At 48.4% G+C, this 141,275-nt stretch overlaps 2 protein-coding genes across 10 annotated transcripts; both read left to right on the top strand.

The window, feature by feature from the left end:
* The first annotated feature begins 25,241 nt into the window (after positions 1-25,241).
* Positions 25,242-34,432, top strand: EIF5 (eukaryotic translation initiation factor 5). 3 transcript variants are annotated; one of them, XM_080681521.1, is made up of 12 exons: positions 25,242-25,627; positions 25,762-25,962; positions 26,951-27,230; positions 27,340-27,421; positions 27,693-27,865; positions 28,209-28,320; positions 28,914-29,059; positions 30,125-30,283; positions 30,837-30,998; positions 31,321-31,485; positions 31,762-31,896; positions 32,257-34,432. In XM_080681521.1, the coding sequence occupies exons 3-12, from the start codon at positions 27,159-27,161 to the stop codon at positions 32,344-32,346; spliced, it is 1,296 nt and encodes a 431-aa protein (XP_080537647.1). In that variant the 5' UTR covers positions 25,242-25,627; positions 25,762-25,962; positions 26,951-27,158; the 3' UTR covers positions 32,347-34,432. The 3 variants fall into 3 exon arrangements, with proteins under 3 accessions (XP_080537647.1, XP_080537649.1, XP_080537648.1); XM_080681523.1 differs by lacking the exons at positions 25,242-25,627; positions 25,762-25,962 and adding an exon at positions 26,156-26,395; XM_080681522.1 differs by lacking the exons at positions 25,242-25,627; positions 25,762-25,962 and adding an exon at positions 26,156-26,501.
* An 11,838-nt stretch (positions 34,433-46,270) lies between these two features.
* MARK3 (microtubule affinity regulating kinase 3) lies at positions 46,271-140,359 on the top strand. 7 transcript variants are annotated; one of them, XM_080645094.1, is made up of 18 exons: positions 46,739-46,931; positions 62,111-62,302; positions 79,985-80,038; positions 97,107-97,155; positions 99,590-99,655; positions 104,851-104,921; positions 109,627-109,683; positions 112,675-112,911; positions 113,068-113,187; positions 113,428-113,527; positions 113,831-113,943; positions 114,587-114,740; positions 119,113-119,330; positions 121,797-121,900; positions 130,847-131,104; positions 135,047-135,073; positions 136,776-136,820; positions 139,435-140,352. In XM_080645094.1, the coding sequence occupies exons 1-18, from the start codon at positions 46,881-46,883 to the stop codon at positions 139,778-139,780; spliced, it is 2,262 nt and encodes a 753-aa protein (XP_080501220.1). In that variant the 5' UTR covers positions 46,739-46,880; the 3' UTR covers positions 139,781-140,352. The 7 variants fall into 7 exon arrangements, with proteins under 7 accessions (XP_080501225.1, XP_080501223.1, XP_080501220.1 ...); XM_080645100.1 differs by lacking the exon at positions 46,739-46,931 and adding an exon at positions 67,351-67,434 and having other exon boundaries at positions 62,177-62,302; XM_080645095.1 differs by lacking the exon at positions 135,047-135,073 and having other exon boundaries at positions 46,750-46,931; positions 139,435-140,359.
* Positions 140,360-141,275: the final 916 nt, after the last annotated feature.

Genomic DNA, 141,275 nt, shown 5'->3' with positions numbered 1-141,275 from the left:
AGTGGCCGTTAACTTGGGGTTCAGCACCAGGTTCCCCACGAACGTGTGTCACCAGCACAATGATCATCGCATGTGGCCTCAGGGGATGGGACACCATTGGCAGTTCATTCGCACAGACCCAGGGCGGGGAGAAGCACTCCTGGTGGCAGAACCCACACCAGCCTCTCGGGAAACAGAACTTCACATGCAGCCCTCCCTCCGGTCACTGGGGGGCACCGCAAGAGGCGCTGTGCTCATCTAGGTGTGCTGGCAATTGTCCATCCGCGGGCCATTTCCGGAAGAGCAGGACCGCCTCGCTTCCGGCTACAGCTAATAGCAGGTGGAACAGCGGGCAGACTTGGCCCCTTCCCGGCACTGAGGAATCTGGGAGAGGGGGCAAGAGGGCAGGGCCCAGTGGGCCATTTGGATGAAAAGGAGTGAACCCTGGCCGGCGTGCCTCAGGGGTTAGAGCACTGGCCCAAGCACCTAAGGCTCAAGGGTTTGATTCTGGGTCAAGGGCATGTACCTAGGTTGCAGTTTTATCCCTGGGCCCAGTGGGGTGTGTGGGATGGCAACCAATCAATGTGTCTCTCTCATATTGATCTCTCTCTCTCTCTTTCCCCACCCCCAGGTGAAGTTTAAAAAAAAAATTAAAATAGCCCTAGCCGGTTGGGCTCAGTGGATAGAGCATCGCTCTACAAACTGAAGGGTTCTGGGCTCCATTCTGGTCAAGGGCACATGCCCTGGTTGAGGGCTTAATTGCCAGTGTGGGGCGTGCAGGAGGCAGCCAATTAATGACTCTCTCATCATTGATGTTTCTCTCTCTCTCTCTCTCCTTCTCTGAAATCAATAAAAATATATTAAAAAATATATATATATAAAGTAAAATAAAAATAAATACATGAAAACAGTGAACCTAAAGGGTAACACATTGCAGCTAACCGGAAATGGCATTCTCATGTCACAAGAAGAACCGCATCTGGGTCCAATCCTGGCTCTGCCGCGGAGCAGCACTGTGCTTCCTCAACTCCCTCATGTCCTCTTCGATGCCTCAATGTCCCCGTCCACACAAGGGACAGGCGGAGGGCGGGAAATTCTGTGCTTCTGGGATGGCAACAGGGAGGCCTTGCAGGACTCATGGTGATTTGGCCTCAAGGCTGGGCTGGGACAGGACCATCTGAAGGCCCAGCTCCTGGGGCTCAGGCCCGGGCCCAGGGGAAGGCCTGCTGGATTGAGCCTGGCAGCTCAGGGACCAAGCCGGCCACCACGGGGCTGCTGCTCCGCAGGAGGGTCTGTGATGGTGAGCCACCCTGGGGCCCAGAGACTCCAGAGGAATGCAGGGAAGCCCAAGAGGTTCCTGTGACTGAAGACCATGGGAGCTGGCCCAGGGGTCCGGCCCACACTTCCTTCCCAAAACAGAAACACGGCGTTGTAGGTCCTGAAACCTGGAGACACAGCCTGACAGTCCTGCTTCAGTGGCTCTAAACCAGACTCCCTGCCCCTTCCACAAGCTCAAGGCCAGCTGGCAGTCGCCATGCCTCAGAGGATGACCCTGAGGGCAGGACGGAAAGAAACTCATTCTTTCAGAGCTGGGAGGGATGTGCGCACAGGGGACCTGCCACGGAGGGGACGGTGCGGGCCCACCAAACTGGTCCCTGCTCCAGGTGGCTTTCCCCACTCGGGAAAGAGCAGCTCTCTGTTCCGTGTTTCAGTTACTGCCGCTGAGATCACTCACGTCCTGGGAGCAGGATCCTGGGCCTCGTGCGGATCTGTAATTACGTCCTCCTCCTCCGCCTTTCCTGTAGGCATGGTCTTCAGTGAGTCTCTGTACACGGAGGAGAAAGAAAAAACCATCTGGTTTTAAATAAAACGTGAAAATTGACTCATCGGCCCAGGCTGGGACGTGGCCCAGAAGGGCCGGCATTTTCCTGGGACTCAGACATCACGGAGCTCATGACCGTCATGCTCGCCGCGTGGGGAATATGGGGATGGAAGCACGTGGCGTGGGCCTGGGAACCTATCCTGTGAGGACACCTGCTGAAGCACCACGGATCAGGCTGGACCTCATCTCAGGAGAGCAAGGCCCGGACCATGTCAAACTCAGGATCGGAAACCTGTGGGCCTTGACAGCTCAGACCCCGGTTTTCTTGCTGGAAAGTGAGTCCCCTGCATTGAGGCAGCAGCTCAGGCTCCTTCGGCCATGAGGCTGCCAGGTCCCACCGAATCCGAGGGCTTTTCCGAGAGCTCACCGTGAAGTGAGCAGCCGTGAAAAGTGATGACTCGCAAACCGCTGGGCCTAGGACCACCGACCCCGCCGGCTCCCAGCGCCCTTGGCTCGGCATCTGTTCTCCTGGTCTGTGTTCTTCTCCTCCCACAGCCGTGCTCCTCGGCCTTATGCTACAGCGCTTTCCTGTCTGGCTCTGACCGACCCCCACCCCTAGCCGCCCAAACTCACGGAGCGCAGGCCCCGCAACCCTCCAGGGGCTGGGAAGACTCCCCTCGGAGCAGCTCAGGAAGCCGGCCCACTCCCGGCCTCCTGCAGACACTGTCTAATGCAAACCATCATCACGTCATCCCCCTGGGTACCAGGCCCCGACGCTTCTAGTTGACATCTGCCCAACCTCCGCTGGTCATCTGTACCCACTGCGTTACAGAGAGCCAACTCAGGCCACAGTATTTCTGCCCCAAACTACAGTGTGGCTTTCCATGTAAACCATCCTGAGTGGGTGGCGAGCCAGCTGGAGACGAGCAGAAGAATCCGGGAGAACAGTGAAGCGGCACCGTGACCCCAGGGGGCTGGGACAGGGACCCTGTGGTCACTGAGACGGTGTCCCTCTGTCCCTCATGGCCAGCCATTCCCCATCACAAGGAAGGACAGTCCCGCAGCACAGCACCGAGGGGTGAAGGCCACACTGGGCCACCAGATGCATCTCGGGTTACTTGATTCCAACCACAAGGTTTCCAGCACCAGGCCTCTCCCTCCTGCCTCATTTCGGGCAGCTCCCTCGGCCAGGTAGACCAGCCTCCCATAAACACTCACTCCCAGTGAATCCCACTCCTTAGCGAGGCATGGACGTCTTCCACATGGAATCCGGGATCCGTCAGTCCATAGGCTGACAGACTATCCACTGAGCCAAACCCACTAGGGCGCTCCCAATTTAATAGCCACCCCGAAATTCCCCCAACCCCCAGCCCTAGGCAACCAGGAGTGTACTTCTCGTCTCTGCTGACTTCTGTGTTGTTTTAATTCATTTAATTTTAAAGAAATATTTTTTATTGATTTCAGAGAGAAATGAAGGAGAGATAGAAACATCGGTGATGAGAGAGAATCATGGAGCAGCTGCCTCCTACTCACCCTACACTGGGGATCGAGCCTGCACCCCGGCCTGTGCCCTGACCTCCTGGTTCATAGGTCGATGCTCAACCACTGAGCCACGCCAGGCGGGCTCACTGTTCCTTTCTGCATGTTTTACTGTGACCACGAAAAGCTTGAGGTACCGTGTGGCTCACCGCTCTCCATCTGATGGGGAACCCGTTGACCCCACACCAGCCCAGCTCTCCGCAGGATGGGGTTGTGAGCCCCCCAAAACCCAGACAAGCCACCCTTACTGATCCCTGAGAGACCCTGAGGTGTCCCCAGCTGCAGACATGACCGCCTCTTAGCAAGGACCCCGGCGATGCTCAGGCAGGCAGAGGCCAACAGGGGAGCCCACCGCCACACGGTGGGAGTCCACACGAGCCCACATAACTGGGTGAGGACAGACTGGTCGGACCGGCCCGCCAGGCCCTGTGCAGGCCGCTCAGCGGCTCCGGCCATATGACCGTCTCCAGCAAGGAAAGGAAATGACCCGAAGGGTGACCTTCCAGGGGAGGAGGCCCCTGTGCCCCCCCCACCTGATATGAGAATTTGGGGAATTTGGGGAAACCCCTCAAAGATCCCATCACCTCTCAGCTTAAATCTGAGCTCCTCAGGGAGACAGACAGCAGAAATGCAATCAGTGCCCTTTGCCAGCCACAGCCAAGGACCGAGGAAGCTGAGGGAATCCATCCCATTCTGGTGCAGCAGCACAAAGCTGATGACTGTGCTATTGATCCCCCCGAAAGACAGCCCCAAACTCCCAGCCTCTGAAACCCTCATGACCGGGATCCAGCTCACGCTCTCCCTCCTGGGAGCACACCCCGGCTTCCCGCTCCCCCTTCCCCCACAGGAACTCACCTCCCAGACTCTAAGGGACCCTAGGAAACTGGCAACCAGGGTGGCAACGGGCCACAGCAGCTCATCCGGGGCTCACCCCCAAACCTGGCCCGGCCCCCTTTTCTCGGCCCTCTTAGAGACCCCAAGCAGCCCAGCCTGGACTCACTTCCCCAAACAGTCCCTCTGTCCTCGGCCCTTCCCCCCCTTAACCCACGGGCCTTAACGTCACCTGCACTGGGGTTGTTGTGGGCGCAGACAGCACTGGGGTCTGACGGGTGGGGTCAGACCAGACGGGTTCAGCAGCCTCGGCACGTGGTTCTGGCTGAGAAAGGGTTCAGAGCAAGAGCCAGACGGTGAGGACATCAGGGCAAACCAGAGGCAGAAAACGCGCTTGGGGGAAGCAAGGGGATAGGGAGCGGGTTGTGGAGGTGAAGGAAGGGCCCTGGGAGAGGGGAGTGGGGAAGCTGATGGGAATGTGCCTGGGGTGGGGAGGGGGGAAGGAAAGGGAGAGGGAGAGGGAAGGGGAGGAGGGCTGCTCCCTGAGGGAGGGGCACCGGGTCCCCCTGAGGGTTAAGGGGGAGATGGAGGGGGCCCCAGGGGAAGATGGGGAGCATGCGGCGGTCTCCCAGGGGTGAGGTCTCAGGGCTGGGGTCTCCACTGACGGGCGGGCTGGCGGCACCAGGACTGGGCTCATCCCTGGCAGCCGGTCCCGAGGACGCCGAGCGGCGGGCTGTGTCGCCCATCGGGCCTGAGCTGCAGTCCAGCCGAGCACAGGGTGGTCTCTAAGCGGAAGCCCCTCCCCACGGTCCCTCTCTCAGCCCTGCGGGGTCCTCTACGCCCAGGACCCTCAGGCTCCGGCCCCTGGGGTCCCCCAGACTGGCCGGCCTGGGCTGCCCCAGAGGGAGGGAGCGGGTTCCCCTTCAGAGGGAAGCTCGCGGCCTCTCCTGCTGTCACCGGGGAGCCCCAGGAAGCACGGCGTCCTCACTGACCCCCGATGGACAGAAAACGCCACACGCGACCCGGACCAGTGCAGGGGAGGCCCGCGCGGCCGCTGTGCCAACTCGGAGACTAAAGCAAGGCGAGGGTGGCCTGAGATCGATACTGAGCCCAAAGCGGTTGCGGTGGGTCCTGCCCCAGGCCAGTTCCTTCCCTGACAAAGGCACCTTCCATCCACTGAGCCCATTGTCTTCTGCCGCTGAGACAGCATCCCTGTGGGATGTCTGGTAACTTGTAAGTTCCCTTTTCCGGCCCCCTCGGGCCGAACCCACCCATTCCTTCAAGGCTGTTGCTATCATGTTAGCTACGTTAACTGTACCGACCTTTTGGAAGGGAGCATGTGTCCATCACTTCACGTTTTATCCAATCCCAGAGGCCGCCCCGCTTTGCTTTCTCCCGCCTCCCTAGCCTAGCACCAGTGGAGTCCATGTACCCCGCTTCCGCCTTCCCCTTGAGGGTAACTTATAAAAACGAGGTGAAACCCGCCCTTCTCCGGAGCACTACCCCGATCCGTTGGGATTCTGCTTCCCGGCTATTGTCGGCAGTTTGGCTCAAATAAACTCACAAACATGCCTCATAGGTTGGAATGTTCTTACGTGAACGCCCTCCGCTCAAACACCAGGGCCAGGACGCCTCGGCCAGGGGCCTGCACCTCTCACACAGCCGCCGCCCCCTCCGAGGGGGTGAGAGCCCCCCTCCCTCCCAGGTCAGCCCCCTCCCTCCCAGGTCAGCCCCCTCCCTCCCAGGTCAGCCCCCTCCCTCCCAGGTCAGCTCCCTCCCTCCCGGTTCAGCCCCCTCCCTCCCAGGTCAGCCCCCCTCCCTCCCAGGTCAGCCCCCTCCCTCCCAGGCCAGCCCCCTCCCTCCCAGGCCAGCCCCCTCCCTCCCAGGTCAGCCCCCTCTCTCCCAGGCCAGCCCCCTCCCTCCCAGGCCAGCCCCCCTCCCTCCCAGGCCAGCCCCCTCCCTCCCAGGCCAGCCCCCTCCCTCCCGGTTCAGCCCCCCTCCCTCCCAGGTCAGCCCCCTCTCTCCCAGGCCAGCCCCCTCCCTCCCAGGCCAGCCCCCTCCCTCCCAGGCCAGCCCCCTCCCTCCCAGGCCAGCCCCCACTGGCTGCGCCACCCGCCCCAGGGCCTGGAACATTCTTCCCCTTCTCTCAGGTCCTTTGAGGACCCCCCCACAGTGCGTCCTGAGCTGGCACGGTCCCAGTGCCTCTGGCCGAGGCCTCCCGCCTGGGCTGTGCTGGCCCCCCGCTGTCACCGTCGTTGGGGACCCTGAAGTCGGGCCCACCCCACTCCCTGTGCCCCATCTGTGCGGACACCGGCACCCCAGGCCTCCACTTCGGCTGCTCCTCCCGCCTCTCCCCTGACTCTCCTGCTCCGGGAGGTTGGCTCTGGCCCCCAAGACACAGACAGAGCAGCCCTATGTGCCCCCCATGGCGCCCGACCTTCCCTTGCTCGCCACAGGCTCCGTGTGAGGACAAAGGCGACAGCCAGTGAGAAAGGCCCCTCGTCTGCCCTGCTGCCCTGACCCCCTGTGGCCCGTGGGAGTCCCCCCTGCTGTGAGCAGCCGGGGGTGAGGGGGCGGCAGAGCGCACGGGGCGGAACGGAGGGGCAGGTGGAAAGGTAGCGGCGCGCGCAGAGGCACCAAAGGCCGAGGGGACAGCGACCCGAGGAGGGAGCGGGTTCGAACAGGGTCTGCCGCTCTGGGTCCCTTGGATCGGCCCTGCCTGCTCCGCGGAGGCTCGGCAGCCACTCCCGCCGATGGGCCGGGTACCCTCCTGGAGGCAGGAGCTGCGGCGGCTGGGCCACCGGCTGGGCGGTCCCCGACGGACGCCCCGGGCATTGTGACATTGTGACCCGCGGGGAGGCTGGGAGTCGGCCTGGGCAGAGGCGTGTCCAGGTTGCTTTGGGGGTAAAGGGGTGTCTTTAGAGGATGCTGTCGCCACCTCCTGGCCACGGGCGGAAGTGGCCGTTGGCACGGGCGTGTGGCTCACCTGGTGGCATCTGCGCCCAGGAGAAGGCCGGAGAGCGGAACCGGGGACTTCCCCTCGGAAGAGAGGGGAGCCCCTGCTCAACGCGGGCCATCTTCTGAGGAACATTCCAGTGCACGTGTGGAGGCTCAAGTTATTCCAGAGAACGCCTGGAAAACCCAGACGGCAGGGCACGGAATGAGGGATGGCGAGGGCACCGGGCGCCCGTGTCACGGCCAGCACTGCCCCGCCCTGCGGCTGCCTCCCACTCACCCTCTCAACCTCGAATCCACAGGGAGAGTGCACTGCCCGGGAGCCAGGGGGGAGGGGGGGGAATGTGCCCTGTCAGCGTGTGCTGCGCTGTGCACCTCGGGGTTGCAGGTCTAGTGAGAAAAACGCAGGAATCCTGGTTAAATTTGCATTTCAGATAAAACAGACTTTTTAGTTATGTCTGTATGGATACAACACTTAGGATATATTTATAGTTAACAAGTTATTTGTTCTGCCTGGCCAGCGTGGCTCAGGGGTTGAGTGTTGACCTATGAACCAGGAGGTCACACAGTTCGATTCCCAGTCAGGGCACAGCCCCGGGTACGGGCTCGATCCCAGTGGGGGGCGTGCAGGAGGCAGCCGATCCATGATTCTCTCTCATCACTGATGTTTCTCTCTCCCTCTCCCTTCCTCTCTGAAATCAATAAAAACATATTTTTTTAAAAACTGAAATTGAGCCCTAACTGGTTTGGCTCAGTGGATAGAGCGTCGGCCTGCGGACTGAAGGGTCCCAGGTTCGGTTCCGGTCAAGGGCATGTACCTTGGTTGCGGGCACATCCGGGATGGGACGCGCTCATGGCCAAAGCCTTCCCCTTTCACCCCTCTTCCCCCCAGAAGCCACCCGCCGTGGGGGCTGCCAGCTTCATTCAGCAAATACGCTTCTTACAAACACTGCCCCAGATTCCCAGCTCGGATCAGGACGTCCCCAGGCAGGCGAGGATGTGCTGGGATGAATGTGAATGTTGCTTACAAGCAGCAAGCTTGAAAGCAAACGTGGGCCACTGTCTCCCGCGCAGAGGACGGCCCAGGCAGGACCCCGCCGCCGGGACCCCGCCGCGGCCACGTGCCTTGTCCTGTGGCTCCCCCGCTGGGTGCTCACTCACAGAACCCCTGCAGAAAGCTCCGGGCTTAAACTTCAATAACCTGCGTTCTCTCCTAGATCTTGTGGCCTGATTCTCCTCCCTCCGTCCGCTGGAACCTACTAGCACGTGCTAGCAATAGACTCACTTTCCCCTTGAACCTCAACACCCCTCAAATAGGGTTTGACCCCCAAAGCAAAGGATGTAGGGAGGAGGAGCCGGGAGAAACCAGGGACCCACACAGCAGTTAGGGTCACTCTTTGCTTCTTTTCTTTTCTTATTTTTTACTGATTTCAGAGAGGAAGGGAGAGGGAGAGAGAGAGAGAGAATCATTGATTGGCTGCCTCCTGCACGCCCCCCACTGGGGATCAAGGACCCCACGGGGGCATGTGCCCTGACCGGGAATTGAACCACGGCCTCCTGGTTCATAGGGCGATGCTCAACCACTGAGCCACACCAGCTGAGCTGGGTCACTCTTCCCTTTGACCTTTGCCTCTGGAGTCATGGAGGTCGAATGAGGGGACAGCCCAGGCTAGTCATGCCCAGGACAGTGTGGCCATGAAGACACTGACCCCCAACTCCAGGGAGGGTCCCAGCTACTTAGCTCTGGGATTCTGCTGTCCCTGCTGCTCCCTGCCAGGGACCTACCCCGGGGGGGGGGGGGGAGGGGACTGTGCTCCCCACCAGGGACCTACCCTGGGGGAGAGGGGAGGGGATTGTGCTCCCCGCCAGGGACCTACGGGGTGGGGGGGGATTGTGTAAAGGCAGGGGCACAGACTCCTCTGACGACTGCCTCTGGCTTGAAGATTCGCCGATGGGAGGGCCGTGCCACACCTTCCTCAGGCTGCCGGGACCCCCAGGACGCTCCTGCCCCCCAGGACGCTCTGAGTCAGACCCTCGTGGCTGACCAGTTCCCGCCTCGCACCTCCCTCCTCGTGTCCCTCCCAGAGCATTTCCCACAATAAAGCATTTCATCTCCCTGCTTCTCGGGGAGACCAGCTGCCCACCCCCACCTCCCGGCCACCGCTTCCCTTCCCGACCACTGCAGGCCTCTTGCCTGGCGTCCCTCCCACGCCCACCGTCTGTGCTCCAGACTGACCCCCCCCCCGCCCCCTCGCCTCCCTCCCCCCAGGGCGCCATCCACTCCAAGTAAAGCTGAAGTGCCCTGTGCCCCCACTGCTGGGACCTGCTGCCCGCCCACCTCCGGCCAGCCTTCCTCACAGCCGCACTCACCCATGCAGCCAGGCTGCTCCCTCCACCCCACCCCTGCACGTGGGCGACCCCCTCTTCAGGCCGTCATCTCTGCTCCTGGGGAGATGGGCCTCACCTACTCCCAACGCAGGCCCCGGCCCCTCGCCCCTTCCATTTCCTTCCCCACCACCTGGAACAGAAGAAATAACTCGCTGATGTATTACTGGGCCACGTCATCCATCGCCAGCCCCCCCACCATCACCACCACCAGGTGAGAGCAGGGGTTCGCTGCTCTGCTCACCGGCAAAGTCCCAGGCGCCGGGGAGCACCTGCCTTCAACAGGGGACGAGACGGAACGGGTGGAAGAAAAGCTAAGAGAGGCCCATCTTCCTCCACTAGCGATTTCCGGAAAAGACAGTAGAGGGGAGAGGAAGAAAGAATGAAATAGAACTTTCCAGAATGAGAGAGTTCTCACTGTGCAGGACGACACCAAATCCCAGGAGGGACCAAAACAAAAATAAAATAAAATAAATTTTATCCAGAAGATATAAAGGCCGAAGGGGGGAGTGAAATGGGGGGGAGGGGCAATGTGGGGGCAGGACAGGGGACATCTGAAATACTTTATACAATAAAAATAATTTCTTCAGAAAGAACTTGTGGAAATGAATGAACAGAAACTCCGCTTGAACTGGAGTTGAGAGCGTTTGCACCTGCTAATCACCCCGAACAGGAAGAGATACTTCCCATCTCCATCACTTGTTTCCTACTCAGCTACTCCGGCAAGAATGAGGATCTTCTCTTCGCCTAGCAACCACTCAGCCAATGAGAGACAGGGACAGCTACACCAATGAGTAGCCACAACACTTCAGCTCCCAGTTGCCTCCAATGGACTCTGTGCCGAATTACAATTCTGTGTTGTTCATGAATAAATCCGCTTTGCTGGACGACAGTTTCCCGTGATGCCAGCATTTGCAATGACTATTAAAAAAATAAATAAAATAAAATAAAATAAAATAAAATAAAATAAAATAAAATAAAATAAAATAAAATAAAATAAAATAAAATAAAATAAAATAAAATAAAATAAAATAAAATAATAAAATAAAATAAATCCACTTTGCTGGAGAAATGTCGAGTTTTCTATTTCTTTGAAGTCAACAAACTCTTGAAACTCAAAAACAAACACAACAATTTTTTAAATGGTCAACAGATTTGAACAGACACATCACCAAAGGAGATAGACGAGTGGCATATAACCAAGTGGAAAGACGCACAAAACCATCAGTCATTAAGGACACGCATGTTAAATAGCCACCAGAGCCGAAACCGGTGTGGCTCAGTGGATAGAGCGTCGGCCTGGGGACTGAAGGGTCCCGGGTTCGATTCCGGTCAAGGGCACGTACCTTGGTTGCGGGCACATCCCCAGTGGGAGGTGTGCAGGAGGCAGCTGATCGATGTTTCTCTCTCATCGATGTTTCTAACTCTTTATCCTTCTCCCTTCCTCTCTGTAAAAAATCAATAAAATATATTTTTTTAAAAAAAATAGCCACCAGACACCAGTCTACACTTATTAGAACGGCTGAGACTACGAAGACAGACTAGCCCTGGGCGGCGTGGCTCAGGGGCTAGGGCGCTGGCCTGCACACCGAAGGGTCCCAGATTCGACTCAGGTCAAGGGCATGTACCTCGGTAGCAGGTTCCTCCCCAGCCCCGGCCCTGGTTGCGGCGCATGCAGGAGGCAACCAGTCGATGTGTTTCTCTCGGTCTTTCCCTCTCTCTTCCACTTTCTCTAAAAATCAATGGAAAAAGTGTCCCCGGGTGAGGATTAAAAAAAAAAAAAAAAAAAAAAGACAGACTAACCAAGCGTTGACAAGCACATGGAGGAACTGGTATTCTCAGACGTTGCCCATGAGAATGTAAAATGAAACAACCACTTTGGGAAATAGTTTGGGAGTTTCTTCGAAAATCAAACATATGCCTACCACACAATCCAGCCATTCTACTCCCAGGACATTACCCCAAGGAAAGGAAATATGTGTTCATACAAAGATGTGTATACAAATATTCCTAGCAGCTTCATTGGTAATTGCCCCAAACTGTAAAGAACCTAGATTCACTATCAATCGGTGAATGAATAAACCAAGTGTGCTTTGCCCTAGCTCAGTGGTCGGCAAACTCATTAGTCAACAGAGCGGCAAACCGTGGCTTGCCAGCCGTTTGCGAGCCACAGTTTGCCGACCACTGCCCTAGCTGGTTTGGCTGGGTGGATAGAGTGTCAACCTGTGGACTGAAGGATCCCGGGTTCGATTCCGGTCAAGGGCACATGCCCGGATCATGGGCTCAATCCCCAGTAGGGGGGTGTGCAGGAGGCAGCTGATCAGTGATTCTCTCTCATCATTGATGTTTCTCTCTCTCTCACCCTCTCCCCTCCCTTCTGAAATCAATAAAAATATATTAAAAAAAACAAAACAAAACAAAAACTCAGTGTGCCATCTCCCTGCAATGGTATATGACTCAGCAATCAAAGCAAGGAATTATGGGTACATGCGACAACATGAATGAATCTCACAATAATCCTCAGAAAAGAGGCCAGAGAAACCTCTGGGCAATACGAGCTAATCTTCTGTGACAGGAAGCAGACCAGTGGCGACCTGGAGAGCGGCGAGAAGAAGGGCAGGTGGGAGGATCGCAAGGGCACGGGCAGGCGCCGTGATGCCTCTTTCCACCCTGACCCGGCGGTGGGCGCACAGGTCAATGCATGTGGCACAGCTCCCCGACTTGTCCAGTGGAGGGCTGCAGATGGCAGTCCGTGTGTCCTCACCCAGGAAAACACGACATGACTTAGTGACATGTGCTCTTTTTGCTTAGTGCCTCCCCCATTGTTGCCTACGTTTTTTTTGTTCGTCAGAGGCTGTTATGGTACTTTATTTTTTATTTTTTAAAAAATATATTTTAGCCGAAACCGGTTTGGCTCAGTGGGTAGAGCGTCGGCCTGCGGACTGAAGGGTCCCGGGTTCGATTCCGGTCAAGGGCATGTACCTTGGTTGCGGGCACATCCCCAGTGGGAGGTGTGCAGGAGGCAGCTGATCGATGTTTCTCTCTCATCGATGTTTCTAACTCTCTATCCCTCTCCCTTCCTCTCTGTAAAAAATCAATAAAATATATTTAAAAAAAAAAAAAAAATATTTTAGCCCTGACTGGTTTGGCTCAGTGGATAGAGTGTCGGCCTGCGGACTGAAGGGTCCCAGGTTCGATTCCGGTCAAGGGCATGTACCTGGGTTGCGGGCACATCCCCAGTGGGGGGCGTGCAGGAGGCAGCTGATCGATGTCTCTCTCTCATCGATGTTTCTGGCTCTCTATTCCTCTCTCTCTTCCTCTCTGTAAAAAATCAATAAAATTTATTTAAAAAAAATATATATATATATTTTATTGATATTTTACAGAGAGAGGAAGGGAGAAGGATAGAGAGCTAGAAACATCGATGAGAGAGAAACATCGATCAACTTCCTCCTGCACACCTCCCACTGGGGATGTGCCCGCAACCAAGGTACATGCCCTTGACCGGAATCGAACCCGGGACCCTTCAGTCCGCAGGCTGACGCTCTATCCACTGAGCCAAACCGGTTTCAGCTGTTATGGTACTTTAGAAATAAGAAAGGTGGAGCTGCTAAAGGAAATAAATATGTTATAGACTTAAAAAACTTGTCAAATTGCATCATTTAAATATGTGCTGTTTGTCATGTGTTCATAACACCTCAGTAAGGCTGCTGTAAAAAAAATGCTCCCTGGCCGGTGAGCTCAGTGGTTAGAGTGTCAGCCCAGGCACGGAAGGGTCACGGGTTCGATTCCCCATCAAGGGCATACATCTGGGTTGCAGGTTCCATTTCAGCCTCTGGCAGAAGGCAACCAACTGATGTGTATCTCTTACATCGATGTTTCTCTCTCTCTCTCTTTTGTCCCCCCTCCCTCCCTCCCTTCCACTCTCTCTAAAAAGCAATGGAAAAAATGTCCTCGGGTGAGGATTAACAACAACAAACAAGCAAAAAAACTTAAACCAGCCCTAACCGGTTTGGCTCAGTGGATAGAGCATCGGCATGCGGACTGAAGGGTCCCAGGTTCGATTCCGTTCAAGGGCACGTACCTTGGTTGCGGGCACATCCCCAGTAGGAGGTGTGCAGGAGGCAGCTGATTGATGTTTCTCTCTCATCGATGTTTCTGGCTCTCTATCCCTCTCCCTTCCTCTCTGTAAAAAATCAATAAAATATATTTAAAAAAAAAGAGAGGAAAAAAAAAAAAAACTTAAACCAATGCTCTTCTGGCCCCACTAGTTGATTTTACCCCCAGCCACTCTTGCCAACTTGATCTTGAGCATTTTTTTTGGCCCACTTTATGCTTTTTTTAAAATATATTTTTAAATTTATTTCAGAGAGGAAGGGAGAGGATGAGAGAGATAAAAACATCCTAATAAAAGAGTAATATGCAAATTAACCGTCACTCCATCACAAAGATGGTGGTGCCCATAGCCACAAGATCACGGCACCCAGTCCTCCCAGTCCTCCCAGCCCCGCTGGAGTCCCCCAGTCCCAGGGGGTGGGGCTGGGTGCTGAGAGTGGGCAGCGTGAGCGGCCTGGCAGAATGCTTGCTTTGTTGCCCCAGCGACGAGGCAAGTATTCTGCGCCTGGCCGGGGATGGGCCTCTGGACCGCGGAGAGCCTCTGGGCAGCGGGCGCGGAGCGGCCAGGTCCTGCAGAGAGCTACTGGGGCACGGATTCGTGCGCAGGGCTACTAGTCAATGATAAGAGAGAATCATTGATCGGCTGCCTCCTACAAGTCCTACACTGGGGATCGAGCCTGCAACCTGGGCACGTGCCCTGACTGGGAATTGAATTGTGATCTTCTTGTTCACAGGTTGACAATCAGCCACTGAGCCACGTCGGCTGGGTTAAATTTTTTTTTAATTAAAAAAAAAAAAGAGAGACGACCCCCCCCAACTCATAGCATAAGTTTTAAATTATTTCCTTTGCCTGCCCTTCTCCCCTACATCCACTCTGCCTCTCTCCTAGCCGCGCCTTCAGGACTGTGAGTTCTTATGTACCGACTATCATCTCTCTATATAAAAGCCTAATGTGCAAAGTGTCCCCTTGGGAGTTCAACTGACCAGGAGTTCGATCGCTCGCTATGACGTGTGTTGACCACCAGGGGGCAGCAGGAAACAAAGGAAGGCCCCAGCCGGCAGCCGGCAGCTGCGAGGGACCCTACCCGTGCATGAATTTCATGCACTGGGCCTCTAGTTTGGATATGTTTAGATGTAGTCCAGGGGTGGGCAAACTTTTTGACTCGAGGGCCACAATGGGTTCTTAAACTGGACCGGAGGGCTGGAACAAAAGCATGGATGGAATGTTTGTGTGAACTAATATAAATTCAAAGTAAAGGAGCGGAGAGGAGAGCAAGAGAACCCTCCGCTCTTTCGGCTCCGCGGGCCAGATAGAACAGCCGAACGGGCCGGATCCGGCCCGAGGGCCGTAGTTTGCCCACGGCTGATGTAGTCCCTGGGGTTATTGCAGGGCTGTATTCTTATTGCGGTAAAATAGACATAACATAAAATTTACCATTGTGACCATTTCTAAGTGCACAGTTCAGTGTCCGAAGGTGATGTACGTGCTGTGAAACCGGCCCCACCGTCCGTCCGCAGAACGTTTCCACCTTCCCAAACGCAAACCCTGTCCCCATTGAACGCTAACTGCCCGTCCCATCCGGTCCCCGCCGCTGAGCCTGCCTGGCCCGCGCCTCGCCTTGCTCCACCTCCCTGAGGACTGACAGCAGGTGTCCTTCTGCGAGTGGCTTCTCTCGAAGCAGAAAGGGTGCACCTTGGAGACATCGTGCTCAGTGAGAGGAGCCAGTCAGGGCTTTACATTCGGACGGTGGTCTGAAGGCAGCAAAAGCGAGTGTTAAAAGTAGCCCCAGGCTTGTAAACGTCTAGCGAGAGAAGGCGCACGTGCAAGACCTCGGCCCAAAGACTTCTTTCTGCGTGGAAAACCCAAAACACACAGGCAGCCTGTGAGCTGAGCCAGGAGGAGCTCGGAACGGCTGAGCTCTCTCGCCAGCAAGGCACACGGCACGCCGGAATGTCAGCGTGGGCGCCGATGGCCCGGGAAGACGCCACGCACCTGGTTTGTGGCGAACGCTTTCCCGCACAGTCCCACTGCGGAGTCCCATCTAGCACTAACTGCAGGGCCGTGGACGGCACCACAAAATGAAGGTGACTTAGAGCCTGTCGCCATGGTTTCTGATGGCTCTTCCATCGACTGGAGAATATGACAGAGATACAGGAAACTGACCCTAAATATGGACTACACCTTTTTTAAAAAAATATATTTTATTGATATTTTACAGAGAGGAAGGGAGAGGGATAGAGAGTTAGAAACATGGATGAGAGAGAAACATCAATCAGCTGCCTCCTGCACACCCCCCACTGGGGATGTGCCCGCAACCAAGGTACATGCCCTTGACAAGAATCGAACCTGGGACCCTTGAGTCTGCAGGCCGATGCTCTATCCACTGAGCCAAACCGGTCAGGGCTGGACTACACCTTTATTATTATTATTATTATTAATATTATTATTATTATTATTATTGAATTCAGAGAGGAAAAGAGAGGGAGAGGGAGACAGAAACACCAATGATGAGAATCATCCATCAGCTGCCCCCTGCACGCCCCCTACTGGGGATCGAGTCCGCAATCCAGGCATGTGCCCTTGACCTGAATCAAACCCAGAGACCGTCAGGCCCCATTCCGATGCTCTATCCGTTGAGCCAAACCGGCCAGGGCTGGACTAAATCTTAAGTTTAAGGGGAAGTTTAGAAACATCACCCTGTAGAGCAAGAAAGCCATCAAGCCCAGCCGGCGTGGCTCAGTGGTTGAGCATTGACCCATGAACCAGGAGGTAATAGTTTGATTCCTGGTCAGGGCACATGCCCGAGGTTGCGGGCTTGATCCCCAAGGGGGGGCATGCAGGCAGCAGGTGACCGATGATTCTCTCTCATCATTGATGTTTCTGTCTCCCTCCCCCTTCCTCTCTGAAATCAATAAAAAATATTTTTAAAAGTCACCTGAAAAGTAGAGTTAACGACAGAATCTGCCTGGGAGGGCTGTGGGGGGGACTGAATGGATTAAGGCCTGTGAAGCGGAGGCCACAGAACCATCTCGAGTACACACTCCACAAACGTGACTTGCCCCTGGGGCTCCTGCTGATGGTTTTAGGAGTCTTCTGCCCCTACATGGGTGAGCAAGGATAGTATTTTAAATTTTGGGTTGTTCGAAGTTGTTGGTTTTTTTTTTTTAAATATATTTTTATTGATTTCAAAGAGAGAAAGGGAGAGGGAGAGAGAGATAGAAACATCAGTGATGGGAGAGAATCATCAGTCGGCCGCCTCTGGCATGTCCCGACTGGGGCTCGAGTCCTTAACCCAGGCAGGTGCCCTGACTGGAAATCAAACTGTGACCTCCTGATTCATGGGTCAATGCTCAACCACTGAGCCGCTGGCGCCGGCCAAAGTTTTTTTTTTTTAATGTCTGTTGTGAGTTAAACTGGTTCTCCAGAAAGAGGTGAATGGGGGTCTAAGTTAAGATGAGGTCATACTGGACTGGGGAGTGGGGCAGGCCCCAAATCAGTGTGTCTGGTGTCCTTATAAGAAGGAGACAGCCCGGCTGGCATGGCTCAGGGCTTGAGCATCGACCTGTGAATCAGGAGGTCATGGTTCACGTCCTGGTCACGGCACATGCCTGGGTTGTGGGCTTGATCCCCAGTAGGGGGCATGCAGGGGCAGCCAATGATTCTCTCTCATCATTGATGTTTCTCTCTCTCTCTCTCCCCATCTCCCTCCCTCTCTGAAATAAAAATATCCTATATAATAAAAGGCTAATATGCAAATCAACCAAATGATGGAATAACCAGTCGCTATGATGCGCAGTGACCACCAGGGGGCAGACGCTCAACGCAGGAGCTGCCCCTTGGTGGTCAGTGCGCTCCCACAGGGGGAGCCCGCTCAGCCAGAAGCCGGGCTCATGGCTGGCGAGCGCGATGGCGGTGGTGGGAGCCTCTCCCGCCTCCGCAGCGCTAAGGATGTCCGACTGCTGGCTTAGGCCTGCTCCCCTGAGGGCTCCTGGACTGCAAGAGGGCACAGGCCGGGCTGAGGGGACCCCCGCCCCTGAGTGCACGATTTCTGTGCACCAGGCCTCTAGCTTTGAAAATAAAAAGAAGAAAAGACACAGAGCACACCGAGAACTCCACGTGAAGACCAGACCCAGGGGAAGGTCAGGTGACTGAGGCATTGCTCAGCGAGATGCAGCTGTGAGCCCAGGAACCAGGGACCCGAAGCCAGGAGAGAGGGCACGGCCCTTCCAACACCTTGGTTTTGCGCTTCTGGCCTCCAGAACGAAGAGAATAAATCACTGTTGCTTTAAGCCAGGCTGTTTGTGATACTTTGTTACAGAAGCCACAGGAAACGAATACAATGTCTTAAACGTTTAAACTTCCTAGAGCTGGCCCATACATAGTGGTTGAATGAATGAGCACATGAGCAGAGGAGTGAAGACTAGCACAGAGTGGAGGCGGGCGGTGGGGGCGGTGGCCAGGCAGGTGTGGGTGTACATGCACCCCTGGGCCCTGGCCAGGCCTGGGGTGGGATCCAATGGCTCATGTCTGTGACCACTCACGCCTGAGGCTCTGAATGACAGAGACTTGCTCCCAGCAGAGCCACCACACACACTTTGCCCCCTCGCTGAGGTCAGGGTGTGAATGACAGAACAGGTGACGGGCCTTTGCCCCGGTGCAACGTCTCTGGGACCCGCCTCGGCAACCCGGTGGCGGGGCCATCCATTTGTTTCTCTTCGCTCATCTGCACTCACAGACCGCCTGAGTCAGGGCCCTGGACCATCGCAGAAGAAAGCCACTGACACTATGGGGAGAGTAAGAGGGGTCCCTGGGCCCCAAAGCCATGGCCCCCCGGCATTAGGGCCAAGTGGGGTCCTGGGACCAGCAGCTGCATCCCCCCCCCGGATCTATTAGAGATCTCAGTTCGGGGCCCTGCCCAGACCCAGAAACACCCTGTGGGAGCCCAGCCGCCCGTGTCTGCCTGGCCCTCCGGTTCTGGCGTCGCCCTCAGAGGAGAAGTGCAGGCTCACGGAAACCAAGGCCGTGCCCGGAGGTGCTCCGAGTGCAGCCACAGACATGTGTACACCTTGGTCCTGGCCGGTGTGGCTCAGTGGATAGAGTGTCGGCCTGCAGACTGAAAGGTCCCGGGTTCAATTCCAGTCAAGGGCACAGGCCCGGGTTGCAGGCTCCATCCCCGGTAGAGGTCGTGCAGGAGGCAGCCGATCAATGATTCTCTCTCATCACTGATGTTTCTCTCTCTCTCTCTCCCTCTCCCTTCCTCTCTGAAATAAAAAAACAAAAACAAACTAACAAAAAAACACGCCACCTTGCTAGCAACTCTGCCCAAAGTGGCCGCTGACTCAGCAGGGAAGGTAAGTGGCTGAGCTTCTGCTGCTGCGGGTCAAGCGGTCAGCACAGGCCACAGGCCACAGGCCACAGGCCACAGCCACCAGCGACCCCTGAGCTCACTGCCTGGCACGTGGGCACTATCTGGGTGGTGGAGAAAGCCTGCCAGGCTCACACTAAAGAGGATGACGCGTGGCAGGGTGGGGACCGCTTTAAGATGCTCTCCTGCAGCCGAAACCGGTGTGGCTCAGTGGATAGAGCGTCGGCCTGCGGACTAAAGGGTCCCGGGTTCGATTCCTGTCAAGGGCATGTACGTTGGTTGCGGGCACATCCCCAGTAGGAGGTGTGCAGGAGGCAGCTGATCGATGTTTCTCTCTCATCGATGTTTCTCTCTCATCCATGTTTCTAACTCTCTATCCCTCTCCCTTCCCCTCTGTAAAAAATCAATAAAATATATTTAAAGGAAAAAAAAAAAAGATGCTCTCCTGCAAAGGTTTGCGATGGCTGTCAGGAAGGAGAACGGGCGGGGTCCGGTCTTGCCACCCCTCAGCCTGTCCCAGGCCTTCGTGCACACGCGTGTGTACCAGGGCAGCGTGCTGTTCGAGACTCATGCCACTCGAGTCGTGCAGGGGAGGGTCTGCGTCAGCAGCCACGCTCCTGGCTTCCTGGCGAGAGGCCCTGAGACGGCCAGGGGCAGGCAGTGGTGTGTGGCTTTCATGTGACAGAGACACAGCCCATTCACCGGCAGGGCCTGCTCTCCCAGGCCTCCACATTTCTCCATGTTGCACCTTTTTTTTTTTTTTTTTTAAATCCTCACCTGAGGATATTTTTCCATGATTTTAGAGAGCGTGGAAGAGAGAGGGAAAGACAGGGAGAAATCTCGATGGGAGAGAAACATGTTGATTGGTTACCTCCTGCACGCGCCCTGACCAGGGCCGCGGCCAGGGAGGAGCCTGCAGCCGACGTATGTGCCCTTGACCCCGTGACCCGCATGGAGCCCGGGACCCTTACAGTGCGCAGGCTGACGCTCTATCCACTGAGCAACACTGGCTAGGGCCCCTTGGCACTTTTTTCTCTGTCCAGGAGGGCCACGAGGTGGAGTTTGGCTGGAGCTGTGTGCCATGGAGGAGGCGGGCTCATGGGGGTCTCCAGCGACACCTGGCCTGGGCGCTGCCTCAGGGACACCTCTGCTGCCTGCCTCGGTCCCCTTCAAAACTGAAGGCTCCCCGTGCTCCCCCAAAGTTCAGCGTCCTCGGCTCTCAAGGACAAGTCCCCCGTCCCCACGTGGAGCCTGAGGAGGAGAAGTAAACAGGCAAGGGCAATCATGTTCCATGAATTCGGGGGGGAGAGGGGAGGGTCACAGAAGTGGGGAGACATCCTGCCCAGGGGCCCAGAGATGCCACGGAGGGGACCTGCCTTCCTGGGGTGTCTACCAGGCATGTTTACGTGTGGCCCTGGGCGGGGCCTGTGTTGTAGGTGGGCCTGGATTCTCGCCGCCTGGCGAGTCAGGAGTGTTTACTGACCTGGGTGCCTGAGATGACGGTGCTGTGGGACACGGGCCGACGCCCTCGCCCTGCGCACGCCAGATAACCTTCCGGCCCGCCCAGCGCAGGCGAGGGCTAGACCGCGCTCGCCAACCGGTGGTCCACGGGCCACGGTGTCCGTGAGGTCCGGAAGGGTGGTGACTGCTGGGCCAGAAGGAAAACAGCACCCACTGAGCTGTCCTCAAGCCGGGAGATGGGAACTTTGTGGCCAATAGTGGGCAGCTCTGAGACACCATGGAGCCCCGGCCGGCTTGGCTCAGTGGTTAGGCAGGCGTGGGCAAACTACGGCCCGCGGGCCGGATCCAGCTGTTCTATCCGGTTCTCTTGCTCTCCCCTCCGCTCCTTTACTTTGAATTTATATTAGTTCACACAAACACTCCATCCATGCTTTTGTTCCGGCCCTCCGGTCCAGTTTAAGAACCCATTGTGGCCCTCGAGTCAAAAAGTTTGCCCACCCCTGTGTTAGAGTGTCGGCCTGCGGGCGGAAGGGTCCTGGCTTTGATTCCAGTCAAGGGCAGGTACCTTGGTTGCAGGCTCCGGTCCTGGTCGGGGCATGTGGGAGGCAGCCAATCGACGGGTCTCTCTCACATCGGTGTTTCTCTCTGTCTCTCCTTCTCCCTTCTACTCTCTCTAAAAATCAGTGGGAAAAATATCTTTGGGTGAGGATAAAAAAAAACAACACAAAACTCGCTGGAGGTTTTGGGGGAGGCCAGCCGGCCAACGCCTTCGCCCCCAGGGGCCCACAGCTCAGAAGCACAAAGTTCTCCGTCCACACAGACTTGATGTGGCTCAAGGGGCTAGCAGGCGTCCTCAAACTACGGCCCGCGGGCCACATGCGGCCCGCCGAGGACATGTATCCGGCCCGCCGGGTGCCGCTGCCTGTCCTGCTTAGCAGCCGACTCGTCCCGGGCCCGCAGTGCGCATAGGAATTTGTTCATAGTTTTTTTTTTAAACTATAGTCCGGCCCTCCCACGGTCTGAGGGACAGTGAACTGGCCCCGTTTAAAAAGTTTGAGGACCCCTGGTAATGCATGCTCAACAGAGTCACAGACACCGATATCTACACAACTGTGGAGCCAGCGGACTAATTCACCCTCCCGGCAGCCACTCACGCCCGCACTGAAACGCATATTTCAGGAACTCATTCGCCGAGGATTTCGTAAGCACCAGTGCCCATCGTGTAACCAACTGCGAGGCCGGAAGGGGCGGAGACCGGCAAAGGGAGGCCGAGTTGTGCAATGATCTTGGCGTCAGACAAGCTAGAGTTCCAACGCTGTCCACCATTTATTAGGCAGGTGACTCGGATCATTACTTCACCTTCCCGAGTCTCATTCCTCACCTGTGAAATGGGTATGGCGACACCCCTCACATGACTGTTATTAAATGAGGTTGTTTATGGCCCCCTGGGCCGGCTGTGCCCATGCGGCTGAGGGAACAAACGCTGGGGTCATACACACCTGGTCTAACTTCTAGCTCTGCCCCTTAATAGGTACAGGATCTTGGGCAAGTTGCTTGTTCCACCCTCCCTGCACCGCCCCCCCCACCCCCCCCCGCCCCACTAAGTCTCCCTTTGCTCATTTGTAAAATGGGAATAAAAAATTCCTCCTAGGGGCTAAGAAGTAAATAAGATAGTTATATGCAAAGAACTTAGCAAATCCCCAGGGTTTTGAAGCATTCAACGAAGAGCATGGCCTGTGATTGGATGCAAAGGAGTGGTGCTGTTGATATAAGGACATCCAAAGCTGTCTATTAGAGGCCTGGTGCACAAATTCGTGCATGGGTGAGGTCCGGCCGGCAATCAGGCGGGCCAGCCAGGGGGAGCTTGACCAGGGGGTGGGGCTGGCTGGCCCGGCCCCTGCCCCCTGGTTGAACTCCCAGTTGAGGGGACAATTTGCATATTAGCCTTTTATTATAAGGACTTGAGCCAAAACTGATAATTGCCCTGGCCTGTATGGATCAGTGGTTGGGCGTTGTCTGGTGCACTGAGAGGTTGCTGATTTGACTCCCAGTCAGGGCACATACCTGGGTTTGGGGGCTCCATCCCAGTAGGGGGTGTGCAGAAGGCAGCCAATCAATCGATGTTCCACTCTCACACTGATGTTTCTCTCTCTCTCTCCCTCTCCCTTCTTCTAAAAACCAATAAAAATATTAAATTAAAAATAAACTGATGACAGTTGCCAGGAAGCAAGATCTCAAACGCTTAGGAAACTAACGGTTTTGCCGTTTTCTCTCATGCATGTGAAATTGAGGGCATGTAGGGAAGATGACATGCATGTGGAAGAGAGCAAGGCGGTAATTGGATTACAGGGGAGTTAACAAGATTACTTGCTCTCTGGTTGTTAGGCTCATTTCGAAGGTGTATTAACCTAGATGACAAAAGCAATGGACAGGGCTTGCTTCCGGCAAAGATAAACGTTTTCCTAAAGAGTTGTAAGCCTGGGGCATGGCTACCCACCCCGACCGACCGTGGGTTAGAGATCTATGATCCGATCAGCCTGTGAGGTTACTTTCCACAAAACCCTTTTTTGTCCACAGTACACGTACTAAAAATTAAAGTTCACATTAGTACAAACTTTTTAAAAATATATATATATTTTATTGATTTTTTTTACAGAGAGGAAGGGAGAAGGACAGAGAGTTAGAAACATCGATCAGCTGCCTCCTGCACACTCCCTGCTGGGTATGTGCCCGCAACCAAGGTACATCCCCTTGACTGGAATCGAACTCGGGACCCCTGAGTCCGCAGGCTGTTGCTCTATCCACTGAGCCAAATCGGTTAGGGCAGTGGTCGGCAAACTGCGGCTCGTGAGCCACATGCGGCTCTTTGGCCCCTTGAGTGTGGCTCTTCCACAAAATACCACGGCCTGGGCGAGTCTATTTTGAAGAAGTGGCGTTAGAAGTTTACGTTAAAAAAATTTGGCTCTCCAAAGAAATTTCCATCGTTGTACTGTTGCTATTTGGCTCTGTGGACTCATGAGTTTGCCGACCACTAACCGTTAGGGCTAGTACAAACTTTTAAAGTAAAATTAACGATGGGCCATCACACGTACAAAATTTTTTTTTTAAATCACTTTGTATTTAGTTATTTTAAAACTTTGCTGAGGGGGCAGGCTTCTTACCTCAGACTAGTTTCGGTCCCCTGGTTTCCAAAAAGAGTTTCTAAAATAACATCATTTGCCTGCAGCCATGCAAAAACCCCCATGTTTCAGTACAGCCAAGTCATGCTCCAAGGTGAACCAGAGCGGCGTGCCCGGCCCGACCTCCCCAGTGTGTCCCCTGGGAACCCTGGCACCCACAAACCGCTCTGAGTCACCCACCCACCCAGGTACAGACACTGCATGGGGAGAGGGGCCCTGCTCCCGGGGCGCGAGGCGCTTCTCTCCGTTCTGCCTCGGCCTGGGATTCCTCCTCCCCCCAGACACTGTCAGTTTTTATTTTTTTTTAAAATATACTTTATTGATATTTTACAGAGAGGAAGGGAGAGGGATAGAGAGCTAGAAACATCGATGAGAGAGAAACATCCATCAGCCGCCTCCTGCACACCTCCCACTGGGGATGTGCCCGCAACCAAGGTACATGCCCTTGACCGGAATCGAACCCGGGACCCTTCAGTCCGCAGGCCGACGCTCCATCCACTGAGCCAAACCGGTTTCGGCCACTGTCAGTTTTTAAATGGTTTATAACGCTGCAAGCCATGGGAGAGTGCTCGCCAACGGACTAAAATGATCGCCCTATCTTTCAGTTCCCACCTTCTTGCAAACAGGACCTGCCCAAAGCAGGGGCGAGGCGGGGCAGCCCCTGTGCGCTCAGCCTGCCTCCCTCCCAGCGCGGCTGTCACCCGGACCCGGGGCGGCTCCGCGCGGGCTCGGCAGGTGCCAACCAGCCGCTCCGTTACCCGGCTCTTGTTTCACAGCCCAGCGTGTTTTCTTTCTTTTTAAATATATTTTTATGGATTTTAGAGAGGAAGGGAGCGGGAGAGAGAGAGAGAGAGAGGAACATCAATGATGAGAATCATGGATCCGCTGCCTCCTGCACGCCCCCTACTGGGGATGGAGCCCGCAACCCGGGCACGTGCCCTCGGCTGGAATCGAACCCGGGACCCTTCCGTCCGCAGGCCGACGCTCTACCCACTGAGACAAACCGGCCAGGGCGTGTTTTCAAATGTCTGTTGAATTTTTACAGTCGCAACGGAAACTTTCACACAAACATTGTTTCTGAAAGAAGGGGGGGAGGGTCTGCCATCGCCGCGACTAAAACACCAGGCTCTTGCTCGGTCACTCGCTTTCGGGTGACGGCGTGGGATCGCTTGCTTTGGGTTATGCTCTGCCCCTAAATCACAACTTACAAGTCGGAGGGGGGACTGTTCGGTCACCGCACCGGGACGCCCTCCAAGGAGCGCTTTCAGGAGGTCCTGACCCGCTAACCGGCTGTGTGGGCCGGGTGGCTGGGGGGCCCGGGGGAGCATGGCGGACCGCAGCAGGGGACGGGGGAGTGACCCGGCCTCACGTCCCCGTCACGGTGACTCGGTGGGTCACGTCGCCGCAGCCACGCAGACCCGAGCCCGGGAGGGGAAAGGGCGGGACTAGGATGGGAGCCCCAGGCGCTCCGAGCTGCCCCTTGTGCCCAGGCCTAGGAAGTGAGGAGACCAAAACACTTCTTCCCCTCGAGCGGACCCCGGGGGACGGGAAGACGAGGCTGCGCATCCACCGCGGGGAGAGCTCGGAACGGGGCCAGGACCGGCCGGCGGGAGAGGGGGAGGGTGGGGAGCCAACCGCCATCTTCCCCCTGCCAAACCGACAGAGTGCGGCCCGCGGGCGAGCCCCTCTGCCCGCCGCGGCGCGCCCGCTCTCGCGAGACCGTGAAGGCCTCCGGGAAACGCAGGGGAGGGGAAGGCAGGTGGAGGAAGCCGGGACCCGGGCTGGGGGCCGGCGAAGGCGGCGAGTGGAGCCTCAGGAAGCAGAAGGGGCGGGGAAAGGCGCGATGGACGCGGCGTGCAGGCCAATGACGAGCGAGGTCGGGCGGGCCTCCTGCCAATGGGATGTGCCGCTTGGCGCGGGGGGCGGGCACTGGGGCCAAGGGTAGCTTGAGCGCGGCGGCGGCGTTGTTCAGTCAGAGCGAGAACATTCCAGAGGTGAGTCCGGTGGCGAGGTGGCGGCCCCGCGCCCCCTCCCCAGTCCTCCCCGCCCCCTCGACCCCCGCGGGCCGCTGGCTGGCGGGGAAGGCGCCCCGTCGGCCGTGGCTCACGGCGACGTTTCTCCGCGCCAGGTCGCCAGGCCCCGGGCGCTGAAGGGTGTGGACCCCGGACGTCGCTGGGACAGCCCCTCCCCGCTGCTCGGCGGCGCCTGCCCGGCCGCTGCTCGCTGCGCTCCTCCGCCGCCCCTCCTCGGACTCGGGTTCACGCGCGTCTCACTTCATCCCAGTCCCGGGCGAGCAGCGTTGGGTTTATGTCTTTATTTGACGAAAACGGTGAGTCCGCGGGCGGCGCGGGCCGGCTGGGAGATGGCGGCCGCACAAGATGGCGGCGCGCCGCGTGACCCGGCGCGTGTGGCGCAGTTCGGGCGGCGGGCGGGCGCCCCCCCTCCCCCCCCGGCCCCGCTTCTCCCCGGGCCCCGCCCCGCCCCCGGGAGCGCGCCGCGCGGCTGAGTCAGGCCTCCGTGCTGCATTTGTGAGTCATCGTGCGGGGCGCGGCGGGGGCGAAGGGCCGGCGCCCCCTGTCGGGCTTCGTTCTCCCGCCTCGCGGCGCGGTGGCTCCGCGCACAGGCGCAGCGGTCGCGGCCCGGGCCACCTGCCGCCCTGGAGAAGCCTCGCCATGTCGCGGCCCCGCGACGTCCGCCTCGGCAGGGGCGGCCCTTCCCCGGCGGGACCGCGAGAGCTCGCGGCCGCGGGGACGGGAGCGAAGGTCAGGTCAGGCGCGTTTGCACGAGCGGGCCCGGGGCGCGTCCTCCCGCAGGCCGTTCACGCGCTGGGAGCTCGTGTCCGGGCTGTTGTGGGAGTGTCTCTGCGAAGTAAGCATTGTTGTCGGAGGGACCGTGGAAGGAACAGCCCCGCAGTCCTCACACGGTAGCTCGTGGGGAGGACGGTGTGCCAGACTCGGGGCTGATACAGGCCCGCTTTGGGGGAGGAGAGGGTCTGTGTTTTCCATTAGTTGTGGAAATGAGGCCACTCTGCACAGAAGCCGGCTGTTGACATGCTGACTGCGGGCCGGCCCATGAGCCCACGGCAGCTGGAGGCAGTTCCTTTGAGTCTGGCATTTCCCTGCTAGTCACATCTTAATCACATAGCGACCCTTGATGTTGCTACAGGTGTCCTGTGTCAGAGAACACCCGTTTTCACGTGAACTAGGGTGCTCTTTAACGTGGGCAATTGGGGCGGAATTAACTAGGACGTCCGATGGGGACGTGTTCCCTACAGGAGTCATGTTAAATGTGGGGGTTGTGTGTTCTCTCTCTTCCAGAGCTGTTGCGCAGCCATTGGTACCTGTATTGGGGGAATATAGCATACAAGCAAGGAGCTTACAGCCTCAGTGGCGAAAACTTTTTCATGTCAGAGACCGAGAACTCTTGCAGTCGTTTATGTCATCCCTTCTTCTCCAGACAGAAGATACCAAAAAGTTGCAATCAAAGATCTCTTCATCTTATTGATAAAGCCACTAATAAGCCAAAATGTCTGTCAACGTCAACCGCAGCGTGTCAGACCAGTTCTATCGCTACAAGATGCCCCGTCTGATTGCCAAGGTGGTAACTTCTCTTCATTTTAGTAACGAGTCGTAAGCTCTTTTCGTCGATTCTTTAAGAATGTATCTCTTGGCTAGACAGTGCAAAATTAAATTCTTATTTCCTTTAGGTTGAGGGCAAAGGAAATGGAATCAAGACAGTTATAGTCAACATGGTTGACGTTGCAAAGGCGCTTAATCGGCCTCCAACGTGTAAGTAATGCCTCTTGGAGAAGTCTGAAAGGCATAGTATTGACAGTAATGACCAACTTGGATCTGCAGCTCTTGCCTGGATTGTATACTAATTAGTGTAAGGGTTAAGTAGAACCTTGGATTTAAAGCCAACTGAGTACGAAAAACTATGTAGGCAACACATTTCTTAACTCAATACAAAGTAATTTAAAAACATAGGGAGTGGTAATTGTATAAAGCTAGCGGAGTAGATTAATTTAATTGTAATCAAACTCCCCCCCCTCCCCCACAGATCCCACCAAATATTTTGGTTGTGAGCTGGGAGCACAGACCCAGTTTGATGTTAAGAATGACCGTTACATTGTCAATGGATCTCATGAGGCGAATAAGCTGCAAGACATGTTGGATGGATTCATTAAAAAATTTGTTCTTTGTCCTGAGTGTGAGAATCCTGAAACAGAGCTGGTGAGTGTCTTTGAGATGTTTGTCAATAAAAGAAGAAACCATATACCTGCTTTTGTGATCAGTCCTGTGATAGCACCAAATAGTGTTTTGACAAGGCAGAGCAGACATAATTGGAAGTATAACACACCTGTAAATTTTGGAGATGTTCACATAGTGACTTTTGTTTTTTTTATTGACAGTATTATTCATAGTAACTTTTTGAAGTAGATCACTTTGTGGAAAACAATTCCTTTGTTAAGCTGGTGTTTTAGATGTTTTCTGTTGGTTAGATCTTTTCACACTTCTTTCTCAGAATTTTCATCATACATTATGGATGACATACTTGTTTTTACTTTTTTGGCAGCATGTCAATCCAAAGAAGCAAACAATAGGTAATTCTTGTAAAGCCTGTGGTTATCGAGGCATGCTTGACACACATCATAAACTCTGCACATTCATTCTCAAAAACCCACCTGGTAAGTCTTCCTGATGAACTTCTAAGATCTTACTGTAAAGCTCCTGATTCTTTGAAAGAAAACGGAAGTTTCCTTGTTGCTGTAAAACACATTTAAGGAGAATGGAGGGCTTACCTCATTAAGCTTAAGTGGCTTTAGAGCATTGCAAGCAACACTCTGTGGCAGATGATCGACACTGTCTGACACAATTTGAGCTTGCTATAGCAACAAAGTCTAACCTATTCCGGTGCTCTCCTCTATGAGACAAGCCGTTATATAGACTTAGACAGTGTTCTGGCGGTTAGCTAACGTGCAGTTCAGCTATGCCTGTGTTGAACTTCATGAACGATGGAAGAGGGTCATGAATGCTGGGTCTTCTGAGTCATTTTAATCTTACCCAACAGTACCATTAATATTTTGGAACATTCCATTTGTAACCTGAATACAGTGAATGAATTTGGTCTGTGAATCCTCTTGGAATTTTAAGTAGCAGTGTGTTTGGTTTTCTCAGAGAAGGGTTCAGGGACAAAAGGCAGGGTTTTAAATGTTCATGATGGGCAATAAGGTATAGAATAAGTCGTGATACTGAACTTCACTTTTTTGTTTCCTGGTAGAGAATAGTGACAGTGGTACAGGAAAGAAAGAAAAAGAAAAGAAAAATAGGAAGGGCAAAGACAAGGAAAATGGCTCTGTGTCCAGCAGTGAGACACCACCACCACCACCACCACCAAATGAAATCAGTCTCCCTCCACATGCAGTGGTAAGTGCAGGGTTGAGGGTTTGGTAGGTACTTGGATTGTATAAAATAAATTTGGTTATAGTGAGCAGAAATACTGTAAACCACAACAGTGTTTTGGGTGCCAGGTGCGGTTGATTGAATTAAGGTAAACCCAATCTAATGGAAAGTGAACTTTGATGTTAACTAAAAACCTGAAACTTTTTTAAAAATATTTTTTTATTGTTTTCAGAGAGGAAGGGAGAGAGATAGAAACATCCTATATAACAAAAGCCTAATATGCTAAGTGCCCGGTTGTCCAGTTGGCCTTTCAGCCAATCAAAGTGTAATATGCTAATGATACGCTAAGGCCACTGAACTGCTCACTATGCTGTGCGCTGCCACCAGGGGCAGACACTCAGACCTGTAGGTTAGCTTGCTGCTGGCGTCTGACTGATTGGGACTGAGCGAAAAGGGCCAGACACGCCCTGGAGCCCTCCCACGAACCCTCCTGGGCCCAGAGGCCCAGATTGTGCACTGGTGAGGACCCTCGGCCTGGCCTGCACCCTCTTGCAATCTGGGGCCCCTGGGGGATGTTGGAGAGCTGTTTTCAGCCATCACTATGACACACATTGACCACAGGGGGCCAATGCTCAATGCAGGAGCTGCCCCCTGGTGGTCAGTGCAGTGCGCTCCCCCTGTGGGAAGCCGGGCTGGTGAGCGCAGTGTAGGTGGTGGGAGCCTCTCCCGCCTCCGAGGCATTGCTAAGGATGTCCGACTGATGGCTCAGGCCCTCTCCCCACAGGGCTCCTGGACTGCCGAGAGGGTGCAGGCTAGCTGAGGGACACCACCACTAAAAAACCCCACCCCCCCAAGTGCACACATTTTGTGCACTGGGCCTGTAGTCAATTTAAGAGAGAATCATTGATTGGCTGCCTCCTGCACGCCCCACACTAGGGATTGAGCCTGCAACCCAGGCATGTGCCCTGACCGGGAATCGAACTGTGAGCTGGTTCATAGGTTGATGCTCAACCATGGAACCATGATGGCTGGGCTCTTTTTTTTTACATTTTAAGGCCTTTGGTCACGCATCTTTGCTCTTGTAAACAGGAAGAAGAAGAGGATGATGACTGGGGGGAGGATACGACTGAGGAAGCTCAGAGGCGCAGAATGGATGAAATCAGTGACCATGCAAAAGTTCTAACACTTAGTGATGATTTGGAAAGAACTGTTGAAGAACGGGTCAATATCCTGTTTGATTTTGTTAAGGTAAAAATACTTGCTTTGAGAGCGGTTGAACATGTTTTTAAAAATATTTTTTAATTGATTTCAGAGAGGAAGAGAGAGAGAGAAACATCAGTGATGAGAAAGAATCATTGATCGGCTGCCCCCTGCATACCCCACAGTGGGGATCGGGTTCCCAACCCTGGCATGTGCCCTGACCAGGAATCAAACTGTGAATACCAGGTTCATAGGTCAAAGCTCAACCACTGAGCCATGCTGGCTTTTTTTTTATTTTTTTCCCTTTGATCAATAAAACCAGCTTTAGGCTATCGGTAAATAACATTTTAAGCTGATACTTGTCAAGTAACTTTTCATGCTATCTTTTGAATCTTCAAAGGCAAGGTTTACTTTTACTTTTCCTATTTGTTCATTCACATATTTTTTTTGGGTGTGATCCCAGGCACTATTTCTGGCTGCTATTGATCATATAAGTCTTAGAACTATCAAATCAGTGGAAATGCCCATGAGAGTAGGGATAACCTATATCTCGAGCAAAAATGTGTCTCTGTTTCACTGAATTGCTTCCTTTTATTTGCAGAAAAAGAAAGAAGAGGGTATTATTGACTCATCGGACAAAGAAATCGTTGCTGAAGCAGAAAGACTGGATGTAAAAGCTATGGGACCTCTTGTTTTGACTGAAGTTCTTTTTAATGAGAAGATTAGAGAACAGATTAAAAAATACAGGCGCCATTTCCTACGAGTAAGCAAATTTGAGATTCATAAATGAGATTAAAGCTGTGTGACCTTGGGAACATCACTTTAACTCTTGCTCGTTTGTTCTCTGTCATCCTGAAAGTGGAGATAATTGACGTGCCTTAAAAGCATGGGACTATCTGAAAACTGCACATGGTCTCTTACAGATAAAGTAATGCAGAGTTCTTCGTGTGTTGACCATTTTGAACCACTGTTAGGGGCTATATCTTTAAGGAACAATCCTAAGGCAGTGAATGTACTTGGATGTTAAAATTACCAACTTAGAACATCTGTAAAAGCTTGTTAACCCAAAGATAATCTATTTGCAGTTTTGTCACAACAATAAAAAAGCTCAGCGTTACCTTCTTCATGGTTTGGAGTGTGTGGTAGCAATGCATCAAGCTCAGCTGCTCTCCAAGATTCCACACATCTTGAAGGAAATGTATGACGCAGACCTTTTAGAAGAAGAAGTCATCATCAGCTGGTCAGAAAAGGTGGGGGATATGTAAACAGGCTCTTCAAGTATCTTCTCATACTTAGTTGCTTCACACATGAAAATGCAGTTCCTCTGCTTGACTAATGTAATTTGGAGGGGATTCCCCGCCATGGCAGCTTGGAACAAGAAGCTATTCAGACTCTTAATACTTTTTTGTGGAATGCATGTATTTTGTTGATTCAAGATTACAGTATAACCCATTACCCTGAGAGCTATATAAATAACTCATATTTTAAATTCTTCAAACTAAGAAAATTATACTAATGTTCTTTAGGCCTCAAAGAAATATGTTTCAAAAGAACTTGCCAAAGAGATTCGTGTCAAAGCAGAACCATTTATAAAGTGGTTGAAGGAAGCAGAGGAGGAATCTTCCGGTGGTGAAGAAGAAGATGAAGATGAAAATATTGAGGTAAGCACCGGGGAGAGTTAAATTTAGTGCTGGTGATGGGTGCTTGAGAATTGTAAAAAGGCAAATTTGGGTGATTGAGGCAATAAGATGCAGTCTCAGTAATTTGGAGAATAATCCTGAGTATAAAGGGTAATGGGAATCTCATATCCCCAGACATGATTTCAAGTAAATGTCAGAATTTCCAATGTAAGATTTAAATAATGCAGGTTGCACATAGAGGTGCTAGTGGTCTGTAAAAAGGAACAAGATCCTGGTGGCTGTGGAGCGAGCTTGTTGGGGGAGAGGGGGTTAAATGGAGGAGGATGGCTGCCCCTAGGCCATTTTCTTGGTTTAGCATGGACTGAATATTTGTTTTATCAGGTGGTGTACTCGAAGACGGCCAGTGTGCCCAAAGTGGAAGCTGTGAAGTCTGACAGCAAGGACGATGACATTGATATTGATGCCATTTAAATGGGTGGGTGCAGCCCAGCTTATCTGTAATGCTGAGAATCTTCCTGCATCATCAGCCAGAAGTGCAACATGTATGTGCAAAAGCTAACATGGCTTAACATCATGCTACACTTTCTGCTAAAAACGTATTGCTGTGAGTGGTCTGTAATTAAGCCCCAATGAGACACCTCGGGAGTCCATACACATATCAGTGAACAGATGTAGTTTGCATCTTTATAGCATGTTTCTTTTTGAAAAATTAGTGGTGGACACATTTGGATCACATTTATACAGTTATAAAAATAAAGATTTGATTTTGGTCATTCTTAAATTTTTTGGCTCTGAATGACTTAAGCTGCTGAAACAATTGGCTCCTTTTAAAAACACTGTACCATCATTTAACCTCATAGGGATTCTTGGAGCCTGTTAGAAACTGTGCGGTGCTGAGACTGTAAACAGGTCTTTAGCAGAATGTGAGCATAAACTTATTTTAATTACCTTATTTAGCCATTAAGAAATACAGTACTTTTTTAAGTCTTATCTCTAGTCCCTTAAATTGGCATCTGGTAATGTACATTCTTACCATGCCAAGGTGGACAGTGCAACACCTTTATCTTACTAAGAGTAAAAATGACCTGAGTGTCCTATAATTAATTTTTAAGAGCAGGTTTTGAAACTTGAATTTTTTTTTTTCCAGTTCACATACCCTTGCCCCAAACTGTAGTCTTTGAAGTCATATGCATTGCGAGTTGGATGAGCCAGGGGAATTATTAACAAATGAGCATTTTATGTCTATGTAGCTGTTGCTTTGTGCTGAGAGAAAGCTCAAGCTTTGGGGTCTGATTAGATAGTAAGTTCCATGATTTTATTTGGGGGGGCGGGGAAGAAAAAGGTGCACTTAATCTCTAGCAAAAAACAGCATAATTTTTCAGCTTTTACGGTTTAAATTACAATTTCAAAATGTTTAGACATATACTGTATATTTTGTTCAGTGTGGATTTTCCCTAATACTATGGCTTGTTCTAGAATGCCTTTTACATTTGAACATACAGATTTTGGTTGTTATCTTGCCAAAATTAGTGTTGCTATGTCTTGAGCTTGATTTTCCCCCCCCCCCAAAAAATGTCTTATTTAAAAAGAAAACTAAAATTGTACTTCTAAGTCAGCCTATATTTTGGCAGGAGACGTGGGTGTCTTTTATTTCACATTGAATATAGTTAGACACTCATGAAGTCTGGTGATGGCCACTGAATACAGGTGATTAGGGCCTGGCCCAGCCCGTCCTGGTCTTTGGATTTGGAAATAACTTCCTGTGAATTCTTCGCCCAAAAAGATGATCTGAATTCACTTGTTAGGGGTCTGAGAAATGGGTGCCGTTATTTCTGAGCACAAACAGGGCTCGGTGGGAATCGAGAATCACGGGATTGGTTTTTGGAGCTTGGGCCTTCTTCATTCACCTCTGATTTCCTTTGATCCATCTCGGATGATAATGAGACCTTAACAAATGTGTGTAGAAAGTTTTTCACATTGAAATTATACAAACATTTGATGTAATAAAGTCTTGTTAGCTTGATATTTTAAGAAATTAAAATCTAGTAATTTTACTGGAGAGAGAATGAATTAGTCTCCAGCTGCCTTTTGATAGATTTTGGTGATAGTGAAGCAGACGCTGTATCTGGAAGGAATGTGCTTTGTCACACCAAAGAAAAGGGTTTTGCAAATTCACATCTCACCTAGGTTTCAAATGCTTTGCCATTGGCTAATTTGCTTTCATTATCTGACATCACATAGGAGATACTGGTGGTATAGGCCAGGTTGCACTCAACATACCCAGTGTCAAGCTAATGAGGTTCTGTTATAGAAGCTTTCGTTTTGTTTTCCTTTTAACCTGAAGGAAACTGTATTTAGGGCTTCTAAACACTAAGTACAATTTTGGCATAGACTGGTGTTGAGTCTGGTGCCAAAATTCCAATAGATTGAAATCCACATAAAAACTTTATCCAGAGGCTATCCTAATAGAGTGATCCTTCACTTTGCTCTATTCAACTGTCTTAAAATTCCCTGTTTTAGACCGCTACATTACTTGATTAAAACAATGTTACAATTATATGTTGTGTCTGCTTCAATGTTAAAATTAATGTAGATTTTCATAAGATGTTGGATTATTGAAATGTGCCCTGTTTTTGTAGCTGCTGCTTTGAATTTGTGTTGGACTTTGCCTTCTGCAGTTGCCGGTCCTATTCAAAAACAGATGTTGCTTATTACCTTGAGTCAGTGGCTTTCCTTAGGTCTTTTGTTCCTGATCTGCAACTTGAATTGATTTTAAACTGAAAGGGTCTGCCTTAATGTGATTTCATAAATTCTTTATGGGCATTTAACAAGGGAATTCAGATGTCAAGTATATAGAGATATTGCAGGATTGGTTGCAGACCACCCCAATAAAAGTGAGTTGTAATCATTTTGCTGGTGAAGGGTCTTTACCTTCCTTCGATTTGTAAAAAATAAATCTGTGAAGCGCAGTAAAAATAGGGTATGCTTATAGTTATATAATTGGATACCGCATGTATCTTTAGTTGAGAAAGGGAAACGGAGATAGCTTTCTAAGAAAGTCTTTTCTGAAGTAGATGAACTTACAAGGTACCAATTTGGGTCCTAAAGCTTTTTGGGTGGGGAGGGGTGTTCTCTAAATTAGTGTCCAGTGCTTTTTACCTTGGGTATGTGGGACTCTTTGCCCTCTGGGTGGGGGTGGGGGCACATCTGGAAGTTGGAAGCTACTCCCTGTAGTTGAGTGCAGTGGGGAGTGAGGAGAAGGAGGCAGCAGGGCCTCATCCTCAAGCCTAAGGCCTGTGGACGGCATGAACCTTACAAACTGCAGGAACGGAATCACCCAGCTGCGTGAGAGGCAGAGGAGGAGGAGGGGCAAGGGCCACCTTTTGCTGACAGCAGTTGCCATGAGTGCTAGTCTGTTCCGACAAGGATGCACTTTAGCCCGGAAAGATTAGGGTCCCCAAGCAGCCTTGGCTATCCCAACAGTGCAGAGTCCTAGATTGGAGGGATTAGCAGGCCCACTCCCAAAACAGTGAGTTGTAATCATTGTGCTGGTGAAGGGTCTTGACCACAGGTGAGAGACTCAGAATTCCGGGCTAACCAAACCTCCTCTCTCGTACCAGCATCCAGGAGGGTGTCTCTGGAGGCTTGGCGCCTCAGAAGACACGGTGCTGGGACAGCACTCTGCAGCTCCTTTTTTTTTTTTTTTGAGAGAGAGACATCCATGTGAGAGGGAAACAGATTCCCTACTGGGGATCAAACCCACAATCTGGGTATGTTCCCTGACCGGGAATCAAACCCACCACCTTTCAGTGTACAGGACGACGCTCCAACTAGCTGAGCCACACCATCCAGGCCTAGTCAAGTACTTTTGATAGAAAGTAACCCTAAGTTGTGGAGCCAATTGGAGGGGGAAAGGTGGAACCTCACTGCACAAGCCTGGCCTTGTTGAGGACCCACGTTATACCAGCTTCAGCCTTGTATACACACACCAACAAGGGCTTTAGAGATCTGGGCAAGAAAGAACAACTCTTCAGGGCTGCCCGCCCGTCTGCTTCTCTGTGGGTCTCTAGCCATCATCTTCCTGGCATTCTGGAACAACGCTCAACCTCTTCATGACTTCAAGTCCCTGTTTCTGGTTCCATATGGCCAGTCCTCCAGACTTCCCAGTTTACCTTCCTGGGAAGGTGTCTGTAGGCTCCACTGGTAAATCAACATTTCTGTCGGGTTGATCACTTCCAGCCACCAAGAGGGCTCTTTGGCAGCTCCAGTCACCTGTGGCTAAGGGGGCAGGGCATCACCGGGAATGTGACATATGACTGCCACGGTCTGCCTCACAATAAGGGTTTGTGATGACGTCAACAGAAACTCCTGGCCCTTGGAGACAGAACAAGTTGCTTTCAGTGGAACCTATTTACCCTGATGAGCAGGCTCTGAGGACATCTCCGCACCTTTACAACCAATCAACCAAAAGCAAGTGGGTACCACCCTTCTGTGAGCATCCAGCCCTGGGACTCTGTGACGTGGGGCCTGACACTGGGATCTTACAACCTGGTAGGGAAGGCACAGTTTGCCATTTGGAAGCCACCAGAGGTCCTGTGAGAGGTGGTCGTGAACAGCTGTGATTCGAGTTGAGTGAAAGACTGTCAGGAAAGGTTTCCTGGGGGATGTGTTGTGGAGTCGCTGAGTTAGATACCCTCCAGGCCCCAAATGGAGACCCAACCGAGACTCAAAAAAAAGGAGCATAGTGTGTGGAAGGAAATCCGCAGGCTGTGGTGACCAGGCTACACAACACAGGACATCCGGAGAGGGACAAGTTGCACAAAGGGAAGAAGGAGGTTGAACTTTGGGACCTTAACACCTAAATGGAGAAGGCCCAGGAGGCAGCTGGATATGAGGATAGAGCTGGAAGTCCTTATTTGGAGGCCGTATCTGTAGGCAACAGCAGAGTCTGCTCATAGGAAAGTTTCCATTTCTCCCCAAAGATTGCCATCTTTAAGGGCAGGGACAAACCTATATCTGCATCCCAAGTCCCTAGAATGGCTTGCACACGGGATACCCAGGGAATCACCAAGTGACTGGATAGGTTATGGGTGGCTGGGTGAACGACGAGGTACATTGGTGGATGGATGGATGTTTGGGTGAATAAATGGATGGGGCATTGGGAGGTGACTGATTTAAAACACACTTTCCCCTCCAAGCCAATTCATACATAATTCTATAAAGAATGTATGAGAACCTGGGTCATTTTTCCCTTAATTTTTCTGTTCCTTTAAATAACTAAGTATTTATGGGAATTATATATATATTTTTTTAAATTTAGAGCCTATCCTATGTGGCTCAATGGTTGAGCACCAACCTATGAACCAGGAGGTCACGGTTGGATTCCCGGTCACATTTCTAGATTATGGACTCAACCCCCAGTAGGGGGCATGCAGGAGGCAGCTGATCAATGATTCTTGTTTCTATTTCTCCCTCTCCCTTCCTCTCTGAAGTCAAAATATATATATATATTTTAAATTAGAGTAAGAAACATCAATTAGCTGCCTCCTGCACATGCTCCAACCAGGGTCAAACCCACAACCTGGGCACTTGACCTGACGGGGAATCAAACCCACTGCTTTCTGGTGTGCTTGGACATCAGCCAACTGATCAACACTAGCCAGGGTAGGGTGATGGTGGTGTTTTTGTTTTGTATTTTTTTTTTTTAAGAACAGTGAATAAAACAACCAGGAATGTCCCAGGTGTGCATTAAAAGCTATACAGAAATTTAGAAAACAATTGTGACTTTAAGATTGTCGGTTGAATTCAATTAGACACCAATCCTGAAACTACAGTAAAATATTAGTAAAAGAGGATTCTGGGAAGAATCTGAAGCACCAGGAGTCTCTCCCCACCTAACAATCACACTGGCAGAATCTGTCTCACACGACTATTTTGGAACTTTGGAGTCTAGTGAAGGCTTCCAACTTCCTTGGACAATAGAGTTACAGTTAATTTTGGTTAATTTCAGACTCTGGCACAGCAGTAGCTTACCTATTCTCTCCCAACATGCACACAGCTTTCAGGAACTCACGTGAGCCCCAAAGACCCTTTTGCTGATAAAATGCTGCTTTGGGTAAGTGTAAAGAGTAGGGAAGCCATTGTTGCACTTCCCCCCAGTGTTGTGAGCCTGTTCTCAGGCTGAAGTAACTTCTGGGAGATTTAAAGATTGGTGCCCTACTTCCTGCCTCTCATTTTCACCTTTTGGGAACCAGACATTAAAGACTAGGACATTAACGAGAGCTGCATATGTTCGGAAAATTGGGAGCTGACCACGTATGCCTGGTGAAAGGCAAAGGCCCAGAGAGACCTGGGAAGACCTTAAAGTGTATCCTCAGGCTGAGCCTTGGCACAGACACAGCCTATAAAAATAAGAGTGATAAATGAAAAACAAATCCAGCTGCCCTGGGGGGGAAAGGAGAATCTCATTTCCCAAGTTAACAGATGCAGATGTCCAATGTGTAACAATATATGACAACAGGGAAATATGGCCCACCAAAGGAAAAAAACCAACACTGTCCCTGAAAAAGATTTGATAGCAGATCTCACAAAGATTTTAAAGCGACCATCCAAATGATACTCAACAAAAGGAAGATGTGGATAAAGTCAAGACAATATCTGAGCCAGATGGAAATATTAATAAAGAGTTAAAAAAACATTTAAAAGTTCTGGAGCTAAAACATGCAATAACAAATGGAAATTTCACCAGAGGGAATCAAGGGCAGAAGGAAAAAATCAGTGGACTTTTAGGGCAATGGAAATTATTCTGAAGAACAGGAAACAGATGGAAAAACAGTAAATAGAAAATAGAGCAGAGCCTGAGTGACCTGTAGGACACCACTAAGACGACCAACGTGTTGGGATATCAAGAAATAGTGGCGGAAGACTCCCCAAAGTAAATGAAAGGTTCAATGAATTCCAAGTCAGATCAACTCAGAGTCACAGAGACAATCAGGTTTTTGAAAGACAAAGAACCTTAAAAATCTTGAAAGCAGCAAGAGGGAAACAACTCATCACATACAGGGATCCCTCCCCCCTTAGTAAGATTATCAGATTTCTCAGAGAACAGAAGGTAGTGGTTTAATATACTCAAAATGCTTAAAAAAAAAAAAAAAAAGTTACCTGGCCAGTGTATACCAATGGTTGAGCTTTGACCTATGAACCAGGAGGTCACAGTTTGATTCCAGGATTGCAGGCTCAACCTCCAGTAGGGGGCATGCAGGAGGAAGCTGGTCAAAGAATCTCATCATTGATGCTTCTATCGCTCCCTTCCTCTGAAATCAATAATAAAAATAAAAGTGAGGGCCCTAGCTGGTTTAGCTCAGTGGATAGATAGAGTTGGCCTGAGGACTGAAGGATTCTGGGTTTAATTCTGGTCAAGGGCACAATGCCGGGTTGCGGGCTCAGTCCCCAGTGGGAGGGCATGCAGGAGCCAGAAGATCGATGATTTTCATCATTGATGTTAATTCCCTCTCTCTTCCTCTCTGAAAGCAATAAAAATATATAATTAAGAAAGGGAAGAATTAAGACATTTCCAGATAAACAAGTTGATGAGGTTTGTTGCCTCTCGACCTGCCCTGGAAGGAATGCCCTGCTGGGTGAAAGGACACTAGAGAGAAACTCAAAGCCATAAGAAGAAATAAAGATCTCAATAAATGTAAATGGGAAATTATAAAAGCTAGTATTATTTTAACAATTGCAACTTTTTGTTTTTTGTTTTTTTTTTTTAATATATTTTATTGGTTTTTTACAGAGAGGAAGGGAGAGGGATAGAGAGTTAGAAACATCGATGAGAGAGAAACATCGATCAGCTGCCTCTTGCACACCTCCTACTGGGGATGTGCCCGCAACCAAGGTACATGCCCTTGACCGGAATCGAACCTGGGACCTTTCAGTCCGCAGGCCGACGCTCTATCCACTGAGCCAAAACGGTCAGGGCGCAACTTTTTGTTTTCTACATGCTTTAGTAAAATTAAGTTGGCATAAATTCAAATTAAAAGTTTTATAACTTTAGGAAGTTAAATGTAATCTCCATGGTAACCACAAAGATAATAGAATATATAAAAGGAAAGTGAGAAAATAAGCATTTAATACAAAAGATCAAATAACACAGAAGACTGCAGTAATGCAGGTAATGAGGGACAATAAAGCTAGATGCCATACAGCCAAGATTTGGAAGCAGCCCAAGTGTCCAGTAAATGAGTGGATAAAAAACCGGTGGTACATGATGGAATACTACTCTGCCATAAAAAGGAAGAAAATTTTACCCTTTGCCATAGCACAGAGGGACCTGGAGAACATTGTGCTAAGTGAAATAAACCAGTCATAGAAAGGTAAATGCCATATGATTTCACTCATGTAGAATTTAATGGACCATCAAATGAGATAAGAGAGTAGGCGGGCAGCTCTGGTGGGGGAATTGAGCAGAAAGAAACTCATGGACATGGACAATAGTGTGGTGATGGGATGGGGGAGAGGGTTAAAGTGGAGGAGGGCATAGAGGGCATAAATGGTGAAGGAAAAATAGAAAGGTAAATGGCATATTGATATCAATATAGCGACATAATTAAGTTCCTACTCACCAAGGAATACAAATCTGACCAGACCTATAAACTATTAGGGAGATCACATCAGAAAAAAATTTACTATATTGCATAAAAATAACAGAAAATTCTGGTAAATTTGATTACAGTAAAATTAAGTTCCAATCTGTTCCTAGTTTGCTGGAAAAATTTAATCGTTTTTCTGCATATATAGTGTTCATACGATTTTTTTCTCCATTCTAATATTTTGGTGAATTATGCTGATTTTTAAATTTATTGGGGTAACATTGGTTAATATATAAGTTTCAAGTGTACAATTCTATATACATCATTTGTATATTGCATTGTGTGTCAAATCTTCTGTCGCCATATATTTGACCCCCTTTACCACTTTGTTACCCCCACCTCTCTTCTCCCTCTGGCAACCTCCATACTGTTGTCTGTGTCTGAGTTTTTGTTTGCTTGTCTTGTTTGTTCATTTGTTTTCAGTTTTACATCCCGTATATGAGTAAAGTCATATGGTTCTTTTTCCATCTGATTTATTTCACGTAGCGTGATATTCTCAAGATCTAAGTTGTCGCAAATAACTATTTCCTATTTTCTTATGACTGAGCAGTATTGCATTGTATATATCATGTACCACATCCTTTTTATCCATCATCTATCGAAGGACACTTTGGTTGTTGCCATGTCTTCATTCCCATGTATAATGCTTCAGATATGTCAATGCCGGATCTTTCAAACAAGTGTTGAGCAGGGAATACTTTTTTTTTTTGTAGAAAAGCAAGCAAGTATTTATTGATTTCAGAAAGGAAGAGAGGCGGGGAGAGAGAAACATCAATGATGAAAGAGAATCATTGATAGGCTGCCTCCTGCACGATCTGCCCCCTGCCAGGGATCAAGCCTGCAACCTGGGCATGTGCCCTGACTGGGAATTGAACTCACAACCTTTTGATGCATGGGACAATACCCAACCCACTGAGCCACACCAGCCAGGGCTTACTGTTCCTTTTCAAGCTTCCTGAGGTGCTTGCTAAGGTCATGAATTTTGGACCGTTCTTCTTGTCTGAAAGAATTTGCATAAAACTGAAATAATTGTGTTCTTTAACAATTTAGTAAAACTGCTTTTAAAACTATTTCAACTTTAATAGTTATGGAACTATTCATTTTCTACTTCTTGGGTAGTTACGATGTTATAGTTTTCTAGAAATTAATTTTGTATATATTTTCAAAATATTGACACAAATATGTTGCTAATATTTGTGATCTTTTATGAATCTGCAACATCTGTAATCATGTCTACCTTTATATTTTCTAATGCCTTACTCATGCTTTCTCTCCTTTATTCTTAGCCAGGCTAGAGTTTTACCTTTACAACTAGTTTTTTTCAAGTAACTGTTTCTTGGTTTTGTTGATCTCATTTTATCTTTGTTCTCTATTTCATTAATTTCTGCTTTTATTTTGCCCTTTTTAAAATTTTATTTTAGAGAAGAATGGAGGGAAGAGAGAGAAACAGCGATGGGAGAGGGAAACATTGATTGGTTGCCTCCTGACTCACCCCAACTAGGGATCGAACCTGCCACCATTTTGGTGTACGGGTTTACACTCCAACCAACTGAGGCACACCAGCCAGGCCTTCATTTTCCTTTTTTTAATATTGATATTTTACAGAGAGGAAGGGAGAGGGATAGAGAGTTAGAAACATCGATGAGAGAGAAACATTGACCAGCTGCCTCCTGCACACCTACTGGGGATATGCCTGCAACCAAGGTACATGCCCTTGACCGGAATCGAACCTGGGACCTCTCAGTCCGCAGGCCAACGCTCTATTCATTGAGCCAAACCAGTCAGGGCCTTCATTTTCCTTTTTGCTTTCTTTGGTATATTGTACTTTTTTTTCTAACTACATAATATTAATACATAGCTTACTAATTTTTAGCCCTTTTTTTGTATTTAACATATAACAGTATAATTTCCTCTCTAAATACTGCTTTCATTGTATCCCACAACTTCTGATGTGAAAACAGAAATTTTCATTACTATTCAGTTCAACATTTTCCTTCTTGATTTCTTTGACCTATAAATTATCTGGGTATATGTGTGTATAGGTTTCTGTCTTTAGGGAAGTTTTGGGGTTTTGTTGTTTGTATGTTTATTTGCCTGCCTTAGGTCCACATTCAAGAGTTTGCTTTACCAGAATCTCTCTCGGGCTTCCCTGGCCACAGAAATCAATTCCTGCTTATTAAGATTCCAGCACATCAATTATTCATCCGAGCTCAGACACATTACACACTGCGAGTCATCCATGCTCCTGCCCTCTTTGTGAAGGAGGCTTTGAGTCCGGCAGCCCCACGGGGAGGGCGTGTAGGTGCACTCAGGCCTGACTCAGAAGACCAGCCCTGGACAGCTCATGGCTGAGGTTGCACTGCCGGCACAGAATCCTGTTCGAACGTCTGGTGGGCTCCATGCCGCCTCGCCATGCCCAGCCCTGAGCAGTCCTTGTGAGGTCAGGAGGAGAGGCTGGACCTTGGAAGGTTTTGTTCTTACTTTTCTTTTTAATATATTGATTTCAGAGAGGAAGGGAGAGGGAGAGAAACATCAATGATGAGAGAGAATCAATCAGCTGCCTCCTGCACGCCTCACACTGGGGATTGAGCCTGCAATCTGGGCATGTGCTCCAACCGGGAATTGAACCCTGACCTCCTGGTTCATAGGTCGAAGCTCAATCACTGAGCCACAGGGCTTGTTGTTGGTTGTTTTAAAGGAAAAATGCCCCAGGCTGCTTCTGCCATGAATTGTTCTCGGCTCTGGGCAGGGAAAGAAGTCGGTCAGAGGTCTCTATCCTGTTCCCTGGGTCACCTCCAGCCTCTAGTCTCCCCTCATGTCAGGGCCAGGGGTGTCTCTGGTTCTCAAGTGTGGGGCGGGGGAGGGGGACAGCAGGTTCTGAGGGAGGCTGGGTGGCCCGTGGGTGCTGGCAGGCAGGGGGACCCGTCCTGGGCATCTGTGGCCTGGGTTGAGGAGGGGCCTCCAGGGTGACCCCAGATCACAGGGCTGAGGGCCCCTAACCCTCCTACATGCCCCCTACTGGAGATTGAGCCCGAAACTCGGGCATGTGCCCTGATCCGGAATGGAACTGACTTCCTGGTTCATGGGTTGGCACTCAACCACTGAGCCATACCTGGCTGGACTGCATATATAGTGTTGGACACTTCTTTCTTTTTCTCCTTCTGCTTCCTTTTTTTTTTTTTTTTTTTTTGGCATGTAACAGGCACACCTTGCCTTTCTTTTCTTTTTTTTTTTTTTTTTTAATAACCTTGTCCTTGGGACTGTAAGAGCACAAGGTTCCATTCACTTTATTTATTTATTTATTTTAAACATATTTTATTGATTTTTTACAGAGAGGAAGGAGAGGAAGGAAGAGTGATAGTCAGAAACATCGATGAGAGAGAAACATCGACCAGCTGCCTCCTGCACACCTCCCACTGGGGATGTGCCCGCAACCAAGTCACATGCCCCTGACCGGAATCGAACCTGGGACCCTTCAGTCCGCAGGCTGACGCTCTATCCACTGAGCCAAACCGGTTTTGGCCACACCTTGCCTTTCAACCCCAGCTCTTTATAGTGCCACTAGAGGCCCAGTGCATGAAATGTGTGCACTGGTAGGGCCCCTAGTGGCTGCCAGCTGCTGGTGGGGGCCTCCCTCCCTCCCCTGGCATGCCCAGCCCCCTGCTCGAACTCCCAAGCAACTTCCCGGTTGAGGGGACCATTTGTATACTACGCTTTTATTATATAGGATGATGTCTTTTCACATAAGTAATGAAAAGCTCAAAGTGTTTAATTCTCAACTTTATGAAAACCAGAAGCATCGTGAATGAGGACGTGTCAGCTTAATTTCCTACCTTTTGGCATTCACTGACGCATTACTAGTATTTAATGTGTGACTCCAGTGAGAAACCATCTAGGTGGAAACCTCATTCCCTGGCACCCCTGCCCAAGGCTGACGCCGGGTATGGGTCCTGACGGTGTTTCCCAGCGGACCTAGTGGACATTGCTGTCATCGGCGCAGAACGGAGTGCCACGCTGTGACCAAACCTGGCCTGGCTCCTGCCTAACCCTTCAGGCTCACCTCTCATCCTGCTGACACGGATGCACATGGCCATGTTTCTCACCTCTGTGCCCCTGGCCAGGCCATCCTGCTGCTGGGACTGCCCTCCCACTCCCCACCTGGCTGGCTGCTCAAGCTTTTAGACTCGGAGACCCCTCTTTCAGGGAGCGCCCCGGCCCTGGCCCTGCTGGGGTCCCCAAATCGTGTGCCAAGCCCCTTTTCAGTTGAACTGTATGACACATTTAAGTAACGAGAAGTCAGCCACTTCTGCTTGGCCCAAGAGGGAGAAAGACAGTAACATTTTATTTATTTTTTATAGGAAGAGATGGAAACTTATTGAGAAACTAGCAGACTCCCACGTGGGGAGGGGGAGAGAGTCCCCGACAGTAACATTTTAAACGGGGCTGCCCTGGGCCTGGTCAACACTAGCCAGAGAGAGGGAGATGGACGCCTCTCTCGCATCTCAGTCCTCACGTTTTTAAGTTGGGAGCATGTCCTCCCGGGAGATGAGTCTGGTGTTTAAAGACGGCTGTTTCACAGAGCAGGAAACGTCCCAGACGGTTCACATGCGGAGGACAAAAGAGAAAAAATAAAACAGGATATACCCATTACAAGGGCTTATGCATTAGGAAGTTTTAAGATACGGGTTCAAATCCCAGCTCTGCAGTCCAGCTTGGGTACTTTGGTCAAGTCACTGTTACCTGTTTAGACTTCAAATCTCAAGGTGTGCCTGCCATCTTTATAGGGTTACCCTGAGGCGTAAATGAGGTAAATGTAATGGACCCACAAGGCAGACTCTTGGGAACAGTTCATGTTGCTCCAACCCCTACGGATCCATCTCCTTCCTCGGAACCCTGCACCAATGGACTCCATCCCCCGCTGGCCAGCCTCTGGGCAGGGCCCCGGGGCACAGGCAGAGGAGAGTGCACAAGGAAGGCTGCCAGGGGAGGTAGCATTGCCAGTGTCCCTGGCTCAAGCGTCCACTGAGCGTCCCAGCTGGGACCCGGGGATGCCTCCAGCGCTCCAACAGCCACACCCTGGTGTATTAGAACCCCCGGAGGCATTTAGGAGCTGGTCCCTGCGTGTTTCTAGGGCTTTGCTCGCAGCACCTCCCCCTGCCCCCCTAACCTCCTTATAGCACCGGTATAGCACCCTTCCTTCCCAATGGCATTCAGCTGGGCCTCGGTCCACCTTCCTCCAGACAGCGAGCTCCTGCAGAGCAGGACGCGCCTGCTGCCATCCGGATGCCGAGCCCAGCCCGGCTGCTCGGAGCCAGAGGCAGGAAGGGCGACTGAGTCCTCCAATCCCGGGTCAACGTCAATGATGCAGGAGCCCGGCACCTTTCCGCCGCCCCGGCCTTCTCATCGCTGCCGGGACTCGGTTCGGCGCCGCACGGTCCGGGGCAGCTTTTCCACAGAGCAGGCCCTCGGTCAACACTGTAAATGCCAACCCAGTGATGGCACTCAGGCCGCCGCCCAGGGCCTTAGCCGGCTCTTTCGGGGGTGCCCGCGTGCTCGGGACGCTGGGAACCTGCCGCCCGCCCGGACCCGTCGGACCCGCCAGCCCTACCCGGCCTAGAGCCGCCCCCTGGGCCCGGGGCAGGTCCAAGTCTCTCCTAGCAACAGTAGCCGGCCGGCTTCCTCGGCCGCGCTGATTGGCCGGTCTCCGGGAGGCAGCGGTGTCGTCACTTCCGGCCCCCGGAGGCAGCAGAGGAAGCCGTCCGGCGGCCATCTTGGGTCTGTGAGGCTCGGAGGTGCGGGGAGCGGCGGCAGCGCCGGCGGCCAGCAGGCGGAGGCTGAGGCGGAAAGCGAGCCGGAGCGAGACGAGCAGCTGGGCGCAGGCGCCGCCTCCACGGTCCCGTCCATGGTCGGCGCCCGCAGGCCGCGGCGGCCTGTCTCGCGCTCCATCTCTTGCACATCCTCCTCCGCCTTCTCGGGGGCCGCCGGCGGTGCTGTGTGGAGGCCTGGGCACTGAATCCCGCGGAGCGACGGACGGAGGAGGCGGCGAGGGGCTCCGGGCCCACGGGGTGCCCTTAGGCGCGGGGACGCCAGCGCCCGCAGTCCGCTGCCGCCGGCCCGGCCCCGCCACCGCCGCCCGCGGGGCTCCTCGGCGCGGCCGCCGGGGCCGGGGGAACATGACCGCTGGGACCCTCCGGGGGACGGCCGGGACCCGGCCCGGGATCTAGACGGCGTGGGGGAGGGGAGCCGCCCTCCCGCGGCGCCGCTCCAGGACCGCCGGCCGCTCCAGGACGCCGTCGCCGGCCGGGGCCGTGCTGTGTCGTTTCCTCCTCGCGTTGTGCAGCACTGAAGTGAAGGAAGATGTCCACGAGGACCCCGTTGCCTACGGTGAATGAACGGGACGCTGAGAACGTAAGTAACTCGGACGCTCTCGCTGCTCCCCGGCCCGCAGCGCCCTGGAGAGAGTGGGTAGGCCGGGCCGGCGGGCGGCCCGTTTCCTGGGGAGGACCCGGGCAGGGCCGCCGTGAGCGCGCCTGTGGCTGCAGCCCTGCCCGCCCGCCGGGGTCCGGAGGCCGCAGGTCGCGCCGCGGGGGACCCGAGTGTGCGCCCCATCTCTGCCGGGTTTAGCGCCGATTTTAACCGAAGTCCTTTTAAATTGGGCAGGCAGCTCTCGAGGGGCTGTCCGCTCGTGGTGCTGATGAAAAGGAACCGATCGGGTCAAGTGGACTGTCCTTTGTGCCTCGTTCTTTCACATTGTCCGGGACTGAGGTTAGCGGGTCACTCACACGAAGTGGCCGCCGAGGGTCCGGAGCTGGGCCGAGAGAAGGTCCCCGAGAGGGCGGCGCAGGCGCGGCGGCGGGAGCGCCTCGGGAGGCAGGTGTGTAGCAAGGCTGCCGGCTCGCTGCCCGGCTTGCTTTCTTCCCGAAAAGAGGGGGGCTCGCATCCCGTGATGCTGTCAGCGGAGCCTCCGGTTTTGTTCACGACCCCTTTTGAAAAGGCCGCGAGCCGCATTGTTAGGGAATGACAACTTGTGGCAGAGTTTCCGAACTCTCCTCTTCGGGTTCAGAGCTGTCCCCGTCTAGCTGGGTGGCTTCTGTGCAGCATCGCCGCCCAAGTCACTCGGAAAGAAACTTCACCTTCACCGGCTCTCACTGTCATGTTACGAGGTAATTCCTGGCAGGAAAATGCTATCACGTAGGAAAAAGCTTTTGCTCTGCTCGTGTCCCTGATCTCAGTAACGTCCCCGGGACCCTGGGCTGGTGGGATCAGCTGCCTTCCCTGTCAGTGCCGCTGGTTTGCTGGGTCGCTGGCAGGTGACCCGCTCTGTGCACTCGAGCTTGGTCGGAAGCATCCCGCAGCAGGAAGTTAATGCGCGGTGTGTCAGGCTCTCTAACCAGGTCAGTAAGTGGTACAGTGGTACCTTCTTTACCTGGGACGGGTTAGGACAGTGGCCGGCAAACTGCGGCTCGCGAGCCACATGCGGGTCTTTGGCCCCTTGAGTGTGGCTCTTCCACAAAATACCACGGCCTGGGCGAGTCTATTTTGAAGAAGTGGCGTTAGAAGAAGTTTAAGTTTAAAAAATTTGGCTCTCAAAAGAAATGTCAATCGTTGTCCTGTTGATATTTGGCTCTGTGGACTAATGATTTGCCGACCACTGGGTTAGGAGATTCCATAAAGAGTAACACAAAGTGGTAAGACTAGGTGAGTCAGTGAGCTCGTTATCTTGTAGACCTTTTGAACCAATTTCTGACTTGATCAGCCTGTTCTTTGACTACTCTTTGTGGAACAAGCAAAAATGTGAGTTAACTTTAATTATTGACTTTCATTCAGAGAAGCAGAATATTACATTGGGTCAGAGCAAGTGCTCCGTACTTTCTAAATAAACTGAAGCCAAATACTGTCATCATCACAGACTTGTGATAATGAAGGATTGACACCCAATGAGTATTTTCCTCCTTCTCTGGTGAATTTGTTGAATTATGCTGTAATTTTTTGTGTGTCATTACAAATTGCTAACTTTATTCTTTTTTTTAAATTTATTTTTTGATTTCAGAGAGGAAGGGAGAGGGAGAGAGAGATAGAAACATCAATGATGAGAGATTCATTGATTGGCTGCCTCCTGCACACCCCCTACTGGGGATGGAGCTGGCAACTCCGGCCTGTGCCCTTGATGGGAATTGAACCTGGGACCCTTCAGTCCGCAGGCCGATGCTCTATCCACTCGTACAAACCAGCTAGGGCGCTAACTTTATTCTTTAAAACACTGTAGAGTATGAAGTGCCTTTATTCTCATGGAATGTATTTAACGTTGAATTTCTGACAGTGTTACAATCAGAGGATTGTAGCACATCATGTGTTAATTTATCATGCCCTGTTCCATTTTTAACTCGGGTATTGGCATGTTCTGGAAGTACTTGGGTGTCTTTTACAGTGCAGTGCCCTTGTGTCAGTGTTACACATCTGGCATATGCCATATTACTTACTGACCATCACTGGACTGCTGCTAAATGTTAGACTTCTTGCCACTTGAGTAATGAGGGTACAGAATGAATGGGAGCCCTCAGGTGTTGAGCAGCTCATTTGCTATAGTCAGGTTTATTGAGATAGATCATACACTCTTATGTATAATTTGAAGATTTTTTTTTATATATATATATATTTTATTATTGATATTTCACAGAGAGGAAGGGAGAGGGATAGAGAGCTAGAAACATCGATGAGAGAGAAACACTGATCAGCCGCCTCCTGCACACCTCCCACTGAGGATGTGCCCGCAACCAAGGTACATGACCCTGACCGGAATCGAACCCGGGATCTTTCAGTCCGCAGGCCGATGCTCTATCCACTGAGCCAAACCGGTTTTGGCTCTTATGTATAATTTGATGAATTTTTTTTCAATTAGCAATAATTGTGCCTCAGATAAACCTCATTGGCTACAATATTGCCACTCTGCAAAGCTAGTTTAATGAATTTTGACGAATGTATAGCCATGTAACCACTATCACAGACAAGATATAGCTTTTCCATTGCCCCAAAATGTTCCTTATGGCCCTTTACAGTCAATCCCCTCTGCCTTTCCCTAGCCCCTGGCAATCATTGATCTGTTATTTGTCCTTACAGTTGTACTTTTTCTAGAATCATATATAATAAAAGGCTAATATGCAAATCGACCAAACGACAGAACAACCAGTCCCTATGATGTGCACTGACCACCAGGGGGCAGACGCTCAATGCAGGAGCTGCCCTCTGGTGGTCAGTATGCTCCCACAGGGGGAGTGCTGTTCAGCCAGAAGCCGGGCTCATGGCTGGCCAGGGCAACAGCAGTGGCAGGAGGTAAGGAAAGGGGGGGGGGGGGGGCGGGGCGGTCCCAGACTGTGAGAGCCCAGGACTGCAAGAGAGATGTCTGACTGCCGGCCGTCAGACATCCTCCAGGGGGTCCCAGACTGTGAGAGGGCACAGGCCGGGCTGAGGCGTCCCCCGCCAGTGCACGATTCTCGTGCACCGGGCCTCTAGTGTTATATAAATGGAATCAAAGCCTATGCAGTCTTGTGTCTGGCATCTTTCACTTAGCATAATACTTTTGAGGTTGATTCATGTTTACTAGTATGTGTGTGCTAGTGGTTCATTTGGATGTACCAGTTGTTTAAAATCCTTTCACCAATTGATGGGCATTTTGGTTATTATGTCTAGAACAGCATTGTCTTTCTATTTTGTAAAAAGACTTTCCATTCTGTTTACCCTCCAAATTTTATTTAAATGTTTAAATTAAATGTACTGGGGTAACACTGGGTAATAACATATATAAATTCCAGTAATACAACTTTATAACATGACATTCGTATACTCCACTATGTGCTCACCTCCGGAAGTCAAATCTTCTTCCATTACCATGTAGTTGACCTCATTTACCCTCATTATCTACCTACCCACCTTCCCCTCTGGTAACCACCATTCTGTTGTCTGTATCTATGAGTTTGTTTTGTTTGTTCATTTGTTGCTTTTTGTTTTATATCCCACATGAGTGAAATCATATGATTTTTGTCCTTTTCCTTCTGACTTAGTTCACTTAGCATAATCCTTTTAAGATACATACATGTTGTTGCAAATTTATTTAAATTTTAAATAATTACATAACTTGAGATAAGAATGTTGCCTCTTGGTTAAGAATAATAAAAGGCAGATAATTTGTTATGAAATATTATCTTCATTCTTGTCTACTATATTTTCTTTTTCTTTTTTTAGCTTTTGTTTTTTGTTAAACCTCACCTGAGGATATTTTTCCATTGATTTTTTTTTTTTTTTTTTTAGGGAGAGTGGAAGAGAGGGAAAGACAGAGAGAAAGATCGATGTGAGAGAAACACATCGATTGGTTGCCCCCTGCACGAGCCCTGACCAGGGCCTGGGCTGGGGAGGAGCCTGCAACCAAGGTATGTCCCCTTGACCATAATCGAACCTGGGACTCTTTGGTCTGCAGGCTGACGCTCTATCCACTGAGCCAAACAGGCTCGTGCTTCATTTTTTTTTCAAATGTGAATATCCATTTCATAGCTCAAAGGACTAGTCAGACAATCTAATGTAATGAGGATGCTGAGGCTCAGATAAGTGACGGAGCTGCTTATGACCTCTGACTATTTTAGTAGCAGAACCTCTACTAAGTCCTAGTTTTCCAGCTCGGTCCCCTCTGCTTTGTTGTGTATCAGGCTATTTCTCAAAAGCTTATGTACTGACTAGAGGCCCGGTGCGTGAAAATCCTAGGCCTGGCCGGCTATCAGGGCCGATCGGGGCCTTCCTTTGCCGGCTGCCTGCTGGGGCCTTCCTTCGTTTTGCGCTGCCTCCTGGTAGTCAGCACACGTCATAGCGAGCGATCAAACTCCAGTCTCCTGGTCGAACTCCTGAGGGGACACTTTGCATATTAGCCTTTTATATATAGATAGATTATTAAACTAGGAAGATGTAGTTGTACCAATACAGAGTATAATTAAGACTTAAAAGTGTTTTGTTGCCCTGGCTGGTGTTGCTCAGTTGGTTGGGGCATTGTCGAATACATTGAAATTGTATTCTAGGTTTGATTCTAGGTCAGGTTGGGGGTTCGATCCCCCATCTGAGTTTGGGAGGCAACTGATTAATGTTTTTCTCTCCCTCTCCCTTTCTCTCTCTAAAATTAATAAAAGCATATCCTCCAGTGAGAGTGGGAAAAAAAGTTTTGTTATGGAAAATTTCAAACAAGTAAGTAGAGAAAGTTTAATAAGTATTTGTCAATGATTGTCTTCTGGGGACAGTTTGGCCCTCCAGTGGACGTTTGACAGTGTCTGGAGACACTCGTAGTTGTCACACTGCAGAGGGTTGCTAGTGACCAGGAATGCTGCTAAACATTTTACAACACACAAGATAGTACCCCTTTTCTCTAACAAAGAACTCCCTGGCCCAAAATGTCAGTAGTGCCAGGATTGAGAAACCCTGATATGTAATTAGCCCCCCATGTACTCAACAGCTCAATGGCCAGTCTTTTTTTTTTTTTAATAATATTTTTAATTGATTTCAGAGAGGGAGAGGGATAGAGAGAATTATCAATGATGAGAGAGAATCATTGGTTGGCTGCCTCCTGCACGCCCCCTACTGGGGATTGAACCTGCAACGGGGCAGGTTCCCTTGACCTGAATTGAACCTGGGACCCTTCAGTCTTCAGGCCGACGCTCTATCCACTGAGCCAAACCAGCTAAGGCATCAATGCCAGCCTTAATTTCATTTGTTCTCTCCCCAAGAAGCAAATTCAATACATTTTATCATTTCATCTCTAAAGCTTTTAGAAGAAATAAAGCTTATTTTTAAAAAGTAATCATAATCCAGTTATAATTTTTTAATATCGAATATCTAGTCAGTGTTCAAATTTCCTCATTGTCTACTTTGTAAACACTGTTCAAATTAGAATCCATATTTGGTCCATCAATTACAGTTGGCTAAGATGTGAAATAAGATGTTCTTTTAAAATTTTTGTTGATTTTTTTTTTTTTTTTTTTTTTTTTTAAGAGAAGAAGGGAAAGGTATATAGAGAAACATCATCAGGAGGCTGCCTCCTTCAGGCGCCCTACTGGGGATAGAGCCCACAACCTGGGCATGTGCCCTGACTGGGAATCAAAGCGTCATATGACCTCTTGGTTCCTGGGTTGATATTCAACCATTGAGCCACACTGGCCAGGCTGAAATAAGATGCTTTTTAACGTCAGTAAAAAGTTTGCATTTTAATTTATCTTCTACAGCTGGTTTGTATAGACCCATGGACAAACCCTGTTTGTATACTGGTAAAACTAGGAATGTATTTTTCACTTAAGTTTCAAAGTGTATGACAGTAAGCTTGGGTTATTTGCCAAAGTACCCAAGGGCTTTGCCAATTATTTAACAGCTCCCAGTTTTGTGCACCATGTACTTATTATTAATTAATACAATCATCATAATTTCTTATCTCTGTGAAATAGGTAAACTGATGGTGTTATTGTCTAGCCAGCTATTGGTTATATGAGATTACTATTAACCAGTTCAAATTTGAGTACCTACTCTGTGTGTTACACTGTGCCATAGAGGATAGACCTAGGAATCGTATTGCTCTTTTGGACTTCCAGTTCCTGTTGTTCAAAGTACCCTCAGCTAAACTCTCAGACGGGATGGGGGGCAATGGTAAGATATGTACACATATAATACCTTAATAAAAATTTGAAAAAAAAAATTAACTCTCAGACGGGAGCAAACACCAGCATCACCTGGAGGGCTTGTTAAGGTGCTGATTGCTGGACCCCCCCACCCCAGACCTTGATTCTACTTTTGGGCCCTTGAGTTTTCTTTTTCTTTTCTTTTGTTAATCCTCACCCAAGGATATTTTTCCTATTAATTTTTAGAGAGAATGGAAGGGAGGGGTAGAGGTAGAGAGAGAGAACATTGATGTGAAAGAGACATATCGATTAGGTACATACCCTTGACAGGAATCAAACCCGAGACCCTTCAGTTTGCGGGCCAACACCCTAACCACTGACCACGATCAGCTGGGCTTGAATTCTCATTTCTAACAAGTTCTACGTGAAGTAGATGCTACAGGTCCGGGAACTACACTTTAAGAATTGCTGCCTTAGTATTCAGTGAAGGCTTGCCAATTAAACATATTCTTTTAGATTATATTGTGACTATAGAAAGATTTCCATAGAGTCAATAAAATTTTCTGGTTCCATGATTTTTTTTTTCCATGATTTTTAAAAATTGGTTCTTTGTAAGAAAGTGTGGTTGTGGAGAATAAAAAGAGTTCCTCTTTGTTGGTTGCTTAGTTTACTTACTATACATCAGGCAGTAGTACTAAATACTTTATATAATATTTCATTTAAAATACCTATATTTCATTTAATCTGCTTTTTAAAAGCATATATATATATATTTATTGATTTCAGGGAGGAAGGGAGAGTGAGAGTGAGATAGAAACATCAGTGATGAGAGAGAATCATTGATCGGCTGCCTCCTACACTGACCCTACACTGGGGCTTGAGTCTGCAACCCAGCCATGTCCCCTGACCAGGAATTTGAATCTTAACCTCCTGGTTCATAGGTCTACACTCAACTGCTGAGCCATGCTAGCTGGGCTCTATTGATTTTTAGACTGAGTGGAAAGGAGGGGAAGAGATAGAGAGAAACATCGATGTGAAAGAGACACATCCATTAGTTGCTTCCCGCATGCACCCCGATCAGGGCCAGGGATTAAGCCTGCAACCAAGGTATGTGCCCTTGTCCGAAATCGAACCTGGGACCCTTCAGCCTGAGAGCCGATGCTCTATCCACTGAGCCAAACTGGCTAAGGCTGTTGATTGATTTTAGAGCGAGAGGAAGGCAGAGAAAAGGGGGAGGTGGGGAAGGAAATATCAATAGGTTGCCCCGTACTTGTCCCCAGCCAGGGATCGAATCTGCAGTCTAGGTATGTGCCCTGACCAGGAATCAGCCTGCATCCTTTTATATATATATATATGTGATTTTTTTACAGAGAGGAAGGGAGAGGGAGCGTGAGTTAGAAAAGTTGATGAGAGAGAAACATCTATCAGCTGCCTCCTGCACCCCCCCCCACTGGGGATGTGCCCCCAACCAAGGTACATGCCCTTGACCGGAATCGAACCCGGGACCCTTCAGTCCACAGGCCGACGTTCTATCCACTGAGCCTAACCGGTTAGGCCAGCCTGCAACCTTTTGGTGTATGGGACAATACTCCAGCCAAATGAGCCACCCAGCTGGGGCCAAGAATTAATATTTTTATTTGATCAAAGTGTTTGGCAAAGATCTTAATAGACTTCAAGTTGAGAGTCCGCTTCATGTCCTCTGTATGTAAATTTGGTGTAGGTGGAAATTTGTTGTGAGTAGAATATTAGCTATTTTGATTATTTATGTAGCACATGATTATATTGTAATTACTTATGAGACTTATACACAGTTTAATATAAAATAGTATCTGTTACCTTTATTTCAAAGAGAATTCTTGGTGTAGTCAAATTTATCTGGAATTTGTTCCCAAGCTGGAGTAAGGGTCAGGGAATGCAGCCTCTTCTGATGACCACTGGGAGAATTAAAACAAATTCACTTGTCTCACATCCACTTTAAACTTCCAAGTTAAACCTGAAGGAGAAAACACATCTCTTCCCTGGGAATCTCCTACTTTTAATGTTTTCTTACACAAGAATTTAAAGTATGTGCTTGGAGTTGGTCTGCAAGGGGTTTGTGCTGACCCATCTGCACCTGCCTATATAGTAAATGCGAGGTCCCTGGAAGAAGAGGGCTTTTTAGGGGGGCGTCCAACTTTTCCTTTAAGCTAGAGTTTTTTAGCCCTGCATTTTAGCCACCCGAGCTGCTCAGCCATGGTTAGTCTTATATAATCTTATGTAGACTAGATAAGGCATTATTTCTGTTGGTTATGTGGAATCTTGAAGCCTTCATAGTTGCAGCTTGAACAAAGAAGCTATTTTGTATTTCTTACTAGTAGTTAGGCATTTGCTTTGGGGTGGAAGCTAAGTGTTGTGGGGTTTGTATTACGGACATTTTACATGAAAATCTGTATTGGTAGAATTTAATATGAAATTCGAATAAGCTGAACCCAAAGGTTTTTATTCCAGAATTTTATGTAACCCTATTTTTTAATACATTATTTTTATTTATTAAAAGCTTTTTTTTTTTTTTTTTGTAATCCTCACCTGAGGATATTTTCCCACTGATTTTTTTTTTTTTTTAAGGAGAGTGGAAGAGAGAGAGGCAAAGACAGAGAGAAACATCGATGTGAGAGAAACACATCAATTGGTTGCCTCCTGCACAAGCCCTGACCTGGGCCAGGGAGGAGCCTGCAACTGAGGTACGTGCCATTGACTGGCATCGAACCCGGGACCCTTTGGTCTGCAGGCTGATGCGCTATCCACTTTGCCAAACCTGTTAGGGCTGTTTTTATTGACTTGAGAGAGAGAGGGGATACCTTTTGAGGAAGGGGAAGGATAGAGAGAGAGAAACATTGATGAGAGAAACATTGATCCTGTATGCCCTACACTGGGAATTGACCCCACAACCTGGGCATGTGTCCCCACCAGGAATCGAACCAGTGACCTTTTGGTGCATGGGTTGACACTCAACCATGCTGGGCTATAACCCTATTCTTTTTTTTTTTTTTTTTAAATATATTTTATTGATTTTTTTACAGAGAGGAAGGGAGAGAGGGATAGAGAGTTAGAAACATCGATCAGCCGCCTCCTGCACACCCCCTACTGGGGATGTGCCCGCAACCAAGGTACATGCCCTTGACCGGAATCGAACCCGGGACCCTTCAGTCCACAGGCCGACGCTCTATCCACTGAGCCAAACCAGTTAGGGCTATTTTATTGATTTTTTATAGAGAGGAAGGGAGAGAGGGATAGAGAGTTAGAAACATCGATCAGCCGCCTCCTGCACACCCCCTACTGGGGATGTGCCCGCAACCAAGGTACATGCCCTTGACCGGAATCGAACCCAGGACCCTTCAGTCCACAGGCTGACGCTCTATCCACTGAGCCAAACCGGTTTCGGCTCTAACCCTATTCTTTATGCAGTCAGTACCTTTATGATTTCATTGACTATGATTGCAGATTCTAGAATGAGAATCCTGGAGAGGAGTAGACCTAGAGCCATTTCCTAACTCAGCCTTCTGTCTTTAGACTTCGTATTTCTTCATCCAGAAGAATAATTTAATCTGGAGCAAGCAGCTTTTGTTATTGAACAGTTGACGTGTTTTGATGACTTTCTGTTCACAAGCTAACTCCACCTCTTTTCCTTGTTCTCCTTTGCTTGCCTACCCCTTTGCCTCGCCGAGGCCTGCTTGGTATGCCTGCCCATGGGCACGTGTTAGCTGTATCAGTGCAGTGGACTAAAGTTGTTTATGTCTTCTCTTAAAAGAAGGTTGTGATCTAGATGTTAAAGGTATTCGATGATAAAGAACCTTCCACATACTATGGTAATATATTCTGTTTTGTTTTTTCTTCTCATTTCTATTAACATAGGTTCTTAGCATTTATTTCTTACTTTCTGTATAGTGATTCTCCTTATTATTGCTGTGGAACAGACCACTCCAGAACTTGTAGTGTAAAACAACCACCATTTTATTATGCGCACAGATTCAGGGATGGATGGCTTATCTCTGTTCCACTATGTTTGGGACTTCAGTTTGGGGAGATCTTGAAAGGTTAGGGGGGATGTGAACACCTGGGCTGGAAGAGCCACATCCTTGACTGTTTCTTCATTCCCATATCTGGCACCTTGGAAGGTATGGTTAGAAGCTAGGCTCAGCCGGAACTCTAAGCTGGAGTGCTACCGGGGCCTCTCCAGCATGGCGGGCTCAGTGTGCTTGGACTTCTTTTGAGGAGGCTCGGTATCTCAGCAAACAAGACAGAAGCTGCCTGCCTTTTCAGAAATCACATAAAATCACTTCTGCCATTTTCTCTTGGTTAAAGCAGTCTCAAACACCCAGATTTAAGCAGAAGGGACATGGACGTTACCTCTTTTTTTATTTTTATTGATTTTATTTTTTAAATGTATTTTTATTGATTTCAGAGAGAGTAAGGGAGAGAGAGAGGGAGAGAGAGAAACATCAGTGATGAGAGAGAATCATGGATCGGCTGCCTCCTGCACACCCCCTACTAGGGATCGAGCCTGCAACCCAGGCATGTACCTGACGGAAGCAAACCATGACCTCCTGGTTCATAGGTCACGGCTCAACCAGTGAGCGACACCAGCCGGGCACCTTAGGATTTTTTGAATGGTAAGTGAGCATTGGCTTCAACTTAAAGGCACAAGTGCATGAGCCCCTAGCAAGAGTCATGTCCTTTGAAGCTTTGAAGCCAAGCATTGAATTCTCTCTGGCTATGAAAGTCCTAGCTGGCATCTTCATCCAATAAAAGGCAGTTTTGTCTACATTGAAAATCTGTTTAGAGTAGCCACCTTTATTGATTATTTTAACTAGCTGTTCTGGATAACTTGCTGCAGTCTCTACATCACCACTTGCTGCTTTACCTTGCACTTTTATGTTATGAAAGTGGCTTCTTAAACCTCACGAACCAACCTCTGCCAGCTTCACATTTTTCTTCTGCAGCCTCCTCACTTGTCTCCGCCTTCATAGAGTTGAAGAGAATTCGAGCCTTGCTCTGGATGAGGCTTTGGTTTAAAGGAATGTTGTGACTGGTTTGATCTCATATCCATGCCACTAAAACTTTCTCCGTATCAGCAAAAAGGCTGTTTTGCTTATGATTCGTATGTTCACTGGAGGAGGAGTAGGGTTACTTGAACACAAGTATTGTGATAATGCAATAGTTGATCTGATAATTGGGACACCTCTACTAACTAATGGGGCCAGTTGCATATACTAGTATAGATGTGGAGACCCTGGGTAAAGGGATGATTCACATCCCAGGCACAGCAGAGCGGATGGTGTAAGATTTCATCACACTACTCAGAATGCTGCACAATTTGAAACTATGGGATGTTTATTTTTTGGAATTTTTAAATTTACTGTGGACCCTGGGTAACTGAAACTGTGGAAAGTGAAACTGGATAAGGGGGACTGCTGCTTTGAATGGTTACTTTTAATTAAATGTCGTCACTGGTGGGGTAGAGAATGTCACAGGTTGATCTTGTACCTTGCCAAACTCCCATGAGTTTCAAAGGTGTTTTTCATTCTGTTGGTTTGTAGGTAGATATATCATGTACAAATCCTGATGTTTTTATCTCTCTTCTTTGATCTTACATCTTAAAACTTTTTCTTTCCTTACAGTGGTGACCATGACCTCCAGTATTATGTTAAGCAGCTTTTTTTAATTTTTTTAAAGCACCTTTGTCTTATTTCTGATCTTAAATGATTCTAAAGTTTCTCCATTTAGTGTAATATTTACTGAAGGTTTTTGGTCTCTGATTTTTATCAAATTAAGGAAGTTCTGTTCTAAGTTCCTATTTTGCTAAGAGTTTTTTAAATCACACGTTATTGAATCTTACTATATATTTTCTGCAGTAAATGAAATAATTGCCTAGCTGCTTTCAAAAGTGAAAACCAATTTATGAATATCTCTGAGTTACAACATACTTGGGGAACAGGCCTTTATTGTCACAATTTGGCTTTGTAGATTTTTTTAACACATTGAAAAACCTGCCCATACGTTACCGAGGTGGCTTGTTATTTTAAGGATTAGAAAGGATGTATGCATGTCTTGTGTATAGAAGGGACCAAGCTCTGTTGAGGCATAATTGAAACATAGTGTAAAGTTGTAAACCCTATTTTATGTTTTAAAAATCTTTATTGTTGCCCTAGCCAGGTTTGGCTCAGTGGATAGAGTGTCAGCCTGCGGACTGAAGGGTCTTCGGTTCGATTCCGGTCAAGGGCACATGCTGGGATTGCGGGCTCAGTCCCCAGTGGGGGTGTGCAGGAGGCAGCCAATCAATGATTCTCACCATTGATGTTTCTATCTCTCTCTCTCTCTCCCTTCCTCTCTGAAATCAATTTAAAAAATTTTTAAAAGTCTTTGTTGTTGAAAGTACTACATATGTCCCCACTTCCCCCCCATTGACTCCTTCTATCCTCCTGCCCCCACAACTCCCCACTCCCCGGCCCTCTCCCACGCCTGCACCACACTATTGTTTGTGTCCATAGGTTATGCATATATGCATACAAGTTCTTTGGTTAATTTTTTCCCACCCATTGTTGTAAACTTTAAACTTGATTTCTTAAGTAATCTTACATTTCAACTTGGGTACTTTACCAAGATATAAGGGCAAACTTGAAGCCATATTTATTGTTAGTGTTGTATATGTCTAAGGTATATATTCTCATTTGTGCCTTGTGGTTATGATGATTTATATTCTATGGCTGTATATATGGACAAATTTTATAAATATATATATTTATTGGTTTCAGAGAGGAAGGGAGAGGGAGAGAGGGATAGAAACATCAGTGATGAGAGAGAATCATTGATCAGCTGCCTCCTGCACACCACCTACTGGGGATGGAACCCACAACCCCGGCATGTGCCCTGGTCCCTTCATTCCGCAGGCCGATGCTCTTATACACTGAGCCAAAACAGCTAGGATTGGACAAACTTTAAATGAACTAATGCATCCTATATAATAAAAGGCTAATATGCAAATTGACCAAATGGTGGAATGACTGGTTGCTATGACACGCACTGACCACCAGGGGGCAGACGCTCAGTGCAGGAGCTGCCCCCTGGTGGTCATTGTGCTCCCACAGGGGAAGCACAGCTCAGCCAGAAGCCCTGAGCCAGGCTCATGGCTGGCAAGCGCAGTGGTGGTGGCGGGAGCCTCTCCCACTTCCACGGCAGTGCTAAGGATGTCCGACTGCTGGCTTAGGCCTGCTCCCCCGCCATCAGTCGGACATTCCTCGAGGGCTCCGGGACCGTGAGAGGGCGCAGGCCAGGCTGAGGGGATACCCCCCCCCCCCGAGTGCATGAATTTCACACACCAGGCCTCTAGTATAACATAAAATGAGTGCATTTCCCATTTTTTTTTAAATATATTTCTTTATTGATTTCAGAGAGGAAGGGAGAGGGAGAGAGAGATAGAAACATCAGTGATGAGAGAGAATCATTGATTGAGCCCGCAACCCAGGCGTGTGCCCTTGGCTGGAATCGAACCTGGGACCCTTCAGTCCGCAGGCTGACGCTCGATCCACTGAGCCAAGCCGGCCAGGGCCCCATTCATTTTTTTACTGCTTCTTAACGTTTGTATTTATATGAACCTGGATCCTGTAAGTAGTGCTTTGGCTGAAAGTAGCAAAACCTAACCAAAGAGGGGTTTGTTTTTCTCACAAAAGAAATTTAGGCAGCTTCTAATCTTTGGTTCAGGAGTTCAATAACATTGGATCTGGTGGTTTTAGAAAAGATTTTTGTCTTTTCTTTCCCAGAACCTCTCACTATTGAGAACTGGCCAGAACTAAGCCATATGCTACTACCTCTAGCTGCAGGGAAGTTTGGGAAAACAAGTATTTAGCTGGCCATGTTGCCTCCCCAAATACACCCAGCTTCTCTTAGAAAGGAAGAAGGAAGGAATGGATATTGAGTAGGTAGCTACAGTGTTTGCTTTATTTCCTAATAATGGCAACTTAAAAGTTTTGCATTAAAGAGAAGTTTTAGTTTGAAATGAATACTTTACAAATTTGTTAATCCTGTCTTTGGCTTGATTCTACATTTTAGTAGCAGGGTACATATTCTAGTTTTCTTGGTAGATGAAATGGTTATCGGCTCCATTCCATGGGAGGGAGAAGGATCAGGACTCCTTTACCTTTAAGAATTAAATTCAACGGCTCAGTACCTGTTACGTGATTGGTGCTGCCACAAAACCGTTATAAAACGACTACCGAAGAATTATGTCACATTTTTGTGTCCTTGGGTTGATTATTGGCTCCTTAGGGAGAGAAAAAAATTCATGTATGAAATAATTGACTAATGGTACAAAAATTCAAAATTATTTGTTAAACTGTTTAGTGGCATATTTTAGTTGTTGCTTTAATCTTTTCTTTGATCAACAAGACCTCATTTATAAATAGGCTATTTTCCCTACATTTCTAATTTGGAAATTAGAATCCTTTTTGTTACAGGAACATTGTTGCAAATTGCTTAGATTTTTAACTAGTTTATAAACTTTTGTTTTACCTAAGACATATGTATAATAAAAACATAGACATGTGGCCCTAGCTGGTTTGGCTTAGTGGATAGAGCGTTGGCCTGCAGAATGAAGGGTCCTAGGTTTGATTCTGGTCAAGGACACATGCCTGGATTGCAGGCTCTATCCCCAGTAGGGCGTGCAGGAGACAGCCAATCAATGATTCTCTCTCATTGATGTTTCTATCTCTTTCTCTCCTTTCCTCTCTGAAATCAATAAAAATATTAAAAAACCCACCATAGACATGTGGGCAAATTACTTCAAAGTGGTATATGCATTAGGATTAAAATTAAAGTAGTAATGTTTGGTTTCTTCAGCTAGAGGCATTTACAACTTGGTAGGTAACTGTGTGTTCCCATATTCTTATCTGTTTTGTGTATATTGTATTGTAGCACACGTCACATGGAGATGGTCGGCAAGAAGTGACCTCCCGCACCGGGCGCTCTGGAGCTCGGTGTAGAAACTCTATAGCTTCCTGTGCAGACGAACAGCCTCACATCGGAAACTACAGACTGTTGAAAACAATCGGCAAAGGGAATTTTGCAAAAGTGAAATTGGCAAGACACATCCTTACAGGCAGAGAGGTAAATGAGATTATGCTTAATTTCTGTTACACTTGCTCTGATTAATTCCACATGAGAGAAAGAGGAAGAGAGCAGATAGATTTGGGCTCCTTTCTAAGCTAATTAAACACTTTTTTTAAAGAACAAGAAACATTAATTATCTGGGAATTCTTTTGCTTTCCCATTTCTTTAGATGTAGTATATAGTATATTGATTGTTTGAATAATCTTTCGCCTTTAAAAATGGGTAGTGTTTTGTTCTTTTTTAGTAATATCTGCCACATAGTAAAAATTGTTTTAAATGTCATGTAAAGTAAACACATGATACTTGCAAATCAATAGTGCTGTTTTGTTATAAATTTATCCTCAAGAAGTTGCTTCATCTCCCCAAATACTTTACTCATAGCTTATGTTTGATGGGCTATGGTGGAGGAAGGCATGTGCTTTTCTGCCTGGTGTGATATCAGCTTTCTGCTCAACCACTTTGCATATTTATCAAAAATACTTCTATCAGAACTACTAAATTAACTCCCTCCTCACGTTCTATCCTGCCTGCCTGATCACCCCTAACCACTCTGCCTGCCTGCCTGATCACCCCTAACCCCTCTGCCTGCCTGATCACCCCTAACCATTCTGTCTGCCTGCCTGATCACCCCTAATCACTCACCTGCCTGCCTGATCACCCCTAACCACTCTGCCTGCCTGCCTGATCACCCCTAATCACTCACCTGCCTGCCTGATCACCCCTAACCACTCTGCCTGCCTGCCTGATCACCCCTAATCACTCACCTGCCTGCCTGATCACCCCTAATCGCCTCTGCCTTGGCCCCTGCCTCGGTGGTGGCTTCGTCTGGAAGGACGCCTGGAATGACGTCGGGAAGGTCGTTCAGCTGTCCAGTCTAGTTAGCATATTACGCTTTTATTATTATAGATAACTCTCTGCACCCTTGTTAAGTGTGTTTTTGGAGGATAAATTCCTAGGAGTGGAAATTCTGGGTCAATGGGGATTAATATTTAGCATTGTAGTAGGCGTTTGGTTTTGAGAAAATGTCATATTATTTTACTAACCTACCAAAATGAATAAGGGTGTTTATTTTTCTACACTCTTGCTAACACTGGTTATTATTTTTGTCTATAGGAAGGTGGTGAGATCAATGTGCTATGGGGAGCTGCTCTTGTCCCCACCAGTTGCTGGTGGGAGTGGGTTTCTTGCGATAACACAAGAAAAGGGATTTTCTGAGATTCACACCAGAGAGTGAGATACTGTGGAAAGCTTTGTTTCTGTGGAATTGCACCCCTGAGTTCCCAGGTCCCGTTTCCCTCGGTCCCACCTGGAAGGAGTGTAGCTGTGACTTCAGCAGAGCGAGGATTAAAGCCGTTGCGCAGGGTTTCCATTCCATATTGGGACACAGTCCAATCCAACTTCACGCTAGCTTGGTTTGTGTTCCCAGCTGTAGTTCATCAGTTCACTGCGTGTACGGTCCCTCCTCAGGGCCAGTGGCTCTGGAGGGCACATGGGCGAAAGCAAGGAAGCAGGAGCGAAGGCAAACGAACCAGAGTGCCAGGAGACCGCCAAGAGCCAAGAAGAGGGAGAATTTCTTTTATTTTGGGATTATGTACCCCCAGATTTTCACAGACCTCCACTGGCCCTGCCCACTCTAGCCAGTGATCTCCGTTCCCAGGCTTGACTGACAGACACCTTCCCTGCGTCACCCTGACTCTACTGCACATGCACCCACCTTCCTTTTGTCCGGTCCCCTCCCCCAGCGATCTGCGGAAAGTGACCCATGGTTCCCTGGGGAGGGTGAGATTGCAGCTTCCTAGTGTTGCTGCCCGAAATGGCCATGCTTACAATGTCTGCCCCCCCACTTTGCTCCTTTCCTATTATTATTAATAACTAGCTAATTACAAAGGTATCACATGGATTATAGCTCCTGGTGATTTCAGCATCCTAGAGCAAGTAAGTGGGAAAGGGAGACGGTGATTAGAGAGTGAAAAACTAAAAATTAAGATCACAAAGGGTTTTCAGATATTAGTAGTTAAAGACTAGAGTATAGCAATGTAAGTGGCTAATTTATGTGACTTTTTGTTCCTAGAAGCTTTTTAGACTCTTCTCATTTATCCTTGCTGTTCAGGAATTTCACAGGGAGGTGCTGAGGAGCTGGTCTTCATTCATTGTTCTTGGTGCTCGTAGACCCTTCCAATGTAGAGATTCTTGTGTTTCAGTTCTGGAGAATTGTGTCATTTAAAAATCTTCATTTTGGGATTATGATTAACAAGAGATTGGAACTCTTGATTTTTGTTGTTATTTGATCTGTTTTCCATTCTGTGTTTTTATTTTACTTTCTAGATGTCTTTAATTTTATCGTCCAGTCTTCCGTGATCATATCCATGCTTCCCTCTTATCCCAGCTCTTTCTTGTTCTCTGATTATTTGTCTTCATAGCATCCAGTTCTAACTCCCTGAGTGTAGTGACAGATTCTCTCTCCCTCTCTCTCTCCCTCTCTCTCCCTCTCTCTCTCTGCATTGTTTCTGCATTGTTTCTCTTTTTTTCTGGGCTTCTTTCTTGGTGTCTCTCTTACATACAGACACTTTCTTTGTATCTGTTAATCTCTGGTTGTCTGTTTGTATTTGCATGTGTAGGTTTATGTTTGCCCACAAAGCTTTCCTGTCGGGAGTTGTTTAATGCTTTTCTTAAGGTCCATTAACGAGCCTTTGGCTCCCTTCTCTGGGAACATTCAGTTTCTCTAGGTAAGACTCTTCAAGTACTTCAGCTGCATCTGTCACACGGGTGTGGGTTCTGGGTCATTGAAAGCAAAAATGCTTTCCTGAATGAGCTTATCAACTATAAACTTCAAGAATAATACTGATTATAATAAAGCCCCTGTATTTCTTCGGGAGGGAGGGAGGATCTATCCTATGTTCTGCTTGGAAGGAGCCGGTGGTCCCACCCGTAAGTGGCAGTGCGACACTTCATTCCGCCTTTTTCATCTCCTCACTCTGTTCTCTGCTGGGACCTCGAGTCCAGAGCCTTGTTATCTTTTCCACAGAGTGCAGTACTAGCCTCTTAAGAACCCGTAGTTACTGATTGGTTTGGGGAGCAGCAGCCATTCTGTATGTAGACTTTTGACCTTGGAATTAGCTCATCAGCTCCCACATCACCTTTGGTTCCCCAGTACCTCCAATTCTGTAACCCTTTCCGAGTTGTGCTGGCAAATCACATTGTTTCTGGCTATTCGTTTCCTCTGTGGTCTCTTTCAGAAAATTATTGAAGCATCTTTCCTACTGTTGTCTTCTCAACTTATGACTGTGCTTTTTTGTGCTATCTGCCTTTACGTCTGTCCTCCACATTTAACTGCAAGTGTCCTGTTTTCTACCATAGAGGAGGCACCAGAGTGGGTGGGAGGAAGGATTAGAACTTGAACCTCAATTCTTTGGCCTCTTAGTGCTCAATATGTATTTGTTGTTGATTCTAAGAATGATAAAATTATAATTCTTCATCCTGGGATGTCTGAACTTCTTGAGATTTTAGATGAATGGCTATACATTTTATTTCATTTATTTTATATTTTTGTTAATCCTCACCCAAGGATATTTTTCCATTGACTTTTAGAGAGAGTGGAAGGGAGAGGGAGAGACAGAGAAACACTGACGTGAGAGAGACACATTGATTGGTTGCCTCCTGCACATACCCTGACCAGGTTGCACCCTGACCAGGGTCGGGGATCGAGCCTGCAACTGAGGTATGTGCCCTTGATCGAAATCGAACCCGGGACCTTTCATTCTGCACGCTGACGCTCTATCCGGTGAACCAAACCATCTAGGGTAATAGTTATACATTTTAGTCACAACAATTTTTTTAGTGTGTGAAGAATACGTTAGCTTTAGAGAAAGTTTGGAGATTTGAGAGGGAAAAAATCCCAGTCATAATACCCTGAATACCATTGTTATCTTTGTATATCCTCCATGTTTATATGTATGTTTTCTCAACATACTTTGGGTCACAATTTTATATCCTGGCTTTCCCCCTCACAATTTTATTGCTGCATAACCATTAAAACTAAATGTCAGTGGTCTTGTGCAGCTCCATTGATTAACAACAGTTCTCACACTTTTTCTGTTGTTGTTAATCCTCACCTGGGGATAATTTTTCCATTAATTTTTAGATAGTGGACGGGAGAGGGAGAGACAGAGAGAGAGAAACATTGATTTGAGAGAGACACGTTGATTGGTTGCCTCCCACACCACTCTGACTGAGGTACATGCCCTTGACTGGAATTGAATCCAAGACCTTTCAGTCCGTGGGCCAACACTCTAACCATTGAACCAAACTGGCTAGGGCTGCTCTCAAACTTTTTTGTCTCAGAATTCCTTTAAATTTTTTAAATTGAGGGCTCTCACCCTGGCCAGGTGGCTCAGTTGATTGCGGGTTCGATATATGGTTGAGGCATGTATGGGAGGCAAACAATCAATGTTTCTCTCTCTCTCTCTTTCCATCCCCCTCCCCCACTTCTCTCTCTAAAAATCAATAAAAACATATCTGCAGCCCTAACCGGTTTGGCTTAGTGGATAGAGCGTCAGCCTGCAGACTGAAGGGTCCCAGGTTCGATTCCAGTCAAGGGCATGTACCTTGGTTGCGGGTACATCCCCAGTAGGGGGCATGCAGGAGGCAGCTGATCAATGTTTCTCTCTCATCGATGTTTCTAACTCTATCCCTCTCCCTTCCTCTCTGTAAAAAATCAATAAAATATATTTAAAAAACAAAACATATCTGCGGGTAAAGAATAAAAAAATGGAGAACTTGATTATATGGGTTATATTTATTGATACTGCAGTAGAAGTTAACACTAAGGAACTTAAAATATATATTAATTCATTTAAAATAACCTATTACATATTAATGTAAGTAATGTATTTTTATGAAAAATGACTTTTTCAAAACAAATTATTGAGAAGAGTAACACTTTTAGTTATTTGCAAATCTCTTTAATGTCTGCTTAAAAGAAGTTTACTAGGTTTTCATGTCTGCTTCTGCATTCAAACTACTTGAGTATGTTGTTTTGGTTAAAGTGTATGAAGAAACCTGACCTCCCACAGACAGACACGTGGCTGGAAAAGAGAGGAATGTTCTAATACCCTTTCAAGTGCTCGCAGGTATTATTCTCTGTCTATTGGATCTCAACAAGTAGTACTTTCTTGGGGTGGGGAGGGCAGTGCTTAATGGAATGTTTATTCAAAACAACTGTAGTGACTGACAAAAAAGAATCACTACCCAGAGTAGTTTGCTTCATTTGGAAGTTAACATGGCAGATTCAGAGGGGGCAGAGGGTGGAAGAGCCTTAGTGTTCTGATGGCAGATGGGACTGAGAAGCATGAGGACAGTTGGTGGTAGTGCATTTAGTACAGCCCGAGGTCAGGACTTTACAGTTCACATGCAGAAAAAGAAAAACTCACAGAAACACAATCCCTACAAATTGGCAATCTCTCAATTATACACAATTGTGACACTTTTAAAAAGTGTGGTAAAAATATATAAAATTTACCATTTTAACAATTCTTACGTGCACAGGTCAGTGGCATTAAGTACATTTGCATTGTTAAGCAACTACCATCATTATCTGTCTCCAGAACAGATACAGTTGATCTTATTATTCACAAATTCCATATTTGCTAACTCACCCACTACCTGACATATCTTTGTAGTCCCCACATCAGTATTGAGTGCTTTTGCAGTCATTTACGGACGTGCACAGAGCAGCGAAACGTTTCAACTGCTGGGTGTGCATTCCCCAGTCGAGGTCAACAAGGTGACAGACACTCTGCCTTGTTTCAGCTTCATACTCTACACAGATGCCCTTCCTGTGATCTGTTTAGTCCTTTTTTCCCCACATTTTTGTTCTTTTTGTTGTTGATTTTGCTTTTTAAATATATATATATATATATATATACATACATACATATATATACATATATGTATGTATGTATATATATATATATATATGTATATACATATATAAAATAATTGATTTCAGAGAGGAAGGGAGAGGGAAAAAGAAACATCAATGATGAGAGAGAATCATTGGTCGGCTGTCTCCTGTACACCCGCTACTGGAGATCCAGCCTGCAAACCAGGCATGTACCTTTGACTGGAATCAAATCTAGGACCCATCAGTCCGCAGGCCAACACTCGATCCACTGAGCCACACCAGCTAGGGCTGATTTTGCTGTTTAAAATGCCCCCCAAGCCAAGACCGGTTTGGCTCAGTGGATAGAGCGTCGGCCTGTGGACTGAAGGGTCCCGGGTTCGATTCCGGTCAGGGGCATGTACCTTGGTTGCGGGCACATCCCCAGTGGGAGGTGTGCAGGAGGCAGCTGATCGATGTCTCTCTCTCATCGATGTTTCTGGCTCTCTATCCCTCTCCCTTCCTCTCTGTGAAATATCAATAAAATATATTAAAAAAAAATAAAATAAAATGCCCCCCAAGTGTAGGGCTGAAGTACCAGCTAGAGCGCAAGTCTAGTAAGGGTCCTAAATAGAAGCACATGTAAAACAAAGATATGTGCTGATCAGTTGATGAAAATATGCTAAGGGCTCACAGGAACCTAGTCCTCCCTGTATGTCCCCAAGGAACAATGGTTCAGTATTTGCTGATTCAGTGTCCACAGTGATTTTATAGAAGACTAGAGGCCCAGTGCATGAAATTCATGCACAGGTAGGGTCCCTAGGCCTGGCCCGCAATGAGGGCCGAGCGGGGCCTTCCTTTGTTCCGAGCCAAACCCTGGTGGTCAGCGCACGTCATAGCGATCGATCAAACTCCTGGTTGAGATTCTGAGAGGACACTTTGCGTGTTAGCCTTTTATATATATAGAAGATTATATCCATGAATAGCGAGAATCAGCTCTCTCTCTCTCTCTCTCTCTCTCTCTCTCTCTCTCTCTCGGCTTAATTATTGCTGGTGTTTTCTTCTAACAACAGATCCATATAGAAAGGACAGCCTTAGCCGTTTTTGGCTCAGTAGATAGAGCATCAGCCTATGGACTGAATGGTACCTGATTCGAGTACGGTCAAGGGCACATGCCTGGGTTGCGGGCTTGATCCCCAGTAGGGGGCATGCAGGAGGCAGCCAATCAATGATTCTCATCGTTGATGTTTCTCTCTCTCTCCCTTCCTCTGAAATCAATAAAAATATATATTTTTTAAAAGGGTAGAAAAATTACAGGCGTTCCTCAAATGTTTGATGATTTTTTGTTCTCTGTTAATGTTTTCAAGAGGGGAGCACTGCCCTGGCTGCTATGCTCAGTGGTTAAAGGTTGGCTTGTGCACCTCAGGATCTCAGGTTCAGTTATGGTCCAGGGCACAGTCAAGGGCATGAACCTGGGTTGCAGGTTAGATTTCTATCAGGGTACGTGCGGAAGGCAGCCAATCAATGTGTTTCTCTCACATTGATGTTTCTCTCTCTCTCTCTCTCTCTCTCTCTCTCTCTCTCTCTTTCTCCCCTCCCCCTTCCACTCCCTCATTAACCCCCCCTTCCTCCCCCGCCCGTCCACTTTTTCTAAAAATCAGTGCAAAAAATACCCTCAGATGAGGATTAACAAAAACAACAACTACAACAACAAAAAGAGTGGAGCGCTAAGAAGCACAGTTGAGAGCTCTCTACATTGGCTGAGCTTTGTGGCGGGTGGGTGCTGCGTGAGTGCCCAGCTTAACTTCATGGTAGCTAGGAAGCAGGTTGGCCTGTACACCGGTACCTGCCACTGCACAGCACAGAGTTACTTCTCTGGTCAGTTACGCTTTCCCTGTTTTGTACCCTCTGTGAGCACACCCCAGGTTTGTATGCGCTCTGCTACACGTGCCTCTAATGTTCAGCTCCCAGAAATGGCTTAAAGTTGCTGGTCTGCTGATGGTTCCTCTCCCATTCTCTTCGTCATTCTTTGTTGTTCTGTCTTTATTCTTTAATTGGGCTGTCAGGTAGAACAGAGAAATGCATGTGATCAGTATGTCATCTTTAACCAGATGTCCTCATTATGGTTATAAAAGAACTTTTCATTTAGTTACTTTTATTTGTTATATATCATGTAGTTTAGAGTCACGGCTTGTTTAAAAAAATAATGTCCCTTGTACCCTCCCCCATTTCCTAATTTTCCAAGACAGCCACTTTTAGTCTTTTTTTAAACCGATTCTTTCATTTTAATTTTATATCTTTAATAGCATGCTTTTATTCTTAATTATTTTTTAGTTTTAAAATTAAAAATCAATTATCGATTTTTTTTTTTGGTATGGTTTTAAAAGTCATCATTGACTTTTTTGTTGTTAATCCTCGCAAAAGGATTTTTGTTTTTTAATATATTTTTATTGATTTCAGAGAGGAAGGGAGAGGGAGAGAGAGATAGAACAATCATTGATGAGAGAGAATCATGGAATAGCTGCCTCCTGCACGCCCCACACTTGGGATCTAGCCGCAACCCGGGCATCTGTCGTGACCGGGAATCGAACCGTGACCTCCGAAGGCATCTGTCGTGACCGGGAATCGAACCGTGACCTCCGGGTTCATAGGTCGACGGTCAACCACTGATCCAAGCCAGCCTGGCCACCCAAGGATATTTTTGTTCCATTGCTTTTCAGAGAGTGGAAGGGAGGGAGGAGGAAAGGAGAGGGAAAGGGAGATGGGGAGGGAGAGGGAAGCATCGAAGTGAGAGAGAGACACAGATTGGTTGCCTCATGCACATGCCCCGACTGGGGGCGGGGAGTGAACCTGCAACCCAGGTACTTGCCCTTGACCAGGAATAAAACCTGTGACTGTTTGATGCACAGGCTGATGCTCTAATCCTTGGGCAACACAGGGCAGGGCTGTTATTACTGACTTTTTAAAAAATAAAGTCTTTATTGAAATATAAAACATCTTAGAAAAGTGCTTAAATCGTAAGCGCACAGCTTGATGAAATATCACAAAGTAATCTTGTTTGTATCATCCTGATCCAAAATGTGCTAAGGGCAAACATATGCTATGACTTGAACCCCAGCAGCCTTCCTTCTACCTCCTCATCTTTTCACTGTTCTTCCTCCCCAAGGTAATAGCTGTCCTGACTTCTACCACCAGAGAGGATGATTTGCTTTTTTAACATTATACTAATGGGCCCTAACCGGTTTGGCTCAGTGGATGGAGCATCGTCAGCCTGCAGACTGAAGGGTCCCAGGTTCGATTCCGGTCAAGGGCATGTACCTTGGTTTCGGGCACATCCCCAGTGGGAGGTGTGCAGGAGGCAGCTGATCAGTGTTTCTCTCTCATCGACGTTTCTAACTCTCTCTCCCTCTCTGTAAAAAATCAATAAAAACAAACAAACAAACATTATACATATATAATGGAATCCTACAGTGTATCCTTTTGTGTCTGTCTCTTTTACTCCGCTTTATGCTTGTGACATTCTTCCGTGTTGTGTATTGCTAGGCTTTACGTTGAATTCTTATTTCGTAGTCGCCTGTTCGCGTTGTTCGGCTTGGTCTTTATGCTGTGGACTGAATTGTGTTCCCCAAAACTCATGTTAAAGCCTTAACCCCAGTGTGGCAGTTCTGGAGAATGGGCCTTTGTGGAAGTAATTAGGTTAGCCTGATTTCAGGTGGTTATGGTAGAGCCCCGATGCACTCGGGTTTGGGTCCTTAGAACAAGAGCCACGGAGAGCTTGCTCGCTCTCTGCCATGTGAGGACACACAGAAAGCGGCCCTGTGCTCGCCCAGAGGAGCAGCCCCAGCAGGAACTGATCACGCTGGCCCCCTGAGCCCAGCGTCCCAGCGTCCCAGCGTCCCAGCGTCCCCGCTGTGGGAAGCACAGTTCCCCGGTAAGCTACCGCTCGTGGTGTTCTTACGGCCGCCCGGGCTGAGGCACGTGCCCTCCTTCCGGGCCGCTGTGTCCTGAAGGACTTGGGTTTCGTCGTGCTCTTTGGTGGCGGTGGCTGCTTTAACTCCGGTTCGGAGCTGTATGGGAGGGTCTTTGACCAGTAGCGATGGACGGGTTTTCTCCAGGGGTGTGTGCTATGGGTTTGTTGGGCTCTTCTGGTTTAGGAATGTTGGGGGTAAGTCCTTGTCACGCATGAGCTTATTTCTACTGTGTAATTTTCCACTGTGTGTCTGGCATCAGGGTGAATCAGTGGAATTTCCAGAACTTCGCACACGTGGCAGGGAGTCTCCTCTTCCTCACGTAGTGAGCTCCTTTCTGCTGTGCGCCACTCCCTACCCCACCCCCGAAAACCATCTCCACAGCCTTGGGAATGAGTGGATGCTCTTTTCTCCAGTCGCAGTCGCCATCTTTCTGAGCAGCAGTGCACCACAGTGGCCTCCTGTTTTGGTGACCTCAAGGGCTGAGCTGTTCTACGGGCCCAGCTCTGGGCCAAGGTTATTTTGGTAGTTGAGCCGTCCCAACAGGGAGCTGAAAGGAAGAGAGGGTTAGGAGCTTCCTCCTGAGGCTTCAGAGAGAGAGAGAGAGAGAGAGAGAGAGAGAGAGAGAGAGAGAGAGAGACACACACACACACACACACACACACACTCTCTCTCTTTCTCTCTCTCTCTCTCTCTCTCTCTCTCTCTCTCTCTCTCACTCTGAGGACACTTGATAAAATGACCAGTTTGATTTAATCAAATGCAGTATATTTGAGCTCCTGTTTAGGTATTATTTGAATAGCACTACTTGAAAATGAAACTGTGTAAGAACAAAATCAGAATAGAATCTTTGGTGGATATTGAACAGAACCAGAAGAAACCAGTGATCAAAAGTCCAGTCATGGGAAGAAGCCAGATCTCAGAAGATCTCTCCCTCCCTTCCTCCCTCCTTTTCTCTGTCTCTGAAATCAATATACATGTCCTCGGGTGAGGATTAAAAAAAATACACATAACAAAATTTACCATCTTAACCATTTTTAAGTGGTATATTTCAGTGGAGTTAAATAGGTTCATAATGTTGCATAATCATCACTGTCACCACCATCTTATCTCCAGAACTTTTTTCATCAACCTGAAACTTTTGTCTTCATTCCTCCTCCCCCCTGCTCCTAGTACCTGCCACCCACTTTCTGTCTCTAGATTTTCAATATGCTAGGTATCTCATATGAGTGGAATCATACTGTATTTGTCCTTTTGTGACTTATTACTTCACTTAGCATAATGTCCTCAAAAGTCCATTGATGTTATGGCATCTGCCAGAATTTTCTTCCTTTTTAAGGCTGAGTGATATTCCATTGTGTGGATAATTCCACATTAGGCTTATCCATTTGCTCCTCAATGGAAACTTGGATGACTTCCACATCTTAGCTGTTGTGAATAATGCTGCTATAATCATGGGTGCATAAATACTTATTTAACTCCCTGCTTTCAAGCTTCGGGGTTTATAGCTGGAAGTGGAATTGCTGGATCATGTGGTGACCGTTTTTAGGGTTTTGAGGAGCTCCATAGAGGTTTCTACAGTGGCTGTGCTATTTTGCATTCTTCCCAAAAGTATACAGGTGTTCCATTTGCTGCACATCCTTGCCAAGGCGTACTTCATTGGTGGGTTTTTGATAGTTGCCAACCTGATGTGTGTGCAGTGTCATCTGGTAGTTTTTTGTTTGTTTGTACAGCAAAGGTGGAAATTTATTTATTTTTTTTAAAATATATTTTATTGACTTTTCACAGAGAGGAAGAGAGAGGGATAGAGTTAGTAGAAACATCGATGAGAGAGAGACATCGATCAGCTGCCTCCTGCACGCCCCCCACTGGGGATGTGCCCGCAACCCAGGTACATGCCCCTGATTGGAATCGAACCCGGGACCCTTGAGTCCGCAGGCCGACGCTCTATCCACTGAGCCAAACCGGTTTTGGCAAAGGTGGAAATTTATTGAAGAACAAGTACAGACTGCCACGTGGGGAGGGGGAAAGATTCCCACAGCACAGACTGCCACGTGGGGAGGGGGAAAGATTCCCACAGCACAGACTGCCACGTGGGGAGGGGAAAGATTCCCACAGCACAGACTGCCACGTGGGGAGGGGAAAGATTCCCACAGCACAGACTCCCACGTGGGGAGGGGGAAAGATTCCCACAGCACAGACTCCCACGTGGGGAGGGGGAAAGATTCCCACAGCACAGACTCCCACGTGGGGAGGGGAAAGATTCCCACAGCACAGACTGCCACGTGGGGAGGGGAAAGATTCCCACAGCACAGACTCCCACGTGGGGAGGGGAAAGAGTTCCCACAGCACAGACTCCCACGTGGGGAGGGGAAAGATTCCCACAGCACAGACTCCCACGTGGGGAGGGGGAAAGATTCCCACAGCACAGACTGCCACGTGGGGAGGGGAAAGATTCCCACAGCACAGACTGCCACGTGGGGAGGGGAAAGATTCCCCCAGCACAGACTGCCACGTGGGGAGGGGGAAAGAGTTCCCACAGCACATACTCCCACGTGGGGAGGGGGAAAGATTCCCACAGCACAGACTGCCATGTGGGGAGGGGAAAGAGTTCCCACAGCACAGACTCCCACGTGGGGAGGGGAAAGATTCCCCCAGCACAGACTCCCACGTGGGGAGGGGAAAGAGTTCCCTACCTGTAGTTTTGATTTGCATTTCCCTAGTGACATGCGATGTTGAGCATCTTTTCCATGTGCTTATTGACCTCTGCATATCTTCACCCCTTTTTTAATTGGGTCCTTTTTGTTGTTGAGTGTTAGACGTTCTCTATATATTCTGGTTATTAATCCCTTACCAGATGTATGATTTGCAAATATTTTCTCCCATTCTGTGGGTTGCCTTTTTACTCTGCTGATGTTGTCTTTTTTTGCGTGTCTGACCTTATTTATTTGTTGCTCTTAGAAAAATCTTATTTTTGAGTGGACTCAGACTTGGAGGTGAAATCTCAGAAGACAGCCCATGTCTCTTGGCAGTCTGCTCCAGGCGTCTTTCACTGTTCTCTTAACTACGCGACTGGCATATTCTGTGGCCTCTTTCTTGTTTCTCTTCCTGTTCCCTTTCTTCAGAGCAATATGCCTGTGTTCTGTGTTGCAGGACACAGGGAGTGACAGGATGCTGAATCTTGGATGCTTTGGCCCAAGGTTTTTTACCTTCTTAGCTTAGGGGCTTTCTCGCAACATATTGGTGAACATTACCTTCTTTAGAGAGAGTGAAAAGTTTGAGGCTCTGCCAGCTCTTTTGGGCTTCAGGCGAGGAGACAGAGTGGTATCAGTGAGACCAGGAACATCATTCTTCCCTCTTTTTACAATGACCAGGTTGAGAGCACTGAGATTGCATCTACAGTGCAACCCCAAACAGATTTGCGCTTCCTTTACCCAGTTCTCCATGGTCTGTGACAGGAATGCCCTTCCCGTAGCAGGTGGACATGGGTCAAGACACCCTTCTTCATGGGGTAACCTTGTTGGTAGTTCTCACCACTGTTAAACCACATAAGCCTTCCATTCTTCGCCCAGAATGTCAGCACCAACTTCTGTGCCACACGCTTTTCATAAAAGGTACGAAGTTTGTGTTTATCATCTGCTTCAGTGAGTTTCTGGTAGTCAGTGGCTGGGGGGGAGATACTCAGCTTCATCCAGAAGTAGCTGACTGCTTCCAATCGCTGTGATAAAGAGCTGGATATTGTCTTTTGATACACAAAATTTAAAAATTTTCATCAAGTTCAATTTGTCTTTGTTTTCTTTTGTTACTGTACCTTTGGTGTCATATCCAAGTAATCATTGCCAAATCTAATGTGAAGCTTTTGCCCTGTTTTCTTCTAAGAGTGTGATAGGTTTAGGTCTTACATTTATAATTATTGATCCTCTTTGAGCTAATTTTTGTATGTGATGTTAGCTAAGAATCCAGTTTCACTCTTTTGCATATAGATGTCCGTTTTTCTCAGCACCATTTCTTGAATATTATTTTGAAATGAATTGTTCAGTTATTTTCACACTTATCAGCTTATTTGTAATATTGTAAATATCTAGATATAACCCACATCTGGGGTCACCAATAATCGTAAGAGTGGAAAGGGGACTAAAATTTTTATAACTGTTGACAGACTTTGGCTGAAGCCCTTCTTCACTGGTACTTCTTATTAGGTCTCTTTTCTAAAGGATGCCCAGTAGGAAACACAGCCTCACCGATACGGGGCAAGAGCATTGTCGTCATGGACCTTAAGTGCAAAGCAGAGCTAACTATGTTCCCCAGTTCATGGCAAAGGTTCCCTCTTATGTTTCCTTCTATCATCTTCTGTTGTAACCCCCCTCCCCTCATCCTGGATGTCCATAGTTTCTAGAAAGCCTATATAATAAAAGCCTAATATGCTAAGTGTCCGGTCATCTGTTCAGCCAATCAAAGCATAATGTGCTATTGATATGCTAGGGCTGCTCAACTGCTCACTATGACACTCTGACTGGCGGGTTAGCTTGCTTCTGGGGTCCGGCCAATTGGGACTGAGCGAGACAGGCTAGACACGCCCTGGAGCCCTCCCGCGGTCCCTCCCCTGTTGGCCAACCTCCTTCATCCCTCCCCGACCCCGATCGTGTACCGGAGGGGTCCCTCAGCCTGGCCTGCACCCTCTCGCAATCTGAGATCCCTCGAGGGATGTTGGAGAGCCAGTTTTGGCCCGATCCCGCAGGCCAGGCCGAGGGACCCCACTGGTACACGAATTCGTGCACCGGGCCTCTAGTTACTTTATAAGAGAAATGTCAAACCGACCAGGTGAGGATGCTGGTGTAGGTGTACTTAGTTATCTATATACTAGAGGCTTGGTGCACGAATTTGTGCATGGGTGGGGCCCCTTGCCCTGGCCGGCGATCGGGACCATCTTGCCCAGTCCCTATTGGGGCTGATCAGGACCAGCTGACCCGGGGGAGGGACTGTGGGAGGTTGGCCAGCTGCGGGAGGTTGGCTGTGGGAGCGCACTGACCACTAGGGGGCAGCTCCTGCATTGAGTGTCTACTCCCTGGGGGTCAGTGCGCATCATAGTGACCAGTTGACTAGTTGTAACGGTCACTTAGGCTTTTATATATACTATATAATAAAAGGCTAATATGCAAATTGTCCCCTCGGGAGTTCGACTGACCAGGAGTTCGACCGCTCACTATGACATGCGCTGACCACCAGGGAGCAGTGCAGAATGAAGGAGGGCCCCGGCCGGCAGCTGAAAGGCCCCGATTGGCCCTGATCGCCAGCCAGGCCTAGGGACCCTACCCATGCATGAATTTTGTGCACTGGGCCTCTAGTATAAATATAAAAGCTTAAGCGACTGTTCGACCATTCACCAGTAGCTGTGACACGCAGTGACCATAGGGGGCACATGCTCTGACCAATAGAGGAGGGAGCCTGATTCCTCGTGGAATCGGCCGTCGGTTAGGTTGCTGCTGTGGCACTGTCGGCCCCAAATCTGTTTCACCCACACCCTGGACCCAGAGTTTGGTTTTGGCCCAGTCCCCGCAGGCCAGGCCGAGGGACCCCACCAGTGCATGAATCTGTGCACCAGGCCTCTAGTTTAAGATAAGAGGTGCATATTAACTAGAAGGTATAGTTGGTGTGTGTGTGTGTGTGTGTGTGTCTTGGTGGCTGGTTTGTAGGCTGCCTGGGGTATACTCATCCTTTTTGACCTGTTTGTTGCCTCTGTTTGTGTTTCATTTGGTTAGTCTACAGCAGGGGTCCTCAAACTTTTTAAACAGGGGGCCAGATAAATGTCCTCGGCGGGCCACATGTGGCCCGTGGGCCGTAGTTTGAGGACCCCTGGTCTACAGGTTGGTCTGGAACTAGTCCCTTTTCCTTCTTTAACTGCCTAAAGGGCTTTTCTATTAAAAACACACACACAGCCCTAACCGGTTTGGCTCAGTGGATAGAGCATTGGCCTGTGGACTGAAAGGTCCCTGGTTTGATTCTGGTCAAGGGCATGTACCTTGGTTGCGGGCACATCCCCAGTAGGAGGTGTGCAGGAGGCAGCTGATCGATGTTTCTAGCTCTCTATCCCTCTCCCTTCCTCTTTGTAAAAAATCAATAAAATATATTTAAAACACACACACACACACACACACACTCACTCACTCACTCACTCACTCACTATAGTTGGCATCAGTATTGGCTTCAGGTGTACAACATAGTGGTTCCACATTACTTTCCCATGTGGTTAGCACACTAAGTCTAGTAACCATCTTCCACTGTGCAGTGATCGCCCTGTTACTGACTGTGTTCCCCTTAACTTTTCCACCCATCCCTTCACTTCCTACCCACCTACCCCAGCAGCCGTCAGTTGTCTTTGTTTCTATGAGTCGGGTTTTATTTGTTCACTTGTTTTGATTTTTTTTTTTATGTTTCACATATGAGTGAAATCATGCAGTATTTGTCTTTCTCTGTTTGACTCATTTCCACTTAGCACAATACCCTCCAGATCCATCCATGCTGTTGCAGATTTCATTCTTTTTTATTGCTGAGTAATATTCCAGTGCCTGTGTTTGTGCACGTGTGTGCATGCGTGTAATCACATCTTTATCCATTCTTCTATTGATGGACATCTAAGTTACTTCCATATTCTGGCTATTGTAAATAGTGCTGCAGTGAATATAGGGATGCATATATTTTCTTTTTTAAAAAAATATTTTTTTTTATTGATTTCAGAGAGAAAGGGAGAGATAGAAACATTAATGATGAGAGAGAATCATTGATCAGTTCCCTCCTGCAAGCTCCCCATTGGGGATCGAGCCCACAACCCGGGCATGTGCCCTTGACCTGAACCTGGGACCTTTCATTTCGCAGGCCGATGCTCTATCCATGAGCAAGCCAGCTAGTGCTGTTTTCTATCTTTTTAATAAAATGGTTTGCCCTGGCAGGGTAGCTCAGTTGGTTAAAGTGTACTCCTTAGTACACCCAGGTTTCAGGTTCAATCTCCAGTCAGGGCACATAACAGGAATCAGCTAAAGAATGCATAAATAAGTGGACAACAAATGGATGTCTTTCTCACTGTCGAATCAATTAATAAAATAATTTAAAAATTTTTGTTAAGTTTTCATATTCAACAGCAACCTGTTTGTTCATATATTTACTCAGTTCCTACTGTGTGTAAGGCATTCTGGGCTGTATAAACCTATAAAAGCTGTAGTTCCTGCCGTTGCATCGCAGCGTCCGATATAATTAAAATGTTAGTAAATAGTGAATAGATTTGCTGCATTGCCATACATTTTGAGAAGTGTGTTCATTGTATAATCTCTCTTGTTAATTTTTGGTTTGTGAGATCTTTTTTCCTTGTCTTTAGGTGTCTTCATTTAAACTGTTATAATAGTACCCTTATTTGCACAAAGTCCCTGTTTTCAATTTTAAAATACTTATAAAATACAAAATCTTATTGTAATGCTAAACGAGGTTTTGAGGTTTGTTTACTTGCTTTTTTTAAAGTATATTTTTATTGATTTTAGAGAGGAAAGGAGAGGGAAAGAGAGAGAGAAACATCAGTGATGGAGGAGAATCATTGATTGGCTGCCTCCTGCATGCCCCCTACTGGGGATCAAGCCTGCAACCCAGGCATGTGCCCTTGACCGGAATCGAACCTGGGACCCTTCAGTCCACAGGCCAATGCTCTATCCACTGATCCAAACCAGTTAGGGCTGTTTACTTGCTTTTTAACAATACCACATGTCTGGGCATTTATAAAACTATTACCAGTTTGTAAGTACCAAATTCTTAAAGCCCATAAATTTTATTAATTTATTTTTTTTCTAGGTTGCAATAAAAATAATTGACAAAACTCAATTGAATCCAACAAGTCTACAAAAGGTAAGATTGGTCCAGTATCCAGTACTTTTTAAATGATTTTCTGTGCTAATTGCCATCTAATTTGCCTCTTAAAAACCTCTACTGGTATTTTACTTATTGTGGTTAGTACAGTAATGCTTTATATTCCTCAAAAGAATGCAACTTAAATGTAGCATTATATAAAAGCAATAGTATTGGATTTTTTTCCTTAAGTTGAAGATAATGCTTTTTAATGTTCTCAGTAGCAAACTGAAGGCTGTAATTTTAAATTGAATGTTCTAAATAATGATTAGAATAGAGTTTTTAAAAATAAGACAGAACCACATATTTTCATATAATTTATTTTTATTCATCATTATACACTGTGTAACTAATACTAAGATCTTTAAAGTCAGCATTTTGGCTTTATTAAACTCAACACTAGGTCAAATTAAGGAGTGTTGATTAATTCATATAAAAGAAATACTGAACGGTAGTTGGAAAAAACATGTCTGTAATGCACCGTTGCCATTTGTGTCACCTAGTAACCCAGGAGTTCTCAGCCTGCATGTCAGACTCCTCTGGGCCTCTTCAAAGCCCTGATGGCTGGCCCACAGGAGAAATGTCTCTGCTTAGGTAGGGCCTGGGCATAGGCATTTCACCGGTGCATTCTGCAAATGGTTGATGATCTTTATAGTAAGATCTAGTATTGTTGGTGTTTTCTGTTTTAATTGATTTCAGAGAGGAAGGGAGAGAGAGAGAGAAACATCCATGATGAGAGAGAATCATGGATCGGCCGCCTCCTGCAAGTCCCCCACTGGGATTGAGCCCACAACCCGGGCATGTGCCCTTGACCGGAATTGAACCCAGGACCCTTCAGTTCGCAGGCCAACGCTCTGTCCACTGAGCCAAACTGGCCAGGGCTATTTTTAGTTTTGAAAAGGCTTTTTATATATTTCGTTTGATTTCTAGATTTGGCCGAGGAGGTGGGGGGTACAGAGACATTGCACTAGACAAGAAGTCCTGTCCTAGCCGGTTTGGCTCAGGGGATAGAGCATCGGCCTGCGGACTGAAGGGTCCCGGGTTCGATTCCGGTCAGGGGCGTGTGCCTTGGTTGCGGGCACATCCCCAGTGGGAGGTGTGCAGGAGGCAGCTGATGGATGTTTCTCTCTCATCGATGTTTCTGACTCTCTATCCCTCTCCCTTCCTCCCTATGAAACATTAATAAAATATATTTAAAAAAAAAAAAAAAAAAAAAAAAAAAAAAAGAAGTCCTGAATTTTAATCTTGGCTGTGACAGCCAAATATGTAACTTAACCATGAGCAGGTCACTTAATTTTCTGGACCTCAGCCTTCTCATCTTTAAAATGGAGATAATTTCATCTTCTCAGGATGGATTATTAATGAAATAATGGGTATTATAAAAGCTTTCTAAACGGCAAAGCAGTGCACGTGTAAGATACTGTGTACATTCCTAATGTATTCCTGATGGTTATTTTTCATTTATGTCATAAGACTTTTTAAGCCTTGTTCACGTGTGTGAGGTGGGGAGGGAAGTAGACTTCACCTTACACTGAATGTGGTATTTAAACAGGTGGTTCTGAAGGCATAGTGGGCCTTCAGGGTTCTCAAGGTGGTCCTGGAACAGATCCAAAAATTCCAGTCCTTCGTTCTGAAGATGAAATTGTGTTTATTTCCTTTAAACTTTTATTTCTTTATATAGCTAAGGACTTTTGTTACTAACTAAAACTAGCATATAAGTATTCAAATGATGTTACAAATCTTCCACTGTCCTTGTAGGTAACTGGAATTCTAGCAGTTTTCTATTGAGAATTTTTAAAATACGTTTTTATTGGTTTTTAGAGAGAGAGGAAGGGAGAGGGAGAGAGAGAGAGAGAGAAACATCAACTGGTTGCCGTTGCCCACCCCCCCCCCCCCCGCCCCACTGGGGATTGAGCCCCAAACCTGGGCATGTGCCCTGGGAATTGAACCAGTGACCTATTGGTGTACTGGACGACACTAAACCCCCTGAGCCACACTGGCCAGAGCGTTCTTTAGCTGGCTATAATTTTTCCTTCTTTCTTGCTTGCTTTTTTCATTATTTTTGGCTATAGTTTTTAATTGCTATTCTTCTATTGTTATTACTATTATTATTAGAAATTACTGTTTGTCCTATCATCAGTTTAGTACATGATAAGTTGCCTGGTTAGCCCGATAGTGTGATTATGCAGATTTGCACCACCATTAATTTTGGCACATGATCTAATAGCCGAGACTTTGAGATTGTCTGTCAGGTAGTTCAAGTATGAGCCATTCACAAAAGACTTACCTGTCCCAGTTAGATAAATGGGTAAGTGTAATGTTTTCTGTTTATAGGGCAGTGTTTTATTTATTTATAAACATTTTTTAATTTATTTCAGGGAGGGAGAGAGAGATAGAAACATCACTGATGAGGGAGACTCATTGATCAGCTGCCTCCTGCACACCCCACACTGGGAACTGATCCCGCAGCCCAAGCATGTGTCCTGACCAGGAATGAAACCATGACCTCCTGGTTCATAGGTCGACATTCAACCACTAAGCCACGCCGGCTGGGTGGGCATTGTTTTAAATCGTGTGTATAAGTTTGTATTCTTATAAATTAGAAGCATTCTATATTTCAAATTCTTCTTCACTGAGTTAATTTTCCATGGGAAAATAGGGTGGAGTGGACCTGGCATCTTTGATCCCCCACCCCTTTTTTTTAATTCTCACCCTAGGGTGTGTTTATTGATTTGAGACAGACAGACACACACACACACACACGCATCAGCGTGAGAGAGACACATCGAATGGTTGCCTCTCGTATGTGCCCCAACTGGGGACCGAACCTGCAACCTAGTGATGTGCCCTGACTGGGAATCAAATCCAAGACCATTCACTTCACAGGACAATGCTCCAACCAACAGAACCACATTGGCCAGGACACATCTTTGGCTTTTCTTAAAAAAATATATTTTTATTGATTTCAGAGAGGAAAGGAGAGGGAGGGAGAGAGAGAAACATCAATGATGAGAGAGAATCATAGATCGGCTGCCTCCTGCACGCCCCCCACTGGGGATCGAGCCCACAAACCGGGCCTGTCCCTGATCAGAAATCGAACTGTGACCTCCTGGTTCATAGCTCGATGCTCAACCACTGAGCCCCGCTGGCCGGCTCTTTGGCCTTTCAGTAGTACTTCTTTCAGCCTTTTTCCTTCCTTGGTAGCAATCACAGATCAAGGACAGTTCTCTTTATATTGTGCCTTTAAGCCCTGGTGCATGGAGCACAGCCGTAGAAGCTAACCGTCACTGTAAGGAACACTCTGCCATCAGCAATATGTAATTTTTTTATCCTGCCACTACCCAAAAAGGTGGACTGGCTTATTAAGGCAGCTTTGGAACACAGGTGTTGAAATCGTGTCAGTTGCAAAGTATTCCTAATATTCAGGCTGACACATTGATTTAATAAGTGAGATTCTAGTAAAAGATATATTTTTTCCATTGGAAAATTTCTCTTCTTCAGTGTCTTTTAGGTCAGCCTTTAAAGAGCTCTGTAATTTTGTATACATAAGATGGTTTTGAAAACAGCATGAATAATAAAAAGTTTCCTTCCTGGTTTGGCAAAGTCATTTTTAGCTTTGATTTGGTTACGTGCAGGTAATCTTGCTGGGTCTTGTCCTTATTAAATCCGAATCTATCATTAAGAAGTAAGTAATGGCTCATTTTTTTAAAGTGTAGTTTGCCTTTTTAAAAATACTAGACTTTATTAAGACATGCCAGTACACTAAGGGTAATCCATCTAAAGTTGATGAACATCCCTTTCCGACTTGGAGTAGACCGTTGTTAACATGAAGAGAGGGAGCATAAGTACGGTGGGGAATACAGTGGAGCCATGTCGAATGGACTCACAGCCAGGCTTCACCCTGGCCTTGCTGTGACAAGTCACTTAACCTCCCTGAGTCTTAGTTTTTTCATTGGTAAGATGGGAATAATAAAGTACCTCATAGGGCTGTAGTGAGAATTAAATAAATTAACATTCAAAACCTCCTGGAAGAGGAGGATAGTATGTGGCCCAGGATAAGGACTGTTTGCATTATTGTGCGTCCTGCTGAAAATTAGGTTTTTGTTTTCTTGGTTTTGGGGAGTTGGGAGATGTTTTTGTTTGTTTACAGTTTTCCCTTCTCAGGAAATAAGTAAAGCTTAAAAATTGAATGGTAGATTCTAGCTAGCTCTCTTTTGTGGGACTTGATTGCTGTAGACTACTTCTGATATCCTATATAATAAAGAGGTAATATGCAAATTAACCCTCATAAGATGGCTGCCTATGACCAGGCCGGCCAGGGGGTTAGTGAGGGACGGCCAAACGACTGAACAAGCAGGCTGCATAGGGCGACCAGGTCGGCAGGGGGGCTGTGAGGGGCGACCAGGCGGCAGGGGGGGCAGTTGAGGGCGACCAGGCCAGCAGGGGGGGGGGGCAGTTGGGGGCAACCAGGCCAGCAGGGGGGGCAGTTAGGCGTGACCATGCCTGCTGGGGGGGGGGGGGGGTGGCACGACCAGGCTGGCAGGGGGGCAGTTGGGAGCGATTAGGCTGGTAGGGGGGCAGTGAGGGGCGACTAGACTGGTGGGGAGGCAGATGGGGGGGCGACCAGGCCGGCAGGGGGGCAGTTAGGGGTGACCAGGCTGGCAGGGGTGGGGGCAGTAAGGTGACGACCAGGCCGGCAGCAGGGGCAGTTAGGGGCGATTAGGCCAGCATGCAGAGGCCGTGAGGGGGAGATCAGGCCGGCAGCGGGGGAGCAGTTAGGGGCGACCAGGCAGGCAGGCAGGTGAGCGATTAGGAGCCAGTGGTCCAGGATTGTGAGAGGCAGTTGGACATCCCCCAAGGGGTCCCAGATTGGAGAGGGTGCAGGCTGGGCTGAAGGGACCCCCCTCCCCCCCCCCCCCCCCGCACAAATTTTGTGCTCCAGGCCTCTAGTCCGCTAATATTTGAGCATTTATTATATACTGAGCACTGCTCTAAGTGTATTACCCATATTAACTTATTGTGTTAGTTTGCTCAAGCCGCTGTAACAAAATACCATAGACTGGTGGCTTAAACAACAGACATTTCTTTTGCACAGTTGTAGAGGCTGAGAAGTCCCAGATCAGGATGCCAGCATGGTTGGGTTCTGGTGAGAGTTCTCTTTCTGTTGCTGCCTTCCTACCATGTCTGGGGCTGGGGGTGCACAGCGCCAGGGCACGCGAGCATACTCTGGTACCTCTACTATGAGGGCACCGAGCCCATAATGAGGGCCTACCCTCATGGTCTCATCTAAACCTACTCAGTTCCCAAATGGCCCATCTCCAAATACCATCACCTGTGGGTTAGGGTTTTAACATGGGATTCATTCTTTGTATTCTAATTTCATGAGGTTGTAAAGTTCTATTATTCAGGAAATAGATGCCAGGGAGCTAAACTAGCCTGCCCAAAATCCCCTAACTGCTACGTGATGGGTCCCAGGCAGTCGTTCTTTGATAGGTTTAGTTGACATTGAGTCAAGCATGGATGAATTCTAAGTGAAACATGTTTGCCCCGGTTCAGACCATAGAGCACTTGTGCTCAGCGGTGCCCTGGCTCACTGTTGTATACTAATGCATGGGAATCACGGTCGTTAATACTGGAGCCTGGGCCTGTCGTGCTCTTACACACAGAGGCCTTGAACTCGCTCACAGTAGCTCTGATAGGTGCCGTTTCTTCTGCATACTCCGCTGCTTCAGCATTATCACCGTGCTGATCCTGCAAGGAGACAGCTGGGGAGGGGCGCAGTCCAGCTGTCCGGTCAGTAAGCGATGGAACGAAGACACCAATACTGGTCTGACTGAGATATGGGCTCTTTGCATCCCATCGTGCCACCTGACTGTAATTAAATTGCCCCCATTCGGAGTTCATAAAAACTTGGATGGGAGCTGACCTGGGGTTCTCCTTTGTGGTAGCTATAAAGAAGGTAGTTAAGCCCGTCTGGTGTCACTCAGTGGTTGAGCGTCGACCTATGAACCAGGAGGTCACAGTTCGATTCCCGGTCAGGGCACATGCCCAGGTTGCGGGCTTGATTCCCAGTAGGAGGCAGCCGATAAAGGATTCTCTCTCATCATTGATGTTTCTATCTCTCCCTCTCCCTTCCTCTCTGAAATCAATTTTAAAAATATACATACATGTATTTTTAAATAAAGTGGTTAATAGTTTCAAGTTTGGAGGAATATTTCAGGTACTTAAGAGAAGCAGGCGGGGGAGGAGGAGGGGAAAAGGGGGGTGAGAGGGAGGCAGACATAGGAGTGATAAATGGTTAGCCAGCTTTAAGCACATCTAGGAATGCAGGCTGCTCCTTACTGTGCCATCTTTTCCAGTGTCAGATGCTCTTTTTTTCTTTTCATTTGCTCTGGCATCGATCTGTCTTTTAGAAACTTACTCAGTAGTGTTCTCTATTCTGCCATATGCAGTCTTAGAGGTTAATTCTACTACTGCAAACATAGCACTCTTATCTTGGGTCTTGGTTCAGTCTCCTGAGTAAATTCTTCTCTTCTTGGGCCAGCCACAGGAATAATTGCCTTCAGCAAAGGCCTAGTTTAGTTCATGAGTATTGTTGATTTTTTTTCTTACCTGAATTTATTTGATTTGTGCTAATACTGGTTTTCTGCCATAATTCCAGACTATTGGGGTATTTTTAAAATAATGAGTCTTTGTATTAGCTATCACTTCTAGTTCGATGCTGTATAAATTGGATAAGGATAATTCGTCCAGCTAAAATATCTGACAAGGCCCTTTAGTAGAGAATACACCCTTTAGGTAAAGATCCTGCTGGCCCAGCAGTAAAGCATTTTTTGAGTAAAGTTCAAGCACCATTCTGCAATGCAGGTTTCAGTAAGAGAGAAAGGGAAATCCCCATGTTTTAAAAAATGTAATAAAAAATATTAAGGACAACAAAAGAATGAACATTAAATTCAAGTCTGTGCTAAATATACAATAGGTTGCTAAATGATTATTGACTCTGCATGAGCCCCAACCAGAGCCAGGGATTGAACCGTGCTCTTGACCAGGAATCGAACCTTCGACTCCTTAGTCCTTGGGTCAACACTCTAACCATTGAGTAAACCATCAAGGACTAGATTCCTTTGATCAGGGTTTTGTTTTGTTTTTTCGAAGAAATCCTGCTTACACCCACTCAGGCTTTTTTTCTTTTTAAAGCCGGTGTTTGTTTTGGAGCCACTGTTAATGCGTAGAGCTCTGTAACAGTGGTGGCCTTTTTGGCATCTCAGGGCGTCCTAGTCATGGGTCATATCAGGGAAGGAGCCATATAATTTGGAGGCAGAGAACCAGCCCATGCTTTTCATGTATCCACGATAGAACTACTTTTGCTGCTACCACCGCTGGCTTATTTGGGGCACTTTGCTTCAGCCTCCTTAAACCAGTCGTTTTCAGCCCTAGCTGTGCATTAGAATCATCTGTGGAATTTAAAGAACCAGAAACAACTTGGGGTGGTGAACACATAATACAGTAGACAGATGATGTATTATACACTGAGTGGCCAGATTATTATGATCTCTGAAAGCATAATAATCTGACCACTCTGTGTGTGTGTGTGTGTGTGTGTGTGTGTGTGTGTGTGTGTGTGTGTGTATCCTGTATAATAAAAGGCTAATATGCAAATCGGCCAAGCAGCAGAACGACTGGTCACCGTGGCACGCACTGACCACCAGGGGGCAGACGCTCAATGCAAGAGCGTAGAACATAGCATGGAACCATTTGCTCCCACAGGGGGACGCCACTCAGCCAGAAGCCTTGAGCCAGGCTCACTGCTGGCAAGTGCAGCAGTGGTGACAGGAGCCTCTCCCGTGGGGAGCGGGCCTAAGCCATCAGTTGGACGTCCACCGAGGGCTCCTGGACTGCAAGAGGGCACAGGCCAGGCTGAGGACCACCCCCCAAGTGCATGGGTGGGGTCTGGCCAGCCTGGCCAGGGGAGGGGACATGGGCGGTTGGCTGGCCTGCCTGCTGGTCGAACTCCTGGTCGAGGGGACAATTTGCATATTAGCCTTTTATTATATAGGATTATATAGGATATACACTGAGTGGCCAGATTATTTTGTGTTCAGAGATCATAATAATCTGGCCACTCAGTGTAGAATTGTATACTTGAAATTTATATAATTTTATTGACATCACCCCAGTAAATCCCATTAAAAATAAATAAATTTACTATATAATATTTTTTAAAATGTTTCCTTCAAAATCCACCCCCCCCCCCCCTAAAATCCCCAGAGGTCCTGGCTTGAAGGCTCCAAGATGAGTCTGAGGGATCCCCAGTGCACAGCCCAGGTGAGAATGGCTCCTAGACTTTCTTTGGTTCCCCTCAACGTTAGTCATTTCCCTTCCCTTCCTAAAGCTAACCTCCCCCAGTGTCCTACGTCTTAGACTGCTGCCACCGACTGTTTCCTCCTCTCTCCGACTCTCCTGGGAGTGACTCTTACCCAGTATCTTCACTTCTTTCCTTCCCCGTCCCCGTCCCCGTCCCCTTCAGGTGAAGCACAAGTCGTTTTCATTGAACAAGTCTATTCAACGTTTCCTGTCTTAACACCTTCCTCTTTTCATGCTGACTTGTAGCAGGCTAACGATTCGGGCCATTAAGAAAGTGGTTGTTAGTCCTGAATATTATTGGCAATCTGGCATCTGTATTGGGGTCAGTGTGATGGATCTGGTGCACTGATAGAAACAGAGTGTGGTAAGTGAAATGGAAGACAAGTCCTTCTTGATGATACATGTTTGACGTATTGAGACTAAGAACGGATGTGTATTTCCTTATTGTCGGATGTCCAAAGCAGCACTGGAAATGGGAGAAACCCAGCTTCGGCGCAGCTTCTGCCTTCTGGGGAACTTCTTCATTTATCGCCTGACTTCTTTCTCTTTGGCAGGAAATAAGAAGCGGCTCGATATTAAGAGTAGATGGAGAATATGAGAATTTGTTTTTGGTTGTACCAGTGATTCATTGGCTATTTTCTTCTCAAAGTGTAAGAGGACGTTCATTTAAACAGTTACAAAGTGGTGGAAATGAGCCAGTTGGGCTGCATAGGCGCAGGAAACGAGTTACAAACAAAAGAAAGGCCTTGGGAGCGCAGGAGAGGGAACGGAGAGGGAGAGCGCAAAGGGAGCGCATTGTGCCAGTCTAGAGAAGTCACTGAAGAGCCAGATACTTTAAATAGATTAAACTTAGAACATAGCATGGAACCATTTGCAGAAATCAAAAAGCAAGCGCGTGCGCGCGCGCGCACACACACACACACACACACACACACACGGGAATATTATTCAACCAAAAAAAAAAAAAAATGAAATCCCTCCCTTCCACTTTCTCTAAAAAATAAATGGAAAAAAATATCCTCAGGTGAGGATTTTTAAAAAGAAAGATTAGAAAACAATATTTATTTAGCCAAAATGTGATAGACCTCGCACAGAGGACAGGAAGGGGAAGCATGAATTCAATAGTAGATAAAATCGTGGAAGAGTTGAAAGGATTGCTCCTGCAAAGTCAGCAAAGAAAAGGGGATCCCGGTGACTTTGGATAAGTGCTCAGCATTGTCCGCCATGGCAGGCAGGTCTCCTTCCTCATGCAGGTGAGCCCTGAACAACACGGGTTTGGACTGTGCTGGTCCACCTATACACGACCCGCCCACCCCCCCGCCCCCCAGCCCCAAACACTTGTACTGTTTTCCATCCACATTTGGGAGTCCACTGATGCCAACATTGTTATTTCTCTCTCTCTCTCTCTCTCTCTCCTCTCCCCCTCTCTCCCTTTCACTCTCTCTAAAAATCAATGCAAAAAAATATCCTTGGATGAGGGTTAAAACAAAACAAAAAAAAGAAACAGGACCATATAACCTAGTAGAAGTAATCAGAAGATCCACTTGGTAGTTAATAGGTCAGATGGTCAGTATTCACGTAAAAACGTTCACCACCCTAAATGATGCCATCCTAAAATCTGCCAAATTTGACAGTACATGGTGTTGACAAGAGCGTAGAGAAACAGGAAATCTCCTAACTTTGCCAATACTGTAAATTACGTGTTTAGCTAATATAGCACTTGCAGTGTTGTACAAGCATGTGTGCCCTTGGCCCCATTGGATTTCTAGGCACCGACCCTGCCAATACAGGTGCGGGGATGTGTATACCAGGGGTGACCCCTGTAATGCTGTAACAGCAGGACTTGAGCAATCACCTCCGTGGCATCAGTGAGATTGTGGCTCAGTACCGGGCAGCACATCCTCGCCGGGCTGGGGAACATCTGACCCCCGGGCCGTGCCATTTGGTCTGGCCCTGCCGCCAAGGCAACCAGAGGCGGGACTTGAAAGTCAATGAGTCTAGGGACTTTTTTTCATAGCAACATAATTTTTAGGTTGATAATCTTGTATGGCCCGAGAATGATGTTATAAATGTCTAATGGCCCTTGGCAGAAAAAAGGTTCCCCACCCCTGATCACACGTGTCTCCACGTGTCCGTAGACTGCGCTCCCTGGGTTGGAGAGGCCACAGCTTTGGGCTAGTGTTTAACAAATGGCCTTTAATGATGCTGTTAATTATTGCATTTCCCTCTCATTTGTTAACTCTCATATTTTGTTCCTCATTTTAATGTTAAGGTGGTTCTAAAAGTGATCAAATCTTTTTAACCCGCCTTAAATCTTGCCTTACTGAGCCAGCTCTCGGGTTTGCTTGACTTTAAGCCGATGGATTCCCTGGAAATTGGCTTGCCTTTCACCCACCAGCAGCCTTGGTTCACACGATGCAAAGCAACAGTCAGTCCCCCCCCCCCCCCCTTTTTTTAATCCTCACCCGAGGATATTTTCCCATTGATTTTCAGGGAGAGAGTGGAAGAGAGGGAACGACAGAGAGAAATATCGATGCGAGAGAAACACGCCGATGGGTTGCCTCCTGCATGCGCCCTGACCAGGGTCCCGGGCGGGAGAGGAGCCTGCCGCCGCGGTACATGCCCTTGACCGGAATCGAACCCAGGACCCTTTGGTCCCCAGGCCGGTGCTCTACCCACTGAGCAACACCGGCCAGGGCAACAGTCAACCCTTCTTGCTAAGTGGTCACAATACAGTGATTTTTGTCTACTGTTTGTTTTTCAGGAATTTCTCTTTTAGCTAAACCAACAAAACCCCACTTTTCTTTGTTTCTCAATCCATTTCTGTAAAATTCAGATTTGGGGGAGATAGGTAATGTAGTTATGTAGTTCACAGGGCACAAAAAGTATAGAAAAAAAGTCTTCATCTGCCCCCTGACTTCCACACCCAGGGCACTGCCCTTGGGACAACCAGTGGCATCGTCTCCATTGGTCCTCCCAGAGATGTTTCTCTGTGCAGAGAAGGAAAGACACATTTTTCTTTTTCTTCTCAGCAGTGCATTTTCTTGACAATTTTTCTCCATGAACCCTGGGCTTTGCCAGCCCCGCTCCCTTGGTTTTGCCTGAGAGGGTCTTGGGTTTGTTCTTGCATTCACAGAGGTGCTGTGCTCAGCGTGGTCAGTGAGACAAATGGACAGTTTCGCACAGTGATGCGGGAAGGCAGGCGTGTCCTCCTTCGCTGTTCCTTCAGGAAGCACCCAGAGGTGCTCTAGGATCTGGGACCTCGGCGCAGATCAACCATTTCTGACCCCACAGGTCGGTCTGCGGCTCAGCATCTGGCCTTCATTCTCTCCCTGCCCGTTCTGAGCTCACAGTGTGGACTGTTCTCCCTGAAATGTTGTCCCTGGGCCAGCCTGTCCTTTCCTTCTGCACAGTGAGGGGTGTCCTTGCCCTCCGAGGGTGCTCTCTTTACACTGGGAGTCTTAGCCCGGGATTTAGAAATCTGGACGCAGATTTCTGTCCTGAGCTTCAGACCTAAGCACCAAATGCAAACTGTGCTCTCACCGTCGTCACTTAACTGCCCCTCGCGGGGAGTCTGGAACCAGCCCCAGCCTGCCTTGCCTTTCCCGCCATTGTGTCTTCCCTGTCTCAGCGGCATCCGTATCCACAAACATGGGTGTCAGCTACAGCGGCCTCCCTCCTCCAACCCTCTGAATAGTTCTGACCGTGTCTCCTTCTCCACCCAAGGCTGCTAAATGCGTACTCATTCTTCTTGGATTTACAGTGCAGCTCTGTCCTGTTAAAGAAGAGGGTGAGCAGTTACCCCTTCCATTATTTCTCACACACACCTCGTCATTCCGCCTCCTGGCCCATCCCTTCGTCTCAGACCTCCTCCTGGAGTTTAGATCACACTTTCATGTCGAGAACTCCCGCGTCCCCCCATGCTCTCGGTCATGTGCTCATGTGCTCATTTCATTTTTATATTGCTTGGTAAATTGTTTTCCCAGAGAGAATTCCTGTACATCCCAAGTTCTGGCTATTGGGACACGTGTTTATTATGTGATGTGGTAGGTTTGGTGTCCTTGGTATTCTGATCACCAGAGTCCCGAGTTTTTCCCTTCAGAGATGTTTGTTCGGCTCCTGTGTACCAGTTCCTAGAGGACAAGAGGATGTGATGATGTGTGGAGGGTGCCAATTGCTCAGTGAAGAGAGAATTCTTTCACTTTATACGTTTCTGGGTTTTTGTTTTTAATACTCACCCAAGTCCACGTTCATTGATTTTTAGAGAGAGGGGAAAGTCCGGAGGGGGACAGAAAACATCACTGCGAGAGCAAAATATCGACTGGTTGCCTCCCACATGACCAACTGGGGCTGGGGGTCGAACCTGACACCTAGTAATGTCCTGACCAGGAATTAAACCCGAGACCTTCTAGTGTATGGGGCGGTACTCCAAGTGAACCAAGGCGTATCCATTTTATTTTTTACAACTAGCATCTGCAGAAGATTGAAAGGAAGTGTGTAAAAATAAGCTGAATTAAGACAGTAGAAGTAGGTAAATTTCTCTTAAATGTTCTTTTATAACAAAACTTTAAAACTTACGTTTACAGCTCTGATGGGACTTCTAACGTTCCAGTTTTCTTTAATAAATGATTTCTGTGCAAATTTAACTATCTTTAGCCATCGGGCTCACAGTTGATCTGAATATATGATATCTCTGGCATTATCACATATGTAATTGTTGACTTTTTAAGAAGTTCTCTGCCAGCCACCTATTGCTCTGGGGTTTCCTATAGCAGCAGCTTGTACTCGATCAGTCATATTACTTGAACATTTTGAAGGGGTTGCGTGGAATCCTGGAGTGCGTGTGGACTTTGGAGTCAGGCAGCTCCGAGTCCCGGTATGGGACCTCCTAGCGGGGTGGCGGGGGGCGGGGGGAGGCCTTGGACAAGTTTCTTCCCTTTCTCGGTCACCTGATAGGTGGGGAGATGCCGTTAGATGTGGTCATGGGTGTGAAGCTTCTGGCTCTGTGTCACACATGGCACTTGATAACGGTTGGCCCCGGGCTTGCTCCCCCTTAGTTAGTTGCCTTGGTGTGAGTTTAACTCATTTCTCCCTGATGGAGTAAGGGTGATTCTGATAGACACTGGCCGGTGCGGGAACCTGGGCGGCTCCTCTGCCCGCACAGTCAAGCTTGTACTCCTCACCTCGGCACCTTTCCTGTGTCACAGCTCGTCCCGCTGTGTGGCGCCTGCTGTAACCCAGGGGCCCTCATGCGTGTCTGTGGTGTAGCATTCGCCTGCTGCTCTCTGATTACTCCAAAGCTCAGCAACCTAAACACGTTGTTATCTCGAAGTTTCTGAGTCATGTGTGCGGGGGTGACCGCTGCACGGTTCTAGCTCGGGTGCTCTCCAGTTAGAGCAGTGGTCGGCAAACTCATTCGTCACAGAGCCAAATACCAACAGGACAACGATTGAGATTTCTTTTGAGAGCCAGATTTTTTAAACTTAAACTTCTTCTAACGCCACTTCTTCAAAACAGACTCGCCCAGGCCCCATGGTATTTTGTGGAAGAGCCACACTCAAGGGGCCAAAGAGCCGCATGTGGCTCACGAGCCGCAGTTTGCCAACCACTAGGTGAGAGCCACAGCTGCAGGCCTCCCTGTGTGGGCTGGTGGCCGCTCCCACAGGGCTTCGCCTGGCTGCTGTCAGGAGACTGCACTTGCCTCCGCTGTGGGCATGAGGTCTCCCTGGCAGCTGGGCCTGTCCACCTGGGAACCCAGTGTCCTCACCGAGCCACAGCACCTTTTGCTGGCCTGGCCAGCCTCTTAGCCCCCCACTGCTTCTGCCTTCCTCCGTTCCTTATCACTGAGTGCCCCTGTACTCAAAGGGAGAGCGTAAGTTCTTCCTTCGGAGGCGAAGATTGTCAGGGAATGTGTGGACATACTTAAAAACTACCACACCTGCCCGGCCGGTGTGGCTCAGTGGTTGAGCACTGACCTAACCAGGAGGTCGAGGTTTGATTCCTGGTCAGGGCACATGCCCGGGTTGTGGGCTTGATCTCCAGTGGGGGGGTGTGCAGTAGGCAGGCGATAAATGATTCTCTCTCATTATTGATGTTTCTGTCTGTCTCTTTCCCTCTCCCTCCCTTTCCTTCTCTAAAATGAATTAAAAATACATTTTTTTTTTAAAGAACAAGAAAACTACCAGCCCTGGTGCTTGCTGAACAGTAATTCTCAAGGCCCGGTTCCGATCTGGTGACTGGTGGGGCCTGGTGTCGGCACTTGGAAGCACACTTCGGAGCCAGATAGGTCACTAGGTTCTCGCTGGTCACACCTCCGCATCTCCGCTCAGACACACGGAGCACACAGCGCCCGCTTCCTGCTGGGGGCGCCCTTTGTTAGGCCTGTAGGGTCCCCTTCCCTCCATGGTGCCATCTGTCACAAGAGCATTCTCCCCCTTCAGCTCCTGTACTGGCCCATCCTTTTTCGCTCTTTGGTTCTAATTACTTTGTTTCAGTGCTGGACTGCTGGGAGGCATTTTAAAAAACAATTGCCTTCTTTCAGCCTGCTCTCCGGCCGCAGACCCTCACAGCCCTGTAGCGGGCGGTGTGGTACTTGCCAGGAGGTAGTGCTTCCCGCAGACATTTCTCAAACAGATGGGGTCCTGTGTGTGCCCGGCTTGGTTTCAGCTGTGTGCATGGGGGCGGGGGGGGGGCCTAAAAGGAGACAGCTGTGCTCCCTGCGGACGGTGAGGTGGCATAAGTAGGTACACCGAAATGTACCGTCCCAACTTGAAAAACATTCTGGGGAAGAATGCTGTAGAGCACGGGAGACGGGCTTGGATGAGGTCTTCAATCTCCCAGAGACCGGAAGGATGAAAAGGGGAAAAGACGCCGAGGAAAGAAGAGCTGGGGGTGTTCTGCGTCCTCACAGGCATCGGGGTTGCCGGAGCAGTGACTGAGCTGAGGTTGGAGGGGTGACCGGAGGCCGCCGTGGCCATGGCTTTCCTCCAGGTGCGGGGTCCTAAGCTGCGGGGTGTGGCAGCCGACCCGGAGCTCTTCGGACTTCGCTGTTGTGGAAATAACGGGGAGGTTCCAACTCCAGCTACGCGTTCGGCCTTACAGATGGGAACACGGGGTTTCTGTGTCAGCTTGGCAGAGGGAAGCTAGGAAAGGACTCGGGCCTGCACGGTGGGTTGTCAGGGTGGCGGTCTTCTCGTCTGGAACGAAGATCTGAGGACGGCCACCGCAGCAGCCGGGGTGTTTATGTTGGCCGTAAAAACGCCGCTGCCTTCGGAGATGAGTCCGTGTTCCAGACAGGAAGTCTGTTCATCTGGTTCCGTGTGTTTAAGCTCTGGGCTCACATACGTCCGTGTCTCCGTTAGCTGCTGGGCCGCTTCTAGGTTGGGTGTGGTGGGCGAGGACCAGCACAGCCAGAGCTGTGGTTTCTCGCAGTTCCTTTAGCCCGTGGCCGGCCGCTCCTCGGCTTCCAGAGCCCTCCCGCCCTGGCTCCTGCAGGTGGGGGGAGACTGTGTGCTCGAGACCTGGTCTGGCCACACTCCCCACAGACATGGGAAGGTCTTTTCCTCTTTCTCTGGTTTCCACGGGTCTGCAAGAGGGGTGGATAAGATGGCCTGTCAATGCCTGTTGTTTTCTGAGATCCTGTTGTATTCGCCCCGGCCATAAAGCTGTGGCCTCCTGAATTCACAGCACCTGTTCGTACAGCAGCGGGCTCCTATTTCTCCTCACTCTGACGGCTGGCCGGCTCTGCTGGGCCTCACCGGGGACTCTGTCTTCTGGTCTCCCCTGGGTTTCCTGTGTGGCAGCACTCAGGGGGGCGAGTTGGGGGGCTCCCTCAGGTGGAACAGTGGTCTCTCTACGAGCAGTGTTTCATCCTCGAAGAGCTAAACTGTCCTCATGTTAGGGTGACATCATTCCGAGAAAGCAAGCCCCGCTGCGCAAACACCTTGTCCTGCCCTTGCTTGCTTCAAATTCAATCGCGTCCCATCGGCCAAAGCCAGTCACACAGCCAGTACAAAAGGGGGCATGTGAGGCATGCTGATGGGGCCGGGTATTAAGTCCCTCACAGCTTCCATGCTAAGTGACCTACCTCCTGTGAGGACTTCTGCCATGGTTTTGTTCAAAATCTCTCATAGAATTCCTTGACATTATAAATCTCACACACTCAGGATGCAGTTCACTGGGACTGAGTCAGACGAAGTTTAGCCACAAACCGTTCTTGCCTGAATCCCATCCTGTGTGTTCAAGACAGCAGAGCAGCATTCGGCTGGTGGTGGCGTTCTCTGGCACCTCTGCTTTTTCACAAGAGAAAGTGGAGGCGCGTGGTATGGGGTTAAAGCGACTTCGTAGTTACCCTGTACTTGCATGTTAGTCTTAGATGTGAACTACTGGACGTTACCAATGAATCGGTTCTTAGGTCAGTGGTCGGCAACTCGCGGCTCGCGAGCCATTGGCCCCTTGAGTGTGGCTCTTCCACAAAATGCCACGGCCTGGGCGAGTCTATTTTGAAGAAGTGGCGTTAGAAGAAGTTTAAGTTTAAAAAATTTGGCTCTCAAAAGAAATTTCCATCGTTGTCCTGTTGATATTTGGCTCTGTTGACGAATGAGTTTGCCGACCACTGCTCTAGGTAAAAAGTTAAACTTATATTGCAACAGTGGAAGATAATGTGTAATAACCTGTTTCGGGGGGTTGTGTGTTTGTTTTTTAGCTCTTCAGAGAAGTAAGAATAATGAAGATTTTAAATCATCCAAACATAGGTACTTTCTGCTTTCATAAGTATTTTTGTATCTAAATACATCCTTGAAACTATCTCATAAAGTTAAACATGTATTCCAGGAGAGATGTCTTCCCTCCTCCCAGCCCAGGCACACTTTTAATAGAATATATCTCCAAATCGTTTATCATTTGGATTAACTTTCTGAAATTTGCTAAAGACGAGTTAAAAGCTTAGATACTAAACATTTGAATTTAAAGCTTCAATGCAGTAGAAACATCTATAATTAGATTATAATATTCTAATTTTTTAATTATTGGGAAAATATAGTTATATTTAATTCATAGCTAGAGAGAAGGGAATTCTGTTAAGTCAGAGTTAAGATTTTCAAAGATAGACCTTTTCTAAGAAAATACTTGTACATTGAACCATTTAAAAAGACATAGGATAGTTATCTACTGGGATTTTGATATGAATTGCTTTATACGGCACAGATTTGTTTTACGTGTCCTCTGCACAGCTCTGCTGGGTGTGATGAGCTGGGCTCAAAGATGAGGAGGGTCATGGTCCTGTCCTCATCATAATTGTAGGACCAAGGTGAAAGTGTGAAATTCCCTAATCCTGACCTGTTGTATAGATATCTCAGTGGAAATTTTTGATCCCATATATCATAATAGTTAAAAATAATATAACTGCTTCTTTACACAGTAATAGCTCCTGCAGTCTAAAAATACTACTTCAAGAGTAAAATAACTTTTATCATGTAGATAGTGAACACTTAATAAATATTGATTAGAATAGTGAAATATACACACAAAAAGTGAAATAACTCTTAAGACAGCCAGTTGTATCAGTTTACTATCAGAATCACTTCTAGGAGGTGGGAGAAGTGACATTTGATGTTAAAGATATCCTGTTAAGAATTCTTGAGGCACAGGAAGAGAAGACTAAGTTTATACTCTGTTTTACCCAATCTGAGCCACCATTATTTAAAAGGCTTTATCGTTTTATGAACTAAGAAAAAAACAATGCTACCAAGCCATCATCCCATTATCAGTGATATTAGTTAAAAAGTGAAAAACTATACATCTTAAAATCAGTAAAATATATGTTTGGAGAAAAGAAAAATAAGGAATGTAATAAAAAGAAAGCCTTTCTTCACTTTTTGTTTCAACCGTTTGGTTAGCAAGCCAACTCTGAATTTTAAATTCTAACTTCTCATCCAAAACACTTTTTATTACTACTGCCTAGAACTAGCTAACTTAAGCATATTTATTTTGTTTTTTAATTAATTAAATTGTTCCCTGATTGGAGTTCTCTCTACTTACTACTAACTGACCTATCTTTGATCTATTTATCTTTGATAATAGATTTAAATGTCTAAAAATTTACTATTGGATTAAAATGGTTTTCCCAGGAGAGCTAATATTTGCATTGAAATTTGAGAAAGGTTTTGTTTATATGTTGATGGTTTTCCAGCATATATGTCTTAAATTTATCTCAATGATTTTTCTTGATAACCCAAATATATCATCTTAGAAATACGATAGTTTTATTCATTAGTTCAACAAACATATATTAAATACTATGTTAGGCATTTTATTTGGCCTATTACTCTCTGTTAAAACATCAGAAAATAGCCCCAAATATAAAAGACTAGCATTCCCCCCACCCTTCAGTAAATTTAATTTTAAAGTATGTATTACCAAAATAAAGTAGATAATGCAAAACAGTGATTGATAGCTTTAGAAATTTAGTTTTATTTAAAAATATGTGTATTTGATTTTTTAATGGTTTTATGAACTAGCAATAATCGGAAGGTTATTTCTCTGTCACAGGATCTGATAAGATAAAGTTACTCTGACCCATTGAAAAGAATTGTTTTAAAAGTTCTTTTCAGTTAATCACAGTATAATCCCTTCTACTTCTTTCCGTCCCTGGCTTCAGAATAGTAACAAAGGAACCTTGTTTTTTGGAGAATTTATGTTTCCCAAGCAATACAAGTCTCAGGTGGAATGATATAGATCCTTGAAGCCAGAACGAAAAGTAAATAGATTTGCACTTGCGGAAGTAGAGTAGATCTGAGCAGTCCCTGCAGTTCGAATGTGAAATAAGGCTTTTCCTGAGGTGCGGGGGACGAGCTGCTGGGAAGGCAGCTGCCGGGACAGATGCGGGACAGACGCACTGCCAGGCAGCGAGAGAGGATGGGGCAGGCACACCCCACCAGGCTGTGAGTGCACGCCGAGGAACACCCCTCCGGCACCCAGAAAGAACCATTATTTTTATGGAATCCCAAGGCCTTACAAAATATTTTCTGTTGTTGTTGTGATATATAATAAATGTCGTAAAAGCAGTTTTTAGAGGGCCCTCTATTAAAATCTTAAACGGAAAATAGTTACTTTTTGTAGTTACAGTTTATATATACATGGTGTATGCACACAAACATTTGTTTCTTCTGTGTCCTCTCCCGCCCCCAGTGAAGTTATTTGAAGTCATCGAAACTGACAAAACACTCTACCTAATCATGGAGTATGCCAGCGGAGGTAAGAAGCTGATCCCTGTTTTTCTTTCTTTCCTTTTGGAAGCGCACCTCACACGCCCATATTGATCATCGCTAGGTTTCTTTACTCTGCACAGTCACAGTGCACTAGGGTGAAAGTCCGAAAAGCTAGCTGTTAGCAGTTCTGGGGGTTGCGATTGTTTCGCTGTTAACATTTTAAATTGACAATATCCAGCTACTTGGATTTGTTTATTGTGGTAAAATCACACAACATGAAAGTTACCGTTTTAACCACTTAAAGTGTACAGTTCGGTGGCATTAAGTAATGCACATTGTTGTGTAACCATCACCACCATCTACCCACACAACTTTTTCCATGTTGCAAAACTGTAGCTCTGTCCATTAAACACTGCCTCCCTGCTCCCTCCACCCCCAGTCCCTGGCAGCCACGTTCTGCTTTCTGTCTTTATGACTTTGACTGCTCTAGGGACCTTATATGAGTGGAATCATACAGTTTTTGTCCTTCTGACTGCCTGTGTCACTTAGCATAATATCCGTAAGGCCCATCTATGTTGAAGCATGTGACAGGATTTCCTTCCTTTTTAAGACTGAATAATATTCGTGTGTGTGTGTGTGTGCGCGCGCATGTCTACACCACATTTTATTTATTTCAAGTACTTAGATTTTTAAATATAACCCTGGATATTAGCCTGTTTGAAATAAACTTGTTTTTCCTTATCAGATTTTAATGTCATTGGTGTCCCTCTTTCCCAAGGCCAGAAGTGATGGTTATAGTGCAATAATTAGATTTTCTTTCAATATTAAGGACTAGTCATTCTTTGCCTGCAAGTTTGTATAAATGTAGACATTTTTCTGAAGTGAATGGATATGTAGCCATATTTACAGCTCTGTCTTTCACAAAGATTCTCATTTCACGGGAGCTTGTAGTTGTTGGACCCTGGGTGGTTTGTGGAGGTCGGAAGCTGTCCTGCTTACCTTTGGGTGTTTCCTTCTCCGAGCCCAGTGTCTGACACACAGCATTTTCTGAACAAATAAGAATTTAGTTTACTTTATAAAATTATAAATTACTGGGGACATACTCTGTTTGACTATAGTGTAGCTTAAATTGTTTTGGTTAGAGTTTTATTTTTTCATTAGCACTTCTATCCATTTGATAAAATCTGAAAACGAAAGTTAAATTGTAGCCTCATTGTAGTGAGTTAACCATTGAATTAAAGATTGGAAGCCTGTTGTGAGCAAGTAGTAGGCACACCCCTGACATCCCGTTTTCGTCCTCCTAATTCGTTACTAGTTGTGTGACTTCTGTTTTAATGTGTGGTTGAAGAATGTAGTTGGTATTTCCACAGTTGGTTAGTAATAGGAAGAGCTGAAGGATTACTGGAGAACTGACCATCTGTATGGAGTTCTAGTACTTTCTACTCACCGTACAGAGTAAATCTTAAGAACCTTTCCATTTGTGTAGCCTCAGCAGTGCCCAGGTGCCTTCTCTTGCCTGATCTCTCCTTGAGCTTCCCAGTGACTCCATGATGGGGCCAGGCAGTGAGCGATGGCCTTTGTCCTTGAGGCAAGGAGGCCGGGAAGTCTCACTGTGTCACTTGGCCAGGCCTGGAGCTCAGCCTTCCGACACCGTATAGCTGGCCATGGCTTTCTGTTCCCATCTGTTCCAGGCACAGTGTTGTAGAGGTTGTTCTTATGTGTGAACAGAACAAGACATCTGGCCCAGCCATGTGCCTCAATGGTTTAGTGTCAGCCCATGAACCGACAGGTCCCTGGTTTGATTCCTGGTGAGAGTATATGCCCGGCTGTGTGGAGGAAGCCGATCAGTGTTTCTCTCTCATCAATATTTCTCTCTATTCCTCTCCGTTCCTCTCTCTAAAATCAGTAAAGGATATTAAAGAAAAAAACAAAAACATCTAAGAAGCACCCAGTTCTAATAGAAAGAGGATGTGCTTTGGGAAAGAGAGGTGGGGTCAGTCCATCCAGGTCCCCTCATTGGCAGAGTGGCCTGAGAAGTGACTCGATAAGTCTCTGAGTTTCTCAGTGACCTGCGACCATGGTCTTCCTCTGAGAAGCATTGAAAAGCGCTCCTCAGTGGTGGCGGCGTACTGGCTTTGGCTGTTTGTTTTAATCATCTCAGTGAAGCACTGGCAGTTTTCAGGACATCTGTTTGATTGTTTATGTTTGCCACTTTGAACGATAAAAAGTTTCATTAGATTTACTTCCTATTCCTCCCCAGTCTGGTGTTTCTCAGTTTAGCAGAATCAGTGAATTACAGAATTGGAAGGAATCTTAGAAATCATCCAGAACACCTACTTAATTTTTACAGATGCAACGAAAGCCTTGAAACATGTTCTGTGCCAACAGTTCCATCACCGGTGGCTTCATCCAAGAGCTTTCTCAGCTCTCCTGTCCAGTGTCCTTCCACCAACCGCAGGGCCCCTAACCTGGGTGGAGAGAGCCACTGTTCGCTATATTTTCTCTAAGAGATAGATAGCCTTTAGGGGTTTTCAGTTTAGTGGCTTAATCTGAGTGCTAGTACATCTATAATAATAAAAGTGTAATATGCTAATTAGACTGGACAGCCGAATGACCTTCCAGATATCCTTCTGGACAAAGCCGCAGTGGCGGGGACCGAGGCAGAGGCGGTTAGGGGCAATCAGGCAGGCAGGCGAGCAGTTAGGAGGCAGCGGTCCTGGATTGTGAGAGGGATGTCCAGTTGCGAGAGGGTGCAGGCCGGACTGAGGGAAACCACACGCACACGCACACACATGTGCACCCGCACGAATTTCGTGCACCAGGCCTCTAGTTTTTAATAAGGAAAAAACAGATGTGGGATGAATTCCTGATTTATAACTTAGTAATTGTGAGTATGATTTTATGGTTCCTAGAACTCTTAAGAGGTTTATATTATATTTGAATTTATAAAATTATTTTAAAATTATTTTGACAGACTTGGATTTTATCTGTGAGAGCAGAGGAGAATATGAAATGACTGACCTCTTGCAAGGATCACTAGAGGGGGAAGCGCGTTAGGTGTGAGGAAGGGACAGACCCACTACAATAACTAGTGGGTCTAATCTATTAATTTTTTTTAAGTCAAAACTGTTTTCCATATGATATGTATATATCTTTAACTTTCACATTTTAACTACTTGTTTTGTTTTTTTAATCCTCACCTGAGTATATTTTTCCATTGATTTTTAGAGAGTGGGAAAGAGAAATATCGGTGAGAGAGAGCTACGTCGATTGGTTGCCTCCAGCATATGCCCCAACCAGGGTCCCAGAATCAAACGGAGACCCTTTGGTCCACAGGCCAACACACTATCCACTGATCCAAACCCCTTAGGGCTTAACTACTTGTTTGTTTGTTTTGGTTTTTTTTAAATATATTTTATTGATTCTTGCAGAGAGGAAGGGAGAGGGATAGAGAGCTAGAAACACCGATGAGAGAGAAACATCCATCAGCTGCCTCCTGCACACCTCCCACTGGGGATGTGCCCGCAACCAAGGTACATGCCCTTAACCGGAATCGAACCCGGGACCCTTCAGTCCGCAGGCCGATGCTCTATCCACTGAGCCAAACCGGTTTCGGCTTAACTACTTGTTTTGACATTGTGTTCTATTTGCAAATAGAAAGATCATTTCCTTAGAAAATGCTGACATTTTTGGAGCTGACATTTAACTTCAGAAGTCATCACAGTTAAATGAATCGTTTGGTGTTAATTGACATGTAATACCTTTTCAAAGATCATTATGCAATCAAGTGATAAATGGAAAATATTCTCCTTTGTTTAAAAATGTATCAGAGTTAGGGCTAAAAGCTTAAAAAGGCAGAGATATTCATTACAATTCAGAATGACTTTTTCCTCAAAAATATTTATGTTCAGAACCAGCTGTTTTTAAGTATCAAAATCTTTTTTAAAATATATTCTTATATTTTTATTGATTTCAGTGATGAGAGAGAGTCATGGATCGGCTGCCTCCTGCACACTCCCCACAGGGGATCGAGCCCACAACCTGGGCATGTGCCCCGACCGGGAATCAAACCATGCCTCCTGGTACATAGATCAACAATCAACCACTGCGCCACACCGGCTAGGCAAAATATTTTTGTCAAATGTTGTCACTAAGCTGATGGTAGTATTCTTCGTTCGTATGAAGTAGACAGGATTCTTTCCTAAACACAGTTTATACCACATTTGTTAAATTAGTCCTTTCTGTGGATTTCAGAGGTGTTTCTTTATTCCAGACTGATAAGCAGTTGGCAGTACTGACACATTCGTTGAATGTCACCCCTCTTCCCCAAGAAATGTCCACCAGCACATTCTCTCGGCTTTACCCCCACACTTTGTCCCGATTCCCTCCCTTCTCACATCGCTGCCGTGTCCCCCTCCAGGCCCAGCGCTCTCATCCTGTCTCTTCCCCACCCTAACCTGCTTCTCCCTCTAGCAGCCAGTGATCCTTGTAAGAGGGCAGCCATTTTGTATTCTCCTCTGCTCTCACTTGGCTCTGTGCCCGAATCCTTACCAAAGCCCAGCAGCCTCTTCCGACCTCAGCCTCCTACCCACTCCTGTGCCCACCCACTGCTGCCCGCACTCCGTGCTCACAGTGGTCAGCAGAACGTCTGCGCACACGAGCACACGTCCTGTTCCTTTGCCCGGTTTTTCTCCAGCACTTCTTACCACTGACACGCTGTACGTTCACTCGGCTCTCCACCGCCCGTCTCCCTCCGAGAACGTGAACGCCACAGGAAAGGGGCTTGGCTTTGTTCACTGCTCTGTTCGCCGGAGCCCGGAGCAGTGCCTGGCAGTCAGTAGGCACTCAATAAATATTTGTTGAATGAATGAATATATTCAGGAGTGCTAGTTTGTCATAGTCCTACAGCGAAGACTTCCTCTTTTAACAAAACTAACATCCATTTTAACTTTTAATTTTCATTGCTAAGTTTTTATTAAAGCACATTAAAAATGATACTTAAAATGAAAGTTTATGATTTAATTTCAGCGCTTTTATCTGGCTTCAAGATTTTGTAGATGAATTTTCCCTGTAGTTGAACTTAAGGCTAACTTAGTTTAAATTCCACATATTTCTGTTTATCTTCATCCCTATATCTAAAAATAAAATGAAGGCATTGCTAAGAATGAAACATTATCGATTTATGGGAAATTAATGCTCCGAAGTAGGACTTCTTTTTACTTTTATTTCTCTCAATTATAGGTGAAGTGTTTGACTATTTGGTTGCACATGGAAGAATGAAGGAAAAAGAAGCAAGAGCTAAATTTAGACAGGTATGAATTAACGTACCGTTAGTGTATTAATTTGATAAAGTAATCTCAATTAAACCCTGAAACGAACAGGTGTCTGCACATATAAATGGTTATAGGACCATTGGATGGAGCAGGGGTTGGCCATTCAGTTCAACAAAAATTTATTAAGTGCCTTTTGTGCCTAAGGCACTTTTTTAGAGATAGCCTTGGTTTCTGTTTCTGGCTTTGTAACTGGGATTTTAGCCTCAGGTTTTTTTGTTTGTTTTTTTTAATATATTTTTATTGATTTCAGAGAGGAAGAGATAGAGAGAAACATCAGTGATGAGAGAGAATCATCAACCAGCTGCCTCCTGCACGCCCCACACTGGGGATCGAGCCGGCACCCAGGGCATGTGCCCTGACCAGGAATCGAACCGTGACCTCCTCCTTGGTCATAAGTTGGTGCTCAACCACTGAGCCACGCCAGCGGGGTTAGCCTCACTCTTAACTTTAGTTTTTGACAGTTGAGCCTTAAAAACCAGAGTCTTTCATAATATCTGTGATTATACTAATTAAAACTATTTCCAAGTTTTTAACAATAATAATTACCATTTATTGATTGATCACTGCCTGCCAGACAAGGGGATAAGTGCTTTACCCGCATTAACGTGAACCCAGCAGCCTGGTGAGTTGCGGAGCATTGTGCTCATTTCCTAGAAATACGGAAACTGAAGCGCAGGCAGATCAAATAATCCGCCCAAGATGTGACGCCTGGTCCTGTGACACCAAACTCAGCCATTTACTCATTGTGCTGTGTTGTCATTGGACGAGGAACTGGCGCGCTTGTTCTGTAGAGGGCCGCGTAGTGAGGATTTCAGGCTTGTGGGCCGTGCTGGCTGTGGTAGCAGTTGCCCTCGCAAGTCGGAGCACAGGCACGGCTTGAGACAATGTGCAAATGATGGCTCACACGGTTGTTTCCAGCAGAACTCTCTACCAGAACAAGTGGTGGCGGCGCTGGCCACCCCGCGCAGGGGAAGGGCAGGGAAGGAGCGGGTACTCTTACCGCCACCTGGACTGTCCTCCCATGGCTACAAGTTCTTCATTTAAATGGCCGGGCAGCCTCATTCCTCTCAGAACCTCGAAATTTTGGTTTTATTCACATTTAAGATTGCCAAGGTAGAGTATAGATAGGAGCCTTTAAAGTTTTCACAGTATGTGGAAAGGCAGTTTTAGCTGATTTTCAAGATTTCTCATAACATTTGCCTCTCTTGATTTGTTAGTCTAGTGTTTATGGTTAAGGGCTTATTTATAAGTTTAATTTTAAAAGCTTAAAAATATTAATGGTACTTGGAATTGAAACCTATTAAATATCAAAGTTGAAACTAATTTTTATCTATCATTTTACTTCTCTGAGCCTCAGTTTTTCTATTTATAAAAAGTGGAAATTGCCTGGCAAGTGTGGCTCCGTGGTTGAGCATTGACCCAGGAACCAGGAGGTCACTGTTTGGCTTCCGGTTAGGGCACGTGTCCAGGTTGCGGGCTCGAACCCCAGTGGAGGGGTGAGGGGTGCAGGAGGCAGCCGATCAGTGATTCTCTCTCATCATTGATGCTTCTATCTCTCCCTCTGTCTTCCTCTCTCTGAAATCAATAAATACACTTAAAACTTTTTTTTTTTTTTTGGAGGAAAAGGAAGGCAGTTATACTTGTTGAATTCTGAAGTTCTTTTCAGTTCTGTTATTTTATTCTGTTGTCTGTGGAAGGAAACTCCCATTTCTCTTTATTACAAAACAAGTCTGTCCCTTTTCATGCTGTGGTAATTGTTATAAATTGGCCCCTAAAAACCATTATTTTCTTTGTCTCATAAAATTTACATTCCTTCCCGTTCAGATGGATGTGTCTGACTGGCAGGGTTAATGGGCTGTAGGTTACCAGCTGAGGGAAAGGCCAGCGGCGGCGGCCGCTTGGAGCCTGGGCCCGCCCTCAGGGGCCTGTTGGACGTCACCCCTAACTCCTCCTGCCATCTCTGCCCGTCCCCTGGTGGGGCCTGGCTTGTCCGAGGGACTCAAGACATCCCCCCGATGGTGATTTTTAGTCTTCTTCGGGAATTCTGAAGCCTTTATTTGAGGAACCTTAATTGGTCTAGTGTCATGAGCAAGGGAGTGTCCCCAAAACGTCCAGATTGTGTCTTTCCACAGTGCCAGGTTTATCAGGGGAGACCTCCCCAGCGAGCCAGTGAACCACACGCAGGTTACACAGAGAGGAGGGGCTGTGAGGTGGAAGCGAGGGGAGCACGCGTCTCGCAGGCGGTCCCCGTCCCTGGTGGCGCCTGCAGGTGGAGAGGCGGGTGTGGGTCTCGGGGCAGGCAGCTGCGGTGGCAGCGTGTCTGGTGAAGCGGCGTCCGGCAGGGCCCTGAGCTTGGCTCGCACAGCCGGGCTCGGAGTTCTTATGGCCCCCAGGGGCAGAGGATAAGGAGGGGGTCCTTAGCCATGTGCCCGGACTTGTGGTTGTGGGCGTTCCAGCCCCTCCCAAGGGTGTTCCTGTTACAGGCCACCTCAGTCTGGACTTAGCACTCGATACAGCTGTCATGGCTACGTGACTCCATGCTGGATTGTCAGCAGTGTCCAAAGAGCCCGCGCTGCTCTTGCTCCGTGCGTCCAGGAAAGGTAACGTCTGCGCTTGGACAGCGAGTGCCCTGATGCCGGCACTTAGAGTGGGTGCCGTCCTGGCTCCGAGGTCCCGGAGGCGGCTTACCCAGCCTGGCAGCGCCCGGCACCACGGCGGCGTTTCTCCTGTCTCTGTTTCTAATTGCCACGCCTTCCACGCATTTATAGTTGGCACCACTTTGACTAGAAAAAGGTTTTCTGTTTATGACGAAGTGAAGGGTATGCCCGCCACACAAAACAAAAGCCAGCCCTTCTTCCCATATTCACCAGCAAATGGCCTCTCTTGTCCCACCCCCTTCCCCACTCTCATCCCAGGTCCCGCTTCCGCTGCTTTCATTTGTTGGCTGAGCTCTTGTTCTTTCCGAAGAAAGGACTAGATTCGAGTTCCACCTTCTCCCCTCGCCCCTAACGTGGTGGGTTAGTGATGCGCTGTCATGTGTGACTGGAAATGAAGTAGGCTTGCACTCCAGTTCCAACCTGGAGAACATCCGGGTTCTCAGCCTTTGGAAGTAACTGCTTCTAGCCTAAAAGCAGAAGGCAAAAACAGCAACACTTTCTTTAGTGTTTTCAGGTTATTGTGGCATTACTTTAGCTTTGAGCTCTTTGGAGGTAAAAGAAGAAAATTCTTTAATCTCTTTGAGAAAGCGTAGGAAATTGTGCAATCTGATTCAAAAGCAGACCTAAGAGAGAAATGTCAGTATTGGGTGGGAATCAGAGGAATTGGATCAGGCAGAAATCAGATACAAGTTACCTGTGTCCCCGGAAATAAGCCTGTTCTGTTCTGGGAAAGCAAAGCTCTTCCGCTTCCCCGGTTTTCCTGCTGACCCAGTAGAGACAGCGTTTCCGAAGTGTCAGGTGCTCCGAACCCCACATGTTGGCATGGAGTCTCAGTGCCTGTGCTGATGAGGAGGTCTGACCTTCTGAATGTTCACCTCACTGTGCAGCCCCAGCCCCAGCCCAGCCCCGCTGCTTTCTCCCTGCTGCTCAGGCTGAGCCAAAATACCAACGGGCAGAACAGCCCTCTGAGTTTTTATGTCTAGTGTAGGTGTGTGCGTGTGGCTTACAATTCAAATTTGATAATAATTGGGAGAAATAAGTGGTATTTTCATTATAACCCCGGTTTTGTTTACATAAGCAAAATACTTAACCGAAATAACAGGAGATGGTCTCTCTCTGGTGGTAGGAGAGGCATACAGGACAGGGCAAAAGCAGCGTTAGAGTTGTGAGTACGTGAAACAGTGTATTCTTGTATTTATTAATTATTGCATTATTTTACATACTTGTATAAGCTTTTCTATACTTCATGAGATTTCTGTAATGAGCATATAGACTTTTATAATTAGAAAAGGAGACTTTTGAAAGTAAGTGTGAAATTTTAGCAAAACAATTGACTCACAGTTCAGTCACAGGACTCAAGAAACTCTGACTGGAAGCACAGTATCTGCTGAGAGTAGGAGGGTCCTATTGAGACAGCAGCAAAGGTTTTCATGGTACGTAGTGCACATACGTCACACTCTTCTACGTTAATGCAGAGGAAACGGGTCCTTCGAGAAGGGAAGTAGCTTTTGCTGTCCTTGAACCCCATCAGACAAAAGGAAGAGGTGTGGTAGGGAGCAGACGGGCTGGGAAGGAAGGTAATTGCCAGGAGAACCAACCTGGGTGACACCTGGCTGTGGAGGGCCTAGGACTGCCGGTTTGGCTTGGAGTGGATTACAGGGTGAGGTGAGGGTGCACCTGAGACATCTGGGCCTGGGCCTGGGGCAGCCAGGGTCCCTCAGATCCTGGTGGTTGGTTGGGCCCAGGAACCACACAAAAGTACTGGCATGTCGAGGAGGAGGGCCCCGAAGAGGCAGAATTTCCAGTTAGAGAGAGCAGGAAGGACATGCACCCATCTCTTCTTGCCTCACTCCTGAACTTCTTCAAATTAGAAAGTTCAAAGCATGAGGAGATCGTATTTAGAGATCCATGCAGACAGTCGAGGACTCACTGCGTATCAAGCATGTGTGAGCACCTGTGACGGACTTGCATCTGAATTACTAATCTGCACCCGCGAGGACTATTAACGTGGCATCTCTCCTGTCCAGATCGTGTCTGCGGTCCAGTACTGCCACCAGAAGCGGATCGTTCACAGAGACCTCAAGGTGAGTCCACGCCTCAGAGGGCGCTCTGGTTGTGCGTGCGCTTCTCCGGGCAGCCACGGCCACGGGGAGGCATGGATTAGGCTGCTGTTACGGATGACAAAACAAATCTTCTAGTAACTGACCCCTCTGATCCAGTTACAGTAAACAGCATTAAAAAGAAGGAAAATGAGTTTGCTAAAAGTAGTGTACATCGCAGTTAAAGGAGCTTGTAGTTGGCTTGTGCAGAAAAACCACACCAGCATCTGACGGGGCTCCAGACATGCACCCTCACTGGACAGACAGCGGCCTTGGGGCCGCCTGGCCCTGCCTGCTGCTCTACTTCCGCAGTGGCTGCTTGAGCCTCCTTCCCCGTCCTCCCTCTGCCCTCGTCCTCCCTCTGCCCTCGTCCTCCCTCTGCCCTCGCCTCCCAGAGGACAAGTTTCCCGTTTCACAGGGAAATGAAACGTTCAGCAGAAACTGCCTCCCTCTCCCAACAGGCCTCACTTGGCTGCGCCCGCACCCACCCTTCCCTCTCACAGCTGCCCTCTTGCTACAGGGCAGGGGGCACCTCTGCGGGCCCCGCCTCTGTGTTCCGGGTCCTGACTCCCCAGGTGCCGCTGCCTTCTAGCTGTTGCCTCCTGCTCTGCCCTCGGCTGCCTTCTCAGCAGCAGCATTTACGAAAGCATGCTCCAGTCTGTGCCACCCTTCACCAAAAACTCTCCGCCCAACTCCCCTTCTAGACCTTCCTGTTTCTCTTCTCCCCGGCACAGCCATGTTTCTCCCGACACTATCTATATTCTGCCTTAACTTGTCCCCACTTCCTCTCCCCTCACAGAATTGTCACCCCCTCGCATGTTCCTCTCCGCACCCCTCCTGCATGCACACCCCTCTGGTAGCTGCAGTGGCTGCTTGTGTTGGTGGCCCCATTCCATCCCTAGCCAGAGCTCCCTTCCACCCGCTGTCCAGCCACTAAAGGACTCCGTCACCTACTGGTAAGCAGCCCTCGGCACCGCGGGCTCAGCAAGCTCACGACCTACAGGTCTTCCTTCCGAAACCGGAACGTTCTTTTCTCATCCAGGTGCCCTCGCCTCTGCTCTAGCCTCACTCGGTCCCAGGTCCCTTTGCTCCTGTTCCCTACGCGTCTCCTGACCGCGGTCCTTCCTGTGCCTCCCCCGTCCTGGTTCAGACCGCCAGTGTTCTGGACTTGCTCACCACACCGGCTTCTTGCCTGGTCTTCCCTGCTTCCAGTGCCATCCCTTCCTCCCTCCCTCCCCCCCCCCCGCCACTGCAGCCAGAATGTTCCTCCGTAAACACAAGGGAGATGGTTGTGCCCGCGTGACCACCCTTCAGTACTCCCGTTGCCCTGCAGTTGAAAGCCCGAACTTCCTGACTCCTCGTCACTTCGCGGCCCTTTGTGACTCAGCCACCCGAGACCCCGGCACCCTCTCTGCCTCTCTCCACACGCCCTCTGTTTCTTGACCAAACGTTCTCTCACCCTCTGGGTTTTCAGACTGCTCTGCCTGAAAATCACCTCCATACCTGAGCATTCCCACCAGGGGCCTGAAAATCACCTCCATACCTGGGCATTCCCACCAGGGGCCTGAAAATCACCTCCATACCTGGGCATTCCCACCAGGGGCCTGAAAATCACCTCCATACCTGGGCATTCCCACCAGGGGCCTGAAAATCACCTCCATACCTGGGCATTCCCACCAGGGGCCTGAAAATCACCTCCATACCTGAGCATTCCCACCAGGGCCCTGAAAATCACCTCCATACCTGGGCATTCCCACCAGGGGCCTGAAAATCACCTCCATACCTGGGCATTCCCACCAGGGCCCTGAAAATCACCTCCATACCTGGGCATTCCCACCAGGGGCCTGAAAATCACCTCCATACCTGGGCATTCCCACCAGGGCCCTGAAAATCACCTCCATACCTGGGCATTCCCACCAGGGGCCTGAAAATCACCTCCATACCTGGGCATTCCCACCAGGGGCCTGAAAATCACCTCCATACCTGGGCATTCCCACCAGGGGCCTGAAAATCACCTCCATACCTGGGCATTCCCACCAGGGGCCTGAAAATCACCTCCATACCTGGGCATTCCCACCAGGGGCCTGAAAATCACCTCCATACCTGGGCATTCCCACCAGGGGCCTGAAAATCACCTCCATACCTGGGCATTCCCACCAGGGGCCTGAAAATCACCTCCATACCTGGGCATTCCCACCAGGGGCCTGAAAATCACCTCCATACCTGGGCATTCCCACCAGGGGCCTGAAAATCACCTCCATACCTGAGCATTCCCACCAGTGGCAGCTGAGCCTGGAGCTGCAGCTCTGACTGCTTCCCTTCGGGGAGCCCTTCCTGCCGCCAGGCCCCCTGCCCCCCGGCTCCCACTCCTGTGTTGCAGCACTTAGGGTCGAGAGTGTCGCACTTACTTTCTGCTTCTCTCCTTCTAAAGTAGGAGCTTCCTGAGGGCAGAGACCCTTGTTTAATGTTAGATGCCCAGACACTGGCATAACGCCTGGTGTGTAATTGTAAATGGTAAATGCTTGTTGAAATAATAAAATCACTGTGATCTGATTCTTGAGTGAAGTTTACAAATCCCCCTCACCCCCAATCATTGCCATTATATAAGCATTTAATGGTTTTATGAAAGGTGGCTGTCCACATAAAGCTAGTATTCCTTTTTTTAAAAGTCTCCTATCAGTCTTAATTAAAAAGGACTATTTATTAAAAGTTTGTGTGCTTTTTTTTTATCATGGGGAATTGGTTTAAATTATTGCCGGAATTAATTTATACCTTGTTCTCTTATTGGTTCTTAATGTTAAATTAGAAATTCTGATTTACCTTCTTTTTTTGTGGAAAGAATGTTTTCTCATCTTATTCATTAAGATGTATTAACTTTATATCATTACAAAAGGCTTTTATGAAATGCCTAATTCTATCATAGTTCTAAATATATGTTGGTTAAATTTCATTTTTGTCTTGATGTTTTCCCTCTAGGCTGAAAATCTATTGTTAGATGCTGATATGAACATTAAAATAGCTGACTTTGGTTTTAGCAATGAATTTACTGTTGGCAGTAAACTGGATACGTTTTGTGGGAGTCCTCCATATGCAGCCCCAGAGCTCTTCCAGGGTAAGAAATACGACGGGCCGGAAGTGGACGTGTGGAGCCTCGGCGTCATTCTGTACACTCTGGTCAGCGGGTCCCTCCCCTTCGACGGACAGAACCTAAAGGTAGAAGCAGCCGTTGCATCCAGGTTTTGTGAAAGCTGGAAGGGTTGTGAAATGATGGCTGTTACTGTTTCAATGTTTTGTTAGGATGGAGTCGGGGGTTCTTTTTTAGCCTCAAACTTGACTCACTAGTTTTCTTTCCTCTCTTTCTTCCCAAAGGAACTGAGAGAGAGAGTGTTAAGAGGGAAGTACAGAATCCCTTTCTACATGTCTACAGACTGTGAAAACCTTCTCAAGCGTTTCCTGGTGCTCAATCCAATAAAGCGAGGCACCCTGGAGGTAATCACATCGGGGAGATAAGGAACTTCGGAGACTCTTCAAAGTCTTTTTAGAACTTGGCTTGGAAGCTGTGTTGAAAACTGTCCTAGAGCTTTTAAAGCAGGAATTGAGACACTGAAAACTTTTTGTAAAGTTACCCTTTGAGTTACAATCAATGAAATGTTGAAAGTAAATTTTTCTAGATATTGTGATTACCAGAATGTTTTCTTTTCTGCTACTAATAAGCAGTTCACCTTTCAGCAAATCATGAAGGACAGGTGGATCAACGCAGGGCACGAGGAGGACGAGCTCAAACCATTTGTTGAACCAGAACTAGACATCTCCGACCAGAAAAGAATAGGTAACTGCCCTGTGCTGCGTGCTTGTGTGCACAGTGACGTTTCTGCCTTGGCTCACATCCTATAGTGAGAATAATGGGCACTTAAGTACAGGCCAGTGAGTCAGCTGATCTGCTTTTTCATGTTTAAGAAGTTTTCTGTTGTTTCCTATAATAGCACTCAGGAACTCAGAAATAAGCCAACTGCCCGTTTGTGTGAAATGTGTGGTCTTTTGGATCAAATAAAGGAAATTATTTTACCTTAATAACACAATGATTTTTTTACCCGACAAGACGCATAAATATATTATGCCTTTTTTTTTTTAGATATTATGGTGGGAATGGGATATTCACAAGAAGAAATTCAAGAATCTCTTAGTAAAATGAAATATGATGAAATCACAGCTACATATTTGTTGTTGGGGAGAAAATCTTCAGAGGTAAGAGTAATCAGAGAAAAAACTAAAATATCCTTTAAATTATTAGTTTATGTAAAGTGTTTTCTTAGTTTTTATTTTTTTTAGTATCTATAACACTTGGTATAGCATTTTTAGTTTACCTGCAAATAAATCTAACTCTTCTGACCTGTATGAGCTACTGTTTTAACTTGAAGACAATAACCTTACTTTCAGAGTGCGGCCACAGAGTCTGTGAAGCCGTCCCAGGAGCCAGAGCTGTCATATCCCCTTTTTCCACTTCCTCTTGCAACCAATAAAGGCTGTTTGTAGTGTTAAAAATAATAATAATGATCACCTTAATGGTGATACTGTCACAAAGTTGGCTTTCATAAGCTAACATATAGTTATTCGTAGTTTAGAAATGATGTGAAATATCAGATGAAGTGAAGAGAGCATTTTAAGTTATTTCAAAAAGCCTAGAAAGCTGATAAATACCTCCTATCCTGTTGTGAGTTTTTCCAGCAGCCAAAACCACACTGTTGCCTGAGATGAGGGCTCTCATCTTTGTACGTTTGTTGCTTCTCTCAGTGAGCTGTTTATGAGAGGTTTGTGTGTTAGGAGTTTACTTTCCTAATCAACCATCTGGGTTTGTGTGTGGTTTGCTGTTTTTCTCATTTTCTCTTAGCTCGATGCTAGTGACTCCAGTTCCAGCAGCAACCTCTCACTTGCCAAGGTTAGGCCGAGCAGTGACCTCAATAACAGCACTGGCCAGTCTCCTCACCACAAAGTGCAGCGGAGTGTTTCCTCAAGCCAGAAGCAGAGGCGGTACAGTGACCATGGTAAGCTGGGACGATTCCACTGTGTTCCCTGGGCGCCTCCCTTACACGGGGGCCCCTCGCATTGTGCAGGACTCCTGGGGCTGGATTGGGCTTGATGTCTACCCTCCGCCAGGTGCTGACATGGTGCATTCTCCCTGGTACGTTCCATGTTTGGTTTGTTTTTTTATCCTCACCCAAGGATATTTTTCCATTGATTCCTTTTAAATATATTTTTATTGACTTCAGAGAGGAAGGGAGAGGGAGAAAGCAATAGAAACATGAATGATGAGAGAAAATCATTGATTGGCTGCCTCCTGCACGCCCCCTTACCAGGATTGAGCTCAAAACCTGTCATGTGCCCTGGGGACCCTTCAGTTCTCAGGCCAGTGCTCTATCCATTGAGCTAAACCAGCTGGGGCTTCCCATTGATTTTTAGGGAGTGGAAGGGAGCGGGAGAGACAGAGAGAGAGAAAAACATCGATGTGAGAGAGACACATCAATTGGTTGGCTCCCGCAAATGCCCCGACGTGGGACCGGGGATTGAGCCTGTAACCAAGGTATGTGCCCTTGATGGAATTGAACCCAGGGCCTTTCAGTCCGAGGGAGGATGCTCTATACACTGAGCCAAACCGGCCAGGGCCATTCCATGACTTTTGATGGATAAGGCCTAGCTGGGTGGAAACCTTCCAACTTACCCGCTGGGAGCCCTGCTGCAGTCTCTCGTTCTGTTCATTCGCTCCCCCCTGCTGTCCAGCTAACTTTCCGCCGTGCTCAGCTGTTCTGTCTTTGCCACCCAGTAGAGTAGCTACTAGCCACATGTGGCTGTTGAGCACTTAAACTGGGAAAATTATTTTCATCTTTGTTAAGTAATTAAATTTATACAGCCACATCTGGCCAGTGGCTCAGATGGGACAGCGCAGCCCTGAAGAATATTTGATACCCCAGTTTTTTCTTAAGTGTTTTAAAGTTTGTTTGCTTTATATGTGTTGTTTTTTTTTAAATATACTTTTATTTCAGAGAGGAAGGGGAAGGGAGAGATAGAAACATCAGCGATGAGAGAGAATCATTGATTGGCTACCTCCTGCATTTCCTCCACTGGGGATTGAGTGTGCAACCCGGGCATGGGCCCTTGACCAGAATCGAACCCAGGACCCTTCAGTCCACAGGCCGGCTCTCTACCCACTGAGCAAAACCAGCTAGGAATGTTTTAAAGTTGTTTTATGTATATACACTGAGTGGCCAGATTATTATGATCTCTGAATGCATAATAATCTGGCCACTCAGTGTGTATGTGTGTGTATATATATATACACACACACACACATATATACACATATATACACATATATACATATACATATACATATACATATACATACACATACACATACACATACACATACATACATATATATACATATATATAGAGGCCCCGTGCATGAATTCGTGCATGAATTTGTGCATGGGTGGGGGCCGGCCAGCCTGGCCGGGGGGGGGGGACATGGGCGTTTGGCCGGCCAGCCTGCTGGTCGAACTCTTGGTCGAGGGGACAATTTGCATATTAGCCTTTTATTATATAGGATATACACTGAATAGTCAGATTATTATGCGTTCAGAGATCATAATAATCTGGCCACTCAGTGTGTGTGTGTGTGTGTATCCTATCTAATAAAAGAGTAATATACAAATTGACCGTACCTCCGCTACACCCACCAGCCAATCAGGATGGAATATGCAAATTAACCCAACCAAGATGGCTGCAGCCACAGAGAGCAGGAGGGAGGCTTGGGTTTCCCTGGCAATGGAGGAAGCCAAGCTTTCCGCCTGCCCTTGTCTGCCCAGGCCTCCACTCAATGCTACAAAGTTTCAATTATAGAAGATAAATAAAGCCCAACAGAAATGGCAGCAGCCACGGAGCTGGAGAGAGCAGGAGGCTAGGGTTGCCTGCGGCGATGGAGGAAGCCAAGCTTCTGCAGCCCTGGCCTGTGTTAGCCTCCGCTTAAGGCTACAAAGTTTCAATTATAGAATACAAATAAATCCCAACAGAAATGGCTGCTGCCACGGAGCAAGCAGAAGGCTTGGCTCCACTCCAGGCTACAAAGTTTCAATTGTAGAAGATAAATAAATCCCAGAGACCAGGGCCTCTGCTTGGGTCACCGGGGGGTGTGGCCAGCCTGCAAACCACCACAGGCCCCTCGCCCAGGCCGCCCCACACCCCAAGGGAACCCCCACCCTGATCCGGGACACCCTTCAGGGCAAACCAGCTGGCCCCCACCCATACACCAGGCCTCTATCCTATCTAATAAAAGAGTAATATGCAGATTGACCATCACTCCAACACACAAGATGGCTACCCCCATGTGGTCAAAGATCCTGCCTCCATGTGGACACAAGATGGCCAGCAGGGGAGGGTAGTTGGGAGGGACCAGGCCTGCAAGGGAGGGCAATTGGGGGCGATCAAGCCTGCAGGGGAGGGCAGTTAGGGGTGACCCGGCCGGCAGAGGAGGGAAGTTGGGGGTGACTGGGTCTGCAGGGAAGGCCAGTTGGGGGGGACCCAGGTCTGCAGGGGAGAGCAGTTGGGGGGTACCAGGCCTGCAGGGGAGAGGGCAGTTAGGGGTGACCAGGCCTGAAGGGGAGGGCAGTTAGGGGTGACCAGGCCTGCAGGGGAAGGCAGTTAGGGGCAAACAGGCTGGCAGGGGAGCAGTTAGGCATCAATCAGGCTAGCAGGGGAGTGGTTAGGGGGTGATCAGGCTAGCAGGCAGAAGCGGTTAAGGGCAATCAGGAAGGCAGGCAGGTGAGCAGTTGGGAACCAGCAGTCCTGGATTGTGAGAGGGATGTCCGACTGCCCGTTTAGGCCCGATCCCACTGGGATCGGGCCTAAACGGGCAGTCGGATATCCCTCGAGGGGTCCCAGATTGGAGAGGGTGCGGGCTGGGCAGAGGGATACCCGCCCCCGTGCATGAATTTTGTGCACCGGGCCTCTAGTATATATATAATTATTGATTTCAAAGAGGAAGGGAGATGGAAAGAGAGAGAGAAACAACAACGATAAGAGAGAATCATTGATTGGCTGCCTCCTGCATGTCTCCTACTAGGGATCGAGCCCACAATCCCAGGCATGTGCCCCTGACTGGAATGGAACCTGGGACCTTTCAGTCCACAGGCCAATGCTCCATCCACTGAGCCAAACCAGCTAGGGCTGTTTTAAAGTTTGACCTGTGTCATTCTCAGCCACACTAGCTGTTATTGAGTCTAAACATGCTCACTCTTTTTTAAAAAAATAATTTTTATTTATTTCAGAGAGGAAGGGAGAGAGAAATACTCTCTAATAGAAGAGAAACATGCAAATTAACCATCACTCCGCTACGCCCACCAGCCAATCAGAGCAAGTATGCAAATTAACCCAACAAAGATGGTGGTTAATTTGCATACGCAGGCGCAGAGCGAAGAAGACTGAAGACAGTGTACAAGGAAGAGGGAGGGAAAGCAGAAAGCTGGGCAAGGGCGGCAGTGGGAGGGAAAGCGCGGGGGGCGTGGTGGGGAGGGCAGCAGCGGCGGGAGGGAAGCCCTCAGCAGGCTTCGCTTCCTTCTCTGCTTCGCTCAGGCCACAGGAAGCCCCATTCTTGCAGGAATAGGCCCAAGGAAGCTCTATTCTTGCAGGAATCTTCCTGCAACTGGCCTCTAGTCAATAATGAGAGAGAATTGTTGATTGGCTGCCTCCTGAACACCTCACACTGGGGATTGAGCCGGCAACCTGGGCATGTGCCCTGACCAGGAATCGAACTGTGACTTCCTGGTTCATAGGTTGAGACTCAACCACTGAGTCACGACGTCCAGGCTAAACGCCCTCACTCTTAAAACTTTCACCATGGAAGCGAATCCTTTATGAGACTTTGGATCCTCAAGGATATGCTTACCAAACTTGACAGTCCGCTCTCAAGACAGTCCCAGGTGTTGGAATCCAGAGCCTGTAGTGTGCGTGCATGCGTGTGTGTGTGTGTGTGTGTGTGTGTGTGTGTGTATTTTCCTGTAACTAAATGTTTATGTTGCAGGTAATTCCTTTACATCCAGTATTCTAGGATTCAGGAATCAAATCTAGGTTGGCCTGGTCCTAACTTTTAAAAATACACCCTCATATGGAACATTCATTTATCTCTTGTCCAGTTCATTTCCCTTCTCTGGACATTGTCCACCTCCATTTTTCAGCTTGAGAGTTGGCACTTAGAACTGCACAGAGCGTTCCGAGTGTGGACAGCTGCTCATCTTCCAGCCCATGGTTTGGGCTGAAGCAGCACATCGTACTGATACTCAGTAAACTGCCTATGTGTCTGCCTCAGGTCTTAGAGCATGGAGCCTGGTCTGACATTGAAGAGTGAACTCTTTTTTATTGCAGCTGGACCAGCCATCCCTTCCGTTGTGGCCTATCCAAAAAGAAGTCAGACCGGCACTGCCGATGGTGACCTCAAAGCAGACGGCGCTCCCTCCAGGAGGGCAGGCGGCAGTGCAGGCGGAGGCAAGGGGATGGCTCCAGCCAGTCCCATGCTGGGAAATGCGAGCAATCCCAACAAGGCGGACATTCCTGAACGCAAGACCGGCTCCACTGTCCCCAGTGTAAGTGCTGTTGACCTGTAGAGCGCCCCGGGGATTGGCGGGTGAAATGCAAATGCTCCCTCTAGGTGAGCCAGCAGACCCTTTATGTCAAAGGCACTTTCTGGTTATCCCATAAACACTTGCTGAGCTTTAGGCTGTGTCAGAGGCTGAGAAGTGGAAAGATCTCCTGGTCTCACAGGAGAGGAAACCAAGTGATGGCCAAGCAGACAGGTGATCACACGCAGAGCACTGGGGCTCGGACTGCCTGTGGGCCAGGGATGGGGGTTTATTCCAGTAAAGAACTTGGACTACGTCCTTACCGTGTGCCAGGGCCTGTACTAGGAGCTTTCTCACGTGTCAACTAAATGTTAAAGTGAAGAAAAGTCAGGTAATTGCCTACAATTACGCTGCTGACCTAAATCTCCCTCTTGATCTCTGCCCTTAATAAAATCTCACCAGTGAGCAAGTAGTATTTATTAAGTGAAACGGAATCTACTCAGCTTCAGGAACTTCCCATTAGTTCTAATGTGTCTTGTCTGACCCAGGGTAGGAGTTCCTTTTAGCACTCGTAAAGCAATTTTAGGGAGAGATCAGAGAATGAGCAACCTCAAGGTTATTCTGTGACCATGCTCTTCCCTACAAATGGAACCGTGGCACAGCCTCCTCCACCTGATGCACCCTGCAGTGAGGGCCACGCTGCTGCTCCCTGGCAGCCTTGGCTGTGCCTCCTGGGATAGGAGGGCTCAAAAAGGAGCCCGAGGGTTCTGTCTGCTCGTCCTCTGATCTTGGGCTTTGTCCCCGCAAACCCTAACTCCACAGCATCGGGCTGTCGTTCTTCAGCCCTGCCCTTTAAATTCAGCCTCCACCTTTAGGTGGCATTGTTCAGAGGAAGGTAAGAACCTTGTTCTTTGCCTCCATAACGCTCCGTCCCTATCACCCTACTCGTCTGCACACCGCCCATTTGAGAATATAGACAAGCATTCTCCGCCACCTGCATTTGATTATCCATTAGTCTTTGGAGTTTACCGTGCATGGTTTGCTCAGCTGTATTAAAGGTACCTGTTTTTATCTTTTTTTTCTTTTAAGAGCTTCTTTTTTTTTTTTTCCTTTTTAACCCTCACCTGAGGATGGGTTTTTAATTGACTTTTAGAGAGAGAGGAAGGAGGAGAGAGAAAGAGAAACACATTGATGTGAGAGAGAAACAAGGATCAGTAGATTCCCGTATGTGCTCCAACAGGGAATCAAACCCACAACCTGGGTATGTACCCTGACCGGTGATCGAACCGCCAGCCTTTTGGTGCACCAGACAGCGCTCCAGCCGACTGAGCCACCTGGCCAGTGTTTATCTTCGTTCAAAATTGTTCTTATCTGATGAAATTTCTTAGTTATAACTTTCATTCTTCGCTTTTTTATTTTGAAAGTATTAGCTTTAAAAAATGGATGTGAAATTAAGGTGACATCATTAGCCATTTTAAAATGTAGGGTTCAGTGTCATCTAGACGTTCACAGTGTGGTGCAGCCACCACCTCTCCTGCCAAGACCCCAGCACGGCAGGGCTGCGCTGCTTTGCACGCCCTTCCACTTTCCTCTCGCCCCTCCCCTGCCCCTGCCCCCTGCTCTGCCTGGGGAGTGGCCTGTTCCGGACATTTCCTGTAACTGGACCCCGACCATATGCATCCTTTGGGCCTGGCTTCTCTCACTTGGCATCACGTTTTCAGAGTTCAAGCTCATGGCCTCGCTGTGTCCACAGTGGCTGCACCATTTTGCTTCCTGTCATAAATGAGCACGCCTGCTTCTCCACAGCCTTGCCAACACCTCTTCCAGTTTTTATCCCGGCTGTCCTAATGGGTGTGAAGTCATTGTGGTTTTGATTTACATTTCCTTAGTGACCAGTGTTGTTCGGCATCTTTTCACATGCTTGTTGGACATTTATTTGTATGCCTCCTTTGGAGAAATACCTGTTCACGTCCCTTGCCCCTTTCTAAATTGGTTGGTTTAGGAGTTCTGGAAATCGAACTCGCAGCCTTTTGGTGTGCAGGACAACGCTCCGACCAACCGAGTACCCAGCCAAGGCTAGTTTCATCGTTTTAACTCTTATATTTACATCTTAATTTTCATTTGTACACTTACCTTACATTTATAGTGCTTGCTTTTTAATTTTTATTTTGAAACGATTAGCTTTTAAATCTGTGGATCTGTGTCTCGCTCTTTAAGTAACCTGTGAGTTATTACTAATGGGTTATGGCAGCCAGCTTTTCACAGTCACTCTGCACAGCCGCTCTTCCTCCTCCTGCCAGGAGAGAGGGGTTGCTGCCTCCATCCGCTTTCCGGTCTTCTTGCCAGTACCGTTGATATTTTAGTGTAGATTTAGCTAAAGACTGATATTCGTGTTTATTTAGGAGAGGTGTGGTTTTTTTTTTTCAGTATACTATGCTTAATTATTAAATAGTTTAAGACAAAAATGCCCCCCCCCCTTTTTTTAAATAGAGTAATACAGCATCTGGCGGAATGACACGGCGAAATACTTACGTTTGCAGTGAGAGAACTACAGCTGACAGACATTCAGTAATTCAGAATGGCAAAGAAAACAGGTAGGAAATTTTACCTGTTTGAAGAAGTTTGTTTTTCCCCAGAGAAATGGAAGCATATTGTTTACTTCAGAGTTTTTATAATCAGAATTCAAATAATAACGGTAAGTATTCTCTAACAGTAAGTTAAATTTGAATGTGAATTTTTAGCAAGATACTGGAATTCCAAATTCCTCTCACTGTCCAGAACTTACCCTCCTGGCCAACTGTATGTGATAACTAAAAGGGTTGAATTAAACCAGGGTGCTTTTCCAGAGGAGGGAGGGAGGTAGTAAGCTGCAGTTGAATTGTAGAATAGTGAAGTCAGGATTATTTGTGCACATGAATAACTTGATCAAGGCTGAAAGGGGGAAGATACGGAGCCATGCTTTTGAAGGATGTGGATCACGAGGTCGGGACAGGGAGGGTGGTGGGCCTTCAACTTCAGGTCCACAGTTTGCCAAAGGGGCCAGCTGGACCAGTGTTACCAGAGTCTCGCAGAGTAACCGAGTGTGCGGTCTTCTGAATGACTTTGATCTGGTGGAGAGGCGAGCATCCGTAGCATAAGCATGATTTAAAATACTAACAGTAATATGTCAGTAAGGAGAGGGGTCATGCGGCTTTCTTGGGGTTACAAAATAGAGAGAGTTGGGAAAGTGAGAGGAAGTGGGTCCAGAGACCTTGGGGTCGAGTTAGTTTGTTGGGGGAGAGGAGAGAGAAGAAGATGGGGTGGTAGAGCACAGTCCCCAGGCGGGGTGGATTTACTTTGTTTGGAAGAGTGGTGTGTAAACTAAATTCGGCGTGGTGAGCAGGTAAGGTTTCGGAGCAGAGATCTAGAAAGTAAGTCCAGCCAAAACCGGTTTGGCTCAGTGGATAGAGCGTCAGCCTGCGGACTGAAAGGTCCCAGGTTCGATTCCGGTCAAGGGCACGTAACTTGGTTGCGGGCACATCCCCAATAGGAGGTGTGCAAGAGGCAGCTGATCGATGTTTCTCTCTCATCGATGTTTCTAACTCTCTATCCCTCTTCCTTCCTCTCTGTAAAAAATCAATAAAATATATTTAAAAAAAAAAAAAAGAAAGTAAGTCCACATCATCTGTCATTGACCCCTGACCTCTTCACTTGAACACTGTTTGGTCATGTCACATGCCCATGTCCAGCATCAAAATCGGTTCGTTCTTTTTTCCTGCCGTCTACTTTCTGAAGTTGTACCGTAAGCTTTCTGTTTCCTTTGGGGCTCAGTAGTCACATGACATGTTTGATTGCCAGCTTCTGTGGCAGCCTAAGCAAAGATTCTTCTTCCTTCCTTCATCCTAAGACCAGACTATAGTATTTATCACTCCTTCTTCCATAGCCCACTTAAATGTAAATGATACGAAGGTAAAAGCTTATATAAGGTTATGTTGATTATTCATTGAATTTCTTTTTTTTTTAAATATATTTTATTGATATTTTACAGAGGAAGGGAGAGGGATAGAGAGCTAGAAACATCGATCAGCTGCCTCCTGCTCTTTTTTTTTTTTTTTTTCTTTTTTTCATCCTCACCTGAAGATACTATTTCTATAGCTTTTTTGAGAGAGTGAAAGGGAGGGAAGGCAGTGGCGGGGGAGAAGGGAGTTGGGAGGGATGGAGAGGCAGAGAGAGAGAGAGAGAAAGGAGAAAGAGAAAGAAACATCTCTGTGAGAGAGAGACATTGATTGGTTGCCTCCCAACTGCGCCCTGACCGGGGCAGGGAATGGAACCTGCAACAACTGAGGTACATGCCCCTGGCTGGGAATCGAACCTGCGACCCTTTGGTCTGAGGCCAGTGCTTTAACCACTGAGCCAAACATTCCAGGGCAATTATTGATTGAATTTCTAGAAATATTTACACTCCAGTATTCTCTTTTCTGATTCCTAGGTGTGTGCTTGTTTTAACATTGCCTCTTATGATTAAAAACTTAATAACTTGTATAGCAACTGGGCTAGATAGCTTGCAAATACTAATTGATATATTTTTAATAGTAGTCTGTGCTGATAAATTTTACTAGTTATATTCTCAAATCTATAAATTTCTCCTAGTTCAAAGTAATTTAATAGAGATATCAGCGGAAGACTTAATTAGACAGAAGTTTCTCATGTTACGGATTTTAGTCTCTGGAGCTAGGAAAAAGTGGTTTTGTGGCCCTTCTTCCTCTTTTCATGAATTCTCAATTGTTGAGCTATTTATCAGATTCGTTTTGAACTTTAGAATGTTCAGTTCTCTGAGGTACAGTCAGACCTGTTTTTTTTAAATATATTTTTATTGACTTCAGAGAGAAAGAGAGAAACGTCAGTGATGAGAGAGAATCATTGATCGGCTACCTCCTGCATGCCCCCTACTGGGGATTGAGCCTGCAACCTGGGCATGTGCGCGTCCCGGGAATCACCCTCTTCGTTCATAGGTTGATGCTCAACCACTGAGCTACACTGGCCCGGCCAGTCAGACTATTTAAGAGGCTGTTAAGATCTATCTCTTCTCCCCCCCCCCACCCCACCCCACCCCCGACACACACACACACTTCATGTTTGTGCACATGTTCTGCTATTTCCTCTTTTCTACATGGTGCAGTTCACTTTGGAGTCACTGCCGGTCTGTTTTGCCTGCAGGTACCGTCCTCAATGGGGCTGACTCCATGTCCTGACTGGGCCTCATTGCTTCTGGCAGCATCAGTCATTGCAGCACTTTGCTTCTAAAAGTGTTGTCTTTATCTTTAACCAAGCAGAGTTTCAGCACCAAACCACACGAGACGGGCCATCATTTTAGAATAATATCTGGATGCTCTTTTCCTTTTTATCTTACAAATGAATTAAAAGTGCATTTTCAATAACGTGGAAGATGGTTGGAGGTTTGTTTGCCACACTGTAGTGGTCATCCTTCTTACGTTCGGTTAAGGCAGTAAATGCGGCAGCTTTCTCATCTTAAAATGGATGCGTGAGTCAAGATGAGGTGCACGGGGCCTTCTCTGCGCACAGCTGGCTTCTTGGGCAGACGGTGCCTTTTCCGCTCCCTGACGCTCCTCTTCCTCCTTGACAAAACCCGACCGCGCTGCACAGCGCCCGGCCGTGCTGCCTTCTGAAAGGACCCACCTGTTTCCAGCCTCAGTATGGGGGGCTTTTCTCACAGGTGTGAGTGTTTGTAAAGAGCCCCAGCCTGAGAGTGACATGGCTGGCTGGTGACAGCCATGTGGGCGGTGAAACCGGAGGCTGTCCACGTGGCTTGGACAAGCTCTTCGGCTCTCCAGCATTCCACGTTGAGCATGGGGTGCTCCAAGGCTTAAAGCCTCACCAAGTGTCTCTCTCTTGCCAAGCCATACAATTTATTGTAACACAGTTTTTTCATTTTAAAGTTAACTTTATTCATTGGTTTTCAATAGTGCAGTCTTCCTGTTTTATCAGCTTTACTGTGTGAAAAGTAATGCCAGTCCTTGGTGTGTAGTGGAGAAAAGGTACATAGTACATCTTGGTTTTGGCACGAGCCACATGAGTAATTTTCTAAGTAAGACTGTTATTTTGAAAGTAGGTGTGCTGAAGTCAGACTGCTTTCGCTATAACCCTGTTGTGGTTATTCCACCTTCAGTTGTCATTCTCCCAGAATGGCCCATCCCAGCATCGACTAGCGGTCAGTGTAAACCGGGCCCATTCCAGCATCGACGAGCAGTCAGAGTAAACCGGGCCCATTCCAGCATCGACTAGCAGTCAGGGTAAACCGGGCCCATTCCAGCATCGACTAGCAGTCAGAGTAAACCGGGCCCATCCTAGCATTGACTAGCGGTCAGTGTAAACCGGGCCCATCCCAGCATCGACTAGCGGTCAGTGTAAACCGGGCCTGAGGAGGTGATGTCACGTCTCCGTTGTATCATCACCCTGTAAGCGCCCTATGAATTTACTGTGGGCCTTTAGCCACTTAGCACAGACACTGACTCAGCACTCAACAAACACTAGCTTTTATTACTGATCGTAAGTGTGCATTGGTCCATGGCGGAATTTTCTTCGTTTACGCTGACTATAATCTCTCACTTAGTGATGTTGCTAACCACCCCACGGAATGTGCTTTTGGATAGCCCCAGGAGACGGTTGAAAATGTTTTCATTTGAGAACCCGCAAGAATTAGTGGGGTGTCATTCGTTATAATATAACAGAACCTTTCCCGAGAAGGTGTAGGTATTGGATGTCACAGGTAAACTTTACAGTTGGGAAATTACTCTGGACTTGACCCATTTATGCATTTGTCCTGCATCGGGCCCAGGGACTGAGCAGGGGGTGTTTGATCACTGTTACCATAGGTGTCTCTTAGATTATATTTTTAATTCTGTTTTTGCCTAATCACTCATATGCTTTGAATCAGCAACCAAAACTATCTTACCTAATAAAAGAGAAACATGCAAATTAACCATCACTCCACTACGCCCACAGCCAATCAGAGTGAATATGCAAATTAACCCAACAAAGATGGTGGAACGGCCGGGAGGGGCATGATGCCTGCTATGAGGGAAAGGAGGGCGGCAGAGGGAACTACTGGAGCAGTGCTCCGGCCAGAAGCGAGGACTTGCCGGCTCCCAGGAGGGCTGGGAGTGGGGACATGCCGGCTCCCGGGAGGGCCGGGAGCGGGGACATGCCGGCTCCCTGGCGGCCAGGGAGCGGGGACTAGCCGGCTCCCGGGAGGGCCGGGAGCGGGGACATGCTCCCTGGCGGCTGGGAGTGAAGCCAGGGGAAAGAAGGCCTATTCTTGCACGAATATCGTGCAATGGGCCTCTAGTTCATATCATAATGTCTGGTCTGGAATATATGCCACTTTAAAATAAAAATTACAAAAAGATAATCAGACATAAATACAAAGCAACTTTTATTAAGGTTTATTTAGAAACTAGGGGTCCAGTGCACGAATTCATGCACCTTGAAAGGAACTGTGGGCTGCGAGGCTGCGGTGGGCACAGGGGTGGATCTTGGCCCATCCTCCGCACCCCCACCCGGCCCCTCCTACCACGGCCCCCTGTCACCTCTCTGCTGGCAGCCCCGCTCCTGCCACTGCTCCCACCGATGGCCCACTCACACCCACTGACGGCGCGGAGCTGTTGGGGCTGGCGCCAGCAGCAGATGCAAGTGGGGCCCGTGCCATCAGCAAGTGCAAGCAGCGGCTGGCGATGGGGGCCAGCAGCCGCTGCTCACACCCACTAACAGTACCAAGCGATCGGGGCCGGCACGGGCGGGACCGTGGCTTTTTGTTACCTGTTTTGTGGTACAACATACATTAAATTTCTAAAAAATAATTCACTAAGTGCCTCTAAGATTAATATGTGAAAAAACTTAATCTATCATGAAGCTATGATTTACACTTCCTATTTAGGACGGTCTCTAACTTCAGCATGTCTGTCCAGACTCTATCTCGCTCGCATGCCTTGTAGATCTTACCTGCACTGGCCAACCAGTGACGGCGTGCCTCGTCGTCGTGGGGAGTAGATTGTGCAGCCTTACTCAGTACCTCACCAAAAGCCCATTCCTGCCCCAGGGCCTGTGGACCATTTCTGTTCCCCCGGGAAGAAGCCGGACAGCCCCTGCCTCCCCTTCTTGCCCTGCTTTCCTTAAGGCCTCTGTTGATCCAGCTCCCAGTTTGGGCTAGAGCCATGGGTGGGCAAACTTTTTGACTCGAGGGCCACAATGGGTTCTTAAACTGGACCGGAGCGCCGGAGCAAAAGCATAGATGGAGTGTTTGTGTGAACTAATATAAATTCAAAGTAAAGGAGCGGAGGGGAGAGCAAGAGAACCCTCCGCTCTTTCGGCTCCGCGGGCCGGATAGAACAGCCGAACGGGCCGGATCCAGCCCGCGGGCCGTAGTTTGCCCACGGCTGGCTAGACAGTGGCAGCAGCTGGCAAGGAGATAAAGAGTGCTGACCTTGCCCTGTCCTGAACAGATACAGAGTGGAAAGAGTTGTATTTATCTGTAACTTGTTAGGAATAAAGTGACGTGAATACTACGTGTGTCTGTACGTATTAGGGACAAGTGAGCACTTCTTCACGTAGTTGGATCTGTCAGGACTCCGCGTGGCAGGTGACAGGGCCCAGTCCGCTCAGGCTTTAATGCAACAGGTCGTCTCTGAGTGCCTGCAGCTGGAAAGTTGAGGGACTGTCGGCCAGCTCCTCGTTCCGTGCTTCCTGCCCTGGGCCCCTAGTTGGGCCCGGTAGCATCAGACTTACCGTCTTCCCACACCCAGGAAGCCTGGGCGTCTCCTCTGTCCCTGTTGGTCTGACACTCAGCCTGTCGCTGGCCAGAGAGGCTGGGAACGTCTGGGGTGGAGTCAGCAACACCTGGGGCTCAGGAGCCTTCCCCCTAAAGCAGGATTCCAGTGGTTTTTTGCCCTAGGAAAAGGCTGAGTGCAGAGAGGCAAAACACAAAGCCGGATCTATTTTATGTTTTTTGTTTTGTTTTGTTTTGTGTGTTTTTTTAAATATATTTTATTGATTTTACAGAGAGAGGAAGGGAGAGAGATAGAGAGTTAGAACCATCGATGAGAGAGAAACATCAGTCAGCTGCCTCCTGCACACCACCTACTGGGGATGTGCCCGCAACCAAGGTACATGCCCTTGACCGGAATCGAACCTGAGACCTTTCAGTCCGCAGGCCGACGCTCTATCCGCTGAGCCAAACCGGTCAGGGCTATTTTATGTTTTTGTGGCATTTGTTTCCAGTATGTCTGTGACTGTGGAAGAGCCACTCTGCCAAGTCAGAGGGCAGAAGTCTCGAAAATGCAGGGACTAGCAGGTCTTATTGAGCTATTTATTATTGGGAGTCCTCATGGTGGGACTGTCAGAATTCCAGTGCTCATTTCATTGACCTTCCTTCCTGTTAGGAGAGCACTTACCACCTGCTCGAGCCATGGTTCTCTGCCGGCCCTGGGACACCTGGGGGGCATGCGGCCTTCTGTCCGGTCTCACACGGGGAAGGGCACTGCGACCTGCGCAGCAGCAGGTGTGCTCACCGCCTGCACAGAGGGAATGGGAACAGACAGGTGCCAGCTCTCCTGGCACCAGAACAGCTCCTGTACAAGTCCTCTGACGGACAGTGCGTGAGCAGGGGCTGCATCGTCCGAGGGCCAGAGAGTCGAGTTCTGGGAGGTGACGTAGCAGGTAAAGCCTGGAGAGAGGGCAGGGCCAGCTGTGGGTGCTTAGGGTGCTACCTGGGCGCCAGGTGAGGAGTGGCACTTCATCCTGAACTCTGTGCTTTTGAAAGGTTATGAGTGACCAGGTGGGTTTATGTGTTAGGCAGCTCACTGGTGGGCACATGGAGGGGGTGTGGGTGAAGGCCAGGGGACCAGGGAAGACAGGGAGGGCCCAGCCTGTGAAGGGATGGGAGCGGTGGTGGGCTGGCTGCAGCACTGTTAGGAGTTGACGCCCACGGGACAGCACAGCTGCCCTGGAAGGTGGTGGGAGGGGTAGGCGGGGGGCTCCTGGATTTCAGGCTCCGCAGGGATTCCTGCAGAAAGACACGGAAAGCGACGGCCAGAGTCCTCCCTCTGACGCTCCTCAGAGGAAAGACGCTGCCCCTCGGGTGGGCCAAGGACACACTGGCTGCCGGGGTAAGTGGGTCCCGGTTCTGTCCCGCAGCTGTGTGCCAGGTGCAGCGCAGCCAGGAAGCCACTCTGCCTCGCTCTCTGGACGCGGCTCATCTGCTCGTTAGTTCCACCTTGGAAAAGGGGGCCCCGTGACCCCTTGGGGATTTGACTTGTTTATGAAGAAGTGGATGTCCACTGGGGACGGCGGTGCTCACCTCTGGGAACAGGCGGGGAGCAGTGTGTCTGTGCTCTTCATCGGCGTGACCACTGCGGCCTGCGTGGCTCCGTACAGGAGGCTCTGGCACACCCAGCTCAGAAGACATTGTCCCTCTGGGTACAGAGCCAAACGGGGAAGATCCTTCTTTCCCTTAACGCGAATACACTTTTAAAATCACTGTTTGGGGGGAAAAGCTACAGGTTTGCTCCCAAATCCCCAGAACCAGTTTCAGAGGTGGTGTGTTTGAGGTGGTTTGGGGAGGAAGGTGTGTGCTTTAAACCACAGGCCGCTCTTCGTCACTGGTCCGTCACATGGTGGTTCTGCCTCTGCCAGAACCAAACCCCTCCCAGCCTGACAGAAGTGTCCACTTACACAGCTAGCCCCACCTCAGCTCCCACCACACCTTCCGCTGTCGGCTGAGGCATCAGAAGGTGATGGCCAGGTCAGCCTCTGGGCACCCCAAGGTGATGTTACCCCCGATCGGCAGTGCAGGAGGCAGCGTCAGGGCTGTGAGGAAAATGCACCTCCCTCGTGGCACTGACGTGTGCCCGCTGCTTCCTAGTTGGCGCTGTGGGTTTTAGGGTCCCAGGCTTCCTTACAGTTGTCCACAGGGCCCTTCCCGAGGCGCTTTTAGTCCCGCACTTCCTGTCTCGGGGTGTCCTCAGCCATCTGGACTGCCTTCGTGCTCTCACACCCTACAGAGGGCCGCGAACCCCTTTTCTCCAGGTTGCCGTCAGCATGTGGAATTTTGCAATATTTGTGCCATTTGTGTGCTTTCAAAACTTCAGTTGCCTGTTCTTCACTTTCACCCGCAAAGCCTTTCTTTCACGTGGGCACGGCTCTCGGCATGGGAGCAGTTGGAGAGGGAAGCAAAGGAAGAACGCTTGAGTGTCAAGCCATTCCATGTCCTGGAGTTCCCCGCATTATCTTGTCCTGGAAATGCGTCTGCTGTTTCCGTAAACGCCCCAAGGCTTTGTTCCAGTGCATATGCTTCCTCGGCCCCTTTCCCATTTAACTTACTTTTGCTCCTAAGTCCTGCGAACACCCCTTGGGTCTGTTTTATTGAAACTGATTTTCTCCACTTCAGGTACAAGGCATATTGTGACTGTAAATTGTTGTGGGCCGTGTTTGCAAACAGACAGGATTCGGTGAACAAAAATGTAAGGTCTGTGTTCCTCGTCTCGTAGCGCTGTTCCTGACCAGAGAACTCCAGTTGCGTCCACACACAGCATTAGCAGCGCGGCCACCCCGGATCGAGTCCGCTTCCCCAGGGGCACGGCCAGCCGCAGCACCTTCCACGGCCAGCCCCGCGAGCGGCGGACCGCCACCTATAACGGCCCGCCCGCCTCGCCCAGCCTGTCCCACGAAGCCACGCCGTTGTCACAGGCTCGAAGCCGAGGCTCCGCGAACCTTTTCAGTAAATTAACCTCAAAACTGACAAGGAGGTAAGTGCCAGGTGGAGCTGGTTGTGTGCAGCAAAGCGAGACATGTCTTCTGTGTGTGTGAAGCCAGCCTGGCTGCTGGTCCTTTGTCTTCAGCTCATGTTTTTCTGGTTTCTTTAACTAGACGTGGAAAGATTTAGAGGAGAATTCCAGGAAACGTTTCCCAGCACTTGGGAGGTCGTGGCTCCTTACTGGTCCTGCATCACACTTTTTTAAAAATAGTTTTTATTGATTTCAGAGAGTGAGGGAGAGGGAGAGAGAGAGAAACATCAGTGATGAGAGAGAATCATCGACAGCCTGTTCCTGCACACCCCACGCTGGGGATCGAGCCCGCAACCTGGGGATCGAACTGTGACCTCCTGGTTCATAGGTCAGCGCTCAACCAACCGGCCCGGCAGCATGACACTTGTCTGCGTGGATGGTCACTTCGGTGGGCAGACCCAGACCAGGGTGGGCAGGGCCGGCACTCCGCAAGCGGCCGCCAAGGACAGTTCCTCTTCTCTCACTCGGTTGTCACTGAGGAGCACTGAGTGTCTGAGGGGCCGAGCCTTGCAGCTGTGCTGTCGGTCTGGTGAGTGACAGTGAGAGCGAGGTCACTTCCTGGAACGGCGTAGCTGTGCGGGTCAGACCTCTGGGCTGTGCTCAGAGAGAACTAGCGTCTGGTCGTGTATGAAATTCCTCGTGAGTTCCGTATCATTCCGGGCCTTGGGCCGGTCTGTGGGCCCCGTGTGGAATTTTAACTTACTCCGTGAGCTAGCTGGAGAGGTTGCAGACGCCGAGACACATTGGCTGCTGCTAGAGGAAACGGGAAAGATGCCACTTCGCACCACCAGCAAACAGTCAAAGGCGCCTTTAGCCAGGACCTCACCAGGACGCCTGAGAGCCCGGCGTGTCCCTGATGCCCGGACGCTGAGCCCGCCTCACGGGGCACTCGCGTGTCCGGGTGTCCTGCAGGTTCACCTGCTTCAGACCCTCCTGTTGGTCTGTCTGCTCAGCACAGCAGGGCATCTTCTCGGGGTCCGGGAGGGTGGGCGCCTCCCCTGTGCCTCTCTCCCTCTGGCCCATTAGCTTGCTGCTCAGTGTCATGGGGCCTTTGTATTTAAACTGTAAACTAAATACCACTTTTTAAGTCTCCTTGGTTCCTCCATAGTTTTATTTTAGATCAGTCATCTAAAAGTTAGACGAGTCACTTTAAACTGTCTGCCCAGATGATCTGTCAGTTACTGAGTACCAGGTGAGGGCGGGCCTCCGACATCAGGAGCTCTGACTCGGTCAGAGCAGTCAGGTTCCGCCTGCCTCTCACTCTCTTCCGGCCCCTTTGCTGAGACGCCGTGCTCCAGGCCGGGCAGAGAGCACCAGGTCTAAAGGGTTTTGCCAGGATTGAAGTCCAGTCCAGGGAGAGTTTTTTGACCCCCCAGAATAATGCAGTGTCACCCCAGGCCTCCCTGTCCCCGCTCCCTCCTTGGGGCCTGGGCTGGAATGGAGTCTGCCTCTGAAAGGCCGGTGGTGGGAGATGGAGCGGGGTCATTCACTTGGCTGTTTCCCTCCCGGGCCCTGCTGCTGACTGTCACCTGCTGTTTGGTCTATGCGCACAGAATGGAGGTGCCGCAGTCGGGTCTGGCTAAGCGCTCGGCATACGGTCAGTGTGGTGGCCCCACACTTGGGGCTGTTGTGGGCCCATCATTACAATCCTTGAATTTATTTAATTGTCTCCTTTTTGCTTTTTTAAAAAATGCTCTTAAGCCCGGCTGGCGTGGCTCAGTGGGGTTGCAGGCTCCATCCCAGTAGTGGGTGTGCAGGAGGCAGCCGATGGATGATTCTCTCTCATCATTAATGTTTTTATCTCCCTCTTCTTCCTCTCTGAAATCAATAAAAAGATACTTTAAAAAATAAAAATCACCTTAGTACATGTGCCATCATTGATAAAAGGAGTCACTTTGGACTGTTTGCTGTGCACTGAGAGAAGCAGATGTCTGTAGAACTTCAGGGGTAGCTATACCCACTTTACACATAAACACACACACATCAGCCTCCACCGTCTGCCTGTGCAGTAGCTATCACTCAGTTGTACAGAAGACACTGGAGGTGTGGGTGAGAGAGACGGGCACATGGTTGCGATCCCACAGCCAAGAAGTCCTGAGCCTGTCGCTGCCTCCCGAAAAGGCCCCGAAGCCACGGCGCTGTGCTCCCCGAGCGAGGGGCGCTGTGAGAGAGGGCCGTTGTGGGCAGGAGGCCTTTCCCTCATTTGCTAGCTAAGTTGTTTCATGCGTCTGAATCGAGCTTGGAGGTTGAGGTTTCTTGTTTAAAAATTCTAGGGTCCATCTTGTTTTACAGTTCCACCCCCACATTTTCCAGAAAGGTCATCGTCTTCTGTTCACAAGTTTGCAGGCTGAGGTCTGGAGTCTCCTTGGCGCTCCGTCAGATGTAGTCAGTTTATTCGTAAAGACAGTCGGTCCTTCTGCTGTAGTCTACTCAGCGTCTGGTCCTCCCCGCACAGCTGCAGCAGTGCCGTTCAGGTGCCTGACAGGCTCGGGTTGGCTCTTAGAATCTGCCCAGAAGACCCGCCCTGGTGCGGTGGGCAGAGAGCGGGCACCAGGAAACTACGCTCTGGCCCAGCTCTGCCCAAATGCCCTGTAGTTTGGGTGAGCTGTGGGCCCTGCCGCCTCTGAGCCCTGTGCACTAAAGCAGTCCTAGGTCCTTGGCCAGTAACCCTGACTTTCCTCGGGTAGAAGACTCAGGAATGAAAATAAATACATTTTAAAGACCTTTTAGTCAGTTTTCAGCCCAAACTGTTGAATAATACCGCCTTTATGTGGTGCTTAATCATTTACAAAATCTTCCCAATGCATGATCTTCTCTACTTGCTGTGTGCCACTTTGATCTGATTATGAAGTGCTTGGAGGTAGTACCGACAGTACTTAGATACTTTTACATGGGTCAGTATCTCAAGCACTGCCCAAATCACCCTGGATTAGAAATACTTTTAAATGGGTCAGTATCTCAAGCACTGCCAGAATCACCCCGGATTAGAAATACTTTTAAATGGGTCAGTATCTCAAGCACTGCCCAAATCACCCAGATTAGAGAAACAAAGCACAGGGATTCAGTCAGTCAGTCCAGCGGCAAACACGCAGACGGGCCTCCTGCGCTGTCACAGCCCAGGGCTTCCGAAGGCGCTTGACAAGCCCAGGCCACTGTTGCCTGGAAGGCTGGTGGCACGTTTCTCTGGTCGGATTCTGTTCTTACAGCCCAAGCATCTTCCTGAAATACTTTCCAAGCAAAGGCACTTCCTTTAAATTGAGCGCTTTGAGTTTGTTACCGAAACATAAAAATGACTCCCCACTGTTCCACTGCCATGCAGTTTCATTTCAGCATCTGAAACTGAAAAGTCTGCTTCGTTTTAAACCCTCAGAAGTTACTTTTTCTTAAAAAGTAATTTATAACTGCTGTTAATGTTTAAACTGCCTTCCTGAAGTAAGCAATGATTCTCTTAGTGGTTAAACATTTCATAATGACATTTTTAATGTTTCTGTATAATAACGTGAAGTTTTTGTTTATAAGATATTCTGAAGAAAATTGAAAAATGTTTTCTTGCTAGTTTATTGCAAATGACTTAAGTCATTTATTTCAAACAAGATGCTGACTTTATTGTCTTAACATAGAGCCATGTGGTGAGCCTTAAGCGAAGTCATCACAACTAGTGTCAGGTCACTGCCGAGTGTTTGCTACAAGCACGGATGTTCACATGTTCCTGATTAAAAGGCCACATCCTCGATTGGCTGTGATAATTTTACTTTTCCCCACACATCACTGTGTCATTGTTCACTGGACAGAGAGGGAGCCCTGTTTTATTGTTGTTTCTTTCTCTTCATAATTGACTGAGTTTATATTTCATTTGTACAAGTCATTTTTGTTAATTTTTATTTTTGGCTTAATTTCTTTTAGAAACATGTCATTCAGGTTTATCAAAAGGTAGGATTTATATATATGTACTTTTTTTTTCAATCCTCACCCCAAAATGGTTCCTGCAATTAACATCAGGTTTGGCTTTTTAGCCCTGTTTGTTTTTTGTTTTATTTTTTTAACTAAACTTTCTGCTGAGAACTAAATACTTATTTCCTTGAAAGGAAACTGTGGGAAGAAATAGATTAACTCTTTCAGGCATTTTTAAAGGGACTGTGGCACCCACATAACAAGAGGCCTACGCATGCTCTGTGCATTTTCTTTCTTCAGTAGAATTATTTAGCATCCGAATAATTCTGTCTTCATACTAATAACACTCAGCATGCTTCTGTTTGAGGAATGAGATGTGCAGTAACATTAGTGTACATTTCATGGGCAGCCTCAAGCGGGCAGAGGTAAGTTGTGATTGCGTGTGTCCTTTTTTATTTCATAGCGGATTGGATTAGCCAAAGGCTCTGAAGTGAGAGGGAAATTAGCTCATATCCTGAGACTAGAGACAAGTGTAAGACTCACACTTTATAGCCTATTAGGTTTGGGGCGCTGCATAGCAGAAATGTTGTAATATTTTCAGAGTTGAAGAGTAAATAGTATTTTATTAAAAGCCGCTTTCCACCAACCACTGAAGAAAGCGTATCTTTTTTTCTTTAAATATTTTTATTAATTTCAAAGAGGAAGGGAGAAAGAGGGAGAGAGAGAAACATCAGTAATGAGAGAGAATCATTGATTGGCTGCCTCCTCCATGCCCCACGTGGAATTGAGCTGCATCCCAGGCATATGCCTTGACCAGAAATCTAACTGTGACCTCCTGGTTCATAGGTCAATGCTCAACCACTGAGCCACGCCCTCCATGCAAGCATGACTTGTTTTTAATTAAAGCACTGTAATGAATGCTGTTCCTACCAGGAGACTTTTTTTTTAATCCTTACTGGAGGTTGTTTATTAATATTAGAGAGAGAGGAGGGGGGAGAAAGAAACATCAATTGTGAGAGAGACACATCAGTTGGTTGCCTCCTGCGCATAACCCAACCAGTGCTGAGGATTGAGTCTACAGCTAAGGTACGTGCCCTCGGTCAGAATCAAACCCAGGACCCTCAGTCCGAGGGCTGACGCTCTGTCTACTGAGCCAGACTGGCTGGGGCGAGATGGCTGTTTTTTGATGCTGACAGTCAAGAGACCAAAAACGTTGCTCACTGCCTTGCACTGCACACCCCTGAGGCAGAAAGTCTGCCGTGGAGGCCACCCGGTGCTGTGCCTCGGCTCCCGGAGGGCTGGCTGCTGTTCCTTACTCAGTGAAACCGGGGCGCCCGAGAGGCTTGGCTAACGTGAGTCTTTACCAGAAACTGGGAAGACAGACCACTTTCTTCCTGAGGGAAATTCCACTCGGTGGTGGCTTTGAGTTGATCTTCCTAGTTCCAGATTTTTCTTGGAAAGACAGTTTTCTACTTGAATGTAGAATTCAACTGATAAACCCAGTTCCCTTTCATGGAAAGCATCGCCCTTTGGGGAGTGGTTTAAAGGCCAGCGTGCCTCCAGTCCAAGGCTCTGCTGCCAGGGCTGGGCAGGACAGCGGGAGAGGAGGCGGGCTGTCGGGGTCACCATGAGAGGCCTGAGCTCTCGGTGACTGGGTGTCTGGGTCTGCCTGGGCGTCATGTGCTGCTGTGTAAGACCTCTCTTCTCTCTCCCACTCTGCTTCTGCGTTCTGTGCGTTCAGGCTTCCGACCGAATATGAGAGGAACGGGAGATATGAGGGCTCCAGGTGAGGGAAACGACTTTTTAAATATGTTTTATGTTAAAACCGTGCCCGCGCTGATGCTCTTCCTGCTGTCCTGTGTGCTGCTTTGGTGGTCTGGGTTCTGTGGTTGGGAAGAGGCAGTGCCACTGCTGCCCCCTGGCGGTGGGCCTGGGCCAGAGCTGCGCTACACCCCAGGACCACAGGAGGGCGCCAGGGTGCCGCCGCCTGGGCCCTAACAACAGGAACTTAGGTCTGGGTTGGTGGGAACACTCCCCATACCTAGTGTAGGTCAGTCTCAGAAATGAGAGCAGTGAGTAGAAATTTCACATTAGGTTTTTGAATATATTTTTATTGATGTCAGAGAGGAAGGGAGAGGGGGAGAGAGAGAAAAACATCAATGATGAGAGAGAATCATTGACCGGCTGCCTCCTGCACGCCCTCTGCCAGGAATCAAGCCCGCAACCCGGGCATGTGCCCTTGACTGGAATCGAACCCAGGACCCTCAGTCCACAGGCTGACGCTCTATCCACTGAGCGAAACCAGCTAAGGCAAATTAGGTTTTTAGAAGAGTGATTATGTTTTCAAGTGTTTTTTTTTTTATTTTTTTAATGTATTTTTATTGATTTCAGAGAGGAAGGGAGAGGGAGAGAGAGATAGAAACATCAGTGATGAGAGAATCACCAATTGGCTGCCTCCTGCAGGCCTCATACTGGGGATCAGGCCTGCATTCTGAGCATGTGCCCTGACCAGGAATTGAACTGTGACCTCCTGGTTCATAGGTCAGCCCTTAACCACAGAGCCCTGGCAGCCGGGCAATTGTTTTGCTTTGCAGTTTGGTGTGGCTGTCATTGCTCAGATTTGGGGGCAGAGGAGACACCAGCGAGGCTCAGGACTCCGTCTCCGTCATTGGGCCCTCCTGTGCCCCTTATAGTGGTGGCCACATGCTGCTTCAGGCCCCGAGTGACCACCCATTGGCTCTCTTCCTGCTCTTTCTAAAGCACAGCTCTGTCAGGTGACTTCTCTGAAAGAAAGCCTGCAGTGGCCCCATTGCCTGGCCGACGTGTCCATGCGAGGCCCTGTAGAGCCCCAGCAGCCAGCCTCAGCTGAGGCAGCTTGTTGGGGTGAGAGCCCACTCCAGCCTGGAGCCGGCTCTAGCTGTCCTGAGCTTGTTCCCCTCCCTGATAGGAAGGAAGTCACAGGACCTGCTCCTGGTGTGTGACAACAAAGTGGGTACGCTGTGCCCAGCCCACCTGTTGGCACACTTGCTCACATCCGCCCTGGGCCTCTGCTGCCACTCCCTCTGCTCGCTCATGGAAGTGGTGGTGCGGGACTCGGGGCTCCTCAGTGTTCTCCCCGAAGCCCCTCCAGGGGTGGTTCCCCCTCCCCGGACTCCGTCCAGGAGGCGGGCCGCCTGGCTCTGGGACCCTCTGGCCACTGCCATGCCTTCCCGCTGGGACCGCTGCTCCTCGGGGCACTCCTCCTCCCTTCCCCGACCGCGTCTGAGAGCGCCTGCTCCTTTCTGTGGCCTAGTCAGAGCCCGACACAGATCTATGCACCGGAGCTTCCCGTCCGTTTTGGTGGGTGTGAACCCCACGGAATGTTCCAGCAGCAGGGAACTGTGTGCACAGTAAAACCTGTGGCCTGCCTCAGCCCTGACGACGGCTTTGCCGTAAGATTAAGTGTACTTACCATTCACACGGGGTGTGTTCAGTGCGCAGGCGTTAGGGCTCACCATGCTAATCGAGGCCTTCAGGTGACACAAAGGAGACTGAATGGCAGTTGTGTCCGTAATGACTAACAGTAAGGTGGTAGGAGGCCTGTTCTTGGGGTCGCAGAGACCCCTGGCTGAGCCCCACTGTGACATCTATGGATGCGGGGACTTCGGCTTGAACTTTGAGAGTTTATAGTTTGCATTCAAACAGGTCACTTTGCTGGGAAAGAAATAAGCCTTAACACTTTTTTTTTATTGCACTAGCAAGATAATGTCATGTAAGAATTTTTTTTAAACTGAAACTAGATGTTTAAATTAAAGTAGAAGGAAAAATATGGAGGTGGGTGGAGGGGATTGAGAGAGTGCCCTCCCCCCTCCGCTCCCACACAGCTATGTGCTCAGCCTGTGTGGCTGGTGGCAGGGAAAGCAGGTAGAACTCTGAGTCGCCATTATCCCCAGTCACAGTGCTGGCGGGGTCTGTGAGTGAGCAGGAGCGTCACAGGAGCCGAGCAGGGAACTGTGAGGGGCTGGGGCTCCTTGCCACCTGCGCTCGGCCTGGGGCAGACCTGGGCTCTTGGACATGTGGGCAGCTCTCTCTCTCTCTACGTTGCCTGATTTAACTATTTCCTTAATTCTAGTAAGTACATGACTTAATGTTGTTAGTAAGTACATGACTTAATGTTGTTAGTAAGTACATGACTGGTGAGGTTTTACAGCCAGGTGGGTTTTCTGCATGTGAGGCCTGTGATTTTAGGGGGAAGCAAATGGATGAGTATTTCTTAGAAAAGAAACAGATAACCTCGTGTGAGCCTGTGCAGGAAACGGGCCGGCTCCCCGCTGTGCTGGAGAGCTGGCCGCGCGCTGGCTAGAGTAGAGAGGGCCGGCTGTCCTTGCAAATAAAAATAAACCTGCCGCTGTGCGTTTCAGTCGCAACGTATCTGCCGAGCAAAGGGATGAAAACAAAGAAGCCAAACCTCGCTCGCTGCGCTTCACCTGGAGCATGAAGACTACCAGTTCCATGGACCCCGGCGACATGATGCGCGAGATCCGCAAAGTGCTGGACGCCAACAACTGCGACTACGAGCAGAGGGAGCGCTTCCTCCTCTTCTGTGTCCACGGCGACGGGCACGCCGAGAGCCTGGTGCAGTGGGAGATGGAGGTGTGCAAGCTCCCGAGACTGTCTCTGAACGGGGTGCGGTTCAAGCGGATATCGGGGACGTCCATCGCTTTCAAAAACATTGCTTCCAAGATTGCCAACGAGCTGAAGCTGTAGCCTGGGGAGGCCGGTGTAGTCAAGCAGCGGCCTGGCGTCCCGGGCGCTGGTGGGAACGCATAGGGTAACATTAGGCAATAACGTCTGCATCTTCTCAATCACGGCATCAGACTGTAAGGACGAGAGCACGCCTGGGAGCGAGCGCTGGCCTCTTTTCTACGAATGCACTACATTAAAGCTGTGTGACACGTGTGCCCTCTGTCTTATTTCCATTGCCCTCAAGGTCACGTGTGACCGCCATCTCCACGTGCCTCCTGTGGGGGTGCGAGTGGGCCGCGCGTGCGGGCTGGTGCCTGGAGAAGCAGCTCCTGCTGGCCCCGCTCCAGCCGCTCTGGGGGGTCATTGGTGCTACAACTGTTCCACTTGCCAAGGAGGGAAAGTACTGAGCTACTAAGAATTAACCTGAAGCCTAGCTGGTAATTAGTACAGGTTTACAGTTCATGCCTGTGGTTTTGTGTTTGTTGTTTGTGTGTTTTTTAGTGCAAAAGGTTTAAATTTCTAGTTGTGAACTTTGCTTGTGTGTTTTTCTAAGTAGATTCACGAGATAATTAAAAATTCACTTTTTCTCAGTAAAACCTCGCATTGTCTCCTACTGCTGTATTGAAGACTCAGTGTAAGGCAGTGGCTAAGTCTGTTTTGGCCTTCACCAGCAAGTCGAACAAAAGCAATGGGAAAGTGTGGGAGGCCTTTGTCCTTAGAAGGATCCTGAAGGCGGTGAAGGGAGAAGACGGCCCTCTGGTGACCTGAGGAGCAAGGGAGTCGGGCCCCCGCCCCCACCTCAGGAGCCGGCACTCCCGTGAGCAGCAGCGCGGGTCTGACGGTCCCAGGTGTCCTCTGCGAAGTATGTCACTTCCCTCTCACTTTTCATGGTTCGTTCCATGAATTCGACCGACAGCCTTTTCCCGGCGCCTCGCTGGTCCTGTGAGGTGGTGACTCGGCAGCCAGTCTGCCGCTCTGCGCTCAGGGAGGTTGTCCCGGTGGTGGGAGTGCTGTTCGGGTGCTGGGTGCGCTGTTGGTCACAGGGGAAGCCTGGACACCAGGTCACAGACACACATCTGCCACAGCCGGCCTCCGTCCCAGTGTGTGAGGGACACAGCCGTGAGCAGACAGACCCCTAGTCTCCCAGGTGTGTCCTAAAGCTTGGCGGTCCTCAGCGACAAGGACGGGACCTGGTGCAGAGCTGTGTCAGCGCTGTGAGAACGGTCCAGGTTCCAGCGGTCCAGGTTCCAGCAGGCGCTGTGCTCCGTGGGGCTGTGCGGGGGGGGGGGGGGGGGGGGGAGGGAGGGGTTCAGGGGAGGCACCCGCAGAGGCCGCGGCCAGAGTGCTGAGTTGGAGCAGAGTGAGGGGAGACGCGTCCAAGTCCAGCTGGGCCTGGAAGGTCATTGCAAATACGTGTCTTCCTCTGACATGGGGGCTGCCGGGGCTTCCGGGAAGGGGGCGCAGCCTCGGGTCTTCAGGGCGCGGCGCTGGCAGCAAGGAGCGGCCGGGGAGGGGG

Source organism: Plecotus auritus (genome assembly GCF_963455305.1).
Source record: "Plecotus auritus genome assembly, chromosome: 1".
NCBI lineage: Eukaryota > Metazoa > Chordata > Mammalia > Chiroptera > Vespertilionidae > Plecotus > Plecotus auritus.
The sequence above is the reverse complement of the archived record's forward strand: the minus strand, read 5'-3'. Positions and strand labels throughout refer to the sequence as shown.

Excerpts from the sequence above, each read along its gene's own strand:
- EIF5 (XM_080681521.1), top strand. The coding sequence starts at position 27,159 with ATGTCTGTCAACGTCAACCGCAGCGTGTCAGACCAGTTCTATCGCTAC. Across the intron at positions 27,422-27,692 it reads GCTTAATCGGCCTCCAACGT|ATCCCACCAAATATTTTGGT; the intron begins GTAAGTAATGCC and ends CCTCCCCCACAG. Across the intron at positions 31,486-31,761 it reads TCATCAGCTGGTCAGAAAAG|GCCTCAAAGAAATATGTTTC; the intron begins GTGGGGGATATG and ends AATGTTCTTTAG.
- MARK3 (XM_080645094.1), top strand. The coding sequence starts at position 46,881 with ATGTCCACGAGGACCCCGTTGCCTACGGTGAATGAACGGGACGCTGAG. Across the intron at positions 119,331-121,796 it reads CCGGCTCCACTGTCCCCAGT|AGTAATACAGCATCTGGCGG; the intron begins GTAAGTGCTGTT and ends TTTTTTAAATAG. Across the intron at positions 135,074-136,775 it reads TCATTCAGGTTTATCAAAAG|GCTTCCGACCGAATATGAGA; the intron begins GTAGGATTTATA and ends CTGTGCGTTCAG.